Source organism: Mobula hypostoma, chromosome 2 (genome assembly GCF_963921235.1).
Source record: "Mobula hypostoma chromosome 2, sMobHyp1.1, whole genome shotgun sequence".
Classification (NCBI taxonomy): Eukaryota; Metazoa; Chordata; class Chondrichthyes; order Myliobatiformes; family Myliobatidae; genus Mobula; species Mobula hypostoma.
The window spans coordinates 211,882,329-212,026,507 of record NC_086098.1 but is presented as its reverse complement, the minus strand read 5'-3'; the positions used below and the strand labels follow the sequence as shown (position 1 = coordinate 212,026,507).

The following is a 144,179-nucleotide window of genomic DNA, read 5'->3' as shown; positions in this document are numbered from 1 at the left end:
ATTGCTTCACAATGCACATACAGGAGTGTCGGGGGGGGTTCACTTCTCAGATATTATTACAGTTTGTTCATATGACATAGTGAAGAGTGTATAGGATTGATTCACAAGGCACAGAGAGAAAAAGGGGGAAACCAAAAAGGAAGTTATTGAATAAAAAAATCAAAAACAATTGTGAATGTACCTTTTAACGGTTGTGGAACGCAACAGGGATCTCACGATTTGGCAACATTATCCCAGAATGCAGTACTTCCACATTATCTTCATCAGTTGCCACTATTCTGTACCTTTGTACCAGCTGCAGTGAAAAAATATTCCAATTTGAAAATGGCATTCCCATAGCTATGTGTTACATTTAAGCAAAAACTGGACCAATGTCAATAATCAGCACACACAACTTACCCAGCAGAGAGCCAACTGAATCTGCAATTCTGCCAGCCGCCGGCCTATACACATCCTTTTTCCAATCCCAAATGGAACGTGAGCAAAAGGATTGATTTTATCCTTATCCTGTAGCCAGCGCTCAGGTTTGAACTGCATTCCATCATCAAAATATTCTTCATTCCATCCTAACGCGTGATAGCTTATCATTAAATTAGTCTGTAAGATAAAGAATGGCCACATCACCCTTTATTTTTGATATAAAGCTGTTCTGAAAAGCAATAAATAGCCTTTTGGACTCTCAGTTCCATGATATATAGTAAATGTAAATGGGCCTGAAGGTTCACACATCATCCACACAATGCAGTACTAAACCGTTATATTAGGAGTAGTTGTTCTTTCGCTCTTTCTGAAGTGGGGGTTAAATGATTCAGAAAGGGTGTGTAAAATTCCTATATGTCTACCTGGGCATCTGCTGTGTTTTTTTTTCTGGGGAGGGAGCATCAGAACCATATTTGGGAGTAAACAAAACAGGGAAATATAGACACAAGATGCTGGAAATCTTGATCAACACACACACAATGCTGGAAGAAGTCAATCAGGCAGCATTTATGGAGAGGAATAAATGTAATTCATTCCATAATATATAGTATTTTGGAATATGATAACCAATGAATTCACTATTTCCATAACTTGGCCCTTTAATATCTGAGAATGCAAAGATCAGGTTCTAGTTCTTCAGTAATATTTTCTAACTCATTTCCTATAGTTCCTCCTCATCTGCACTTTCATTAGATTAATCATTCCCTAACATTTTTATAAGATTATTGGTGTCTTCCTCTGTGAAGACAAAACTTTTTAAAATTTAATTATAAATACAATAAATTCTGCTGAAGCCGGAAATCCAAGACAACTTCAGAAAATTCTGGAGGAATGCAGCAGGTCAGACAGCATCTATGGAAATGAATAAACAGTTAACGTTTTGGGTCGATTCTCTTCTTCTGGAATGGGAAGGAAGAGGGAAGATGCCGGAATAAAAAGGTGGGAAGGAGGGGAAGGAGGCTAGCTGGAAGTCGATAGGTGAAGCTAGGTGGGTGGGAAAGAAAGGTCAAGGCCTGGAAAAGAAGGAATCTGATAAGAGAGGAGAGTGGACCACAGAAGAAAGGGAAGGTGGGGGGGGGGGACCTGGGGGAGAGTAATAGGCAGGTGAGTGGAGATAAAAGTTAGAGTTGGGAATAGAGGAAGGGGGGGAATGTTTGTTTCCCTAAATTTGTTTAATTGCTCTGTTCTCTATTATGACTGGCCTGTATTTGACAGCAGGGTTCTACATTTGGTTTCACTAATATTCTTTTCAAACACTTGTAAAAGCAATCTACTTTAATGTTTCCTGGGTTTATTATCATTCTGTACTTATTGCTCTCTTAATCACTTTAATCACTTTCGTTGTCCTCTTTTGCTGAATTTTAGACTGCTTCCAGTCCCCAAGTCTGCCACTTTGTCAGGCTTTCCTATTTGAAACTCCTTTAGATCTAATGCAGTCCTTAACTTCTTTTGACAGCATAATTGCTTTATATTTTTACACCTGGTAGGGTTATAATATAATAGTTGTTATTCCTACATGCATTCCTTAACTTTTAGCCAATGCCAATCCTATACCCTGGATTATTAACCAACCTTTCTGATTGCACGATAACTAATCTAGAATAAGTTATTTTCCGATTGTTTGATCAACATATTAATCCAAAAAGTCATATCACACATACTGCAGGAATACCTGGAGTACCTAGTAAGGCTCTGAAAACCTGTGCCAACCAACTAGCGGGAATATTCAAGGACATTTTCAACCCCTCAATGCTACGGGCAGAAGTTCCCACTTGCTTCAAAAAGGCAACAATTATACCAGTGCCAAAGAAGAATAATGTGAGCTGCCTTAATGACTATTGCCTGGTAGCACTCACATTGACAGTGATGAAATACTTTGAGATGTTGGTTATGACTAGACTGAACTCCTGCCTCAGCAAGGACCTGGACCCATTGCAATTTGCCTACTGCCACAAAATGTCAACAGCAGATGCAATCTCAATGGCTCTCCACACGGCTTTAGACCATCTAGACAACACAAACACCCATGTCAGGATGCTGTTCATTGACTATAGCTCAGCATTTAATACCATCATTCCCACAATCCTGATTTAGAAGTTGCAGAACCTGGGCCTCTGTACCTCCCTCTGCAATTGGATCCTTGACTTCCTAACCGGAAGACCACAGTCTGCAGATTGGTGATAACATATCCTCCTCGCTGATGATCAACACTGGCGTGCCTCAGGGGTGTGTGCTTAGCCCACTGCTCTGCTCTCTGTATACACATGACTGTGTGGCTAGGCATAGCTCAAATACCATCTACAAATTTGTTGACGATACAACCATTGTTGGTCGAATCTCGGGTGGGTGATGAGAGGGCGTACAGGAGTGAGATATGCTAACTAGTGGAGTGGTGCCACAGCAACAACCTGGCACTCAACGTCAGTAAGATGAAGGAGCTGATTGTGGACTTCGGGAAGGGTAAGATGAAGGAACACATACCAATCCTCATAGAGGTATCAGAAGTGGAGAGAGTGAGCAGTTTCAGGTTCCTGGGAGTCAAGATCTCTGAGGATCTAACCTGGTGCCAACATATCGATGTAGTTATAAAGAAGGCAAGACAGCGGCTATACTTTATTAGGAGTTTGAAGAGATTTGGCATGTCAACAAATACACTCAAAAACATCTATAGTTGTACCGTGGGGAGCATTCTGACATGCTGCATCACTGTCTGGTATGGAAGGGCTACTGCACAGGACTGAAAGAAGCTGCAGAAGGTTGTAAATCTAGTCAGCTTCATCCTGGGCACTAGCCTACAAAGTACTCAGGACATCTTTAGGGAACGGTGTCTCAGAAAGGCAGCATCCATTATTAACGTCCTCCAGCACCCAGGGCATGCCCTTTTCTCACTGTTACCATCAGGCAGGAGATACAGAAGCCTGAAGGCACAAACTCAAGCAATTCAGAAACAGCTTCTTCCCCTCTGCCATCCGATTCCTAAATGGACATTGAAGTTTTGGACACTACCTCACTTTTTTTTAATATACAGTATTTCTGTTTTTGCACATTAAAAAACATATTCAATATATGTAATTGATTTACTTGTTTATTTATTATGTTGTATTTTATTTATTATTATTATTTCATGTCACATGCTGGTGATAATAAACCTGATTCTGCTCCCTCCTCAGTATTGTTGCTGAATTGGTTTGGCCAATTTAGGTGCAAGTTAAATTCTTGACAGTGTTACCAAAAATTGATTGGTGTGGCAGGGTAGGTCAGGAAAATGATGGCCTGTGGTCAGATTCTGCCTTTTATCACTTACTGTAATATGAAAGCTCCTTAAAAATATTGAATGATCAATAATTTAGTACTGTGACAAAATCAGAGCTAATTGAAGCTACTGAATGTTACATTCTTGGTGCGTATCTACAATTTTTCTGTATACTTACTCCCTTAGGCAGCAGATAGTCACCAAGGACGATTTCTTCTTCCAAGGTCCGACTTGTAAAGGGCACAGAAGGAGTAATTCTAAACAAATATTTGTTGCAAGAAATTATTTTACTGAGGCATTTTGTATATTTACTAAGATCGTTAAAATCACAAAAATTAAAAACAGTTCTTAAATTTTAATATATACAATAAATTATTTGGAGTGAAGATGAAGGTGCCATCTTTATCACGATAAAGATAGTAAACTTCTTCAGGTCTTCTGTTAAAAACTGAATATAAATGATTACAACCAAAAGTACAATAATATAAGCAAAACCAATTTCATTTCATAATTTGCAAAAACAAAACTTTCAATTCAAAATTGCTCAATTTATAAACTATTATACGCTGTAAGGTTTCACTGCTAATATAATGGCTTTTCTGTAATGTTCCACTGCTGAGGTAATGGTTTCTCTGTAGCAGCAATGTTTAGGTTATGACTAGAGATAACGGGGAATGCTAGTCAATGAGCGGGATGTTGTTCTTTCTTGTGTGTCTGGGAACCGGGAATTCGCGGTCTTTTGCTGGGGAGAGATGAGGACAGAAGACGTGAATGGAGAGAGTTGGTAGACCGCCGGACAGAGTGGACTTGGAGCAAGGGTCTGAAGGTCAGCGATGCTCAGAGGAGGTCGATGGTGGACGAACGGCCTTATCAGTGAGCTCCAACATTGCACATTAGATTGTTTCATGAGAATGGGCCCTCTTCTTTTTTTGTTTTCTTTACTAACCATATGGTCAAATTAAGAATTATAAAGCTCAATCGTTTAATCACATTTTGTGTACTGCTTGTTATTTTGTGGTACTGATTTGTAACAGGGGACACATCGCGCAGCATCCACCCAAACGAGATTTCTTAAGTTTGGCCGGGCCGGGAGCTATCATCTCCTATTTTAAGCCACTAGCCGAAGCGAGAGTTACACTATAAATTGAGCAATTATAAACTAAATATCTACTATTTTTGAAACAATTAAGTAATTTATTATAGCTGCTCTGAAATAATAAATTTTATGATCAAATTGTTTCCATTCATAATTCTGTAAAGTTCCCAGTCATAAAGTTCAGTGGTGTTCTGCGGGTATCCAAATGGGACCTCCGTTGTTAAATAACCGGGATGAAAACCAAATGGGTGGTGAATAAGGTTGGGGGCCTTTCTTTTTTTGTCAAGTTCAGCTTTCTAAACACAGCAGCTAGAACTTCTAAAGATCAAAGCGTTGCTTTTGAGTAAGTTACACTTCCAACCAATATTCTTTGTTCAGCCTCTTGTAAATAGGAGCCAATCTTCAGTTCTTGGTGCAAATGGCGAGCAGTAATCAGTTTGAAATTAAAAGGACAGCTTTGCAAACAAGTGTTGACTATGAGCAGATTTGTTGGCCCACAGCATGAGGCTAATTGCTGAAGGGGTGCTGTGTAAGACAATGGGTTATTTTAATTAAGGTTGTATCAAGCCAGACAACACTAGTTGTTACTTAGTTCAAGGAAGCTTGCAGACCAGATTGTTATTATCATTTAGCATATCAAATAGCTGATCTATTTAGAAGTTGGAAATGTTGTATACAGTATTCAAAGAGTCAGTTTCACAGAATTAATTGTAGGTACCTAGGAACTCTGACCCCAGAAGCTTTTAGATGATCTCTGTGAAAAGATATCTGAAAAAGATATCAAATGTGTGAAGTTACTGGCAGAGAATGTAGGGAGCAGTCAGGTTTATTTTCAATGGGGTAAGGAACATCAAGAAGATTGCTAGAGACATGGAGTGAACTAGAATCCATTCCTCTGCTGCTGATTTCTGTGACTGATAATTTGTCTGCATCATTGGTATATCTTGTTAACCTGTTTTGGAAATCCTTTGTATTTTAAAAATGGTTTGTAATTTGGAAATCTTTCATAAGATAGAAAATCCTCTGTGAGTTTTAAATGTGTTTTAAGAATTTTGTTTAAATTTAACCGTTTATCACTAAAAGTAAATGAACTGTGTTTAAACTACTCTTAGCTGGAAGAATCTCCTCCTTGGTAGGGAAAGGGGACACAGTACTCAAATAGAGAGTATTGGCAGCTAAACTCACTGTTGAGGATAAAAAGGAAAGTGCACTAGTCTTTGAAAAGTAGGTAGCTACAGTATAACTGCCCTTCAGTGAGGGTATATGTAGCTATTTATATCAGAAAGGGCTTAAGATCTTCATTTGAATTTATAACTTTGTGGTCAGCAAACTCAATACATTACAAGTTTGCAGACAATACAAATATTAGTGGTGTTGAGGATAGTGTGCAAGACTGTCAAAGAATTCAGCAGGACATAGATCAGTTAGAGATATGGGCTGAGAAATGGCAGATGGCATTTAACCCAGCTGACTTTGAAGTGCTGCACTTTGAGAGATGAAATGTAAAGGGAAAGTACACTGATAAAGCCAAAACCCATAACAATGTTACCCTGCAGAGATGTCCAAGTTCGTCAGTCCCTGGAAGTGACTGCACAGTTTGATAGAGTGGTAAGGAAGACATATGCCATGCTTGCCTTTACTAGTTGAGGAAGTGAGTTCAGGCAACCGGAAGTTTTGTTGCAGCTTTATAAAGCTCTAGTTGGATTACTTTTGGAATATTGCATCCTGGTTGGCCCATTACAGGAAGGATGTTGAGGGTTTGGAGTGGATGCAGAAGAGGTGTAGCGGGATGCTGTCTGGATTAGAAGGCAGGTGTGCTGCAAAGAGAGGCTGGACAGACTGGACTGTTTTCTCTGGAATGGCATGGATAGCTGGTATCTTTTTCCAAAATTGAAAATATCCAACACCAGAAGGTATGTATTTAACATGAGAGGGGATAAGTTCAGAGGAGATATGCAAGGCAAATTTTACATGGAGAGTGGGAAGTGCCTGAAATACGCTATCTAGGGTGTTGGTGGAGGCAAATGTGATGGAGGCATGTGAATATGCAGGAAATGAAAAGATATGGACATTGTGTAGGTAGAAAGGATTAGTTAATTTAAGCATTTGAATGCTAGTTTAATTAGTTCAGCTCAACACTGCAGGTCAGAGGGGCCTGTTCCTGTGTTGTACTGTTTCATATTGTATGTGCTATCAACCAGATTAAAACGGGGCTTTATGGTCTGTTTATTAGATTGAGGAAAAGCTCTGTGTTTTTTCAATACGAGTTTCTAACCACAGGAGTTTCTTAACTGGGATTTAATGCATAACAAACATATTTCAAAAAATGATTTGATGCTAACAATTTCAGCAGGGAGTTCAAAGCAATTAAATAACAAGTGATGCAATCAAACCTCATAGACTCCTTCAGACAAGCTTTCAGGTAGGGCAGTTTCTTAATATCTTCTGCAGTTGGAGTTTGGTTTTTAGGTAGCACACGCAGCAGTTCCTCATTAAGTTTTTCTTGCACTTTGGTATTGCGAGAGAGATTGAAAATGGCCCATAGCAAACTGTTGGCAGTCTTTGATGTAAAAGAAAGTAGAGAGTGGTAATTTTCTTCAATTGACTTCATATTCATTTCCTCATTAATAGTTGCAAGTTACAACATTTAAAAAGGGATCTTTCTTCTAATTTAAAAATATAACTTATCTTATGTTGAAGCTTTAGACATGTGAGAGCCACTTTGTAACTTCTCACAAAATGTAATCATGGTTATATGGAGTGATAAAATGTTTGAGAATATTCTACATAATCCTTGAAATCTACCGGAACTGCCTTCCAAACTAAATATCACTAAATCATTAGTAACGTCACTGGCGATATCTGTAAGTTCTTTTAGTGTTGCCACTTACAAAGGTTAGGATTATCAACTAAATATCCTTTATTAAAGACAAGATCTAGTACATCAAGGTAGTAAATGTCATATCAGATGGTGTATTTGGTGCTTAAATTTACATTACACATGTGCATTACAGTCAGATCCTATTTAACATAAGCTTGATGAATCTAATTTCCGGATATTATTTTAGGATTTGTTATATCAAAAGCAGATTCGAGTTGACCATTTAAGGCTCAATACTACCTAGGTCAGAGATCTTCAGCTTGCTTATTTTTAGCTCATGAGTTAACCTTAGAAAGAGGTACAGATCACTGCAATAAAAGCAGGGTGGCTCTCAAAACTGAAGCTAATTACTGTTAACTTTATAAAGATGTACAGATCGCTACAACTAAAGCAGAGTGGCTCTAAAACTGAAGGTAATTGCTGTTAACCTCAATTTCTTTGCAAGTTACAATATGATAGTTAGCATAAATAAAATTTAAGTAATTGTTGCTATACACTCGAATTACTGAAACAAGGGATGGATTTGTATCATTAATTCCCAGCACAATTATTCAGAATACAACAGTACCAATTCTGCTTTGAGGATCCACACAAAATATATTTAACAATATAAATACTATGTATTTAATAATATAATTTCGTATACTTGAAGTAAATATACTCCCACTTAATAATGATAGCTGTCAGATACAGACATATGTTGATAATTCATTATGAAAAATATTGATTAGATATATTAGAATAATTTCTCTCCCCACAGATGCTGTCTGACCTGCTGAGCATTTTCAGAATTTTCTGCTTTTATCTCAGATATCTAACATCTGCATATTTTTGTTTTTCAAGCTAATCAGAAGACCATAAAGATATGATTGGAACCTGGTCTAGAAAAATTGAATTGTGCTTTACCTTTCAAGGTTTTAGTGAAACATGAATGGATAACCTGGCTCACAAAAATGTCCTATTGCTGATCATTACTCTGTGCACCTTGCTTAGAATTGTAGGAATAAGTAGGAGTCAGTCAAAACTATTTATCCTGTTGATGTTGTTCAATGGAGAATCTGCCAGATTTCCATTACACAACTTCCTCAATAAGGTGAACATTTGCTCAGTTGGTGTTGGCAGTTCACTGATTTAATTTTACCAAGACCTGGCCATGAAATTCACAGGCAATGTGACAGATGTCCAGTCATGGTCTCAATTTTCCATTGACCTTTATCAATATTTAATTTACTCCTTTTTAAACAGTCATGCTTAGGTTGTGTGTTCAGGGCTTGGAAAATAGCAGGAAATTATTGTTCTGATTCAAAATTGTGATAGCTTCCACTAAGTCAAGGTGATATGCAGCAACTGTAACTAAGAGCTTTCTTTCAATTTAGTTCTGAGCAAGAACTTTCATTCTCAAAAGTAGCATATGGACTTTGGTTAGTATATTTACCGTCTCCACTCCTCCAATCTGGAGCTCAGTGATGGTAGCATATAGCTCTTTTCTTGATAGTTTACTGTCATTGTAGATGTCTGAGAGGAAGTCATTGGCAGGGCAGGATGAGTCACTGTTCAGTCTTCCATCAATGTAACATTTTGCTGCAAAATTATGTACATAGAAAGCATAAATTATAAATGCATCTTCAAGAACATTAGGTAGGTGAATATACAAATTATTATTTTAGTAGTAATCTTTAGGCATAAACACTGTTTCTGATTGACTTCAGATACTTTCAGACATCTTTCTCATGGCCTTCAAATCTGAACATAGCATCGCCCTTAAAACCAAAAGAAGCTATTCTGTTCATTGTACCAGTTGAATGAGAGTTTTCCTGCTTCCTAGCTCCATATTGTTTGCCCTAAAGTCCTGGCATTTCAAGTATATGTCCAAGTGAACTCAACCTTTTCTCCTTGGAGCGACGGCGGATGAAAAGTGACCTGATAGAGGTGTATAAGATGATGAGAGGCATTGATCGTGTGGATAATCAAAGGCTTTTTCCCAGGGCTGAAATGGTTGCCACAAGAGGACACAGGTTTAAGGTGCTGGGGAGTAGGTCAGGGGTAAGATGTCAGCGGTAAGATTTTTACTCAGAGAGCGGTGAGTGCGTGGGATGGGCTGCCTGCAATGGTGGTGGAGGCAGATACGATAGGGTCTTTTAAGAGACTTTTGGATAGGTACATGGAGCTTAGAAAAATAGAGGGCTATAGGTAAGCCTAGTAATTTCTAAGGTAGGGACATGTTCGGCACAACTTTGAGCTGTAGGTTTTGTGCTGTAGGTTTTCTATGTTTCTATGTTTCCTTTTAAATATACATCACAAAAAAGTAGATTTTGGATATCTGAAATAAAAATGGAAAACACTGGAAACACTGAGTTGGGAGGCAGCATCTCTGGAAATATTTCAGGTCAAAGTCCATTTGATCTGGGAAAGGAAGAAAACAAACTAGCCTTTATTTTCAGAAAGGGTGGGATAGGGTTGGATAGGATGAAGGAATATATCTTAAAGGGGGAAACCACAGCTGATCTTACTGCTTACAGACCTGTCTAGTTGACAGATTAATGAAGGCATTTAGATTGAGACAGGGGAAAAAAGCAAATTTTAAAGTTGTGAATTGCAGCTGAAAGCTATTGCTGAGAGTTAAAGCAAAAAGCAAATTGTGGTAAATATCCAAAAAATCAGGCAGTGTATGAAGAGGGGAAATGTACTGTGTTAATATTGCAGATGAATAACCTTACAGCAGAACTGACCCCTACCCAGCAATCCAAACAATTCTGTCAAGTGAAATAATATTTCATCTGCACATTTTCCAATGTAGAGCATTGCAATTGTCTCCACCACATTGAAGAAACTAAATACAGACTTGGTGACTACTTGGTGAAGTTTCTTCATCCAATCTGCAGGAGCAACCCTAATTTTCCAGTTGCCTCTCAATTTAGCATTTCATTCTACTTCAAAGTGAACTTTCAGTTGCCTCCTGTACTGTTCCAGCAAGGGCCAATGTACAATTTCATATCATTTACTTTCTCTTTTAGTGTTAGAATTGGCCAGTTCTGCTGCAAGGTTATCCATCTGTAATAGGAACTCTATTTTTTTAAATTTCACTCCACAGCCTTTGCTTGCTCTGTTGGGCATTTCCAGCTTTCTGCTTTAGGTTTCAGATCTCAGTTCCGGCCAGTATTTCCCAGCTTTTACATATCAATTTCATAGCTTTCACATGTCAATTTATTTGCTTGTTTGTTCTCTCTCTCTAATGTAGGTGCACTTTAAGGAAAAGTTAGAGGAAGAGGAATAAGGAATTGAAAATGATGGTACAAGAAGTAAAGTTAGAGGACGCTTATGAGTATATACACTTGGTCATTCAACTGCTGGGCTATATGGCCTTCATCCCAACTTATAATTTTGATTTTTCTGAGCTTTTTTATTAATATACAATTGAACCAATTAAATCAGGAGAAAATTGTTTTTGCTTAGCAGACTTCACCCAGCACTTCCTGTCATGAATCACCTTAACACTTTCCACAGTTAGATATCCTTACTCCATGTTGCAGGAAAACTTGCCAGAAAGCATTTATCAGGGGTGGAGGAGGGGCACTGCCACGGCAATGCACAGCATCCATCTTGGAACATAGTAGATAAAGTGAGAAACCTATCTAGTATTTTTGACCTATCTTTCCAATGAATCACTTCCAAACAACTCAAAACTCTTAGTCATTCCCTGATCTATCATCTCTCTCCATTTTATTGCTGAGCATCCCAACTCCTAACATCTGGCCTCCTTGAGCATACCCGAGCTTTATATCTTGATGTCCTCTTTAATCTACCCCCTAATCTCCACCTCTTCATGCCAGCCTTTTTTCCATCCCTCCTTACAAGTGAATGAAAATCAAAGCAGTGTAGGTACTAGAAACCTGAAGACAGAACGGAAGATGCTGGAAACACTCAGCTGTCAAAAAGCATCTATGAAAAGAGAAGCTAAGTTTACATTTCATATTCAAGATCTGTTCCCAATTCTTATAAAGAACCTTCAAATTGAAATGGTAAGTCATACCCTGTCTTTTTCTCATTTCACAAGTGATGCCTGGGATTGGGTTGGAGGAAGTGACAAGGGGTGAAGTTGAGTTGAAAGGAAAGAGGTAGACATAGGTTTGTGCTAGAGCATGCATTTCCTTTAAATATGAAATATATGAAAAATAAATTCTTGATAAAGCATAATTTAAATGTACAAATGTTTGTAGAATTCCCACCTTTTTATTCTGGCATCTTACCCCTTCCTTCCCAGTTCTGAAGAAAAGGTCTGGGCCCAAAACGTTGACTATATATTAAAATCATTTGATGTTGCCTGACCTGCTGAGTTGCTCCAGCATTTTATGTGTGTTGGTTTAAATGTAGATGTTTTACTTACAACATCTGGGAACAGGTCACAGGATCCTCTCACATAGGAAATGCACAATCAATTCTGTTCCATTGAGTATTTTAATATCCCTTTTCACTCTACGTTTTTCCCCCTTCTCCAAAACAGGTTAAAAAAAAAGGCTGCATATTAAACAGAGCTGCTACTTGTTTCTACTCCTGCAAACCATTGAGTTGCAATCAATGGTTATCTTGAGCAAAAAGCATTTTGTGGCATTTTGTTGGCTTTTCTGATCGTGTTTAGATTCTGGTAAGTTTCTAGATGCCACTAGATTCACTAGATTACCAAGTTCAGAAATCATAATTATAATTTTGTCAACACACACACAATGCTGGTAGAACACAGCAGGCCAGGCAGCATCTATAGGAAGAGATACAGTCGACGTTTCGGGCCAAGGCCTTTCGTCAGATCGACTGACGAAGGGTCTCGGCCCGAAACGTCTGCTGTACTTCTTCCTATAGATGCTGCCTGGCCTGCTATGTTCTACCAGCATTTTGCGTGTGTTGCTTGAATTTCCAGCATCTGCAGATTTTCTCATGTTTGCGTTTATAATTTTGTCATATCATTTTGCTAGGACTTTTATAAAAGAACCAGGCAATGAATGAGACTGCAACATCTTTACTTGGAAAGCGAAACAAGTGGAATTAGAAGGTTAATATCTGGAGCCAGTCATGTTAAAAATGTTTTATCTTCACTAATCTCCTTCAGCTGTTTTCACTACTGAAACAGGAAAGTAGGTGTGTCAGTCAATACTGCCTCAAATGAATAAGCTATGTGCGTAACAAGAGCTGCATATCCCTGTCAGTTCAGTGACCCCAGCCAATGCCTCCTGTTGACCTTAGGCTATTATAAACACTTGGCTTCAGTGTCCTGTTCCAGGTCATTCAGTTTATTAGTGCAAATCTGATGACTGATCCTTGTGCATGGCATTCCAGTGAACCGTGTGGCCTTGGTGACTCTGAATTTCTCTTTCTGAACTGAATAAAGCACATGATATCCTAAAAATACAGTAATATAAAAACCTCTTAAATTAGATATCAATACCTTGATTATTTAATAACATATCATATATATTTTAATTTGAAGATTACTTTAATCAGAATGATAGAAACGGAATTAATTTATAAAAAGACAGATGACGGGATTTTGTAGACCACATTATCTTATATCCAGCTAGTATGAACTTGGGTATTTTAGTAAAGTTATGGTAAATAGTTCCTGTAAAATCTGTAAAATTTCTATCAAAATGTTATTGAAGTATGCTGCAAAGAGTGGATAAGTCCATGTAAAATGCAATTGGAATCATTGGCTTTGGATGAACAACAGGACAGGTTGTGGATCTTTGCCACCATACTGTGGACAAATGACCATGAAAAATAGACATCCAACAGGACTTCAAACATCAACAGAGAGCCATTTAACATATTAATTAGGATCTGAAATTCACAGCTCAGAAGATAGCTAGAAAGAAAGCTAATCATTGTCTTCAAAAAGGAATTGGACAGCAACTGAAGGAATAATAAGTTAGCTTGCCGTGGGGAAAGAACAAGGAAAAGAGACTGATAGGATTTTAATATTCAAAGTTCAAAAAAAAAATTTATTATCGAAGTACATATATATCACTAAATACTACCCCGAGATTCATTTTGTGACAGACATTCACAGAAGATCAAAGAAGTGCAATAGAATCAATGAAAAACAACACACAGAGACTGATAAGCAACCAATGTGCAAAAGATGACAAACTGTGGAAATAGAAAAATGAATAAATAACACCGAGCAGCATACACAAAATGCTGGAGGAAATCAGCAGGTTTGGCAGCATCTAAAGAAATGAACAGACAGTTGATGTTTTGGCGGAAGACCGTTCTGCAGGACATTATACTGAGAACATGACTTGTAGAATCCTTGAAAGTGAGTCCCTTGGTTGTGTTCACTGATCAGTTCAGTGTTGTGGTGAATGTTGATTTCCATTCTGGTTCAGGTACCAGATGGTTAAAGGTTAATAATTGTTCCAGAACCTAAGGCTCCTGTACCTTCTTCCTGATGGTAGCAGTGAGAAGAGAGCATGGTCTGGATGGAGGGGGTCCTTGATGATGGATGCTGCTTTCTTGTGGCAGCACTTTTTGTAGATGTGCTCAATGATGGGGAGAGCTTTTCCTGCAATGAATTGGGCTATATCCACCATTTTCTTCTAGGCTTTTCTGTTTTTGGGCTTTGGCATTTCCATACCAGGCCATGATACAAACAGTCAGTATACTCTCCACTCTGCATCTATAGAAGTTTGTAAAGTTGTTAGATGACAGGCAAACTTCTTAGAAAGTTAAGGCACTGTCATACCTTCTTTGAAATGGTTCCAGAACAAATCCTCTGAAAAAATTACTGACCCTCTCCACCTCAGAGCCCCTAATGAGCACTGGCTCATGGACCCCAATTTCTACCTTCTGTCGTCAATAATCACCTATTTGGTTTTGCTGACATTAAGTGATAGGTTGTTGCTGTGGCACCACTCAACCAGATTCTCAATCTCCTTTATGTCGATTCATTACCACATTTGTTTCGGCCAACAACAGTGGTGTCATCAGTAAACTTAAATATGGCACTAGAGCTGTACATAGCCTCATGGTCATAATTATAAAGCAAATAGAGTAGGGGGATAAGCACACAGCCTTATGGTATAGCTGTGCTGATGGTAATTGTGGAGGAAATATTGTTGCGAATCCATACTGACAGGGATCTGCAAGTGAGGTAATCGAGGATCCAATTACACAAGGAGGTTTCAAGGTCTAGGTTCTGGGAGGATGGTTGTGTTGAATTCTGAACTGTAGTTAATGAAGAGCATCTTGATATGTATCATTACTGTCCAGATGTTCCAGAACAGGGTAGAGAACCAATGAAATGCATTTGCTGTGAGAGTCGGCAAATTGAAGCAGATGCAAGTCACTCCTCAGGCAGGAGTTGAAATGCTTCATAACCAACCTCTCTAAGCACTTCCTCACAGTGAATGTAAGTGCGACTGGATGATAGTTGAGGACTAGAATATAAAAGCAAGGATGTAATGTTGAGACTTTATAAAGCACTGGTGAGGCATCACTTGGAGTATTGTGAGCGGGTTTTTCCCCTTATCTTACAACGGATGTGCTGAAACTGGGAGAGCTTTCAAGGGAGGTTCACGAAAATTATTCCAGGATTTGATGGCTTGTTATATGAAGAGCGTTTGATGGCTCTGGGCCTGTATTCACTGGAATTCAGAAGAATGAGAGATGACCTCATTGAAACCTATCGAATGGTGAAAGGCCTTGAAAGAGTCGATATGGAGAGGATGTTTCCTGTAGTGGGAGAGACTTAGACCAGAGAATACGGCCTCGGAATAGAGAGTCATCTTTTTAGAATGGAGATGAGAAGTAATTTCTTTAGCCAGAGAGTGGTGAATTTGTAGAATTCTTGCCACAGGCAGCTGTGGAGGCCAAAAATAGATAAGGCAGAGGTTGATAGATTATTGATTGGTCAGGGCATGAAGAAATATGGGGAGAAGGCAGGAGATTAGGGCTAAGTGTAAAGATAGATCAACCATAAGAAAATGGCGGAGCAGAATTGGTGGGCCAAATAGCCTAATTCTGCTCCTATATCTTACGGTGATAAAGTCATTGAGACAGGTTACCACATTCTTCTTGGTCACTGGTATGACTGAAGCCTGCTTGAAGTAGGGCTACAGTAAACACTACTGCCAGTTGATTAGCTCAGGTCTTTAGTACTCGGCCAGATACATTATCTGGGCCAGATTTTTTCCATAGGTTCACCCTCCTGAAGGATGCTCTCATGTCAGTCCCAGTGACTGAAATCACAGGGTCGTCAAAGGCTATGGGAGTTTGTGAAGGTATCTCAATGTTTTCTCTATAAACAACCGAAATAGACCTATTGGATCCAATAATTTTCTTGCATGCTGTAACAATTCTATTTTTCTACTCTCTAATCCTAATTCTACACAGAGATAGCCACCAGAAGAAAGGAAGCAATGTAAAAGAAAGCATGTTTCAGGAGATCAGCAAATTGATTTATTAGGATATAAATTAAATTTGCACCTTATTGAGGCAGTTGAATTTTTAATGACAATATTTCGGCTTCATAATTTTTTCGGCCACATTTATTGATTAGCATTTACCATTACGTAATTTGAACGTCCAAACATACAATATTTTGGTTACTCACGTTTTTATAGTCACTAAAGTTGCCGACTCCTTATGTTGTGACTGAATGCATTGTTTTAATGCTAGTTCAATAGGTGCAAGATAAAATGGAAATTTGAATAGTTGAGAGACGGAGCTAATGAATCGGGTTGTACCAAGTGACACTTGTGGGGGAAAAGCACTATGGCAGACATGATGGGTAAATGAGTCTGCTTCAGTGTGGTAATGTTCTCTTGTTTTTGTCTTAACACATTTACTTTCAGATTCTAATGCATATCAAACAATATTCTGGAATACCTTCAATCTAATGAAACCTGACTGTTTCACTGCACTATATCAAACATTACCAAGACGATTGGAAACTTTCCTCATATCAGGTCAGCCCAGTTAGGGGAGGGATGTGGGGTGTGGGGAAGAGGGGTGAAGGGCAAGGAAGGTCTTGGAGATCACCTTCAGTCATTAGTCCGCACTCTAGACAACATGATATCTTATGTGTGGAAGCAAATACACATGTAGTCAGGAGCTGGGCAATTGGGAATATGCTTGAGGTAAAAAAGGAGTGATTAGGAATGTGCATGAGGTTTGATGAGGTAGAGTGTAGGGATGAATTCAGCATGTTGTATGGTAGTCAGTTTGTAAGATAAGAAACAGTGAGGAACCCGGTCATAATTTCTGGCAGAAGTAATCCCTGAGAGTATGCCGTGTTAAAATTGTTCTTCCTCCTTTAATAAAGTCACCAAAAATACATTAAAGTGCCTCAAACTTTCTAATATTCCCTGTAAGATAATACTCATGTGAGTTCAGTGACCTGTTTCCATCCACTCTATGTTAGGAAGAAGAAGAAGAAAACCCTCAAGTGGAGTCATTAGGACGCCGTCATGACGGCGTTTTTTTAGCGGGCTTTCTTATTTTTATGAGGCCGACTTGCTAGCTCAACACTCAACCCAGCACCGATGGAAAGCGTGCAAGGGAGCCGGCTGGATTCGAACTCAGAAGCCTTCGCTCCGAAGTCTGGGGCTGATGCCACTACACCACCAGCCGGCACTCTATGTTCAGACTTGAACTAAAACTCCAAAAGTAAAACATTACTATAATCTCTTCTATTTCAAATACTTTCAATGCACCTGGAAATTGAGAATCAGGGCCTCCATAATATTGCTTTGAAATTTTGATTTTACTGGAGCTATTCATTGATGCTCAAAGATTTTTCAGTTGAAAGATGACTTAAATTCCAGATTTAAAGTGTTAGTTTTCCAGAACGCTTACGTAAATATCACTAATGCCAATATACCTATTTTGAATATGTTATCCCAAGCTTCTGTATGGTCCTTCCAAGTCTGCGTATTAAGGCTCTTATGAAGTGCAACTGGAGTCACTATCATTTTTCCAAATGTATCCATCATCTAAGAAAAGCAGAGATTTAAAGGAAAGACAAATTTCCATGAATAAATTCCTTCTCTTTGAGATATATTTTTACACAAGAGGTCCTTAGAGAAATGTTGCCAGCTGCATGGATGATCTGAATTACCACAGTAATTCAGGGCCACAGTACAGGGTTCTTCCACACTGGACAGCGAGGGGCCAGGTTGGGTGAAGAGGCCCCTCAATTATTGTAGTAGTGTACCAGCCCATGAGGCCACATGAGTGGCAACAGTCGTATAGGTTTTACGGAATGTAACGGAACACTACTTAAAGCATCGACTATGAATATAAAAATTTTAAAAAACTGCACAATTTATTCCTATAAATAATAATTATTATAAATAAAGTTTATTTTGATACATAAAAAATTACACATATTTTCAGGATGTGCCTGTCTCTGGTGATGCCAACATTTATTGAACATCCCTAAATAAGACCATAAGACCAAAAGACATAAGAGCAGAATTAGGCCATTCAGCCCATCGAGTCTGCTCTGTCATTCCATCATGGCTGATTTATGATCTCTCTCAATCCCATTCTCCTGCCTTCTCCTCATAACCTTTGACACTCTGACTAATCTATCAACCTCTGCTTTAAATATACTCAATGACTTGGCCACCACAGTTATCCATGGCAGTGATTTCCACAGATTCACCATCCTCTGGCTAAATAAATGCCTCCTAATCTGTGTTGTAAATCTATGTCCCTCTATTTTGAGGCTGTGCCCTTTGGTCCTCACTATCGAAAACATCCTCTCCACATCCACTCTATCTAGGCCATTCAATATTTGATAGGTTTCAATTAGCTCCTCCCTGATCCTTTTAAACCCCAGTCAGTCTGAACCATCAAAAGCTCCTCATACATTAATCCTTTCATGCACTTAAAAAATTAGCCATGTCTATACCCACATCCGTGTGGCTAGGCAAAGCTCAAAAGCTATCTATAAATTAGCTGATGACACAACTATTGTTTGAGATGGTGATGGAGGCATACGAGCAGGAAATATCAGTTGGTTGAGTGGTGTTAGAACAACAACCTTGCACTCAGAGTTAATAAGATCAAGGAATTGATTGTAGACTTCAGGAAGGGGAAGTCGAGGGAACACACACCAATCCTCTTCACGGGATCTTCAGTGGAAAGGGCGAGCAGTTTCAAGCTCCTGGGCGTCAACATCTCTGAAGGTCTACCCTAGGCTCAACTTATTGATGCAATTACAAAGAAGGCATGGCAGCAGTTATATTTCATCAGCAGTGTGAGGAGGTTTGGAAACAAAGACTCTTGCAAATTTCTACAGATGTACCTTGGAGAGCATTCTAGCTGATTGCATCACCATCTGGTATGTAGGGCCAACTGCATAGGTTCAGAAAAAGCTGCAGAAAGTTTCAAATTCAGCCAGCTCCATCATGGGCACTAGCTTTCCCATCATCAAGGACATCTCCAAAAGCCGATGCCTCAGGAAGGTGACATCCATCATTAAGGACATCCTTTACCCAGGATGAGTCCTTTGCTCATTGTTACCATCAAGGAGGAGTTACAGGAGCCTGAAGACACACACTCAACATTTTAGGAACAGCTTCTTCCCCCTTGCCATTCGATTTCTGAATGGATACTACCTCACTTTTTTCTCCTTTTTCTCTCTTTTTGCTTACTTATTTAATTTCTTATAAAAAATATATACTTACTTTCATTACATGTATCAGTATCACAATGGAATAAAGGGAATTACAGAGGCATGAGAGTGGAACTTGCCCAAGTAGATTGGAGGAGGACACTGGTGAGGATGACGGCAAAACAGAGATGGCTGAAGTTCCTGGGAATAGTTCACACGGCGCAGGATATATATGTCCCACAGAGGAAGAAGTTCTCAAATGATAGGGGTAGGCAACTGTGGCTGACAAGGGAAGTTAGGGACTGCATAAAAGCCAAGGAAAGGACATATAAGGTAGCAAAAGTGAGTAGGAAGTTGGATGATCAGTGAGCTTTAAAAATCCATCAAAAGGCAACTAAAAAAGCTATAAGAAGGGAAAAGATGAAATATGAGGGAAAACTAGCCAATGATATAAAGCAGCATATTGAAAGTTTTTCAGTTATTTAAAGAGTAAAAGGGAGGTGACAATTGATATTTGGACCACTGGAAAATGATGCTGGTGAGGTAATAATGGGAGACAAAGTAATGGCAGATGAACTTAATGGGTACTTTGCATCTGTCTTCACTGTAGAAGTGTGCTAGAAGTCTGTGAGTGTCAGGGAGCAGGTATGGGTGCCATTGCTATTACAAAGGAAAAAGTGCTAGGAAAACTCAAAGGTCTTAAGGTGGATATGTCATCTGGGCCAGATAGACTACATCCCAGAGTCCTGAGAGAGGTTGCTGAAGAGATAATGAATGCACTGGTAATGATCTTTCAAGAATCACTTGATTCTGGCATGGTGCCAGAGGACCGGACGATTGCAAATATCAATCCACTCTTTAAGAAGGGAGGAAGGCAAAAGCAAGGAAATTATGGGCCAGTTAGCCTAACCTCAGTGGTTGGGAAAATGTTGGAGTCGATTACTAAGGATGAAGTTTCGGGGTTCTTGGAGACTAATGATCAAATAAGTCAAAGTCAGCATGGTTTCTGTGAAGGGAAATCTTGCCTGACAAGTCTGTTAGAGTTCTTCAAGGAAGTAACAAGCAGGGTGGTCAAAGGAGAGTCAGAGGATATAATTCACTTGGATTTTCAGAATGCACTTGATAAGGTGCCACACATGTGGTTGCTTAACAAGATAAAATCCGATGGTGTTACAGGAAATATACTGGTATGGATACAGGAATAGTTGACAGGCAGGAGGCAGCGAGTGGGAATAAAGGGTGCCTTTTCTGGTTGGCTGCCAGTGACTAGTGGTTTTCCTCAGGGGTCAAGATTGGGACTGTTACTTTTCAAATTGTCATTGATTTGGATAATAGAATTGATGGCTTTGTGGTAAAGTCTGCAGATGATACAAAGCTAGATGGAGGGGTGCTGGTCAAGTCTGTGGGTACATTTAAAGCGGAAGTTGATAATTTCCTGATCGGTCAATCTTGCCATATCATAGGATATGGCAAGAAGGCAGATGTATGGGGTTGAGTGAGTTCCAGGATTAGCCATGATGGAATGGCGGAGCAGACTCCATGGGCTGAATGGCCTAATTCTGCTCCTATGTCTTATGATCTTATGCTCTAATTCGCAGTTTTCTGTTATTATGTACTGCTGCCACAAACAACAAATTTTACCACATATTAAATATGATTCTGATTCTGATTCTGAATTGTTATACTTTACCGTATGTTAGTAATGTGTCTACTTTGTTAATCTTATTGTTTTACTGAAGTACTTTTCTTATTGTTAGTTTAATATAAATTATTGAACAACATTAAAACTACATTGACTTACAGTTTTAACAGACTGAATGAAGTTCAAAGATTCTTCACCTACATGTTGTTCCAGAAAACCGAGTCGCTTATTGTACAACACCAAACAAATTGCTATAATTAGAAAGTTATTGATAAGTGGACAATGCAATTCTCAGATGCATTGACAAATACATAATCCATTAAATTACACTGTAAATTTTACATTTTTAGTATTTCAATGACTGAATAAAGATCAAAAATATTTATTTGCAAAAGCACTATTAATATTGATATATATAGTTTCCAACCTGAAAGTGTCTTGAAAATATGAAAAATGCTTAGTAGTATATAGTTACTTATCTTAAGAATTTTTGTCATATCTTTGGGGCGGAGTACTGAACAGAGGTCAACTGCTTTCCTAGAAAATTTGGCAATCATGGAGGGAAACTTGGGAGGATATTTTAAAGTTCTTATTTGCATTTCTGCCAGTTATGTCACACATTTTTATTAGTTGATCCTAGACTAATAAAGATGGAATTTACGAGATCATCACTTCCAAGAAGTGGATAATGCAATGGGTAATCTTATTAATTTAAAAAATTTCTGTACCTTTTATAGCAAGTATACTCAAAGCTTCATGACAAATAAATGTTTAATATGCTTATGCAGCACTTGTTAATTGATAACAATTAAAACGTGCAAATCAGTAGACAAATTGCAAGCCATAAACTCTCTTTCATGGCCAGCAACAAACCCAATTAAAATAAAGGTTATTGTAAATACTTATTAGGTCAGCCTGTGACTGTGGGAAAAAAAATGTTTCAGGTTGATTCTTTTCGGTAGAACAGATGCCAAACCTTGTGAGTATTTCTACCACATTCTCTTTTGCTTCACATTTCCAGCATCTGCAGTACTTTGTTCCTGAATTAAGCAATCCTTTGATATTCTGCTGATACACCTTAGAAACATTCTATGCCTATAATTTTCTCATCAGTAGTTATGATTAAATAATGGTCTGGAGTCTTCACTGAAATCATTATTAACTCAAAGGGAATGTGTGACTTTATCTGTCCCTATATCAAAGTGGCTTCTGCAAAGGAGGAGGAGAAGATGGCGGCGCACCTCTCCGGTGAATGATATCTGTAATCTGTCAAGTAGGGGACCGTGCACAATTCTGATTTGATGGAGACAGATGTGAGAGTATGGAGAAACATCTGGAAAACTTCTGAAATGCCTGCTTCGCTGCCGCTGCTACTGTGTGGTAACCAGAATCTCCGGAGCAGAAGGCCCCGAATCCTCGGCTTTACTTGTTTCAGTGATCGGTGCTAGGTCGAAGGCGCTCAGTAGAAGATGGCGCTCGGGAGGCTGTATCGGAGGGGCTGGTCGGAGGCTCGAAGTTTTCGGATGGACGGACTCAATGTCGGCTGCGGTCAGCTGCTTCCAAGGCATCGGCAAGTTGATGGTGCCTGGAGGTTTATGGCAGGGAGTTTCTCCCTTTTGCCACCTGCTATCGGGGACTCGGGAGTCGATCGACTCAGGGGCTTTGAGACTTTTTTTTACCATGCCCATGGTTTGTTCTTCATCAAATTATGGTATTACTTTGCACTGCTGTAACTATATGTTATAATTATGTGGTTCTGTCAGTGTTAGTCTTTGGTTTGTCCTGTTTTCTGTGATATCACTCTGGAGGAACATTGTATCACTTCTAAATGCATGTATGCATTTCTAAATGACAATAAAAGAGGACTGAGTGTTCTCATATTCATCATCATAAATTTGATACTAGATGTGACCATTGGTTCAAAGCTGAAAAGAATTGCTTCTAAACTTTATCCAGTGCATCATTCCAATTCAGTGCAAAGCTCTTCCATGTTCCTTTATGTTTTCACAGCCTTTCCAGTCTATCAAATTACTTGATTTCTCACAACAATCAAACATTCTTCTACAGTTTTACTGCCTTTCACTCTAGCCTTGCTAGTTCCTACAGCTTCAATCATACCTTTTCCCCTGATAATTCATCACTAATATCACTTGATACAGGTTGTGGCTAAAAGGGATGAATAGCTACCAATGTGAATAAGTTTTACATTGTGACTGCAAGCTTGTGATGGTGTTATCTGTGTGAGGGGAGGTAAAACACACTAACTGAAGGTCAAAAGGATATATAAAAATAATCAACCTCTTGCCTTTCTACTAGTTATCCCAGAATTTTCATTGGTTGATCACAGAATAAGAACAGATAATGGAATGGGTATTTCTGAGTTTGTATAAAGTATCAATAACAAATGGAGGAAAGATATTCATTGATTAATGAGAGATGCTATATATTTACCAAAAAAGGTGAAGGAAAATATATGTAAAGCTTAAGGAGCTGAAATTTGACAAGGCTCCTGAGGAATACAAAGAAAGCAGGAAAGAACTTTACAAGAAATGAAGAGGGCTAAAGGGTGCCAGAAAAATTCCTTGCTGTGTTAGGGTTAAGGAAAATAACAAGTCATTAAAAGCAAGCTAAAGAAAGTGTAGGGCCACTTAATGACAAAAATGTGGTTTAATGTCTGGAACCAGAGGAAGTGAATAAGATATTATTGGAGTACTTTGCATTTGGATTTACCAAGGAGAATGATGTGGAGGATAGTAACATCAGTGAGGAGGTATCAATATTCTAGGGCATGTGCTATCGAGGAGGAGGAGGAGGAGGTTTTAGGTCTCTTGAGATTACCCTATCACCTGATGAAGTCTATCTGATGTTACTGAGGGAAGCAAGAGAGAACTCTGGGGCCTTAACAGAGATCTCTGTATACTCTGTCACCAAAAGTGAGGCCTCAGACAACTGAAGAATGTACAATGTGTCCCTTTTATTTAAGGAAGTTAATAGGGATAATCATGCAAGAAGGATTAAAGAAAACCCCAAGACATTCTACAAGTATGTGAAGAGCATGAGAATGAGCTGTATGAGAATAAAACTAATCAGGAGTGAGAGTGGAAACATGTGCATGGAGCCGGAGGTGGTAGCAGAGGTACTGAATGAATACTTTGCTTCAGTATTCACCAGTGAAAAGGACCTTGGCATTTGTGGGGATAACTTACAGTGGACTGAAATGCTTGTGTGTATAAACATTAAGAAAGAGGGTATGCTGGAGCTTTTGAAAGGTATTAAGTTAGATAAATCACCGGAACCGGATGAGACATACCCCAGGCTTCTGTGGAAGTGAGGGAGGAGATTGCAGAGCCTCTGGCAATGATCTTTGCATCATCAATAGGGACAGGAGAAGTACCAGAGGATTGGAAGGTTGCAAACGTTGTTCCCTTGTTCAAGAAAGGAAGTAGAGATAACCCAGGAAATTATAGACCAGTGAATCTTACTTCAGTGGTGGGCAAGTTGTTGGAGAAGATCCTGACAGGCAGGATTTATGAGCATTTGGAGAGACATAATCTGTTTAGGTTAGTCAGCATGGTTTTGTCAAGGGCAGATCGTGCCTTATGAACCTGATTGAATTCTTTGAGGATGTAACAAAAACCATTGATGAAGGTAGAGCAGTGGATGTAGTGTATATGGATTTCAGAAAGGCATTTGATAAGGTTCACCATGCAAGCCTCATTCAGAATGTAGTGAGGCATGGAATTCAAGGAGACCTTGCTTTCTGAATCCAGAAATGGCTTGCCCACGGAAGGCAAAGGGTGGTTGTAGATGGTTTGTATTCTGCATGGAGGATGATGACCGGTAGTGTTCAGCAAGGATCTTTTCTGGGATTCCTCCACATTGTGATTTTTATAAATGATCTGTATGTGGAAGTATAAGGGTGGGTTAGTAAGTTTGCTGATGACACAAAAGTTGGGGTTGTTATGGATAATCTGGAGGATACAGAAATGGGTTGAGAAGTGACAGATGGAGTTCAACCCAGATAAGCAGAAGTGGTTCATTTCGGTAGGTTGAATTTGAAGACAGAATATAATATTAATAAAACTCTTGGCAGTGTGGACGATCAGCGAGATCATGGGGTCCATGTCCATAGGACACTCAAAGCTGCTGTGCAGGTTGACGGTGTTGTTAAGAATGTGCATGGTGTGTTGGCCTTCATCAACCATGGAATTGAGTTCAAGAGCTGTAAGGTAATGTTACAGCTATATAAGATCTTAGTTAGACCCCACTTGGAGTATTGTTTTCAGTTCTAGTCACCTCACTACAAGAAGGATGTGGATACTATAGAGAAAGTGCAGGAGAGATTTACAAGGGTGTTGCCTGGATTGGAGAGCATGTCTTATGAGAATAGGTTGAGTGAACTTGGCCTTTTCTCCTTGGAGGATGAGGAGGAGCTTGACAGAGGTGTATAAGATGATGAGAGGCATTGATCATATGGATAGCCAGAGGCTTTTTCCCAGGGTTGAAATGGCTAACACAAGGGGGCATAGTTTTAAGATGCTTGGAAGCAGGTACAAGGGGGATGTCAAAGGTAAGTTTTTCGCACTGAGAGTGGTGGGTGCGTGGAATGCACTGCCGGCGACAGTGGTAGAGGTGGATATAATAGGCGGATACAAGAGACTCTTAGGTAGATACATGGGGCTTAGGAAAACAGAGAGCTTTGCGGTAGGGAAATTCTAGGCAGTTTCTAAAGCAGTTGTGGCTGAGAGCCTGTAATGTACTGTAAAATACATTTTTTTATTTTCGAGACCAGTGAGTGAGAAAATATTAGAAAAGATTCCTAGAGATAGGATACACTCACACATAGAAAAACATGAATTTATTACGGATAGTCAACACAGCCTTGAGTGGCAGAAGTCATATCTTACAATTGAATGAATTTTTTGAGGATGTAATGAAGATCGTGGATGAGGGTAGGGCAGTGAATATTGACCACATGAACCTTAATAAAGAACTTAACAGTATTGCTTTTGATCGGTTGATCTAGAAGAATAAAGCATATGGGATTCAAGGTAATTTGGTAGATTGGATTCAAATCTATCAAATCTACTTTGAGTGGCATGGTAGTATAGTGATTCGTATAATGCTATTACTGTGCCAGCAACTAGGATTCAATTGCACTGTTGTCTGTAATAAGGCAGTATGATCTTCTTTTCACCACATGGGTTTTCTCTGGATGATCCGGCTTTCTTGCACATCCAAAAGATGTACAGTGTGGTAGGGTTGATTGGTTAAATGGGTGTATCTGGATGTGCCTGGGGCCTGCTACTGTGAGGTTGGACAAACTTGAATTGCTTTCTCTCAAGCACCGCAGGCTGAGGAGAACCCTGACAGAAGTAAATAAAATGACGAGAGGTATAGAGAGGGCAGATAGTCAGAGTATTTTTCCCAGGGTGGATCTATATGCATGGTTTTAAGATGAGAGGAGTAAAGTTCAAAGGAGATTTGCAAGGTAGGTTTTTCACACTGAGGTTGGTGGGTTCCAGGGGAGCTATTGGAAGCAGATACAACAGCAATGTTTAAGAGACATTTCGGATGACACATGAGCAAGCAAGGAGTGAGGGTATGTAACCTTGGCGCAGCTAGATTGGACTAGTTAACTTGGCATCATGATTGTACAGACAGAGATGTCCAGGACCTGTTCCTTTGTTATATTGTTCTATGAAGTATGCACTGTTCCACATTAAAACACTTTTGTAACATTCATTGCAGATATACGCAAAGCTTCATTATAAATAAATGTTAGATACAGGTATGCTTATGCAGCACCTGATAATAGATACAAATTGAAGACTAGAAATCAGTGGTCCAAGTGTGGACCACAAACTTGCCTTCACAACAGGAAGAAAGAGAAAGGCTGGAATTAAGCAATTAAAACAAAGGGTGCTGGAAATACTCACTAGGCTAAGCAGCATCTGTGGAGAGAGAAGCAGGAATTAATGTTTTAGGTCCATGTCCTTTCCACAGGACTGCCACCTGACCTTCTGAGTATTTCCAGCATTTTCTCTTTTTGTTTAAGATTTCCAGCCTCTAAAGTATTTTGTCTTTTATTAAGCTATCCTTTTGTTATTAAGTGCCCTGCTCAAAGACACAACAACACGTTGCCTTGGCAGAGACTCGAACCCAAGACGTTCAGATCGTGAGCCCAACGCCCTAACCACTTGGCCACTCGCCACAGGTCATATTAATAGTAATGATTAAATGGCGTGATTGGGTTTTTCATTGTAACAATTACTAAGCAAAATTAGAAATTTCTTATTTCGCGAAATTGAGTTAAACCTGTTGAATAATCATAGCTGAATTCGCTTATTCCAATTTATGTCTTGATTGCTTTCTAATGTGTATTGCGGTGAACAAAACCAGTAATGATAATATTCATTTATTGTCAATGACCAAGGCATTTACAGCGTAACACTTTCTGAAGAACTTACTTTCAAAGGACCATTTGTTCAGTTCCTGGTATAAATCATTAATCTTGCCTGTCTCATCACGAAGCTTCTCTAATTTTCCAATAAAATCCTTCAGAACCTGCGAATTATTTAGAATAGAGAAATGAGTAAATAGCAGGTTTCAACCAGTAGTTACAGCATTACAGCGACTCGACAAAGGATTCCTGGAACCTGTTGGCTCTCCGCCTATTCGAGCTTTAAGTGGATTAAGATCGTCGATTTGGAGGAGCAGAATTTCTTCTTTTAAGAAACAACACAACTCTTTTGCTTGTAAACTGAGCCTCCTCTCCATCCCTTTGCATCAGGCAGTCCCGCAAGCAATAATTGAAGGTGGTCCGCGATATATTTCTATAGTTTATTATCTTTTATTTTGGACAAGTTAATTTAAACCTGTTTTCTATTTATTTCATTGTCTACCGCTTTCGTAGAAAGAAAATCTCTTCAGAATGTCAAACTCCTTTTCGAAAACTGTAGCGATTCTAGCTCTCCTTCCACGACCCCGATCAATGGTTTTGATCTAGAATATACTATCAACTTGCCGTGTGATGAATATTTATAAGGTGCCGGGTTAAATATATTGATGAGCTTACTCCTTAATAAATCAGAAATATCATACAAATCAATCGAAACATTGAGTCCACAAACACATCTCTGCGCTAGTAGCAAAAGTGCGCTTTGGAATACACTGCACTTCATAAAATGCTAAGTTCTCCAGTTTTAATACTTGAACTCGTGCAGCAAAGAGCTAACAATAAAACGCGTTTTTTCCTCGTATTTGTGTGCAGGACCGCGTAAGCTGGACAGTTCTCTGTTAACTGTTTGGCCCGCATTCGCATCAAGGCTAGAAATCTAGAGCCGCCAGCAGACAGGACTTTGAATAAATCGGCAGTAAGCTGTGATCTGAAACGGTGGGCGCGAACGTGCTCGTAATATGTTTACCTCGTTGATTTTTCCATCCAGTTTTATTACTTCAGTTGGCTTCATTAACTTTTTCTGGAATATGCTTCTCACTCTTTGCCAGTCCTTGCCTTCCCTATAACCAAGATAAGGAAAAAACAGGAGAAAATCCTGAGTCACCACTGCCCATGTTTTTTGAATTGATTGTCCTTTCCGCCATTGAAAATACGGAAGATTCATAAATAGCTGATTAAAGCTGACAGGTATCAGTATGAAAATACTAACCTTTGTCTAATTTTCCAATATACTGCTCAAATTCGCAATAACTGACGCTCATTTGTGATAACAATTTAATGTCCATAGAGTAATAATTAAACCAAAATATCTTCGACTAGTATTTTCTCAAAGAAATACACTTTGCATTTCACAAAACAAATTTAAGTCCGTTCGTGTATGATTTTCTTTCAAAGAATAATTTATTCTTCATTGATAGCAACCGTTTACTTGTACTCACAGTATGAGCAGTCCATACGCTTCATTTCTGTAGTCTCTGTAAGCTTTCCATGGCTTGATCTCCAGGCGCTGGGGGTGGTTGCTTTCTCTGCGGTAAAGAGCCTCCAGGAGGCACGGAGCCCCAACGTACACTGACTCAATCGGACCCAATTTCATCTTAAAAATCTTCCCAAATTTCTTATGAAATTCCACCTGTTAAAGAAAAAAAATTGCTTGCTTACTGACCCTTGAGGACAAAACTCGTGCTTGTCAACTTACTGTCCTGCTAGTTCTTATTTTAATTTTAAGAACACTTTAGTGTTGACGCACTGCATTAGTTGCAGCATTTTCTGAAGGTGGTAATGATTCATTCGTATTGCAATCAAATAGATAGCTTCAGCATTAATCTGCTGCATTACCACATTTACCAGCGTTATGTGTTGTTTTTGGAGTCCTCCTTTTCTTATTAGATACGGCAGGCTCCCCACCACCGGCCACCTGGTAGGTCCCGGGATGGAGTTATGCTCACAAGGTGCCAAGACTTTTTTAAAGTCACTATTTGCAGTAGAAATAGGAACAGCTTCCCTTAATTTGTTCTCTTTTCTTAAAAATTTCAGAAGCAAATTTGCGTTTTTAATTTGAAATCGCATTTTTGAAACTAAATCTCCAATTGTAAACAGCAACATATTAGCAGTTCCCAACAGCTCTATTTGGAATGATATTTTTCGCACCTAATATATAGATACACAAGCTGGTACCGTTCTCAACGTCTGGCCAATCAAAAACGGCACTCAGTTGGTGTGGTTGACGAGCCTACCATTCACTTATGTATTTTTGCAAGCACGTGGGCAGCCTGGCGGATTCTAGGAATGAACTCAAGCGCACCCTGAGCCTCTCCAAATTGGCTCTCACCTGACGGAGAGCGCTTCAGGCAGCAGCTTCAGTCAATAACAGGGTACTGGAGTTTGGAATCGTTACTAAACGAAAAGGAATCGCAATATAAAACTCAATTAAGATTAACGTATTTACTTTAAAAAAACGGAGCATGGAAAGAAATGGTTGCAATATTAGAATAAGTTTTGAATACAATATTAGAATGGAATTTGAATATATTGCAACGACAAACTCTTTTGCATGCCTTGGAAGTCCCTGAGAAAAACGAGTCACTCTGAAAGCAGGCTCTCAGAATGCATTCCACCCTGGTGGACAACTCTCAGAATCTAGCCTAAGATTACAGCTCTCTTTGAAACCAATATTGAACTGGTATTTGTGAGATTATGAATTTGGGGGCTTGAACACATACTGCTGGCTGTTCATTGTATTCGCTGTTAAGTACCTCATCACAGTTTTAAAAGAATAGTAATATTTCAGCCAATATTCTTCACTAATATCACAGAAGCATCTTATTTATTTTAATGATTTTATGAAATATGTACAATTCGGTGCCGTATTCATCAACTTAAAAGCAATGATTATAATTTATTAATTGTGTATCTTTTCAGGCTGTCCTTAAGATATAGTACAAACATTTATTTAGCTTAGAATGTTGGCATAACAAGGGGACTCTTCTGCAAAGTTAATATCTTTGAAATGCAATCCAAATATTTACTTCCTAAGGACTCCTTGTTCCTTAGAAAGTTGTGTGCAGAACTCTTCTGTGTCACCTTTACTTAAAATTCTAAGTCAAAACCTAGCAAAGGGGCAAGGGGGTTATCCACAATTGGTATGGCTCATCATTCTGGTGCAGTGAGGAACAGCGTATCTATAATGACAGTGGTCAGAAGACAAAATATAAAACATACAATTCAAATGGTCAGGTCAGTGCCCATATTGTTCTGGAGGAATCCTGTAAAATTCAGCCAAGCAACTAACAGTAGAAGTATGCTTCATGTATTTCAATTGCAAGAAAAACAAACTTTGCTACCATATAATTGTTGGAGTTCAGAGTTCATTTCCAAAGTTATCTGTGAAGAGTCTGTACGTCCTCCCCATGGAATGTACGGGTTTTCTTAGAGTGCTTTGGTCCCCTCCCACAGTCCAAAGATGTACCAGTTAGTAGGTTAATTGGTCACAGTAAATTGTCCCATGATTAGGCTAGAGTTAAACTGGGGGACTGGAAGGGCTTATTCCATGCTGTATATCAATAAATAAATAAATGATGAAAAGAAGCATCAAAATAAGGAAAAATATAAGAAGAATGTATAATAGAATGTAAAGAAAAATGTAGTGGCTCTGCTTAAATTTACAAATGGTATCACCAATGTCAGCCCTCCCTCCCAATCACAAACTATCCCACACTTCCCTTTTATCTGTCATTCTTCATCCCATGCCTCTCTTTTCAACAATTCAAAAATAAAACCGCCAGAAAATCACATTCCTACCCAATTTTGTAAATTCATCCATTACATCATCTGAGCAAAATTAAACTAACTTCCCTTGTGCATTCCTTTAGTGTCTCCTGTGTGATTTTGCTAATCCTTGTTACATCCAAGGTATTCCCCAAATGGTTGCAGCACGGGCAGTGGAAAACTGCCTTGGAGGACAACCATAAGTGTCATGGTCCGGATCGGGGTGTCTTTAAATTTACTTAGTTTATGTTATGATCCGGACCATTGACTCCCTGTTTCCCTTTGGTTCCCTGTTTTCCTGTGTCCCTCTGCTTTGGTAGTTGGAGGCAATTTACTCTCGACTGAACCGGTAGTTTATAGTCTCCAGCTTTCAGCCGTTCGGCGCGAGAGCGTCTGCAAAGTCACCAAAGGTACGGCATGCCAATGTCATCTGGCCGAAGCAAGCCTAGTCTCCGCCCGAAGCGAGTGCCGGTAATTTGCCTTTCCTCACCGGAGCAACCCTGTCAAGTTACCTCGCCAAGGCAATACTGCAAAGTTTCCTCACCGAGGTCAGTTAACCCACCTGAGGGAATCAAGACCCGCGGTCTACTGTTCCCGGGCCGAGTCGCGAGCTCACCACTACCTGGCGGCATCCAAGTTCCGAGTCAAGTCCCGGCCCTGGCAGCATCCAAGTTCCGAGTCAAGTCCTGGTCCTGGTGGCTTCCACGTACTGAGTCAAGTCCTGGTCCTGGCGGCATCCAAGATCTGAGTCAAGTCCTGGCCCTGGCGGCATCCAAGTTCCAAGTCAAGTCCTGGCCCTGGCAGTCTGTGATTCCTGTCCTATCCCCCTGTCTGAATCCCTTCTCTGCCCCTCTCGCCTGTAGCCCTCGCCTGCAGCCCTCGCCTGCACTTCAGTCTAGTTCTATCGCCGGAGCTAGATAGGTACTGTCTGGTGTTCTTTCGTGTTGGTCTTGTCTTGTCCTCGCCTCCGTGGGGTAAGTCAGGCTGTCTTACCATTGCCCCATGGGGGGGGGGATCATGTCTTGTCTTGTCTTGTCCTCGCCTCCGTGGGGTAAGTCTGGCCGTCTTGCCATTGCCCCGCAGGGGGTCATGTCTTGTCTTATCTTGTCCTCACCTCCGTGGGGTAAGTCAGGCCATCTTGCTGTTGCCCCATGGGGGGTCATGTTTTGTCTTATCTTGTCCTCACCTCCGTGAGGTAAGTCAGGTCATCTTGCCGTTGCCCTGCGGGGTGGGGGGGTGTGTCATGAGTCCCAGCCCTATGTCCTGTACCCAAGGAGGGGTCCCAGCTCTGTGTTCTGTGTATGTGTCCATGGTTCCGTGTACCTGCTCTCCCGAGACCGAGGCTCTGTTTTTCCATGTTCCTCCTCTCCCTAGCCCATGTCATGTCCATGCCTGGTTCTGGGGTTTGAGCCCGAGGCAAGACCCAGGTACTGGATCCTTGCCCAGTCCCTGGCTCGGAGTCCGTACCGTAGCCTCTTCATGTCGCCTCTAGTTCCGGGATCCTATTCCGAGTCCAAGCCCAGACCCTTGTTCCAGCCTAGTCGTAGTCCTGAGTCCTTGTCTGGTTCGCTATTCCTGCTTCTGCTTTGCTCTCCTGGTATCAAACAATAAACTCAATTTACTTAACCTCACAAGATGTGTCTTGTATTTGGGTCCACCCTTGCTCCCAATGCCCCCCCCCCCCATTGTGACAATAAGTGCCTCTGGGCCCAGAAGAACTGAAAGGAATAGCAATAGCTTCAAAACTAAGCCATCACAGATACCTCATGTCAACACCCCAGGTGTTGAAGTCATCTTCTAGAAAAACATTTGAAGGACTGCTGTGATGTCCTGCAAGTCCCCTTACACATTGATGCAATCACAAAGAAGGCATGGTAGTGACTGTATTTCATTAAGAGAATGACCACATTTGGTATATCACCAAAGACACCAAAAATATATATGCAAATGTACAGTGAGATCATTCTGACTGGTTGCATCACCACCTGGTAAGGAAACTCCAATAGGCAGAATCAGAAAAGGCTGCACAGCGTTGTAGACTTGGTCAGCTCCATTATGGGCAAAAACCGTCCCACTATTGAGAACATCTTCAAAATGTGGTGCCTCAAGAAGATATACCTCAGACAGACACTGTTAAAGACCCTTACCATCTGGATAAGACCTCTTTCCATTACTACCATCAGGGGAGAGGTATAGAAGCCTGAAGACCCACTCTCAACAATTTAGTAGTAGCTTCTTCCTCTCCACCATCAGATTTCTGAACAGTGCATGAACCCTATGAATACTATCGTAATATTCCTCTTTTGCACAATGTATTTATTTATTTTTGTGACTTTGTCATGGTCTGGTCCGTGAAGTCCGCATTCCGGTTCACGGTCCGGTCCATGGTCTCAGGACTCCGGGTCTTCCAGCTGTCCCTTGTTTGAGTTAATCATAGGCACCTGATTCCCATCTTTGGGCTTGCAATATAAGTAGCCTTGGGATTGAGTGTGGGCTGCTGGTTTGTCTTGTCAGTCCCCCTTGGAGCAACTTGCTGATGGAAGGCCAGTGAAACCATTTGTGATCTCCAGACCTGGTTGTAGGACCACTTCTTCATGGAGCCTTGTTGCCACTTGTTGGAATAGTCTTTGTGGTATGGATTCAGCTGTTTCCCAGGCCAGCTGAGTAGCTGCCAGCCACTCTGAGCTAGTTAGGGATCTAGCTGTTTCCGTAACCAACTGAGGTTGCTGGCCAAACTGAGACTCGGAGCTTCCCTGGAGCAGAGATGGAACTGTCTGTTCTTTGGTGGTTGTCTCTTCTTGTCCTCGCCTCCGTGGGGTAAGCCAGGCTGTTTTGCTGTTGCCCTGCGGGGTGGGGGGGGACCTGTCTTGTCTTGTCCTTGCCTCTGTTGGGTAAGTCCGGCTGTTCTGCCATTACCTGACGGAGAGACCTGTCCCACCTTAGTGTGGAGATGAAGTTGAGTCCCGGCTTGTCGTAGGATAAGTCCTGGCTCTATGTCTATGTTCTGTCCTGTCTCATGTTTGTGTTGTGTTAAAGATGAGTCCTGGCTTGTCGAAGGATAAGTCCCAGCTCCATGTTGATGTTCAGTTCCCAGTCTGTCTCTCAGCTCCAGTCTCCGAGTTATCAGCCTTCGCATTTCAAGACGAAGACCCCAAGCCTCAAGGATCCCAAGCCAAGCCCAAGCTCCAAGAACTCAAGCCTTGAGGATCCCAAGCCAAGCTCCAAGAACTCAAGCCTCGAGGATCCCAAGCCAAGCTCCAAGAACCCAAGCCTCGAGGATCCCAAGCCAAGCTCCAAGAACCCAAGCCTCGAGGATCCCAAGCCAAGCTCCAAGAACCCAAGCCTCGAGGATCCCAAGCCAAGCTCCAAGAACCCAAGCCTCGAGGATCCCAAGCCAAGCTCCAAGAACCCAAGCCTCGAGGATCCCAAGCCAAGCTCCAAGAACCCAAGCCTCGAGGATCCCAAGCCAAGCTCCAAGAACCCAAGCCTCGAGGATCCCAAACCAAGCTCCAAGATCCCAAGCCTCGAGGATCCCAAGACAAGCTCCAAGAACCCAAGCCTCGAGGATCCCAAGACAAGCTCCAAGAACCCAAGCCTCGAGGATCCCAAGCCAAGCTCCAAGAACCCAAGCCTCGAGGATCCCAAGACAAGCTCCAAGAACCCAAGCCTCGAGGATCCCAAGCCAAGCTCCAAGAACCCAAGCCTCGAGGATCCCAAGACAAGCTCCAAGAACCCAAGCCTCGAGGATCCCAAGCCAAGCTCCAAGAACCCAAGCCTCGAGGATCCCAAGCCAAGCTCCAAGAACCCAAGCCTCGAGGATCCCAAGCCAAGCTCCAAAAACCCAAGCCTCGAGGATCCCAAGACAAGCTCCAAGAACCCAAGCCTCGAGGATCCCAAGCCAAGCTCCAAGAACCCAAGCCTCGAGGATCCCAAGCCAAGCTCCAAGAACCCAAGCCTCGAGGATCCCAAGCCAAGCTCCAAGATCCCAAGCCTCGAGGATCCCAAGCCAAGCTCCAAGAACCCAAGCCTCGAGGATCCCAAGCCAAGCTCCAAGAACCCAAGCCTCGAGGATCCCAAGCCAAGCTCCAAGAACCCAAGCCTCGAGGATCCCAAGCCAAGCTCCAAGAACCCAAGCCTCGAGGATCCCAAGCCAAGCTCCAAGAACCCAAGCCTCGAGGATCCCAAGCCAAGCTCCAAGAACCCAAGCCTCGAGGATCCCAAGCCAAGCTCCAAGAACCCAAGCCTCGAGGATCCCAAGCCAAGCTCCAAGAACCCAAGCCTCGAGGATCCCAAGCCAAGCTCCAAGAACCCAAGCCTCGAGGATCCCAAGCCAAGCTCCAAGAACCCAAGCCTCGAGGATCCCAAGCCAAGCTCCAAGAACCCAAGCCTCGAGGATCCCAAGCCAAGCTCCAAGAACCCAAGCCTCGAGGATCCCAAGCCAAACTCCAAGAACCCAAGCCTCGAGGATCCCAAGCCAAGCTCCAAGAACCCAAGCCTCGAGGACCCCAAGCCAAGCTCCAAGAACCCAAGCCTCGAGGATCCCAAGCCAAGCTCCAAGAACCCAAGCCTCGAGGACCCCAAGCCAAGCTCCAAGAACCCAAGCCTCGAGGATCCCAAGCCAAGCTCCAAGAACCCAAGCCTCGAGGATCCCAAGCCAAGCTCCAAGAACCCAAGCCTCGAGGACCCCAAGCCAAGCTCCAAGAACCCAAGCCTCGAGGATCCCAAGCCAAGCTCCAAGAACCCAAGCCTCGAGGATCCCAAGCCAAGCTCCAAGAACCCAAGCCTCGAGGACCCCAAGCCAAGCTCCAAGAACCCAAGCCTCGAGGATCCCAAGCCAAGCTCCAAGAACCCAAGCCTCGAGGATCCCAAGCCAAGCTCCAAGAACCCAAGCCTCGAGGATCCCAAGCCAAGCTCCAAGAACCCAAGCCCTCGAGGATCCCAAGCCAAGCTCCAAGAACCCAAGCCTCGAGGACCCCAAGCCAAGCTCCAAGAACCCAAGCCTCGAGGACCCCAAGCCAAGCTCCAAGAACCCAAGCCTCGAGGACCCCAAGCCAAGCTCCAAGAACCCAAGCCTCGAGGACCCCAAGCCAAGCTCCAAGAACCCAAGCCTCGAGGACCCCAAGCCAAGCTCCAAGAACCCAAGCCTCGAGGACCCCAAGCCAAGCTCCAAGAACCCAAGCCTCGAGGACCCCAAGCCAAGCTCCAAGAACCCAAGCCTCGAGGACCCCAAGCCAAGCTCCAAGAACCCAAGCCTCGAGGACCCCAAGCCAAGCTGCAAGAACCCAAGCCTCGAGGATCCCAAGCCAAGCTCCAACAACCCAAGCCTCGAGGACCCCAAGCCAAGCTCCAAGAACCCAAGCCTCGAGGATCCCAAGCCAAGCTCCAACAACCAAAGCCTCGAGGATCCCAAGCCAAGCTCCAACAACCCAAGCCTCGAGGATCCCAAGCCAAGCTCCAAGAACCCAAGCCTCGAGGATCCCAAGCCAAGCTCCAAGAACCCAAGCCTCGAGGATCCCAAGCCAAGCTCCAAGTACCCAAGCCTCGAGGATCCCAAGCCAAGCTCCAAGAACCCAAGCCTCGAGGATCCCAAGCCAAGCTCCAAGAACCCAAGCCTCGAGGATCCCAAGCCAAGCTCCAAGAACCCAAGCCTCGAGGATCCCAAGCCAAGCTCCAAGAACCCAAGCCTCGAGGATCCCAAGCCAAGCTCCAAGTACCCAAGCCTCGAGGATCCCAAGCCAAGCTCCAAGAACCCAAGCTTCGAGGATCCCAAGCCAAGCTCCAAGAACCCAAGCCTCGAGGATCCCAAGCCAAGCTCCAAGAACCCAAGCCTCGAGGATCCCAAACCAAGCTCCAAGAACCCAAGCCTCGAGGATCCCAAGCCAAGCTCCAAGAACCCAAGCCTCGAGGACCCCAAGCCGAGCTCCAAGAACCCAAGCCTCGAGGACCCCAAGCCGAGCTCCAAGAACCCAAGCCTCGAGGACCCCAAGCCGAGCTCCAAGAACCCAAGCCTCGAGGACCCCAAGCCGAGCTCCAAGAACCCAAGCCTCGAGGATCCCAAGCCGAGCTCCAAGAACCCAAGCCTCGAGGATCCCAAGCCGAGCTCCAAGAACCCAAGCCTCGAGGATCCCAAGCCGAGCTCCAAGAACCCAAGCCTCGAGGACCCCAAGCCGAGCTCCAAGAACCCAAGCCTCGAGGACCCCAAGCCGAGCTCCAAGAACCCAAGCCTCGAGGATCCCAAGCCGAGCTCCAAGAACCCAAGCCTCGAGGATCCCAAGCCAAGCTCCAAGAACCCAAGCCTCGAGGATCCCAAGCCAAGCTCCAAGAACCCAAGCCTCGAGGATCCCAAGCCAAGCTCCAAGAATCCAAGCCTCGAGGATCCCAAGCCAAGCTCCAAGAACCCAAGCCTCGAGGATCCCAAGCCAAGCTCCAAGAACCCAAGCCTCGAGGATCCCAAGCCAAGCTCCAAGAACCCAAGCCTCGAGGATCCCAAGCCAAGCTCCAAGAACCCAAACCTCGAGGATCCCAAGCCAAGCTCCAAGAACCCAAACCTCGAGGATCCCAAGCCAAGCTCCAAGAACCCAAGCCTTGAGGATCCTTAGCCAAGCTCAAGACCCAAGACCCCAAGCCTTGAGGATCCCAAGCCAAGCTCAAGACCCAAGACCAAGCCTCAAGCCATGTCATGACCTTGCCTGGTTCTGGGGTCCGAGCCCGAGGGAAGACCCAGGTTCTGTGTCCTTGTCCAGTCTTGGGCTCAGAGTCCAAGCCTTGTCTCCTAGTCCATGGTTCCTAGTCCTGGTCCCACTTTCCCTAGCCCAAGTCTGTGTTCTTGTCCCTGCTCCTTGCCTGAATCCTGTCACGTCCCTACTCTAGTCAAGTCCTGTTCCTTGTAGTTCAGTGTCTGTGTCTTGCATTTATGTCTGTTACCAGCACCCCTTGTGACAGACTTGTAGTAATTATCGTCTTACATTGTAATGCTGTCACAAAACAACAATTTTCATGACATAGATCAGAGATAAAAACTTGATTCTGATTGAACAGTGGTATCTAGAGTCATGACTTGTTACAATGGGGAATTCAGGGGTGGACCCAAGTGCAGGGCACAGACACGGAGGTAGCATTAACAGAAGTGTATTTTATTAATAGTTGCCAGCAAGGCTGGAGAGTGAGGATTAGACGCTTACATGGATGTAATCTTTGGACAACAAACCGGAGGAACCTGGACTTGGACTCGGACTCGGACTCGGACACGGAGCCTGGACTTGGACTCGGACACGGGACAACAAAACCAAACAACGACAGACAATTCGTATCTTGGCTCGAAGTAGCGGCAAAACGGCTGCCAAACTCAGCTGGACACGAGACGACAAAACCAAACAACGGCAGACAATTCGTATCTTGGCTCGGAGTAGCGGCAAACAGCCAGCAATCCTTAGCTGCCCACGAAAACGACAGAATTCGTATCTTGACTCGGGGTAGCAGCAAATGGCCAGCTAAACTTAGCTGGACACGAAAACGACAGAATTCACAAAACAACCCCAGGCACTGAAGCAACTTAGAGTCCACTATTCTTGGTGGCCCGGAACGTACATTACCGCCCTGCTCAGGAGACAGACCAGCACTGAGTAGACGTAAGCCGGAGTTTTTATGCTACTGGTTCAGATTAAAATCAGATGCCCTAATCAAGGAGCCCCGTAGAGCACGGGGAAAAGGAAATTAACTGAAATGAGGAGTCAACAGACCGGACTGTGACATGACTACAGCAATTTAAAATTGTAAGGCTGCAATCTGAGCATCTACTTTCGTGCTTAGACTTCTGATGAAACTCTAATGTGCAGCAATATTGTGACATCATTTATCTGTCCCCGTAACAGGATGGCTTCCACAAGTTTGATCAACCGTTTTATGCAGTAAAGAACTGCTTTTAAACACTGCACAATGCTTCAGGCCAATTTAGAGTATGACTCTCCAGTGCTCTTATGTTTTTCTATAGTCTGATCCAACAAAAACTCATCTGATGCAATGGATGAGCTATCCTGAGCCATTTTAACCTATTCAATATACGTATATATACTTACTGTAATTTGTTTGTTTATCTTTCTATATTATCATGTAATGCTTTGAATTGCTGCTACTAAGTTAACCAATTTCATGACATATGCCAGTGGTAATTAACCTGATTGTGATATACATTCCAGACTGTTAAACTTCTCCCTGCACTGGATCTTTCTTTCTGGCTTTAGCCTCTTTTTTTTTTTCTTCTTTCTGCTCTCTTATCAACATATGTCTAGCTCCTCAAGTTCCTCTGGAGGCCAAGGAATTTTGGCATGTCCCTGTTCACTCTCACAACTTTTACAGATCCACCATAGAAGGCATCCTATCTGGATGCATCTCAGCTCAGTATGGCAACTGTTCTGCCCCACAAAACTGTAAAGAGTTGTGGACACATCGTAAAAACCATCTGCCCTCCATGGAGTCTCTCTACATTTCTTACTCCCTTGGTTAAGCAACTAACATAATAATAAAAAAAACCTCCTACCCTGGACATTCTTCTTCATCCCCTTCCCAACAACCAGAAGATACAAAAGCCGAACAACCGTACCACTAGGCTCAAGGACAGCTTGCATCCTGCTGTTGTAATACTACTGAATGGACCTGTATGATAAAACAGTCTACTTAGTTATGGCCTTATATTTTGCATTCTATTATTTCTTTTCCCTTATACTAATGTGATGTATTGATGTGATGAAATGATCTGTATGGATGGCATTCAAGACCAAGTTTTGTGCATGTGACAATGATAAACCAATTACCAATCAGATGTCCTCCATCCACCTTTACCTTCTTCAAATGACTTTTCTTCTCATTATTTGCATGAAAACGTAGAGCATTGTAGCTTGGTATTCACTCTCTTGCAGATAGTCTTTCTTTGAGCATTCACCTATTCCATCACATCCTGCTCCCACAATGTATTTCTAATTTAAGAAATGCATGCTAATTTCTCTAGTGCCTAGTAACTCAGAATACTGGACATCCTGCTGATGCTTGTAACTAGAATAAGGTTGAAAGAGAATCTGGCTGTATGAAGCAACTATTTAAAACAATGAGTGGGCCTTCTGCCATTCTTTATTTGAATTAACCTCTAATGTATTTTATTTACCCTTTCTACATATTAGCTTTGCATGCTTTGATTTGGACCTTCAGTAATTCTGCCGTATATATCTCCTTCAATTAAAACAATGATTTAGAAATATTGAAAGGATCAATTCTTTTATTTTTTATCCCATCTGGAAAGACAAAATGGATTAGCAGGTTCAGGAAAGATTCAATCAGTTATTGGATTCTTTCCAGTAACTTGCACTATCTGCGTGTGCTAAGAGTTTTGTGAAATTACTACCAGCGTCACTACTAAAAGGATGATGAGCCAAATAGCCCTCCATGACCTAGACATGTTTTATTTACTCACCAATTGCAATGGACAGAATCTAATCTCTTCATTTGATCTACTGCCAGTGAGTTATAAATTCCTGACTGAGCATATTCTCACATGCATGTGCATGCCAATGAAGACACACATATACAAACACACAAATTTTCTGAATACTCAGCAAATTAGACTGATAAATTGAACGGAAAATAAGAAGGGCATAAGAAAATATAAGAGCAAGGGTGGTCACATGACTTTTTAATATGATCATGTCTGATCTCTCCCAGGCATCACATCTTTTTGTGTGCCAATTCCTCACAGCCTTTAATTCCATAGTCAATCAATAGAATTTATCAACTTCTTGCACACCAGCAAATATCTTGCTTCCACTATACAATGAATAGGGAATCCCAGATATTTACCACCATCTGCAAGAAGTTCTTACACACCACTCAATGGTGATCCTCTAGTCAGATAATTATGCCCTCTTGCTGAGATTCTCTCATCAGTGGAAACATCTCAGCATCTACCCTGCCTTGCTCCCTATGGATCTTATATGATTCAATAAATCACCCTTCATTTTTCTAAACTCCAAAGAATATCAATCTAATTTCTCTTGACTAGCGAACCACCTTTGTGCTCTCCCCATACGTGTATATCCTTTCTTAAATAAGAGAAATTATGCACAGTGTGACCTCTCCAGTAACCTGTACAATTAGAGCAATACTTCACTATTTCTAATTTCTAATCTTCTTTCAATAAAGGCCAATATACCACATGCCTTCCTTACCAATTGCTGCACCTGCCTGCTAATTTTTTTTTTGTAATTCATGCCCATGAATACATAGATCCTTCTGTACTTTATTCATCTACAATCTTTTTACCCATTTAGATACCAGTCTGCCTTCAGATTCCTCTTTTCAACTGACTTTTTCACATTAAACTCCATTTACTAAGTTTTCACCTACTCATTCATCCTATTTACATTTTGTAGCAAAGTACAAATATCCTATTTTCATATCATCAGCAAACCTGGCTATTTTATGCTCTTCAGATCACTCCCATAAATAGTAAATAATTGTGGGTCAAGAACTAATGTTTAGGGCACTCAATCAGTTATATCCTTCCAGCCCAAAAAGGAGCCATTTATTCTAATTCTCTGTCTCCTACATCAGCGGTCCCCAACCACTGGGTCGCAGAGCATGTGCTACCGGGCCGCGAGGAAACGATATGAGTCAGCTGCACCTTTCCTCATTCCCTGTCACGCGCACTGTGGAGCTTGTACGCACGTGAGGTTATTACCCGCGCGTCATCCATGTCAGCGCGGGAAGGAGATCAACTCCTCGAGCTTGCAAATGACGGTGGGCTGAAAAGTATGTTTGATATAACATTTCTGCTGGCATTCTGGGTCAAAGTCAAGGCTGAATATCCTGAGATAGCCACGAAAGCACTGAAAATGTTGCTTCCATTTCCAACATACTTCTGCGAAGCGGAGATTTCTGCAATGGCTGCAATGAAAACTAAATTGCAGAATAGACTGGACATAAGGAACCCCCTTCGAGTATCGCTGTCTCCCATCACTCCTCAATAGGACCGTCTTGTTGCAGGAAAACAAGCCCAGGGCTCCCACTGATTCAGCGATATTGGTGTGTTGCAATGATTTTATATGTTCATACGGGGAAAATATGTGTTGTGTGTTTAATATCCAAATGTTACTTAAAATGTTATGATGGTATTGACTTATATAACCATATAACAATTACAGCACGGAAACAGGCGATCTCGGCCTTTCTAGTCCGTGCCGAACGCTAGTCCCACCGACCTGCACTCAGCCCATAACCCTTCATTCCTTTCCTGTCCATATACCTATCCAATTTTTCTTTAAATGATAATATTGAACCTGCCTCTACCACTTCTTCTGGAAGTTCATTCAACACTTACTTTAGCTCCCCTGTCCTCCCCTGATAATTGACTTATCACTATATTCATGCGAGGAAAAGATGTGCTGTGTGTTTAATATTAAATTTATTAGACAGACCCTTTTAGAAACAAAATTGAGTGTATTAGCCACTTATCACTATATTCTGGTCATGATTAACACACCCCCCCCCCGCCCCCAGCAGAATCGCCAAAAACGATTTGCAGGGAAAAAAACAGCAGGTACATGCATGCGCACTGGTGCCTGCGCAAGGCTTCATGGTCATTGCAGTCTTTCCTGGTAGACACAACGTATTTGACTGCTACTCTTGTCCATTGGCAACCCTATCTCCCCCTGGGTCCGCTGGTCCGCAGTGCAAAAAAAGGTTGGGGACCCCTGTCCTACATGATAACTAATTTTCAATCCATCTAACACGTATCCTCCAGTATCACAAGCTCTTGTTACTTGCTAGTTTTTTATTCCAATGCTGCATTACAACTTTGATGAAGAATTGAACTATCAAATATAACAACTGTTCAAAACAGGAGGGTGGAAAAATATGGAACTACAGGCCAATCATCATACTTGTTGGGAAAATGCTGGTCCATGTATTACAGATAGAGAGCATGGATAGGTATAGTCTTATAAAAGAAAAAGTAAAATTTAGCAAATTTCTTAAAGATTTTCACAGATGTACATAGCAGGATAAATAAAGGGGGATCTCCAAATTTTTTGTGCTTGGATTTGCAAAGCTTATTTAGTGAAGTATTACATAAAAGATACCACACAAGATAAAAGCCTCACAGACCTTTGGGAACTTATTATAATAGTGGATTGGTGAACAGGCATGAAAGAAGATAAGAGATAGATGGGTTACTTTCAAGTTGGCAAAATGTAATTCATGGTATGCCATAGGAATCAGCATTGGGCCTTCAACTATTTACAACCTATCTTAACAGACTTGATGGAGGAGCTAGGTATAATACATCCAATTTTGGCATTGATACAACGGTAATTGGGAAAGTAAATTGTGAGGTAGAGACAAAGGAAGGTAAAAAGTTTGAGTTAAAGGAGTCCATTGAGAGTTAATGTGGTTATCCACTTCTGTAAGAAGAAAAAAAATTATTAAATGTTCATTATATGTGAGATCAAGATGTCCTTGAGAAAGACAAAAAGTCAGTCTAATGATAAGTAATTAATTATGTGCTGATAAGAAAGTAATTAAGAAAGAAAATTAAATCTTGGACTTTTTTGCACAGACAAATAGTAAAGAAGACTTGCTGCATCTGTACTGTGATGAACGACTTCCATATCATCTGTAGTACCTTTCCCTGCCTGTCCTATTTTTGCTACAAATTGGAGCAAAAGGTAAAACAATGCTTTATGTTTGCAGTTGATACAGAGATTGGTGATATTGTTGATAATATAGAAGATTGCCAAAGGATACAGCAAGATATAGATCAATTGAAGATATGGGCAGAGAAATCGCAAATGGAGTTTAATGTGGCCGAGTGCAAGGTATTGCACTTTGGGAGAACAAATGTAAAGGGCCAGTAAGTAGCTTATGGCATGACCCTTAACATCAATTTCCTTAATTTATGGTAACCATTTCCCTTTGCACCCCTGCCCTTACACCTCTTGCTTCATTACCCTTCTCTTTACCCACCTCTGCCCTCATGGCTCCTTACTTCCTTCCCTTTATTCCATAGTCCACTGTCCTCTCCAATCATATTCCATCTTCTTCAGCTATTTGACCCTTCTGCCTATCACCTTCAAGCTTCTTACGTCATTACCATTTAACTCCCTACTTACCTATTTCCCCCTCTCACTTGAATTCACTTATCACCTTTCCCTCCTCCCATCCTTTGATTCTGGCTTCTGCCCTTTTTCTTTCCAGATCTAATGAAGGGGTTTCGCTTGAAACATCAGCTGTTCATTTCCTTCCAAAAAAACACTTCCTGACCTGCTGAGTTCTTCCAGACCATTTTTTGTGTTGTTCCAGATCTCCATCCTCTGTGGTCTTTCTTGTTTTAACAATTAGCCAAATGGAATTATATACTTGCCTAAGAGTCACAACAGCATAGATGCGCTAAACTGATTTCTGGGATGAGGCTTTCTGAGAGGAGAATGAAAGGTGATTTTATTGAGCATATAAGATTCTGAAAGGTATTATTAAAGTAGGTGCTGAGAGGCTGTTTTCACAGGCTGTAGGATCTTGAACCAGAGGCTATAGATACAGGCTAAAGAGTCAGGCACTTAGGACAGAAATTTCTTTATTCATGGCTGTCTCTCTGGGTGAAGCTGAAATATCCTCAATGCAGAAAATCTGCAATAAAATAGAAAATTCAGGAAATACTCAGATTAGGCATCTCATGTGGGAAGTTTAATTAATATTCTTGATCACTGTTTCAGCAGCACAACATACAATTCTTTGGAATTCCCTACTCCAAGTGAATGAATGAATGAAAGAAATTTATTTCGGTCAGTACAAACATAACAAAAAGCATCATTTTCAACAATGCTTTCATAGGACAAAATTACAACAAAAAAAAAGATATTCTTTAAAACAGACCAAAAGGGTGTAGGCTGAAGCTACAGCTTATTACGCCTGCCCTTCTTACTTATACAACAACATATTTGACGTCAATCATCACATCAAAACAAAAAAAATCAGTCTTTTAACACAAAATCCAATTCCAAGTATCATTTATTTACATTACTCCCATTCATTTTAAATCATGTATTTTATATTTGTTCATTAAATTATTTTTAAATAATTTTTTAAACTTGTTAAGTGTGGTGCATGTTTTTAAATTCTCACTGCAACTGTTCCATAGATTCACCCCTCTGACTGAAATACAATGATTTTTTTTACATTTGTTCTTATCTTTTGGTTTTGAAATATACATGTTCCTCTCAAATCATGTTGACTTTCTCTCATTTTAAACAACCTTTGGATACTTTGTGGTAGCTGTCCATTTTTTACTTTATACGTAATTTGTATTATTTTAAAATCTACGAAATCTTTGAATTTTAAAGTGTTTAGTTGAATTGGTTGGCTCATAATGGTGGATTGTGGATTGGTTGGCTCATAATAACTTGTCTTATTTACAATTCGTATGACTTTCTTTTGGAGTAGAAAAATTGAGTTTTTATTCATTTTGTATGTATTTCCCCATACCTCTACACAGTAAGTCATGTATGGGACTATAAGAGAACAGTATAATGTATACAAACATTCCTGATTTAAGAAATCTTGCACGTTGTACAGTATTGCAATAGATTTTGATATTTTTGCTTTGACATAATTTATATGTGGTTTCCATATATGCAAATGCTTTGTCATCAGGTACAGTAAGGGCTTGTACCAAATGCTTTGGGCACAAAAGGAATCAAGGAAACATGCCAATCAGATGGAAAAGAGGTCTTGAGATACAAGATCAGCTGTGAACATTAAATAGTGAAGTAGGTTCAAGAGGTTATAAGACTTGGAATCCGCTAGGTGTAAGAGATTTGACAAACTCTGGAGAACTGAAGACTAAAGGATAACCTTATAGAAGTATAGAAATTTATGAGAAACATAGATCAGGTAGTCAGAGTCTCCCCTGAAATGAAATGGCAAATTGTAGAGGGTATAGATTGCGGGAGAGAAAGAGGAAAATTTAAAGGAGATTTGCACATTGGTAGATGGTAAAAAGAGACACAGTAACAGGTACAATAACTAGAATTAACTCCTGCCTGAGCAAAGACCTGGACCCATTGCAGTTTGCTTACCACAACTGGTCTGCAGTGGATGCAATCTTACTGCTCTCCATTTTGCTGTAGACCACCTGGAAAACAACAAAACCTACACTCGGTGGCCACTTTATGATGTATATGTGTACGCCTGCTCATTAATGCAAGTATCTAATCTGCCAATCATGTGGCAGCAACTTAATGCATAAAAACATATAGACATGGTCAAGAGGTTCAGTTGTTGTTCATCAATCATCAGAATGGGGAAGAAATGTGACCCCAAGTGACGAAGACTATGGAATGATTGTTGGTGCCAAACAGGGTGGTTTGAGTACCTCAGAAACGGCTGATTTCCTAGGATTTTCCATGCACAACATTCTCAAGAGTTTACAAAGAATGGTACAAAAAACAAAATTAAAAAATCTAGTGCGGAGCAGTTCTGTGTGCGAAAATGTGTTGTTAATGAGAGAGGTCAGAAGAGAATTCCTAAACCGCTCAAGCTGACAGGAAGGTGACTGTAACTCAAAAAGCCACACATTGCAACAATGTTAAGCAGAATATCTCTGAACACACATGTTGAACTAAGATGTGAATGGGCTACAGCTACAGAAAACCACAGGCACTAAGTTACTATGATTAGTTAATAAGTTACACATGATTACTACCTTGCTATTCCTCTTTTGCACAATTTGTTTTTTTGTAACCTAAAGTAAGTTTTATGTCTCACACTGTAATGCTGCCACAAAACAACAGATTTCACAACATATGTCAGGGATAATAAATCAGATTCTGAACAAACCTGATTCTGATCGATTACTGCTCAGTGTTCAATACCATCACCAAGTTTCTAAACCCAGGCCTCTGTACCTCCTTCTGTAACTGGATGCTTGACCTCCACATCAGGACACCACAGTCATTACAGATTAGTAATAACATCTCCTCCTCGCTTACAATCAACACAGGTGTGCCTCAAGGATGCATACTTTACATTCTTTATACGCATGGCTGTGTGGGTCAGCACTATTTAAATGATATCAAAAAAATTTGAGATGACTCACTGTTACTGGTAAAATCTCAGATAGCTACAGACATACAGTAAGAGCAATCTGACTGGTTGCATCACCGCCTGGTATGGAGGCCACAATGTGCAGGATCGGACAAGGTTCACAGGGCTGTAGACTCAGCCAGCTCCATCAAGGCTGCAATCCTCCCCACCATCGAGGATACCTTCAAGAGAAGGTGCCTCAAAAAGGTGGCATTCATCAGTAAAGACCGTCACCATCTAGGGATACCCTGTTCTTGTTACCACTGTCGGGGAGGAGATACAGGGTCCTGAAGGCCTACAGATGATTTTCATTAAGCCAATCCTGGTTTCACCTTCTAGAAAAATTGTGAGTCTCTTCACAAGAGATGTGTGGACATCTTTGAATTTTATTGTCTGCCTGGCTGGTTATCTCTTCCCAGGACAAAGTTGGGAATAATCAGACTGTTTTTGGAATATGGCACTGCGTATATGAATGATCTAGCCTACTTAATGTGGCTGACATACAATATAGCAACCAGAACCTCAATGATGGACTTTGAGTCTGGGAGAGTACTCTGGTGCAGTTTTGTAGAGTTTTGTGGAGACCATATTGGTGTTTTTTTTCCCAGTCCATTGAGATGCATGCTCTTGGTAGTCCAGGTCTAAGCATTTGAAGAACAGGGATCACTGTTGCCAAGTAGACCAAGAGTTTAATGCTAGGACTGAAATCTTCAAACACCCTCTTCATTAATTAATCAGATACTGGCACACTGAAAGGAATGGTGAACTTCATCATTATCTCCCTTCTTGTGAGAAATGGCTCCCCAGATATGGGAAGTGGTATACCTTTCCCAGGATCAACCTTTATTGTTGAAGGGCAATGTACATTTCTCATATATATTTTAAGAATAAATTGGATAGATACATGGATGGGAGAGGTCCAGAGGGTTATGGATTGGGTGAGGGTCAATGGAACTGGCGGAATAAAGTTTCCGCACAGACTAGAAGGGCCGAATGGCCTGTTTTCTGTGCTGTAGTGTTCTATGGTTCAATGCTTTAATGGATGAATTGCCAAATCTTGGATATCAGTATCGAATTGTATGCAAACTTAATTGTCACCTGCATATTAGACTATAAGATATAAGACAAAGGAGCAGAAGTCTGCCATTCGGCCCATCGAGTCTACTCCGCCATTTTATCATGAGCTGATCCATTCTCCCATTTAGTCCCATTCCCCCGCCTTCTCACCATAGCCTTTGATGCCCTGGCTACTCAGATACCTGTCAATCTCTGCCTTAAATACACCCAATGACTTGGCCTCTACCGCTGCCCATGGCAACAAATTCCATAGACTCACCACCCTCTGGCTAAAAAAATTGCTTCACATTTTTGTTCTGAATGGGCGCCCTTCAATCTTTAAGTAATTCCCTCTCGTACTAGACTCCCCCATCATGGGAAACAACTTTGCCACATCCACTCTGTCCATGCCTTTCAACATTCAAAATGTTTCTATGAGGTCTCCCCTCATTCTTCTAAACTCCAAGGAATACAGTCCAAGAGCAGACAAATGTTCCTCATATGTTAACCCTCTCATTCCCAGAATCATTCTAGTGAATCTTCTCTGTACCCTCTCCAATGTCAGCACATTCTTTCTTAAATAAGGAGACCAAAACTGCCCACAGTACTCCAAGTGAGGTCTCACCAGCACCTTATAGAGCCTCAACATCACATCTCTGCTCCTATACTCTATTCCTCTAGAAATGAATGCCAACATTGCATTCGCCTTCTTCACCACCGACTCAACCTGGAGGTTAACCTTAAGGGTATCCTGCACAAGGACTCCCAAGTCCCGTTGCATCTCAGAACTTTGAATTCTCTCCCCATTTAAATAATAGTCTGCTCGTTTATTTCTTCTGCCAAAGTGCATAACCATACACTTTCCAACATTGTATTTCATTTGCCATTTCTTTGCCCTTTCTTCCAATCTATCCAAGTCTCTCTGCAGACTCTCTGTTTCCTCAGCATTACCAGCCCCTCCACCTATCTTGGTCTTATGGTCTCAAATTTCATATCAAATACCTTGGAATTTTGGCTGATTAGTATTCAAAACACCAACGCCCTATAATGGGCTTCAGATTAGCAATATAATATACATTGTCAATCTGTAAGGCAGATCTCAATAATATTTCATTTATTGAAATGTGGGTGTGATAGCCTGGCAAGAAATTCTGAACACACCTATCACTTACTAAAATGGTCACAGTGAATCTGAAGAATTATCCTCCACCTATCTATATTACAGCTCGACTACTGAGATTTGATTGACCTTGGCTCTCAAATGTGGTTAAGTTGTTTCTACCTAGTTTTGAAGATTATCTGCACTCTCGCAAGACATTAGTTGGAGATGAGGGGCAGCACTGTGGGGCCTCTCTATCCTTGATGAATCCATCTCTGGTCATAACTGTTGGTGGAGTAGGGTGAGGCCTTGATTGTTTGGGCACAGGAGGCTTTTAAGAATCTGCATGTGATACTGCTGTTAGGAATGCTCTTCAGCATTTCCTTCCACCATCTGTTTTAACTGTTATGGGGTTTCTGCTGGACCTCTGCACTCAGGTGCCTTCAAAGCTGGTTCATTTTCCTTAGACAATGGTGGAACTTGCAGTGCAGGAAATCCTTACATCTGTAGTTAATTAGCTCCTCGATGTCCATGTCATTTTCATTAAGCCAATCCTGGTTCTCCTTGGTAGAACAGGCAAAAGTTTCTTCACAAATGACAATCATGGTGGACTTCATATGTGGCTTCTGTTGTCTGGAGTCGACAGGATTTAGTGCTTTGTTCAGGGTGTCAGATGTGGGAATCCTGGGAGACTTCCAGCCTCCCTGATGGCCACATCTGCGCCAGGTGCACCGAGTTGCAGCTCCTCAGAGACCGTGTTAGGGATCTGCAGCTGCATCTTGATGACCTAGTGCTTATCAGGGAAAGTGAAGAGGTGATAGACAGGAGCTACAGGGAGGTAGTCATCCCTAGGCTACAGGAGTCAGTAGTCATCCCTAGGCTACAGGAGTCAGAACACTGGGTCACTGTCAAGAGAGGGAAGAGAAATGCCCGGATAGTGGAGAGCACCCCTGTGGTTGTCCCCCTCAGCAACAAATATCTTGTTCTGGATGCTGTTGAGGGGGATGACCTGACAGGGAATGCCCATGGTGACCGGGTCTCTGGCACTGAGCCTGGCGCTGTTGTGCAGGAGAGAAGGAGGGAGAAGAGAAATGTGGTAGTCGTGAGGGATTCCATAGTCAGGGGAACGGACAGGAGATTCTGTGAGCCTGACAGAGATACCCGCATGGTGTGTTGCCTCCCAGGTGCCAGGTTACGGGATGTCTCGGATCGGGTCCTGAATATTCTAAAGGGGGAGGGTGAGCAGCCAGTTGTCTTGGTACATGTTGGTACCAATGACATAGATAGGACAAAGGAGGAGGTCCTGAAGAGAGATTTCCAGGAGTTAGGAAGGAAGCTGAGAAGCAGGACCTCCAGAGTAGTAATCTCGGGATTGCTACCTGTGCCACATGCTAGCGAGGGCAAGAGTAGTCGGATCAGGCAGATGAATGCCTGGCTGAGAGACTGGTGTAGGGGGCAGGGCTTCAGATTCTTGGATAATTGGGATCTCTTCTGGGGAAAGTATGACCTGTTCAAAAAGGACAGGTTACACCTGAACCCGAAGGGGACCAATATCCTGGCGGGAAAGTTTAATAGAGCTGTTAGGGAGGGTTTAAACTAATTTGGCAGGGGGATGGGAACCGGAATGATAGAGCGGAGGAAGGGGAAAACAGAAATAAATCTAAGATAGTGAGCAGTAAAGATATCAGGAAAGACAGGCAGGTGATGGGGCAAATGTGTAGCCATTGGGATGAGTTGCAGTGCAATAAAGTTGCAGTGAAATCAAAGCAAAAAGTATCAAATACTGGTCTTAAGGTGTTGTACTTAAATGCACGCAGCATAAGGAATAAGGTGGATGATCTTGTTGTACAGCTACAGATTGGCAGGTATGATATTGTGGCCATCACTGAGACCTGGCTAAAGGATGCATGTCTCTGGGAGCTGAACGTCCAAGGATACACGGTGTATCGGAAGGATAGGAAGGATAGGAAGGTAGGCAGAGGGGGACGCGTGGCTTTATTGGTAAGAAATGATATAAAATCATTAGAAAGAGGTGATATAGGATCGGAAGGTGCAGGATCTTTATGGGTTGAGCCAAGGAATAGCAGGGGTAAAAGGACCCTGATGGCAGTTATTTATAGGCCTTCAAATAGCTGCAGGGATGCAGACTACAAATTACAACTGGAAATAGAAAAGGCTTGTCAGAAGGGCAGTGTTATGATAATTGTGGGGGATTTTAACATGCGAGTAGATTGGAAAAATCAGGTCGGCACTGGATCTCAAGAGAGAGAATTTGTAGAATGTCTGCGAGATGGCTTTTTAGAACAGCCTGTTGTTGAGCCCACCAGGGGATCGGCTGTACTGGATTGGGTATTGTGTAATGAACCGGAGTTGATTGGAGAGATTGAGGTGAAGGAACCCTTAGGAGGCAGTGATCATAACATGATTGAGATCACTGTGAAATTAGAAAAAGAGAAGCCGAAATCTGATGTGTTGGTGTTTCAGTGGAGTAAAGGAAATTACAGTGGCATGAGAGAGGAACTGGTCAAAGTTGACTGGAAAGAGACACTGGCGAGAAAGACGGCAGAGCAGCAGTGGCTGGAGTTTATGCGAGAAATGAGGAATGTGCAAGACAGGTATATTCCAAAAAAGAAGAAATTTTCGAGTGGAAAAAGGATGCAACCATGGTTGACAAGAGAAGTCAAAGCCAAAGTTAAAGCAAAGGAGAGGGCATACAAGGAAGCAAAAATTAGTGGGAAGACAGAGGATTGGGAAGTTTTTAAAACCTTACAAAAGGAAACCAAGAAGGTCATTAAGAGAGAAAAGATTAACTATGAAAGGAAACTAGCAAATAATATCAAAGAGGATACTGAAAGCTTTTTCAGGTATATAAAGAGTAAAAGACAGGTGAGAGTAGATATAGGACCGATAGAAAATGATACTGGAGAAATTGTAATGGGTGATGAGGAGATGGCAGAGGAACTGAACAAGTATTTTGCATCAGTCTTCACTGAGGAAGACAGCAGGATACCGGACACTCAAGGGTGACAGGGAAGAGAAGTGTGCGCAGTCACAATTACAACAGAGAAAGTACTCAGGAAGCTGAATAGGCTAAAGGTCGATAAATCTCCTGGACCAGATGGAATGCACCCTCGTGTTCTGAAGGAAGTAGCTGTGGAGATTGCGGAGGCATTAGCGATGATCTTTGAAAAGTCAATAGATTCTAGCATGGTTCCGGAAGACTGGAAGATTGCAAATGTCACTCCGCTATTTAAGAAGGGGGCAAGGAAGCAAAAAGGAAATTATAGACCTGTTAGCTTGACGTCGGTGGTTGGGAAGTTGTTGGAGTCGATTGTCAAGGATGTGTTACAGAGTACCTGGGAGCATATGACAAGATAGGCAGAACTCAGCATGGATTCCTTAAAGGAAAATCCTGCCTGACAAACCCATTACAATTTTTTGAGGAAATTACCAGTAGGCTAGACAAGGGAGATGCAGTGGATGTTGTACATTTGGATTTTCAGAAGGCCTTTGACAAGGTGCCACACATGAGGCTACTTAACAAGATAAGAGCCCATGGAATTACGGGAAAGTTACATATGTGGATAGAGCGTTGGCTGATTGGCAGGAAACAGAGAGTGGGAATAAAGGGACCCTATTCTGGTTGGCTGCTGGTTACCAGTGGTGCTCCACAGGGATCAGTGTTGGGGCCGCTTCTTTTTACATCGTACATCAACGATTTGGATTATGGAATAGATGGCTTTGTGGCTAAGTTTGCTGACGATACGAAGATAGGTGGAGGGGCCGGTAGTGCTGAGGAAACGGAGAGTCTGCAGAGAGACTTGGATAGATTGGAAGAATGGGCAGAGAAGTGGCAAATGAAGTACAATGTTGGAAAGTGTATGGTTATGCACTTTGGCAGAAAAAATAAACGGGCAGACTATTATTTAAATGGGGAGAGAATTCAAAGTTCTGAGATGCAACGGGACTTGGGAGTCCTCGTACAGGATTCCCTTAAAGTTAACCTCCAGGCTGAGTCAGTAGTGAAGAAGGTGAATGCAATGTTGGCATTCATTTCTAGAGGAATAGAGTATAGGAGCAGGGATGTGATGTTGAGGCTCTATAAGGCGCTGGTGAGACCTCACTTGGAGTACTGTGGGCAGTTTTGGTCTCCTTATTTAAGAAAGGATGTGCTGACGTTGGAGAGGGTACAGAGAAGATTCACTAGAATGATTCCGGGAATGAGAGGGTTAACATATGAGGAACGTTTGTCCGCTCTTGGACTGTATTCCTTGGAGTTTAGAAGAATGAGGGGAGACCTCATAGAAACATTTCGAATGTTAAAAGGCATGGACAGAGTGGATGTGGCAAAGTTGTTTTCCATGATGGGGGAGTCTAGTACGAGAGGGCATGACTTCAGGATTGAAGGGTGCCCTTTCAGAACAGAAATGCGAAGAAATTTTTTTAGTCAGAGGGTGGTGAATCTATGGAATTTGTTGCCACGGGCAGCAGTGGAGGCCAAGTCATTGGGTGTATTTAAGGCAGAGATTGATAGGTATCTGAGTAGCCAGGGCATCAAAGGTTATGGTGAGAAGGCGGGGCAGTGGGACTAAATAGGATAAAATGGATCAGCTCATGATAAAATGGCGGAGCAGACTCGATGGGCCGAATGGCCTACTTCTGCTCCTTTGTCTTATGGTCTTATGGTGTTATGGATTTCTGTGAGGTACTGTATGAGAAAATCTAGCTGAGTGGTATTCTTGACAGCTTTGTTTTTGATCTTCTTACAGTAATTTTCCATTGTTGGTAATGATTTGGGGCTATGTTGATGGAGGTAACAGAGCTGATTAAGCACGGATCAATCAGCAGTCATTGGTGCCTGTTATGTTGCAGATGATGCAGACATCTTTGCAGTCCTTCAACTCTATAATGGTATAATTTAGCAGATGACTATCACTGATACTGAAGCTCTTGCACATATTCCCCTAATGAAACAGGCTGGTTGCTATGATAAAACTGTAGTCTAAGCATTTTGTCAGGTGAAGAACCCCAATGTAGTTTCCATGATCAGGGTGACAGTCATGCATTTTAGATTAAATTGATGGATCCATCACAAAAAAGGAACACAGAGCAATACACACAGTGTGCTGGAAGAGCTCAAAAGGTCAGGCCGCATCTATGGATGGGAATAAGCAGCTGACATTTCGGGCCGAGACTCTTCAGGACTGGGGGGGGGGGGTTGTGGTGTGTGGGCTGGGGGGCAAAGTTAAGACGGCGCCAAGTGGCTGCCTCTTTGAACTCATCTGTGAAAATAGCTTAAATTCCTCTCTTTCCCCCTTGTCCCACCTAGTCCATGCCAAGCAATACACATAAAAGTTGCTGGTGAATGCAGCAGGCCAGGCAGCATCTCTAGGAAGAGGTACAGTCGACGTTTCAGGCCGAGACCCTTCGTCAGGATAGTCCATGCCAAGCTGTTATTCTGCCTAGTTCCATTGATCCACACCTGCACCATAGTCCTCCAATTCACGTATTTACCAAACATCTCTTAAACGTTGCAATCAAACCCCCATCCGTCACTTCCACTGGCAGCTGGTTCCACCTTGCACCACCCTCTGGGTGTAGAAGATTGCCCCCAGGTTTCCCTTAAATATTTCATCTTTCACCTTTAACCTATGACCTCTGGTTCTAATCTCATGAAAACTCAGTGGAAAATGACTGTTTGTATTTACCCTATCTATACCTTTCATCATTTTGTATCAAATCTCCCCTCATTCTCCTATACACCAGGGAATAAAGTCCTAACCAATTCAATCTTTCCCTTTGATTCAGGTCCTCAAGTCTGGGTAACATCCCTGTAAATTTTCTCTGCACTCTTATTGACATCTTTCCTGTAGGTAGTTGACCAGAACTGCACACAATACTCCAAATTAGGTCTCACAGGACTTCTACTTAATATTCCAACTCCTGTACTCAGATTTACGAATGCCAATGTGCCAAATGCTTTCTTTACAACCCTATCTACCTGTGATGCCACTTTCAAGAAATTATGGATCTGTATTCCCAGATCCGTCTGTTCTACTACACTCCTCGGTGCCCTACCATTCACAGCGTAAGTCTTAAACTGGTTTGTCCAGCCAAAGTGCAACACCTCAAACTTGTCTGCATTAAGTTCCATCTGCCATTTTTCAGCCCATTTTTCCAGGTGATCCAGATCCCACTGCAGGCTTTGACAGATTTCCTTGCTATCCAGTGCACTTCCAATCTTGCCGTTATCCACAAATTTGCTAATCCAGTTTAAACAAATTATCAGCTATATTAGATAACACACAACAACAGACCAAGCACTGATCCCTGCAACCCACTACTAGTCAAAAGCCTCCAGTCAGAGGGGCATCCATCTACTATCACCGTCTGGCTTCTCCCACTAAGCCAAAGTGGAATCTAATTTACTGTCTCATTCTGAATGCCAAGCAACTGAACCTCTTTGACCAGCCTCCCATGCAGGACTTTTTCCAAACTCTTGCTAAAGTCCATGTAGACAATGTCAACTGCATTTCCTTCATCAACTTTCCTGATAACTTCCTGATAAACTCCGTGAAATTGTTCAGGCTCAACCTATCAAACACAAAACTATATTGACTCTCCCTAATATGGCCTGAGTATCCTATATTTATATATCCTTTCCCTTCGAATACCTTCCAATAATTTACCTGCTACTGGCATCAGCTTTTCCTGCTTTTTCTAAGAGCATTTCTTGAACAACAGAACAATATTAGCTATCCGCTTGCCCTGTGGCACCTCACTAGAGGCTAAGTATGGTTTAAGTAACTCTACTAGGGCCCCTACAATTTCTGCACTAGTTGTCCACAAGATCCAAGGGAACACCTTATCATGCGCTGGTGACTTATCTCCCTAATTTCCCTTAGGATAGCAGCATCTCTTCTTCTGTAACTTGGATGTGGTTCATGACCTCACTGCTGTTTTGCCTTAGTCCTATAGATTCATATGTTCATATCCTGAATAAGTACAGATGCAAAAAATCCACTTTAAATTGACCCCTCTCCCCATCTCGTTTGGCTTTGTGCAAAGATGACCATGCTGATCTCAAATGGACCAATTTTGTCCCTTGCTATCCTCTTGCTCTTACTATATCCGTAGAAGCCCTTGGGCTCTCCCTCACATTATCTGCCAGAACAAGCTCATGGCTTCTTTTAGCCCTCTAGATTTCCCTCCTAAATGTTTTCTTGCTCTTCTTGTACCCTTCATATACCTCATTTGTTCCTTGTTGTGTATAACTACTACGCACATTCTTCTTCTTAACCAGGTTATCTCTCAAAAAAACAAGGCTCTCTAAACCTGTTAGACTTGCCTTTTATATTGACAGGAACGTACAAACTCTGCACTCTCAAAATGCTTCAATTTTGAGGCCCCCCCATTTACCAAGCACATCTTTGTCAGAAAACAATCTATCTCAATCCAATAGAATTATGATTACTATATCCAAAGTGATTCCCTATACACACTTCTGTCACTTTCCCCGTCTCTTTCCCTAATAGAAGATCCAGTATCTCACACTCTCTAGCTGGGATCTCTATATTTATGAAGGAAACTTTACTGAACACATTTGACAAACTCTATCCCATCCTTTTCTGTTACAGTCCTAATTAATATGAGGAAAACTAAAATCACCAGCACAATCTTAATTTTCCCCTGCAGCTGTCTGCTATCTCTGTACAAATTTTCTTCTCTAAATCCCACTGACTAATGGGAAAAATATATGATCCCATTAATGTGGTCATCCCTTTCTTATTCCTCAGTTCCACCCATATCGCCTCAGTAGTTGAGCCCTGCAGTCTGTCCTGCCTGAGCACTGCCATGACATTTTCGCTGACAAGTATTATCAACCTTCCCCCTTAATACCTTCAGCTCTATCATTCTTAATATAACAGAACGCTGGAAACACATTGTTCTTTAAACCAGCTATCTACTGCCTGTTTGGTGTCACCAGTGCAGAAATGTCAGTTCTGAAGCATTTGACTCCTCACTTATGATAACAAGGCTGTTGCTTTGGGTTGTCCTTGAGGATCCTGACATTCCTAGACCTGAACTTCATATTGTGAAATAGAAGTTATCTGTGTATTGTTACACAGAAAGTATTGATTCAGCAAGGGAGACCAGGATAAATGGAGATCAAAGCCTGCTGCATAAGTATTAATGTTCCCATTGCAGTAGGTATATACACTGGTGCCATCTGGTGGGTATACATCTGCTTGTTTGACAGACTTTCCTGAGTCTCCTTCTCCCTTGCAATAACGTTGTTCTGTCACACATTCCCAATCTTAACTATAAACATAAAGAGATTTTGCAGATGCTGGATATCAGGAGCAATGCACACAAAATGCTGGCAACTCAGCAAGTCAGGCAGCATCTATGGGGTGGGGGCGCAAATAAAACGGTTAATGTTTTAAGCAAGACCCTTCATCAGGATTGGAATGGAAAGAACAGAATCCAGAATAAGTAGGTGGGGTAAAATATGTAGAATAAGCTCAGCAGGTCTGGCTGAGCACATGGTTGGAAAGTCAGAGAGCAGCAGAGATAGACGGGGAGTGTTAATAGGTCTCACTGAATTCCCATTGAAGGAATTTAAAATTTGCCAGGTAGGCATATCTTAGAGACTTTGCAGTGGAGCAACAAATCTGGCTTCTATCCCATTCTATTCCTGTTGGAATTAAGTGTCTCAGACCAAAATATTGACTCATCCTTCCCTCCATAGATACTGCCCGACTCCTGCTGAATTCCTCCAGAATTTTGTGTTTCTCCAATCTAAATGGTTTGGTCACTAAATCCAAATTGCTATCCCAGGTGTTAGAGGTGCCTAAATTATTGGGGTGGGGGGAGGGAACCTTCACTTATTTTCTTTTGATTGATATGTTAGAGAATAGGTAAACAATATTGAAAAGGACTCCCGCATATTAAATAATTGATTATTTGAACATGGAATCTGAACTATATATCAACAAACCCTCCGCCCATTGCTATGCAGGTAACCAGTCTGAAGACATAACCAGCACATCATTTCCCCAAGGATAAATCAAATACCCCGGGTCCAACCATTGACTTTGGGGCTAATCCTCAAGTCTACAGCGAGCGGAAGTGCAGTGCACCCACTTCCGCTGCAGCGCCGAGGGCCCTAGCTGTTCTTCAGTCTCTTATCTGTTTGTTTGTCCGTAATATAGGAGACAGGGAGAGGAGCCTGCACGTCCTCGGTCTCATTTTCCCCTCTTGGACTCCGCAGCTGAACCATGAACGCGGGCGGGCAAAGCGACAATTTCGGCTCGGTGCCGTGTGAGTAGTCGGCTGTGTTTTGTATGCAGGTGTCGGGGCGGCTGTTGATGGCTGGGCAGGGTGTAGGCCGAGAGTGTTGCTTTTGTATGAGCCGGTGGCAGCCCCGGAACCTGGGTAGTGGCACACCCGGGAACCTGGCTATCGGAAGGCGGGGAGGTACACTACTCAGGTTCCAGGGCTTTCCAGAGCAGTTATATGATATGCAAAGTCAGGGGTTCCCAGTAGTTGCTGCCAACATTTGAAATTCTGCGTAAAGAAGTGTTTCTCGACTCTCCAAGCACATTTTGTTATCGAAATAACACGGTGACAATCTGCATTACAAGCACTTGAAATTTGATACATTAAAGACCTGAAATTAAAGGTATCCAGTTGCTGTTCCAATAATCCTGCTTTTCAGCCAAATTATATCTTGTTTTTCAGTGAAAAATAAGCTATGTTAAAAAAAAACAGAAGGTCGTCAGTTTAATTTGGCAGGGAAGATTTTCTTGTTTTACAAAACTGACGATGTATTCATTCTAGGAAACAATATTGGCAGGGCAGTTCCTTTGTAAATTTACAATAAGCTTACAAGCCAATTTCCTGATAACTGGCAGAACAAAATGTACTATCAGAGTTATTGTTATGAAATGGGCAGAGCCCAGGTACTATCTATGATAAGTTGCTTAGTTTGTGTATTGAGAATTGGCCTCAAAGTGTATTCAAACTTTGAATCCAGAAAATTTGCTCCTGCACCTAAAAAAAAGATTTTCATTTATATAGCATCCTTCATGACCAAAAGAAGTCCAAAGCACTTATAGCTGGATAAAGTTAAGAGGATGAGTGTGACCACCTCTTCATGGGACCACTTCTTTAAAATAAATAAAGAAATTATTAATGGTATGAAGGTGATTTTGTTTAACGTAGATTGGGAAAATAAGAAGTGTGTCAGTAACGAAACTTTAACCTAGTTAAGAAAGAGGAATTCCTTGAGAAAGCTTCAAAATTTGTGTTAGCAAAGGGTGGTGGTAGGCCAGAAGACTGAGAAAATTTTAGGATCCTGCAATGAAAACCCCTAAGCGAGAAAAATGATTTTGAGAGAAAACTTGCATGCAATCTCCAAGCAAACAGTAAGAGTTTATCTGTGAACATATAAAAGAGGAAGAAGGGAGCTAAGGTAAGTGTAGAACCTCTAGGTTGGTGATTTAATAACCACAAACAAAGAAATGGTAGATATGTTAAATCGCAGGGTAAAGGTAAACAAATAGCTGGCACCTGATGGCTTGTATTCTAAGATTTTAAAGGAAGTGGCTGCAGATGCAAGAGACTCACTGGTTGAAGTTTTTTCAAAACTCCAGACCAGGGCTGCGGGAGGGTTGTGTGGGAGAATTATAGCCCATTTAGTTTAATGTCTTGTTGGCAAAATGGTGGAGAAACTAAGCAAAGAGGAAATAACTAATGATTTAAGAAAGAGAAATATAATCAAATATGGTCACCAGGATTTTATTAAAGATAAATCATATTTGACAACTTTGCATGATTTTTGTGAGGATGTGACAAAGAGGGAATAGATAAAAGGGAACCTGTAGCTGAGGTATATTTAAATTTCTAAAAGGTATGTGACAAAGTACTGTGTAAGAAGTTGGTACACTAGTTAAGAGCCCTAGTATTGAAGTAATTATGTTAGCATACAATGAGCATTTGAGAGATCTGGAAAGTGGCTTTGCTGGCTAATATGATCTGCCCTTTAATAAGATCATCACTGATCTGATTTCAGCCTCAACTTCACTTTCAGCCTGATTCCCTTTCAATTTCTCAGACTAACTTCTCTGTAGAATAGCTATGTCAGCATATTTCCACTTTAAGATATGTAAGCCAACTTTAATTTTTGTAGGCCAGCTTAAAATGGATAACTACTAATGGTATTGTGAAACTTTCCAAAGGAATATAGCCAGTGAGTAGTGAGGTTAGCACTGGCTGCCTGCGGCAATCATGCAATTAAACTTACAGTAGGAAATTGTCCTGTTGCCTGTTGTGGCAACCCCTTGCACCTGTTTTCAGGTAAGTTCTTGTGTTTTACCCCATAAGATTTTTACAAGAAAGCAGATAAAGAAACTTTCGTCACTGAACAGAGTAAAAATCTAAGTTATCTGAAAATTTTGCAGGAAAATAAGAATTCAAGTTAGGAATATTGATCAGCATTTAAAAGTGAAGCAGAAATACAAATAGACAATAAATATTGCATCTTCATTTTGCAAATCTTCTAATCACTTCTAAATTCAATGAAGTGTGAGATTAAAGTGGTTATATATACAGTGTATTCCTGTTAATTGGGCCATTGATAGTGGCTTATTTGGGACACGTCTTTGGGACTGAAGCACTAGATGATTTTTTACCTCTTTAGGATTCCTTTTGTTTATTTGGGACACTTATGCCGCTTAATTAGGACAGGAGACTGTTGATGAACTGGTCTCAGTCACATGCACTTGTGTGTCTATTAATCACCACACCATCCTTGGAGCAAACAGTTTTTAAATAGTGTCATTTGTGTGTGTCTGTGTTCAAATAACCGTGATTTTTTTTTGTCACTAATATTTGGTGAGAAATAAGCAGTAAGACAATTCAGAATTGCTTTGCTCACTGAAGTTTCAAGCAATCAGGCTTGGAGATGCCAGAAACGATCGGGAGTGAAAATGAAACTATTTCACTACTTAAACAAGTTTGGACCTATGAAGAATTTGAAAGCATCGACAATCATCTTAAATGTTACAAAGAAAATGAGGATGCAATTGTCGAAACCATTGTATGAAGGCAGTCCATTATCTCAACTAGTTGCCTGCGCTGGTTTTGTGTATTTACAGTCAGTCAAAAGAACACAGCAGCATAAACTGGATAAATTCCTTCGTCGATAAGTATTAGGCACTAATACAGTCTTATAGTACTGTAGTAGTATTGGTAGTGTTCTTATTTATTCTGTATTTCATTTAATTACATAATTTATTACTCAGTTAAACAGTAGTTTGTTGGTTTTCTACCTCTTTAACTATTTCCATGGAACTGAAGCTAATTTGTCAGCTGCTTAATTGGGCCAAAATGTACTGGTTCTGATCTGTACCAATTAACCAGAATCTATTGTACTTGTAACTTGACTTATGATGGTTCAGTACATTACTGAGTGAGACCTTGTGTTATGTAAGATTTGAACTATCAACTTTTTTACCATACTATTTATTCAGGTTTGCTAATTTTCTGGGTGGGGTAGCGACCTGCTCAGCATTTCCATTCTTTTTTGATTTTACTTGCAATTGAGATTGATGTCTCACATGTTGTGATAATATTCTAGCTATAAGTAAAGGACCCTGTGGCACACTGTACAACTGAACAACTTTCTCTGTCATTCCTAAATATTGCACTTAATCAATATAATCAAAAATAAAATATTTGCTTCATAGAAGTTGTCTGGAACACTTGCATAAGGATTTATGCAATTTGATATGAAGGTTATTTTATGTTCCATTTCTTATGTCTACTTGACATTCAGACTACAATGCCAGCATCAATTCTTAACCATGCTTGGATGTTAAATTTGATGAAAATTTCTGAGGAAGATTAAGGGCTCCCTCTGGTGTTGAACCAACTCAAAATCATGCCAAGGTCAGAACCTGTAGGTTCATGCCTGGTACTTAATATGCTCTAGTTTGAGTTATGAGTAGAGAGCTGATGGTCTGAGCTAATTTAAGGCAAAGAAGGATAGGCTCAAGTTCAAATGCAATCAAATGACCAAAAAGTATAAATATATTGGACCATGAATGAAATGTACAGATTAAATTCCTGTAAAAAGTGGATTGCTTGGGGTCATTGACTTTGACTGAAGAATCATATTTTGGGTTGGTGATGATGCACATTGAACTAAATATTGCTGAAGCTGAATAAACATTAACATCTGTGAATATATGAAATGTGGAGGTTTCATGTGAATGATAATTACTAAAAGTTCTACTGCAGGGCACAGTGTTTTTATATGCTACAGAATTGAATATTATGCAAAATTTAGTTGCTAAATGAGATCAGCCCTTCCATGAATGGGTTGAGAAATTGTAATGATATTCTATGTGAGTAACATGCTTGCGCATGAATGCATCTGAGCACAGCACATAAAGAATACACACCAAAATATGTAACTGATATCACTGCTGTGAATTCTACCACATGTATGCAGTTTGCAAGTAAGAAGGGCTTTAAACGTTGAAACAACTTCTGTCACCAGAGAGTTGAGATCCATTTGGGCATCAGTTATAAGATGGTGCCAATAAGACCATAAGACAGAGGAGTAGAATGAGGCCATTCAGCCCATTGAGTCTACTCCACCATTTCATCGTGGCTGATCCTGGATCCCATTCAACCCCATATATCTGCCCTCTAACATATCCCTTGATGCCCTGACCAATCAGGAATCTATCTACAAATGCTTTGTACTTCCTCTTTAAATATACCCTCGCTCTTGGCCTCAACCACAGTCTGTGGCAGATCATTCCACAGATTCACCACTCTTTAGGGATGTGAAAAGGAAAAGAATAGTTAAGACCAAAATTGGGCCCTTGAAGACAAGTGGGTGAATTATTATGGGAACAAGGAAATGGCAGACGAGTTGAACAGGTACTTTGGATCTGTCTTCACTAGGGAAGACACAAACAATCTCCCAGATGTAATAGTGGTCAAAAGACCTAGGGTAATGGATGAATTGAAGGAAATTGTGTTGGATAGGCTGTTGGGTCTGAAGGCTGATAAGTCCCCGGCACCTGATGGTCTGCATCCCAGGGTACTTAAGGAGGTGGCTTTAGAAATCGTGGACGCATTGGTCATCATTTTCCAATGTTCTATAGATTCAGGATCAGTTCCTGTGGATTGGAGGGTGGCTAATGTTGTCCCTCTCTTCAAGCAGGGAGGAAGAGAGAAAACAGGGAATTATAGACCGGTTAGCCTGACGTCAGTGGTGGGAAAGATGCTGGAGTCAATTATAAAAGATGAAATTACGACACATCTGGATAGTAGTAACAGGATTGGTCCGAGTCAGCATGGATTTATGATGGGGAAATCGTGCTTGACTAATCTTCTGGAATTTTTTGAGGATGTAACTATGAAAATGGACAAGGGACAGCCAGTGGATGTAGTGTACCTGGACTTTCAGACAACCTTTGATAAAGTCCCACATAGGAGGTTAGTGGGCAAAATTAGGGCACGTGGTATTGGGGGCAGAGTACTGACATGGATTGAAAATTGGCTGGCTGACAGAAAACAAAGAGTAGCGATTAACGGGTCCCTTTCGGAATGGCAGGCGGTGACTAGTGGGGTACCGCAGGGTTCAGTGCTGGGACCGCAGCTGTTTACAATATATATTAATGATTTAGATGAGAGAATTAAAAGTAACATTAGCAAATTTGCCGATGACAGAAAGCTGGGAGGCAGTGTGAAATGTGAGGAGGATGTTATGAGAATGCAGGGTGACTTGGACAGGCTGGGTGAGTGGGCAGATGCAGTTTAATGTGGATAAATCTGAGGTTATCCACTTTGGTGGTAAGAACGGGAAGGCAGATTATTATCTAAATAGAGTCAAGTTAGGAAAAGGGGAAGCACAACGAGATCTAGTTGTTCTTGTACATCAGTCACTGTAAGCAAGCATGCAAGTACAGCAGGCAGTGAAAAAAGCTAATGGCATACTGGCCTTCATAACAAGGGGAATTGAGTATAAGAGCAAAGAGGTCCTTCTGCAGCTGTACAGGGCCCTGGTGAGACCACACCTGGAGTACTGTCTGCAGTTTTGGTCTCCAAATTTGAGGAAGGACATTCTTGCTATTGAGGGAGTGCAGCATAGGTGCACAAGGTTAATTCCCGGCATGGCGGGACTGTCATATGTCGAAAGATTGGAGCGGCTGGGCTTGTATACTGTGGAATTTAGAATGCTGAGAGGGGATCTTATTGAAACATATAAGGTTATTAAGGGATTAGACACGCTGCAGGCAGGAAGCATGTTCCCGCTGATGGGTGAGTCCAGAACCAGAGGCCACAGTTTAAGAATTAGGCGTAGGCCATTTAGAACGGAGTTGAGGAAAAACTTTTTCACCCAGAGAGTGGTGGATATATGGAATGCTCTGCCCCAGAAGGCTGTGGAGGCTAAGTCTCTGGATGCTTTCAAAAAAGAGATGGATAGAGCTCTTAAAGATAGTGGAATCAAAGGTTATGGGGATAAGACAGGAACTGGATACTGATAGTGGATGATCAGCCATGATCACAGTGAATGGCGGTGTTGTCTCGAAGAACCGAATGGCCTACTCCTGCACCTATTGTCTTTGGCTAAAAAAAATTCCTCCTTACTTCAGTTGTAAAAGGTCACCACTCAATTTTGAGGCTCTGCCCTTTAGTTCTGGTACCCCCACTAGAGGAAACATCTTCTCCACATCCACCTTGTCTAGTCCTTTCAACATTTGGTAGGTTTCAATGAGATCCCCATGCATTCTTCTAAATTCCAGTGACTACAGGCCCAAAGATGCCAAATGCTCCTCATATGTTAACCACTTCATTCCTGGAATCATGCTTTTGAACCTCCCCGGACCCTCTCTAATGATAACACATCCTTCCTGAGGTAAGGGGTCCAAAACTGTTGGTAATGCTCCAAGTGCAGTCTTATTCAGCATTATCTCCTTGTTTTTATATTCTATTCTCCTTGAGGTAAATGCCATTTGCCTTCTTTACCACAGACTCAACCTGTGAATTAACCTTCCCGGAGTCTTGCATGAGGACCTAAGTCCCTTTGCACCTCTGATGTTTGAACTTTCTGCCCATTTAGATTATAGTCTACACTATTGTTCCTTTTAGTAAAATACATCATCATACGTTTCCCAATATGTGGTGATTCTTTGCATGCAGCTCTGATGCGGATCATTGAATATTCCAGTTTAGGACAACTGCAGCTGAAATCCACAGTCACAGTCATGGGCACTTCTGTAAGCAATGTCCTTTCAAGACGTTTATAAACATCTAAAATTGGCAGATGCCAAACTACAGACTCAATTCATGAGTGCCCCTTTAAGAAAACAGAAGCGCAGAAAACAAGCCGATCTACAGATTAAATTGAAACACAGAGACTTCAGATCCTACTCCTGACTATTCTGCTTGCGAATGTACAGTCTCTGGAAAATAAAACTGAAGACCTCAGAGCAAGATTGCATTACCAGAGGGACACTAGGGACAGCTGTGTATTTTGCTTCATGGAATCATGGCTCACCACCGCCATTTTGGATGCAACACTCCATCCCAATGACTTTACCGTTCCCCACAAAAACAGGGCAGGTCAGTCTTTTTAGGGTAGAGGAAGTGGAGTATGCTTTATGATTTACTCATCATGGTGCACAGACGTATGGTTCTGTCTCAACCGTGCTCAGCTGACCTGGAATATCTAGTGATCAAATGTCGTCCATTTTATCTACAAGGGAGTTTACCGCCATCCTGTTAGTAGTGTACATTCCACCTCAGGCCACATTTGACCACAATTAAGAACGCTTATTGTGCTACCACACTCCTTGAAAAGTCCATCTCCCAGCTGTACTTCTACTCCCAGCGCATAGGCAGAGTGTAAAGTCCACAACACCAGTGGTGATGACCAAGAAGTTATGGTCAAAGGAGGTGGAGGAGCACTTACAGGGATGCTTTTAGTTGTGGAGTGGACAATATTCAGGGATACATCATCAAATATAAATGAATATGCCATACTTGTCACAGACTTGAAGACCTGTGTCATTGAGTGTGTGCCTTCAAAAATATCTCCAAACCAAAAGTTACGGATGAACTAGAAGGTTCATAGTCTGCTGAGGGCTGGATCTGTGGCATTCAAGACTGGTGAACCAGAACTACACAAGAAGTCCATGTATGACCTACAGAGATCTATTTTAAGAGCAAAAGCAACCAATTCTGATTGAAGTTAGAGACAAAATCAGATGCGGGTTAGATCTGACATTTGCAGACCATTACTTCCTGCAAAGCAAAACCTAACATCATGAATGGCTGTGCTGCTTCACTCCCAGATGAGGTTGACACCTTTTTTGCACTCTTTGAAAGGGAGAATAAAACTACACCACTGGAAATCCCTATGGCATCTGGTGACTCTGATCTCTGTCTTGGAGGCTGACATCAGAACATCTTTCAGCAGGTTGAGGGTGAACCCTTGCAAGACATCAGGACCTAATAGTGCACCTGGTAGGACGCTGAAAACCTGTGCCAACCAACTGGCAGGAATGTTTAAGGACATCTTCAGTCTCTCCCTGCTGCAGCCAGAGGTTCCCACCTGCCTCAAAAGGGCAACAATCATAATAGTGCCCAAGAAGAGCAGGGTGAGCTGCCTGAATGACTATCACTCAATTGCACTCACATCTACCATGATGAACTGCTTTGAGAGGTCGGTCATGGCCAGAGTCAACTCTTGCCGAAGCAGGGACCTGGACCTGCTGCAATTTACCTATGCCACAACAGGTCTACAGTGAATGCAATCTCACTGGCTCTCTGCTGGGCTTTGGATCACTTGGACACTAGCAATTAAAAAAAAAGTCAGGCTGCTGTTTATTGATTAGGACTCAGCATTGAATACAATCATACCTTCAGTACCAGTCAACAAGATCCAAAACATTGGTGTCTGTACCTCTCTCTGCAACTGGATCTTTGACTTCCTCACCGGGAGACCACAGTCAGTGTGGATCGGAAATAACATCTCCTCCTTGCAGACAATCAATGCTGGTGCACCTCAAGGCTTAGTCTGCTGTTCTGCTCTCTACAGCCATGATTGTGTGGCTAGACACAGCTAAAATGCCATCTATAAATTTGCCGATGACACAAATATTGTTGGCAAAATTTGAGATGATGATGAGGAGACACACAGGAACGAGATAGATCAGCTGGTTGAGTAGCGTCACATCAATGACTTGCAGTCATCATAAGACCAAGGAGGGGAAGTCGAGAGAACACATGCCAATCCTCTTCAAGGGATCAGCAGTGGAAAGGGGGAGTAGTTTCAAATACCTGAAGTTTCAGTTTCAACATTAGAATTAGAATTTATTTAAATCTTACATCCATCCCACAATGTGAGGGAGTAAAAATCTTTACATTATTCCGTCACAATGCACAGACATGTTAATTTACAGGTCTAATGGCTTGTAGAAAGAAGCTATCCCATAACCTGTTGGTCCTGGCTTTAATGCTGTGTTTACCAGATGGAAGGACTGCAAACCATTAAGAGGAAATGCAGTAGTTCAACCAACATTGCCGCCTTACTCCGGACGAGCTAAATGCTCGATTCTGAGGTTGATAGGACTGAACCCCAGTGTGGATGGTAGCATACTGCAGATGTAGTCTTTAACCAGCCTCTCAAAGCACTTGCTTATAATTGAGATGAGTGCAACAGGGTGCCAATAATTAAGATATGCTACCTTGGTTTTCTTAGGTACAAGGACAATAATGGACGATTTAAAGCAGGAGGGCACTACACATTGGGAGGGAGAGAGATTAAAAATGGCCGTAAACACACCAGCCAGTTGTTCAGCACACACTTTAAGGACTAGGATACTGTCCAGCCCCACTGCCTTGCGGCTCTTCACATATTGGAATGTTCTACATACCTCAGCCTTGGAGATAACCAATGTGCAGTTCTCCTTGATGGCTCTCCTGAAGACCTATCCCAGGATATTGATGCAATTACAAAGAAGACACAACAGTGGCTAAATTTTAACTGGAGTTTGAGGACACTTGGTATGTCACCAAAGATTCTGGCAAATATCTGCAGATGTACCATGGAGAGCATTTTAAGTGTTTGCACAGGATCAGAAAAAGCTGGAGAAAGTTATAAAGCCAGCCAGCTCCATCATGGGCAGTAGCCTCCCCAGAATCAAGGACATCTTCAAAAGGTGATGCCTCAAAAAGGTGGCATCCATAATGAAGGACCCCCTTCAGCTAGGATGCTCTCTTCTCATTGCTTCCATCAAGGAGGAGGTATAAAAGCCTGAAGACACACACTTAACACTTCAGGAAGAGCTCCTTCCTGTCTGCATCAGATTTCTGAATGGACAATGAACCCATGAACATGACCTCGTTATTTTTTGCTCCTTTTTTGTACTACTTATTTAGTTTAATTTCAAAGTATAATTCTTATTGTAATCTATAGATTTATTATTATGTATTGCAATGTACTGCTGCCCCAAAACAACAAGTTTTGCCAGATATTCCAGTGATATTAAACCTGATCCTGATTCTGATGCTGAGGCTGCACTGACATAGCGTAAGGTTCTTGAGTTGGTTGGAACAGCAATGTCTTTAACCAAGCAGGCTGATGCTGAGTGTTCATTCATCTCTAAAACCATAAGAGAGAGGAGCCCAGAATTAGGCCATTTGGCCCATTGATTTTGCTCTGCCATTTCATCATACCTGATCCATTTTCTCTCTCAACCCCATTCACCTGCCTTCTGCCCATAACCTTTCATGCCCTGACTAATCAAGAATCAATCAATCTCCACTTTATTTTCTCCCAATGATTTGGCCTCCACAGGTGCCTGTGTCAACAAACTCCACAGAATTACCATTCTTCTGACTAAAGAAATATTTTGTCATCTCCGTTCTAAATGAACATCCCTCTATTCTGCGACTGTGTCCTCTGATCCTAGACTCCCTCACTATAGGAAACATCTTCTTCACATCCTTTCAACATTTGAGGGGTTTCAATAAGATTCTCCTCCCCCATCATTCTTCTTAATTCCAGTGAGTACAGACCCAAAGCCATCAAACACTCCTCATGTGGTAACCCTTTCATTCCCAGAATCATTCTTGTGTACCTCCTCTGAACCTTTTCCAATATCAGCACATCCTTTCTTAGATAAGGGGCCAAATACTGCTCACAATACTGCAAGTGAAGCCTCACCAGTGCCTTATAAAGCCTGAGTGTTACATCCTTGCTTTTATATACTAGTCATCATGAAATGAATGCTAACAATGCATTTGCCTTTCTCATCACCGACTCCATCTGCAAGTTAACCTTCAGGGAACCTGCATGAGGACGCCCAAGTCCATTTGCAGCTCGTATTTTTGAACTTTCTGCCTGCTTAGAAAATGGACTACGCTTTTGTTCCTTCTTCCAAAGTGCATGACCGTACACTTAAGGCTGATTTATACTTCTGCGTACCAGCTTACGCCGTAGCCTACGCAAGTGGGCTACGCTGTTGTGAGCATTTATACTTGTGCATTGGTGTGTTTGCGTCGCTGTGCAATTCGGGCATGTACACGTATGTGCACGTCATGCATGTGCACACACCTGCCCGTGCAAGGCTTCATGGTCATGGTAGTCTTTCTCAGGGTAAACAAGTTTAAAGCGAGTGTCTTTTTTCATAAAAGCCAAATGTGTCCTCCATAATTTCAGAGGTCTGTAAAGCTTTATGGAAAGCATTGCAGCTAGAGTTCCTTCCCTGCCCTTCAGTCGCCCAGTGGGACGTTATTGCAGCGTAGGAGGAAATGCGATGCTACTAAGCAGACCAATCACAGTTGTTGCGGTCTGCATTGCTGCGATGCGTAGTTACATTTTGGGAGAGGTGCGTGGCAGGCTACGGCATAGGGATCTGCGTAGGCACTGCGTAGGGTTCGCGGCTATGCCATACCTACGGCGTCGATTTGATGCACAAGTATAAATCAGCCTTTACTGACATTGTATTTCATCTGCTACTTCTTTGCCCATTCTCTTAACATGTTGAAGTCCTGTGGCCTCCTCAACACTACCTGTCCCTCCACCTATCTTTGTATCATCAGCAAACTTGGGCATAAAGACATCATTTTTGTTATCCAAATCATGTAATATAATGTAAAAGGAAGCGGTCCCAACATCGACCCCCTACGGAACACCACTAGTCACCAGCATCCAACCAGAAAAGGCTCCCTTTGTCTCCTGCCATGCTAGTATCCATGCTAGTATCTTTCCTGCAACACCTTGGTTTCTTGTTAAGTAGTCTCATGTGTGGCACATGTGAAGAACACCTTGGGGGTTTCCTTAATCCTACTTGCCGAGGCCTTCTCATGTTCTCATGTCCACTTCTAGCTTTATGTTCCTTCTTTAGCTCCTTCCTGGCTACCTCATAATTCTCAAAAGCCCTGCCTGATTTTTGCTTCCTAAACCTTAAGCATGCTTCCTTCTTCCTCTTGACTAAATGTTCCACCTCTCTCGTTCTCTCATGGTTCCTTCACCCTGTCATCTTTTTCCAGTCTCGATGGGACAAACGCATCCAGAACACCATGTAAGTGCCCCCTAAACAACCTCCGCATTTCCCTGAGAATATCTGTTCCCGATATACACTACCAAGTTCCTGTCTAATAGCAGCATAACCTTCCCTCCCCCAGTTGAATACTTTCCCATACAATCTGTTCCTATCCCTGTCCAAGGGCAATGCTAAAGGTCAGGATGTTGAGGTTACTGTCTCAAAAATGCTCACCTACTGAGAGATCTGTCACTTGACCAAGTTCATTGCCTGGTATTAGAACCAGTATCATGTCTTCTCTAGTCAGCCTGTGAATGCTGATCATCAAGTACCTTTCTATACTAATCCCTATTATGCTGCTAGGTGCATCGCCTACTGTACCTTGGTGATTAAGGTGTTTGTATAGATATTTCCAAAATGTCTTGAGAATACTTGCCTGTCATCTTTTCAGGTAGCGTGTTCCAGATTCCACTATCTTCTAGGTGAAAAGGTAGCCACTCATAGCCACTCTAAACTTCCCATCAATTACACTGTACCTGTACTATTTATTTATGGTAATATTATTATAAAGCTATGATCAATACACTGTGGTAGGCAAGGTCCCCTAGCTAAAGGAAATGGCAGATGAAATAAATAAGAATTTTGTATTTGTCTTCACCGTGGAAAATACTAGCAGTCTGCGGAAGTTTGAGAGGTCGGTGTTGGCACCACTTCTCTTTATGTTATATAAGACCATAAGACAAAGGGGCCGAAGTCGGCCATTCGGACCCTCGAGTCTGCTCCACCATTTTATCGTGAGTTGATCCATTCTCCCATTTAGTCCCACTCCCCCGCCTTCGCACCATAACCTTTGATGCCCTGGCTACTCAGATACCTATCAATCTCTGCCTTAAATACACCCAATGACTTGGCCTCCACTGCTGCCCGTGGCAACAAATTCCATAGATTCACCACCCTCTGGCTAAAAAAATTTCTTCGCATCTCTGTTCTGAATGGGCGCCCTTCAATCCTTAAGTCATGCCCTCTTGTACTAGACTCCCCCATCATGGGAAACAACTTTGCCACATCCACTCTGTCCATGCCTTTCAACATTCGAACTATTTCTATGAGGTCCCCCCTCATTCTTCTAAACTCCAAGGAATACAGTCCAAGAGCGGACAAATGTTCCTCATATGTTAACCCTTTCATTCCCGGAATGATTCAAGTGAATCTTCTCTGTACCATCTCCAACATCAGCACATCCTTTCTTAAATAAGGAGACCAAAACTGCCCACGGTACTCCAAGTGAGGTCTCACCAGTGCCTTATAGAGCCTTAACATCACATCCCTGCTCCTATACTGTATTCCTCTAGAAATGAATGCCAACATTGCATTTGCCTTCTTCACCACCGACTCAACCTGAAGGTTACCCTTAAGAGTATCCTGTACGAGGACTCCCAAGTCCCGTTGCATCTCAGAACTTTGAATTCTCTCCCCATTTAAATAATAGTCTGTCCGTTTATTTCTTCTGCCAAAGTGCACAACCATACACTTTCCAACATTGTATTTCATTTGCCACTTCTTTGCCCATTCTTCCAATCTATCCAAGATTCTCTGCAGACTCTCTGTTTCCTCAGCACTACTGGCCCCTCAACCTATCTTTGTATCATCAGCAAACTTAGCCACAAAGCCATCTATTCCATAATCCAAATCATTGATGTACAACGTAAAAAGAAGTGGCCCCAATACAGACCCCTGTGGAACATCACTGGTAACTGGCAACCAACCAGAATAGGATCCCTTTATTCCCACTCTCTGCTTCCTGCCATTCAGCCAGCGCCCTATCCACGTATGTAACTTTCCCGTAATTCCATGGGCTCTTATCTTGTTAAGCAGCCTCATGTGTGGCACCTTGTCAAAGGCCTTCTGAAAATCCAAATATACAACATCCACTGCATCTCCCTTGTCTAGCCTACTTGTAATTTCCTCAAAAAATTGTAATAGGTTTGTCAGGCAGGATTTTCCTTTAAGGAAACCATGCTGAGTTCTGCCTATCTTGTCATATGCCTCCAGGTACTCCGTAACCTCATCCTTGACAATCGACTCCAACAACTTCCCAACCACCGATGTCAAGATAACAGGTCTATAATTTCTTTTTTGCTTCCTTGCCCCCTTTTTAAATAGCGTAGTAACAGTTGCAATCTTTCACTCCTCCGGAACCATGCCAGAATCTATCGACTTTTGAAAGATCATCGCTAATACCTCAGCAATCTCTACAGCTACTTCCTTCAGAACACGACGGTGCATTCCATCTGGTCCGGGAGATTTGTCTACCTTTAGACTATTCAGCTTCCTGAGTACTTTCTCTGTCGTAATTGTGACTGCGCACACTTCTCTTCCCTGCCACCCTTGAGTGTCCAGTATACTGCTGATGTCTTCCTCAGTGAAGACTGATGCAAAATACTCGTTCATTTCCTCCGCCATCTCCTTATCTCCAATTACAATTTCTCCAGCATCATTTTCTATCGGTTCTATATCTACTCTCACCTGTCTTTTACTCTTTATATACATGAAAAAGCTTTTAGTATCCACTTTGATATTATTTGCTAGCTTCCTTTCATAGTTCATCTTTTCCCTCTTAATGACCTTCTTAGTTTCCTTTTGTAAGCTTTTAAAAACTTCCCAATCCTCTGTCTACCCACTAATTTTTTCTTCCTTGTATGTCCTCTCCTTTGCTTTAACTTTGGCTTTGACTTCTCTTGTCAGCCATGGTTACATCCCTTTTCCATTCAAAAATTTCTTCTTTTTTGGAATATACCTGTCTTGCACCTTCTTCACTTCTCGCATAAACTCCAGCCACTGCTGCTCTGCCGTCCTTCCCGCCAGTGTCCTTTTCCAGTCAACTTTGGCCAGTTCCTCTCTCATGCCACTATAATTTCCTTCTCTCCACTGAAATACCGACACATCGGATTTCAGCTTCTCTTTTTCAAATTTCACAGAGAACTCAATCATGTTATGATCACTGTCTCCTAAGGGTTCCTTCACCTCAATCTCTCGAATCACCTCCGGTTCATTACACAATACCCAATCCAGTACAGCCGATCCCCTAGTGGGCTCAACAACAAGCTGTTCTAAAAAGCCATCTCGCAGACATTCTACAAATTCTCTCTCTTGAGATCCAGTGCCGACCTGATTTTCCCAATCCACTCGCATGTTAAAATCCCCCACAATTATCATAACACTTCCCTTCTGACAAGCCTTTTCTATTTCCAGTTGTAATTTGTAGTCCACATCACTGCAGCTGTCTAGAGGCCTGTATATAACTGCCATCAGGGTCCTTTTACCCCTGCGATTTCTTAGCTCAACCCATAAAGATTCTGCACCTTCCGATCCTATATCACCTCTTTCTAATGATTTGATATCATTTCTTACCAATAAAGCCATGCCACTCCCTCTGCCTACCTTCCTATCCTTCCGATACACCGTGTATCCTTGGACGTTCAGCTCCCGGAGACATGCATCCTTTAGCCACGTCTCAGTGACAGCCACAATATCATACCTGCCAATCTGTAGCTCTACGACAAGATCATCCACTTTATTCCTTATGCTGCGTGTATTTAAGTATAACACCTTATGACCAGTATTTGTTGATTGCACTGCAACTCATCCCAATGGCTATAAATTTGCTGTGAAATATGTCAATGTCACTGTGAAATATGTCAATGATTTGGATGACAAAGTTGATTTTATGGCCAAGTTTGCGGATGACATAAAGGTTGGTGGAGGTGCATCCTTCTTTACTGTGGAAGATAACTGGTAGTATGCTGGAAGTTTGAGAGTGTCAGGGAGAAGAAGCGAGTTATTAGGGGGAAGGTCTTTGGGAAGTTGAAAGGTCTGAAGGTACTGGATAGGTCACCTGGACCAGATGGAGTACACACTAGGGTTCTGAAAGAGGTAGTTAAAGAGATTGTGGAGGCATTAGTAATGATCTTTCAAGAATCGGTAGATTCTGGCATGGTTCCAGAGAACTGGAAAATTGCACATGTCACTCCACTCTTCAAGAAGGGAGGGAGTCAGAAAAAGGAAATTATAGGCCAGTTAGCCTCACCTCAGTGGTTTGGAGGATGTTGGAGTTGAATGTTAGGGATGAAGTCTCAGGTTACTTGGGGACACATGATAAAATAGGCTAAAGTCAGCATGAATTCCTTAAGGGAAAATCTTGCCTGACAAAGCTGTCAGAAATCTTTGAGGAAATAACAAGCAGGATAGACAAAGAAGAATTGGTGGATGCTGTTTACTTGAATTTTCAGAAGGTTTAGACTACATTTAATCTGAGATTCACATATTCTGGTGCAGTGTGGGCAAGAGTAAGTAGTGGTTGTGTCTTTTGGTTGTTCATTTGTTCCTTTTGCAACTGCAGCTTGCTCTCTAAGGGCACAGTGGAGGCCGCTTTCATGTAGCACAGCTCCTTCCTGCACAGATTTCTTATTGACTGCATCTTTTGAGTGCGATATCTTCGCAGGTTTTAGATATAATGTTGAATTTTTTGGGTTGAATTTTTGATGTTATCTTTGAAGTGTTTCCTTTGCCTGCCTGGGGCCCGCTGACCTTTCTTTAACTGGGAGTAAAGGTTCTGTTTGGGGAGGTGTGAATTAGGTGTTTGAATAACGAGACCTATCCGTCAGAGTTGGTGTTGCTTATTGTGGTGGAAATGATGTTCATATTGGCCTCTTCCAGTGTGCTGGTATTAGTGTGCCAGTCCTTCCAGCGAATCTGCAAAATCTTTTGTAAGTGTCTTTGGTGATATTGTTCCAGGACTTGCAGCTGTCTACTGTAGGTGGCCCATGATTCGACTTCATACAGTAATGTCAGAAGAATGACTGCTCTGCAGACCCGAGTGTTTTGTTTGGACCTATAGGTCGTGGTCTTCAAAGTCTCATTTCCTTAATCTTACATAGGCTGCACTTGCACCACTCGTGGTGGTTCGTCTCTGCTTTTAAGATAAAGTGATAAGAGGCATAGAGAGGACAGTCAGCCTCTTTTCCCCAGGGCGGCAATGGATAACATGATGTCATACTTTTAAAGTGATTAGAGTAAAGTATATGGGGATGTCAGAAGTAAGTTTTTTTTTTACACAGAGTGTGGTAAGTGTCTGTAATGCACTGCCAAGGGTGGTGGCAGAGGCAGATACAGTCGGGAGATTTAAGATCTATTTTCATATAGATGTATGAAAAATGGGGGGCTATGTGGGAGGGTAGGGGTTAGATTGATCTTAATGTGGTTTAAAAGGACAGCAAAACATTGTGGGCTGTTGTACAGTTCAATGTTCCAGGTTTTTTTAGACTATTGTGTATAGCACTTACTAATTTTCTAACAGAATAATGTATTCTTGAAGAAAATTAAAAGCATTTAGGACTGCTGGTTTCCATGTTGGCTTAGACCAAAGAGAACAACTGTATAGAAAAGGGAGAAAAAAATCTTTTGTTTTGCTTTATACCCTAATTTTTTCCTTTTATGTAGTTTCTCCAGGGGCCACCGTATTAGTAGAAGTGAGTGCCGATATTCACATTTGTGGCATCTGCAAGCAACAATACAACACATTAGATACGTTTGTGGCCCACAAGCAAAATGGCTGCCATCTGGGTACAGCTGCAGGCCCAAATTCTGTTCAGTTTGTGGCAGAGGCAACGACATCAGCAACACAGACTCAGACCGCTACCAGTACCATTACCGCACAGACGCAGACGATCTCAGGTACAAAAAAAGGCAAACAGATTTTATTAGATCCTGAAAAGGAATAGCGATGGCATAGTTTTCATTTTCAGCTGTGCTTGTTTGTATTGCGTTCTTAGTTGCAACTGAACTGAAATTTGTGAAATGCATGTGAATTTATTAAATCCGGGTAATTAAGCTGTTAGTGGAAAATAAATTGAGTTAATATTGGAACATTGATAACATTACTGTAATGTTAATGCTATATCTTGATTTTTAAAAAATTAGTTCATTAACCTGAAGTTGTGTTTAGTTATCTGATCTGCCAAAAATAATGTGATATTTTGGGAGGTAGAGATAGGTGTGATTTGGAAGAATAAAGGGAAGTTTGAAATCCAAGGTTTTCCTTCACATAACTGGAATATAAATCAAATGTCTTGGCCCTGGAATGATAACTGTGAATTCTACTTTTACTGTTTTGTTTTTCTTTATTTTTCTAGAATATTAACTAATGTACTATATATTTGCTACTCTCTCTTTCTGTCCTGCAAAGTGGCAGGTGGTGCATTTCCAGTGATGGACGAGATCAGCAGAGTTTCATTTTTTCACAACAACAGTAGATTTTGTGTGCATCTTACAAATATTTTGATGTGGCTCAGGTTGCTAAATAACATGTTATGCGATAACAGGAAACCAATATATGATATGCATCCAAATGAACAGTTTTAAGTTATTATTAAAGAACTACAGGTGATTGGTTGCAAGTTTTTACACAATAATGAATTCATAAAATATGACCTTCTAAACAATGAGAACAAAACGGTACTCAGGGATTACTAAAGTTGACTCACCAAACAAGTTTCTCTACATATGATTCACTTCTGAGCACAAATACTGAGAGAATGCTGATCATCAAAATAATCACAGTATATGCACTGAAGTAAATAGGTCATCTAATAGCTTTGTGATTAGAAATGTCATCTGCATGGCAGCACTTGGCCTCATTTAAATTTGGAGATCTCAGCCAGTTTAGTAGTAGGTTCCTGAGTCGTAACCCTTGATGGTGCAATCTTGTTGCCTGATCAGCTATTAAGGAGCCAACCAAAGAATGTATTATTGGATAGGAGGGACAATAGTAAAAGTAGTTCAAAACTTATGTACTCTGTCCTCTTAATGGGAAATACTTCGGGGGGGGGGAATAATCATGAAAGATTGCATTTGTATATCACCTTATCAAAAAATAATAACAAAAGATATCAAATCACAGGTATTAATTCAGGTCAAAAATTTAACAGTAATAGATATTCGATAAAAGAAGACATGGAGAGATGATTTAGGGCGTAAGTTCTGGAGGCAGATGAAAGCATGATCACCAGTGATGCAAGTGGGCACAACTCCAGGATTAGAGCAGCACAGAGATCGAGGAGTCTTAAGGAGCTGAAGAAATTGCAGAGATGGACTGGCCATTTAGAGAAAGAGTGGTGAAGATGACAAGGTCAAGGAGTGGTGAACAAGACTCTAAGCAAGTTCAGCTACAGGCAGCAGAGTTTCGGGTGAGCAAAAGGCTGAGGAGATTAGAAACACAGAGGCTGGCCCGCAGAATTTCAGAGTAGGTAAATAAGTAGGAAATGTCTGAGGGCCTTATAACACTGGATAAGTTGAGGTGGGGTGGGGTTTTATTGTTCTAATTCTAGTAACAGGCATTTTCAGTGTGGCTCTGCTTCAGCCCATCGGCACAGTGCATGCCAAATTTGGTATTAGCTCTTCATTTGAGGATCTGATGTAATGATCTTGTAAGACCTAGACAACATTCAGAAATTAAGTGATTAACGTGGCCAGACAGAGTGTGATTAGGAGGAGTCAACGTGGTTTTGTGCATGTAAAGTCATACGTGAAGAAACTTTCAGTGTTTTTGAAGAAGTAACCAATAAAGATGGACAAGAGTTAGGTAGTATATGTTGATTATTTGGACTTCTGCAATACCGTTCACATGGTTCCGTATGGGAGGCAGATCTGGAATGTTATGTCCCATGGATTCTAGGGAAAATGATTTAGGTAGATTCAAAATTGGCTTGGAGGCAGGAAGTGAGGTTGGTGGTTGAAGCTTGTTTCTTGAAACGGAGGCCAGTCAAGAACCTTGCTACTCATTCCTTATATAAATGCTTTGGATGTGAATGTACAAGATTTGGTTGGTAAGTTTACAAGTGACGCAAAATTAGGAGGTGTTGTTGATAGCGAAGGAGATTGTACAGTATCAATTAAAAAGCGATCTTAATCAGTTAGGGAAGTAGGGCTAGGAGTGGCAAACAGTTTTCAATACAGATTAATGTGAGGTGATGCCTTTTGGAAAGTCAGACCAGCAATGTCAAATCTTCATCAGTCAGGGAATTGAATATAGGAGTTGAAACATTATGTTGCAGTTGTATAAGTTGTAGGTAAGGTCACACTTGGAATACTGTGTATGGTTTTTGGCACCCTGTTATAGAAAAGATGTTGTTAAACTGGAAAATGTACACAAAAAATGAGGATGTTGTAAGGCTAGAGTTATAGGGAGAGGTTGCTAGGCTAGGTCTTTATTTCTTGATATGTAGGAGAATGACTACATGAGGAAGAAGACAGAGGTCAATGAGCCAGTCCTCATTAGAAGGCCGGAGGTGGAGGGGATCAGTAACATTAAATTCATTGGTGTTAACCGATCAGATGATCTGCCCAGGGATCAGGATGCAAATGCTATCACAAAGAAGGCATAACAGCACCTCTTCTTTCTTGGATGTTTGTGTAGCTTCAGCATGTTACCTAAAGCTTTGACAAACTTCAAAGTGGAGAGTATCCTAACTAGTTGATTCACGGCTGGTATAGAAACACCAATGCCTAGGGATGAAAAAGTCTCCAGTCCTTCACAGGCAAAGCCCTCACCATCATTGAGCACTGAAACAAGAAAGCAGCATTCGTCATTAAGGACCCCCACATCCAGTTCTTGCCCCCTACTCACTCATACCATCAGGCAGGAGGTACAGGAGCTTTAGTTCCCACACCACCAGGTTTAGGAACGGTTATTAACTGGCTTCTTAAACCAGCATGGATAACTTCACTCTCCTCGATTCTGAACTGATTCTACAACCTACAGGCTCACTTTCATCGACACTACAACTGATGTTTTCAGTATTTCTCTTTATTTGAACAGTTTTTCTTCTTTTGCACATTTGTTCTTTGTCAGTCTTTGTGAATAGTTTTTGATAGATTCTATTGTATTTAATTATTTTCCTATAAACACATGGAAGAAAATGAATCTCGAGGTAGTATGTGATATATACAGACTTCGATAATGGATTTACTTTAACTTTGACTTTGAATGAGGGTTGATTTTGTAGAAATGTTTAAGATTGAGAGGCATAGGCAAGGTGGATGGTAACATTCTTTTCCAAAGGGTAGGGGATACCATAGCTAGGGCATAGATTTGGGATGAGAGGGGAAAGTTTGAAAAGAGATCTCGAAGAGCAACCTTTTCATCCAGAGGGTGGTGAATATGGGGAATGAAATGCCAGAGAAAGTGGTTGAGGTAGGTACACTAGTATAATTTAAACTTTTGGATAGGTACATGTTGGGATGGGGTATGGGCTGAATGCAGGAAATTGGGGCAAGCTGTGTGGGCAACACAATTTGCATCATCTTTTTGGGCTTAAGAGCTGGTATCTATGCTGTATTGCTCTGTATACTTGTAGTATGATGCTGTAAGTGGCAAGTAATTTCTGTGCTGTAGTGATTGTCTCTACAAGGAAGAGTTCAATCACCTTCTCTTGACACTTCGTGCCATCACTAAGTCTCTCTCCAACATCATCTTAGGGTCACTATTAATCAGCTCAACTGAACCAGTCAGACAGATACTGTGGATATTAGAGCAGACTAGCACTAGTGACTAACTTGCTTAGTGACATTCCAAAGCTGTAAGTTAGAAGTATGATGGAATACACTCCAGTTCCCTGGATAAGTTCAGCCCCAACAATTTTCACAAAGCTTGATGCCATCCAGGATTAGACAGTCTTGATTAGCTCCCCAGTTACTGCACACAGTTACTCATGCCACCCCTAAAAAAAGTCTATCTCCTACTCTGTTTCCTATCTATCAACCAGTTTCCAGTTCATGCCAGTATATTATTCACAATCCCTTGTTTAATTTTCTATGCAATACTCTTATGTCACTGAGGAATGGTTGTTGGTGCCAGACAGGGTGGTTTGAGTATCTCAAACTACTGATTTCCTGGAACTTTCATGCATAACAGTTTCTGGAGTTTACAGAGAAAGGTGCAAAAAACAACCAAAAAAAATCCAGTGAGCAGCAGTTCTAAGGATGAAGATGGCTTGTTAATTAGAGAGGCAAGAGGAGAATGGCCAGACTGGTTCAAGTTGACAGGAAGATGACAATAACTCAAATAACTATGTGTTACAACAGTGGTGTGCAGAAGAAAGCACAACACGTCAAACCTAGAAATGGATGGCTGCAGTGGATGGATTACAGTAGCAGAAGACTATGAACATACACTCAGTCTCTACTTTATTAGTTATCTCCTGTGCCGAATATAGTGGCCACTGAGTGTATTTTCAAAAATCCTCCGTCTTTATATGAACTTGTGCTGACTTTGTCTGTAATTTATATTTTGTAAGTGTTCTACCATCATATCCTTTATTGCATACTAACATTTTCCCAGATGTTGTTGTTAAGCCGACTAGTCTGCAACTCCCTGATTTTAACTCTCCTTCCTTTTCAAAAATATTGGGATTGCATTTACCCTCATCTAATCTGTAGAAACTATTTAATAATCCGTCTAATTTTGGAAGGCAACAATCAATGCATCTAATTTTTCCATGACAACCTTTTAGTATAGGTTGCAAATTATCTGGCCCAAATTTCCATGCCATTAATTTCTCCAGCATGCTTTGGTTTTACTATTGTTGACTTCTTTTAATTATTTTTACTACTCTCTTAGTTGTCAAGTATTTCTTGGAAAGTTCTCCCATGTCTGACCCTACTGGACCTATGCTTACCTTGATCAATCTTTATCTTTTTAAACATTTGTAACATTTTTTCACTTTGATTTTTCTTACAAGTTTACTCTCAATACACTATCTTTTGCTGTCTTAATACAACATTTTTGCTGAATTTCAAACTGCTGCCAAACTTCTGACCTGCAACTATGTATGATTCCTCTTGGGATTTATTTCTGTCCTTCTCCTGTTAGCTACGGGTAGGACACATTTATCATTTTATAGAATGTATAACTGTTGCCTTCTTGCATTCATTCCTTATGTGATAGTATCATCATGCCTTTAAATGAAGCTCCATAGTTGATCCTAGTCTCTCTTCATACCTTGAGGGCTATGTACCAAAGAGAACAAACTGGATGGTCTTAAATTAGAAACATGTGCAGATTGGGAGATCCACTCCCTACGGAAGTCTTGGACCCTGACCCCCTGACCTTTACAAGAAATTGAGATACAACTTTGTGATGACACAAAGGTTGAGGGTGTTGTGGATAGTGTGGAGGGCTGTCAGAGATTACAGCGGGACATATAGTAGGATACAAAATTGGGCTGAGAAGTGGCAGATGGAGTTCAGCCCAGATAAATGTGAGGTGGTTCATTTTGGTAGGTCAAATATGATGGCAGAATATAGTATTAATGGCAAGACTCTTGGCAGTGTGGAGGATCAGAGGGACCTTGGGGTCCGAGTCCATACGACACTCAAAGCTGCTGTGCAGGTTGACTCTGTGGTTAAGAAGGCATACGGTGTATTGGCCTTCATCAACCGTGGGTTTGAGTTTAAGAGCCGAGAGATAACATCGCAGCTATATAGGACCCTGGTCAGACCCCACTTGGAGTACTGTGCTCAGTTCTGGTCACCTCACTACAGGAAGGATGTGGAAACTATAGAAAGAGTGCAGAGGAGATTTACAAGGATGTTGCCTGGATTGGAGAGCATGCCCTATTAGAATAGCTTGAGTGAACTTGGCCTTTTCTCCTTGGAGTGACGGAGGATGAGAGGTGACCCGATAGAGGTGTATAAGATGATCAGAGGCATTGATCATTTGGCTAGCCAGAGGCTTTTTCACAGGGGTGTAATGGCTAACATGAGAGGCTACAGTTTTAAGGTGTTCGGAAGTAGGTACAGAGGAGATATCAGGGCTAAGTTTTTTACGCAGAGCATTGTGAGTGTGTGGAATGGGCTGCCGGCGATGCTGATAGAGGCGAATACAATAGAGTATTTTAAGAGACTCCTGGACAGGTACATGGAGCTTAGAAAAATAGAGGGCTATGGGTAATCCTAGGTAATTTCTAAAGTAAGTAATTGTTCGGCACAGCATTGTGGGCCGAAGGGCCTGTATTGTGCTGTAGGTTTTCTATGTTTCTATATCTATCAACTTCTATGAAGGATGCCAAGAGACAGTGCCTGTCCAAATTCAGACCAGATCAGCCATCAGTTGTGGCATGGCTTACATCTTATAACAGACTATAGAAGAAAGTCAGGCAGTATTGCTGACAACATTGCATCCCTTCCTGATGAGCTTAACACATTCCATGGAGATTTTATTTTTATTTAGACATCAAGCATGGAACATCACCTTCTAAACCAACGAGCCTGCACTGCTTTATTAAACCCATGTGAGCCGTTAACTTACTAACCTGTACATCTTTCAAATGTGGGAGGAAGCTCCTGCAGTCATGGGGAGAACATACAAACTACTTATAGGCAGCAGCAGAATTGAGCCTGGGCTGCTGCCACTGTGTGAGTATCAGGATAACCCTTACCATGCTGTGTGTTTTGAACAGAGGGGAAATAAAATGTCACCACCCACCCTGACAGCCTCCAATGGAATGCTGCCAACTGGAGTACGTGCTGGGGGCTGTGCCTAAGCTGGTGCAGGCACCCCACAAGGGTTCGAAGGGAAAGGACCACAGTACAAGATTGTTACACTACTAGATAGGGAGGAGCAGGTTGGATGAGGAAGTCCCTCAATTATAATGGTAATGTCCTGGGGAGGGGGCGACATGAGTGGCATCAGTCCTTTTGTTTTTAAGAAATGTAATAGAACTCTACTTAACGCATTGTCTATAAACATAAAAATAAAAAGGAGTTGCACAGTTTATTCATGTAAATAATTTTTATTCTGTGTAAAATTTATTGTGATACAAAAATAATCAATGCACTTTCACCATTGTGCACATAAGATCATTCTTTCTGAGAGTGAACCTGCAGAAAATATCTGGCCTAAATGGTGTTCCTAGCTATGCCCTTCGATCCTGGGCTGATCTGCTGGCAGGGTACTTGCAAACTTTTTTAACCTCTCCCTGCTTCACTCTGTGGTTCCCACCTGCTTTAAGAAGAAAGCTAACATCCTGGTCCCTAAGGAAAAACAAGGTAACATGCCTTAATGACTATTATCTGGTGGCTCTGATATCTACCATCATGAAGTACTTCGAGAGTCTGTTCATGGATTGCATTAATTCCAGCATCCCAGAAAACCTCATCCCATGGTACAGTAATTTGTCCACCACTGAAACAAGTCTACAGCAGATGCCTTCTCCCTGGCCTTGTACTCATCTTTGGATGAGTATAGCCTTCAATCTGATCATTCCAAGCAAACTCATCTCCAAACCTGTAGATTTGGGATTCAGCACCTCTCTCTGCAACTGGATCCTTGACTTCCTGACCAACCAACGGAATCAGTAAAGATACAACTCCATCACGATTATTCTCAAAATTGTTGTCCCACAGGGTTTCTTATGTTTGAAATCACGTTATGACAATATGTTCCTTTAGGGGGCAGTATAATACCAAAATTGTTGAAACACCAACCTTCATGTAATCTGTCAATTTATTTAATTGAAACAAATTTCTTTTTATATTTATTGAATTTAATAGGATTGGAATTCTCAAATATATAAAAAATAAAATGAAATATAAAGACTGGAATTGTTGACTGCAAAAAAACTACAGACTACTGTGCAGTGGTGTGCATGTATCTGTATCCCCTCACCTCTTCCATGACAGGTGAGGTACCTGAGTGCTGGAGCTTGAGCCAAAAATGCTACATTTTCAAGTCCCTCAATTTGTAACATTGGTAGGAGTAGATAGTTTAAATGATTCACATAGTCTAGATGGGCTGAAGGTCTTGTTTCTGTGCTGTACATTTTTATGACCCTCTGACTCTATTTTCATTTATGAGTGGTGTATGGATAAGCCCAATTTTTAATATTTATCCTTAATTGTCTCTGAGAATCCTTCCTCATTTTAATAGTAACTTATTTATAGAGCACTTTTCATTTAAGTAATGTAGTTCAAAGTGCTTTAAAATGAGATAAAGTGCAAACTTTATCTCATTGTAAAATGATGATAGTTAAAAGCAAGGTTAAATTAATATGTTTTGAGTTGGCCTTTTAATAATGTCAAATGAGTCTGCAATCCCTTATAGTTTTAGGTATTAAATTCCCCAGTTTAGGAGTGTAGTTTTAAAAAAAAGTTGACCAGCTAATTTTCTTTTGATGGAAGTTATTTAAATTTAAGAGACCAGTGGATTTAAATGTGGGAGCTGCAGAAGGTGAAAAATGAAAGCAATTTTGTGATGTACCTTGGTCTTATTGAGAGCTTTAAAAACTTTAAAATCAATTGTAAAAGATACAGGAAGCTATTGCAGAGTAGTTAGGATGGAGGAGATATGCTCTCTCATCCTGGTTTTAGTTAAAGTCAAGTCGTGGTATTCAGAATGAGTTGAAGTTTGCTTTGGAAGGCCAGTAAAAAAGCACAATGCAGTAATCTTGTCTATTCAATATAAAGACATGAATTCATTTTTCAGCAACACACAGAAAATACTGGAGGAACCCAGCAGGCCAGTCAGCATCTATGGAAAAAAAGTACAGTCGATGTTTCGGGCTGAAACCCTTCAGCAAGACTGGAGTAAAAAAGATGAGGGATCAGAGTTAGAAGGGAGGAGAGAAAGAAACACAAGGTGATAGGTGAAACTGGGAGGGGGAAGTCTGAAGTAAAGAGCTGGGAAGTTGATTGGTGAAAGAGATACAGAGCTGTAGAAGGGGAAATTCTGATAGGAGAGGTCAGAAGGCCATGGAAGAAAGAAAAAGGAGGAGGAACACCAGAGGGAGGTGATGTACAGGCAAGGAGATAAGGTGAGAGAGGGAAAAGGAGATGGGGACTAAAGAGCGGGGAGGCGTTACTGGAAATTCAAGAAATCGATGTTCATGCCATTATGTTGGAGGCTACCCAGACGGAATATAAGATGTTGCACCTTCAACCTGAGTGTGGCGGCCTCTTGTATATCGGTGAGACCCAATGCAGATTGGGAGACTGCTTTGCCGAGCACCTACGCTCCATCCACCAGAAAAAGCAGGATCTCCCAGTGACACCCATTTTAATTCCACTTCCCATTCCCATTCTGACATGTCCATCCATGATGTCCTCCACTGTCATGATGACGACACACTCAGGTTGAAGGAGCAGCATCTTCTTGTATTCCATCTGATTAGCCTTCAACCTGATGGCATGAACATTAAATTCTTGAATTTTTGGTAATGTTCTCCCCACCCACCCCCTCTCCATTCCCCATTCCTATTTCCCTCTCTTACCTTATCACCTCCCTCTGGTGCTTCTCTACCTTAGAAAAAGTGAACAAATAAAACCCTCCCTAAGGCGAGGCCGTGGCTGACAAGGGAAGTAATGGACAGTATAAAAATAAAAGAGAAGAAGTATAACATAGCAAAGACGAGTGGGAAGTCGGAGGATTGGGAAACTTTTAAAGAGCAACAGAAGGTAACTAAAAAGGCAATACGCGGAGAAAAAATGAGGTACGAAGGTAAACTAGCCAAGAATATAAAGGAGGATAGTAAAAGCTTCTTTAGGTATGTGAAAAGGAAAAAAAATAGTTAAGACCAAAATTGGGCCCTGAGGACGGAAGCAGGTGAATTTATTATGGGGAACAAGGAAATGGCAGACGAGTTGAACAGGTACTTTGGATCTGTCTTCACAAGCAATCTCCCAGATGTAATAGTGGCCAAAGGAACTAGGGTAATGGATAAACTGAAGGAAATTTATATTAGGCAGGAAATGATGTTGGATAGGCTGTTGGGTCTGAAGGCTGATAAGTCCCTGGGACCTGATGGTCTGCATCCCAGGGTACTTAAGGGGGTGGCTTTGGAAATCGTGGACGCATTGGTAATCATTTTCCAATGTTCTATAGATTCAGGATCAGTTCCTGTGGATTGGAGGGTGGCTAATGTTGTCCCTCTCTTCAAGAAGGGAGGAAGATAGCTTCTTTAACTCACATGTTTTGGTCATGTCCTTTGTTGGAAAAATATTGGAAAGACATTTTTGACATTATTTCAACGGTTTTGAATATAGACTTACAACTTCATCCAATTACTGCTATCTTTGGATTACCAATGATAGATTCAAATTATCTAACCTCTTCAGCACGTAGGATGATTGCATTTCTTACTCTAATGGCTAGAAGATCAATTTTGCTGAATTGGAAAGAGATTAACCCTCCTACGGTATTTCATTGGTTTTCACAAACTATGATATGTTTGAACTTGGAAAAAATTAGAAGTGCGGTTTATGACTCTTCCATTAGATTTGAAAAAACTTGGAGGCCATTCATTCAGCATTTTCATTTGATGTAATTTGACCATTTCCAAACTTGTTTTATTTCTCTGTACTGTTGGTTGACAGGAATGGAGCCGTTGACACTAAGGTTTTCTTCTTTCCCATTTTCAAGTTGTTAGTATTGCCCAAGTCTTTTAGTTTAGTTGACTAACTTTGTTTAGTTTAGTTTTTCTTGGGGATGGGGTTTCTTTTTTTTTCTTTTTTTTCTTTTTTTTCTTTTTCATGATTTTTCTTCAGATTTTTTTTTGCTTTGTATTATTCACTATTATTCTGCACGATTGGGAGCTTTGTTAATTTTTACCATTTGGTTTTACAATTACTCATTTTAAATGTGACAATGTATCTCCTTCTACTTGTATTTTTGCTTTATGTTTTCGTTCTATGAAATTAATAAAAAGATTGAAAAGAAAAGAAGGGAGGAAGAGAGAAAACAGGGAATTATAGACCGGTTAGCCTCTGGTTGGTGGTGGGAAAGATGCTGGAGTCAATTATAAAAGATGAAATTATGACACATCTGGTTAGTAGTAACAGGATTGGTCCAAGTCAGCATGGATTTATGAAGGGGAAATAGTGCTTGACTAATCTTCTGGAATTTTTTGAGGATGTAACTATAAAATGGACAAGGGAGAGCCAGTGGATGTAGTGTACCTGGACTTTCAGAAAGCCTTTGATAAAGTCCCACATAGGAGATTAGTGGGCAAAATTAGGGCACATGGTATTGGGGGCAGAGTACTGACATGGATTGAAAATTGGCTGGCTGACAGAAAACAAAGAGTAGCAATTAACGGGTCCCTTTCGGAATGGCAGGCAGTGACCAGTGGGGTACCGCAGGGTTCAGTTCTGGGACCGCAGCTGTTTACAATATATATTAATGATTTAGATGAGGGAATTAAAAGTAACATTAGCGAATTTGCCAATGACACAAAGCTGGGTGGCAGTGTGAAATGTGAGAAGGATGTTATGAGAATGCAGGGTGACTTGGACAGGCTGGGTGAGTGGGCAGATGCAGTTTAATGTGGATAAGTGTGAGGTTATCCACTTTGGTGGTAAGAACGGGAAGGCAGATTATTATCTAAATGGAGTCAAGTTAGAAAAAGGGGAAATACAATGAGATCTAGGTGTTCTTGTACATCAGTCATGGAAAGCAAGCATGCAAGTACAGCAGGCTGTGAAGAAAGCTAATGGCATGCTGGCCTTCATAACAAGGGGAATTGAGTATAAGAGCAAAGAGGTCTTTCTGCAGCTGTACAGGGCCCTGGTGAGACCACACCTGGAGTACTGTGTGCAGTTTTGGTCTCCAGATTTGAGGAAGGACATTCTTGCTATTGAGGGAGTGCAGCGTAGGTTCACAAGGTTAATTCCCGGGATGGCGGGACTGTCTTATGTCAAAAGATTGGAGCGACAGGGCTTGTATACTGTGGAATTTAGAAGGCTGAGAGGGGATCTTATTGAAACATATAAGATTAGTAAGGGATTGGACACGCTGGAGGCAGAAACCATGTTCCCGCTGATGGGTGAGTCCAGAACCAGAGTCCACAGTTTAAGAATTAGGGGTAGGCCATTTAGAATGGAATTGAGGAAAAACTTTTTCACCCAGAGAGTGGTGGATATATGGAATGCTCTGCCCCAGAAGGCAGTGGAGGCCAAGTCTCTGGATGCTTTCAAAAAAGAGATGTATAGAGCTCTTAAATGTAGCAGAATCAAAGGTTATGGGGATAAGACAGGAACTGGATACTGATTGTGGATGATCAGCCATGATCACAGTGAATGGCCGTGCTGTCTCGAAGGGCCGAATGGCCTACTCCTGCATCTATTGTCTAAAACAAAAAATAAATAAATAGACAGAACATGAGCAATGGTGGCGTGGGATTTAAAATTCGAATCTTACTTCTCACCATTTCACCAATGGTTCACTGGTGAAAGCAACTCTCCTTCCCATAAAGATAGAAACAAAGAGAGAGAAGGAACAAACTAAGGTCGTAGTCTGTAAGGCTAAGTACAGTTTCAACACCATATTTAAGTTTGCTGATGACACCACTGTTGTTGGCCGAATCAAAGGTGGTTATGAATTAGCATATTGGAGGGAGACTGAAAATTGGACTAAGTGGTGCCACAATGACGACCTCTCATTCAATGTCAGCAAGTCCAAGGAGCTGCTTGCTGACTTCAGGCGGACAAAACCAGAAGTTCATGAGCCTGTCCTTGCTGGGGTATCAGAAGTGGTGAGGATCACCAGTTTTTAAATCCCCAGCATTATCATTTCGTAGGATCTGTCCTGGGTCTAGCACATAACTGCGATTACAAAGACAGCATGGTAATAAGACCATAAGACAAACGAGCAGAAGTCGGCCATTCGGCCCATCGAGTCTGCTCTGCCATTTAATCATGAGCTGATCCATTCTCCCATTTAGTCCCACTCCCCGGCCTTCTCACCATAACCTTTGATACTCAGATACCTATCAATCTCTGCCTTAAATACACCCAATGATTTAACCTCCACTGCTGCTGGTGGCAACAAATTCCACAGATTCATCACCCTGTAGCTAAAAAAAAATTTCTTTGCATTTCTGTTCTGAATGGGCGCCCTTCAATCCTTAAGTCATTCCCTCTCGTACTAAACACGGGAAACAACTTTCCCACATCCACTCTGTCCATGCCTTTTAACATTTAAAATGTTTCTATGAGGTCCCCCCTCATTCTTCTGAGCTCCAAGGAGTACAGTCCAAGAGCGGTCTAATGTTCCTCTTATGTTAACCCTCTCATTCCTGGAATCATTCTAGTGAATCTTCTCTGAACCCTCTCCAACATCAGCACATCCATTCTTAAATAAGGAGCCCAAAACTGCCCACAGTACTCCAAGTGAGGTCTCACCAGTGCCTTATAGAGCCTTAACATCACATCCCTGCTCCTATACTGTATTCCTCTAGAAATGAATGCCAACATTGCATTCACCTTCTTCACCACCGACTCAACCTGGAGGTTAACCTTAAGGATATCCTGCACGAGGACTCCCAAGTCCCGTTGCATCTCAGAACTTTGAAATCTCTCCCTATTTAAATAATAGTCTGCCTGTTTATTACTTCTGTCAAAGTGCATAACCATACAGTTTCCAACATGTATTTCATTTGCCACTTCTTTGCCCATTCTCCCAATCTATCCAAGTCTCTCTGCAGACTCTCTGTTTCCTCAGCACTACCGGCCCCTTCACCTATCTTTGTAACATCAGTAAACTTAGCCACAAAGTCATCTATTCCATAATCCAAATCGTTGATGTACAACTTAAAAAGAAGTGGCCCCAACATGGACCCCTGTGGAACACCACTTGTAACCAGCAGCCAACCAGAATAGGATCCCATTATTCCCACTCTCTGCTTCCTGCCAATCAGCCAACACTCTATCCACGTATGTAACCTTCCCGTAATTCCATGGGCTCTTATCTTGTTTAGCAGCCTCATGTGTGACACCTTGTCAAAGGCCTTCTGAAAATCCAAATACACAACATCCACTGCATCTCCCTTGTCTAGCCTACTGGTAATTTCCTCAAAAAATTGCAATAGGTTTGTCAGGCAGGATTTTCCTTTAAGGAAACCATGCTGAGTTCTGCCTATCTTGTCATGTGCCTCCAGGTACTCCGTAACCTCATCCTTGACAATCGACTCCAACAACTTCCCAACCACCGATGTCAAGCTAACAGGTCTGTAATTTCCTTTTTGCTTCCTTGCCCCCTTTTTAAATAGTGGAGTGACATTTGCAATCTTCCAGTCCTCTGGAACTATGCCAGAATCTATTGACTTTTGAAAGATCATTGCTAATGCCTCTGCAATCTCCACAGCTACTTCCTTCAGAACACGAGGGTGCATTCTATCTGGTTCGGGAGATTTATCTACCCTTAGACTATTCAGCTTCCTGAGTACTTTATCTGTCGTAATTGTGACTGCGCACACACTGCCATGTGCCGCTGGATTCTGGATTTCTTGACAGAGAGAGCACAGTCAGTCCGTGTTGGCAGGAACATCTCTGACTCCATCACACTGAGCACTGGATCCCCACAAGGCTGTGTGCTTAGCCCATTGCTGTTTACACTGCTAACACATGACTGTGCAGCCAGATTCAAGGAGAACCTGATCATTAAATTTGCAGATGATATCACAGTGGTGGGGCTCATCAGCAAAAATGATGAAACTATGTACAGGGAGGAGGTCAAACACCTAGAGAGCTGGTGCAGGGATAACAACTTGATGCTTAATGTCGCCAAAACCAAGGAGATGATCGTCGATTTCAGACGGTCTCAGTCTGAGCACACACCCCTCAGCATCAGCGGCTCCACAGTGGAGAGAGTGGAAAACATCAAGTTCCTTGGGGTGCAGATCTCGGACAATCTGACCTGGTCCAGGAACACCACTGGGATTGTGAAATGGGCACAGCACAGATTGCACTTTCTGAGGAAGCTTAAACAAGCATCACTGCCCACTAACATCTTAACTACATTCTACAGAGACGTGGTTGAGAGTATACTGACCTTTTGCATCACAACCTGGTACTCCAGCTGCAGTGCTGTCGACAAAAAAGCCTTGCAGAGGGTGGTTTGGGGAGCAGAGAAGGTTACTGGGGTCTCCCTACCTTCTGTCCAAGACCTCTTTCAGAGTCAATGTCTCCAGAAGTCACGGTACATCATTAAAGACCTCTCACACCCTCTCCATAAACTGTTTGTGCTTCTGCCATCAGGCAAACGTTACAGGAGCATCAAAACTAAAACCATAAGGCTACTAAATAGCTTCCTCCCACGGGCAGTTAGACTGCTAAATAGCTGCTCCACCTGACTCTGCTTTGGACACTTTTAACTTGCACTGAACACTTATAACTGATTTTAACTGACATGTGGCTGTTGTGTATTACTATTTATTGTTACGTTTATTATTTAGTGTTGCGTTTGTTATGTTATGATTGCACTGCCCCTGAGAAACGCTGTCTCATTCCGCCCTGCAGAGCTGATGTATGGTTAGAATGACAATAAAGTTTTTTGAATCTTGAATCTTCTGTTCCCTGCCACCCTTGAGTGTCCGATATACTGCTGATGTCTTCCTCAGTGAAGACTGATGCAAAATACTCATTCAGTTCCTCCGCCATCTCCTTATCTCCCATTACAATTTCTCCAGCATCATTTTCTATTGGTCCTATATCTACTGTTATCTGTCTTTTACTCCATTATACTTGAAAAAGCTTTTAGTATCCTCTTTGATATTATTTGCTAGCTTCCTTTTATAGTTCATCTTTTCCCTCCCTGTAGCTCCTGTCTGTCACCTCTTCACTTTCCCTGATAAGCAGTAGGTCATCAAGCTGCAGCTCCAGATCCCTAACACGGTCTCTGAGGAGCTGCATCTTGGTGCACCTGGCGCAGATGTGACCATCAGGGAGGCTGGAGGTCTCCCAGGATTCCCACATCTGACACCCTGACAAAGCACTAATCCTGCAGACATGCTACTTAATTCTACAGGAATGAAACAAAGAAAAATAAGTCTACTCACCCACTTACCTCGCGAAACACACAAGCTTTTTAAACCATTAGCTCGTATCGTTAATGTATCTTAGAAGTTTGTGAAGACTTGGCATGTTATCTAAAAGTTTGACAAACTTCTGTAGATGTACGGTGAACAGTATATGTACTGAATGCATCATGAACTGGTATGGAAACATCAAAGCCTGTGAATGGAAAAGCCTATAAAAAGTAGTGGTTATGGCCCAGTTCATCACCGGTATAGCCCTCGCCACCATTGAACTCATCTACATGGAACACTATTGCAGGAAAGCAGCATCCGTCATCAAGGGTCCCCACCATCCAGCTTGTGCTCTTTTCTTGCTGTTGCCATCAGGAAGAACGTCCAGGAGCCTCAGGTCCCACACCACCAAGTTCAGCAACATTTATTTCCCCTCAACCACCTGGCACTTGTACCAGAGTGGATAATTTCACTCACCCCAACACTGAACTGGTTTCACAATCTATGGGCTCACTTTCATGGACTCTGCAAATCATGTTCTCGATGTTTATTGCTTATTTATCTATCTCTGTTATTTTGATTATTTCCCTTTTTGTATTTGCACAGTTGGTTAACTGTTACACATTGGTTGTTTGTCTGTCTTTGTTGTGTCCATTTTTTCATTGATTCTATTGGCATTTACCGTGCGCCAGCAAGAAGATGAAACTCAAGGTGGTAAATAGTGACATTCAGTATATGTACCTTGTTGATAAATTTATATTAAATGTTTCAATTGACAAATGCTATAATTTTTTGAATATGTTGTAGGAGTATAGTTTCAGCAAGACTTTCAACCACAATCGACAACTCTAAGGTAAACATATTAGTCCTCAACAAAATTTTACTATGTATAGTTAAATTAACAGTAAGTCATTCTGCTGTAACAGCATTAGTTATGCTGTCTTTTTACATTCACTTGAGAGTTAACTGGGATCTCAGTTAGTGCCCCATCTGAAAAATATTGTTGTGTCCAATACACTCCCTCAGAGTGGCATTAACATATTCTTTTAAAACTGAACTTTGTGAGTTTCTGCTTGTTATAATACCAGTATTGACAATGCCATTAGGTTTATCAAATAGCAATTAAGTAAAGGCACACATGCTGGCATTGCATTTGGTGGACATTAAAACTTTTGTACAATGCCGCAGAGCCTTGTTTTCCTTGGAGTTGATCATTTCATTATTCTGTGCTTCACACCCAAATCAGATTTCTTGCAATGTTCAAGGTCACTTTGTTTTCATGCATGGAACATAGAACATAGAATAGTACAGCACAGTACAGGCCCTTCGCCCCACAATGTTGTGCTGACCCTTAAATCCTGCCTCCCATATAACCCCCCACCTTAAGTTCCTCCATATACCTGTCTAGTAGTCTCTTAAATTTCACTAGTGTATCTGCCTCCACCACTGACTCAGGCAGTGCATTCCACACACCAACCACTGTCTGAGTAAAAAACCTTCCTCTAATATCCCCCTTGAACTTCCCACCCCTTATCTTAAAGCCTTGTCCTCTTGTACTGAGAGTGGTGCCCTGGGGAAGAGGTGTTGGCTGTCCGCTCTATCTAATCCTCTTAATATCTGTATACCTTTATCATGTCTCCCCTTAACCTCCTTCTCTCCAAAGAGTAAAGTCCTAGCTCCCCTAATCTCTGATCATAATGCATACTCTCTAAACCAGGCAGCATCTTGGTAAATCTCCTCTGTACCCTTTCCAATGCTTCCACATCCTTCCTGTAGTGAGGCGACCAGAACTGGACACAGTACACCAAGTGTGGCCTAACCAGAGTTTTATAGAACTGCATCATTACCTCGTGACTCTTAAACTCTATCCCTTGACTTAAGAAAGCTAATGGGGTGTTAGCTTTCATAACTACCCTATCTACCTGTGAGGCAACTTTCAGGGATCTGTAGATATGTACCCCAGATCCCTCTGCTCCTCCACATTGCCATTTACTTTGTACCCTCCCTTGGAGTTTGTTCTTCCAAAGTGTACCACCTCACACTTCTCCGGGTTGAACACTAACTGCCACGTCTTAGCCCTCTTCTGCTTCCTATCTATGTCTCTTTGCAATCTTTGACAATCCTCTACACTATCCACAACACCACCAACCTTTGTGTCGTCTGCAAACTCGCCAACCCACCTTTCTACCCCAACATCCAGGTCGTTAATAAAAATCATGAAAAGTAGAGGTCCCAGAACCAATCCTTGTGGGACACCACTAGTCACAACCCTCCAATCCGAATGTACTCCCTCCACCAGGACTCTCTGCTTTCTGCAGGCAAGCCAATTCTGAATACACCTGGCCAAACTTCCCTGGATCCCATGCCATCTGACTTTCTGAATAAGCCTACCATGTGGAACCTTGTCAAATGCCTTACTAAAATCCATATAGATCACATCCACTGCACTACCCTCATCTATATGCCTGGTCACCTCCTCAAAGAACTCTATCAGGCTTGTTAGACACAATCTGCCCTTCACAAAACCATGCTGACTGTCCCTGATCAGACCATGATTCTGTAAATGCCCATAGATCCTATCTCTAAGAATCTTTTCCAACAGCTTTCCCACCACATTTGTAAGGCTCACTGGTCTATAATTAGGACTGTCCCTACTACCTTTTTTGAACCAGGGGACAATATTCGCCTCCCTCCAATCCTCCGGTACCATTCCCGAGAACAATGAGGACATAAAAATCCTAGCCAGAGGTCCAACAATCTCTTCCCTCGCCTCGTGGAGCAGCCTGGGGAATATTCCGTCAGGCCCCCAGGGGCTTATCTGTCCTAATGTATTTTAACAACTCCAACACCTCCTCTCCCTTAATATCAACATGCTCCAGAGCATCAACCTCACTCATGTTGTCCTCACCGTCATCAAGTTCCCTCTCATTGGTGAATATCAAACAGAAGTATTCATTGAGGACTTTGCTCACTTCCACAGCCTCCAGGCACATCTTCTCACCTTTATCATTAATTGGTCCTACCTTCACTCCTGTCATCCCTTTGTTCTTCACATAATTGAAGAATGCCTTGGGGTTTTCCTTTACCCTACTCACCAAGGCCTTCTTATGCCCCCTTCTTGCTCTTCTCAGCCCCTTCTTAAGCTCCTTTCTTGCTACCCTATATTCCTCAATAGACCCATCTGATCCTTGCTTCCTAAACCTCATGTATGCTGCCTTCTTCCACCCGACTAGATTTTCCACCTCACTTGTCACCCATGGTTCCTTCACCCTACCATTCTTTATCTTCCTCACCAAGACAAATTTACCCCAACATCCTGCAAGAGATCCCTAAACATCGACCACATGTCCATAGTACATTTCCCTGCAAAAACATCACCCCAATTCACACCCGCAAGTTCTAGCCTTATAGCCTCATAATTTGCCCTTCCCCAATTAAAAATTTTCCTGTCCTCTCTGATTTTATCCTTTTCCATGATAATGCTAAAGGCCAGGGAGCGGTGGTCACTGTCGCCCAGATGCTCACCCACTGAGAGATCTGTGACCTGACCCGGTTCGTTACCTAATACTAGATCTAGTATGGCATTCCTCCTAGTCAGCCTGTCAACATACTGTGACAGGAATCTGTCCTGGACACACTTAACGAACTCTGCCCCATCTAAACGATTGGAACTAATCAGGTGCCAATCAATGTTAGGGAAGTTAAAGTCACCCATGATAACAAATCTGTTATTTTTGTACCTTTCTAAAATCTGCCTCCCAATCTGCTCCTCAGTATCTCTGCTGCTACCGGGGGCCTATAGAATACTCCCAGTAGAGTAACTGCTCCCTTCCTGTTCCTGACTTCCACCCATACTGACTCAAAAGAGGATCCTGCTACATTACCCACCCTTTCTGTAGCTGTAGTAGTATCCCTGATCAGTAAGGCGCTGGCATGGAGGGCTATGAATGACATGAAGGAAATCTGGAAGTTGAACCTGACCATAGGGCTTAAAAAGAGGATCTTCATAGCAGTCATAGAGTCCACTCTCATGTACGGATGCGAGACATGGACACTCACCAAGACGATGCGAAAGTCTCTAGATGGTTGCTATACACAATTGCTCCGGATGGCTCTTGATGTGAGTTGGCTACAGCACATGACAAATGTTGAGCTCTATAACAACCTACCGATGCTCTCCACTAAAATCGAGGCAAGAAGACTGCAACTAGCGGGGCACTGTCTGCACCACCCCGAGCTACCTGCCAGCCTAGTCATCATATGGGAGCCCAAGCACAGGAGGATGAACCCTGGGCGCCCTCCCAAGGCTATGGTCATCACGCTCCTAGAAGACAGCGGCGCGGCTAATGTAGATGAACTGAACACACTGATGAGGGAGAGGGTGAAGTGGAGAGTCCATCATTGTGCCCGACGCCGGCCCCCTAGGCCTGATTCGACGTAGTAGTAGTAGTAGACCAGTAATGCCACCCCTCCTCCCCGTTTTTCCCCTCTCTATCCCTTTCAAAGCACTGAAATCCAGGAATATTGAGAATCCATTCCTACCCTGGTGCCAGCCAAGTCTCTGTAATGGCCACTGCATCATAATTCCATGCTTGTATACAAGCTCTCAGTTCATCAACTTTGTTCCTGATGCTTCTTCCATTGAAGTACAGACACTTTAGCCCTTCTACCTTACTACCTTTACACCCTTTCTTCTGCTTCTCTTTCCTCAAACCCTCTTTGTATGTTAGATCTGGCTTTACTCCATGCACTGTACTTACAGTTCTCGCATGACATTTATCCTCCTCCACCTCACTGTCTGCTCTAATATAATAAAACACAGTTATTCTAACTGCAGTAAGAAGCACTATATTTAAAAATACTGATAATAGAATGCATTATCACTTGTTAAAGTAATAACCTTGCCTGAACGTTCCTTTTTATATGTCCTTTCCGCTGCACATACCAACATTAGTGTGTGTGATACTTTATCTTAGCATAGAGTCTTCCTGGTCAACAGTAAGCAATATAAAATCAATATGAAAGCCCTTGTGCTTGATGCCATGTTCAGAGCTTAAGCTAATTATGACAGTGAGATACAGTATTCTTTAAAAAAAATTGTTGTTTATATGATGGAGTTTTCTTACCTTCTCCTTCAACAAGAGCTTGTATATGCACTCAGTGGCCACTTTATTAGGTACACCTGTAAACCTCAATCGACAATAGGATCTCACATGGTCTTTACACACTGGCTGTGTGGTGAAAAAGGCACAGCAGCACCTCTTCTACCTCAGATGGTTGAAGAAGTTTGGTGTGGCCCCCCAAATTCTAAGAACTTTCTATAGGGGCATGATTGAGAGCATCCTGACTGGCTGCATCACTGCCTGATATGGGAACTGTACTTCCCTGAATCTAGGTCTCTGCAGAGAGTGGTGTGGACACCCCAGCGCATCTGTACATGTGAACTTCCCACCATTCAGGACATTTACAAAGACAGGTGTGTAAAAAGGGCCCAAAGGATCATTGGAGACCCCGAGTCACCCCAACCACAAACTGTTCCAGCTGCTATCATCCAGGAAACGGTATCACAGCATAAAAGCCAGGACCAATAGGCTCCGGGACAGCTTATTTCACATGGCCACCAGACTGCTTAATTCATGCTGACGCTACTCTATTTCTATGTTATATTGACTATCTTGTTGTACATAATATTTATTATAAATTACTATAACTGCACATTGCACATTTGAACAGAGATGTAACATGAAGATTTTTACTCCTCATGTATTTGAAGTATGTAAGTAATAAAGTCAATTCATAATGCAAATGTCTAATCAGCCAATCATGTGGCATTAACTCAACACATAAAAGCATGCAGACATGGTTAGGAGGTTCAGTTTTTATTCAGACCGAATGTCAGAATGGGAAAGCAATGTGATCTAAGTGACTTTGATTGTGGAATGATTGGTGATGCCAGATAGCGTCGTTTGAGTATCTCAGAAACTGCTGATCTCTTGGGATTTTCATGCACACCAGTCTCTAGAGTTTACAGAGAATGGTAGAAAAAAATAAAACATCCAGTGAGTGGCAGTTCTATGGGCAAAATCGCCTTGTTATTGAGAAAAGTCAAAGGATGACCAGACTGGTTTAAGTGCTGTGCAGAAGAACATCTCTGAATGCAAAACCCTCTGAAATTTGACATAGATGTGCTACAGCAGCTGAACACCACGAACATACACTCATATGCTAAATGTTGTGTCTGTACAACAGCATATCAATTAAATAACAGCACACAGGCGAAGATGAGGTTAACTGGTGTATTCATTTGCAGAGAGAGAGAGCTCAATAGATCAGTCCACATGGATAAATTATTAGTCAATAAGTACTGCTAAGGGGAGTCCTTGTGCTAAAAGAAATAGATCCATACATTACACGTATTCCCCCTTTAGATTAATGTAAAATAAAACTGTATATGTAACAAAATATTCAATTTCCCTTCAACAAATCATATCCAAATAAACATGCTTTAACAGTACAGTCCATAACTAACTTCACTATACTAAAGATTCAGTCTTTTGGGTGACACTCTGTTTCTTTCAGGATAGTGCCTTTGAGTGGCATCAGGTTTGGTAGGTGTCTCATCAAAGACAACTTTCTCTGTTGCAGGTGTCCCGTTGTTGTTAGTGACGTTGTCATCACTGAGATGTAAGTCGAGTGGCTGTAATGTGTCTTTTTAGATGCATTCGACTCAGGTGTGCTCTTCAGCTGAGCATTCAGTATCTGGTCCACATGACGTCTCCGTGTATGATCTGCAACATCCACTGTCTACATTAGTGGTTCTGTTCTTTAGCTATCCTACCAGGTGTAAGTTTGTCTTCTCAGAAATCACGTGCTAGGACTTTCTGTCCAAACTCGAAGTTGCTTGCTGATTTACTTGGCAACTGGTTGAACTGTTTATTCTGCACTTCCCTCTGTAGATTTAGTTTCAGGAGGTCTGTGAGAAGTCTCAGATTCATGCTGATGAACAACATTGCAGGTGTTTGTTTTGTTGTCGCATGAACAGAGTTCCGATACACAGGAAGCGTGTTGCTCACCTTGTGCTATAGAGACATGTCCTCCTTGTCCATAGTTTTAATGGACTTCTTGAAGGTTTGGATAAACCTTTCAGCCAACCCATTCTTTGTTGGGTGGTGAGGAGCTGACTTGAATTGTTTGATGCCATTTTTCTTCATGAATAGGCTGAGCTCTTCTAAAGTGTATCGTGGTCCGTTGTCACTCACAATTTGTTCTGGTAATCATTGCTGTGTTGTTTGGTTTCCTTGAACTCTATGTCATAAGAGTGGGCTCCTAGGAAAAGTGCCCAACATTGCAAGACGTCATTGGAATTTCCTTCCTGGGATTGAAAGTGGACACAAGGGCTGCTGGGCTGTCACTGGCGTAAACTTTTGTCCATAGTGGTAGTGGTGGAACTTCTTTTTTTTCCGTACTAGACTAAGGGCTTCTTGGTCAATCTGTGCATAGTTGCATTCTATGCTCGTCAGTGATCTTGAGGCAAATGCAATTGGATGTTCAGATCCATCTTTCATGGAGTGTGACAAAACAGCACCAATACCATAAGGGGATGCATCACCTGCCAGGGATGGGCAGAGTTGGTCATAATGGGTGAGCAGTTCATCTGATGTTCTTAGTAACTTTGTTTCCTTGAATGCTCTTTCATATCTTTCTGACCATTCCCACTTTGCTTCTGTCTGCAACAATGTGTTTAATGGGTGCAGCACTGGAGCAATATTTATTTGAAAGAAACTAGTGGTAGTAGTTTACAAGGCCCAAGTATGCCCTGAGTTGTGACACATTTGGGTGCCTACAGCACTGCTTCAATCTTCTCTTGTGACTTATGTAAGCCATGCTTATTACTGACATGTCCAGAGTACGCGATTTCATTCTTGAAAACTCATATTTCTCTCTCTGCACGCAGACCATACTCACTCAGCCTGGGAAGCACTTTACCAAAGTTCTGGAGGCGCTCTTCATCGTTCTTGCCAGTCACAACAATGTCATCAAGGTAACATTGTGTTCCTGGGATATCTTTGAGCTCTTGGTCCATTGCTCTTTGCCAAATTTCTGGAGCTGTTGCAACACCATCGATGAGATGTTATACTGGAACAGTCCCTTGTGAGTGTTGATTGTGAAGAACTTCCTGCTTGACTCCTCGATCTTTACTTGCAGATTGGCTTGTGACAAGTCAATCTTGGAAAACCTCTCCCCGCCTGCCAAAGATGCAAAAATGTCTTCTATTTGTGGCAGGGGATACTGCACAGTACACAGCACAGAGTTGATACTCCACCTTTGATGTCCCTGCTCCAGCCTTCCCTTTCTTGATCAGCGGGACAATCGGGATGGCCTAATCACTCCACTCAACCTTGGAGAGAATGCCAGATGTCTCCAAGCTCTGAAGTTCAGCATCCACTTTAGGACGTAGTGCGTAAGTTGGCACTGTGTCCAAGGTTTATGGAATCCTGGCGTTGCTGCTTCATCCAGTTCAGTTCTGGCCTTCATGCCTTTGAGGTTGCCAGTACTCTTCTCAAACACCTTTTCATTCGCATTAATCAGCTGTGACAGATTCTGGTTAGTGCTACTCTTTGGGCTAAATTTGCCTATTGATGACACATTGAGAGCTTTGATTGCGTGCCAGTCTGGTTGGATTTTTCTTAACCATTCACACCCAAATAGGGCTGGCCCTCTGATCTTCAACACATAAAGCTCTGACTGCTGTGTTTTGCCTCTGTATGTCATATTTAATTTCAGTTTGCCTTTGGGAGACACTTTTTCACCTGAGTAGGTCTTTAGCATCACTGAGGTTTTTTCTAGTGGTAGGTTAGAATACAGTCTTTTGTAGCGAGCCTTGGAAATTACAGACAAAGCTGACCCTGTATCCAACTCCATTTTCAGTTTTACACCAGACATGTCTTGTGATTCATATGATTTTGCGATCTGCTCAGTAATGCTGTGCAGTTCTAGGCATGACAGCTCACCTTTGTCAGACTGTGTGTTGTCTGATTCAGTTTCACATTCATTCACATTATGTATTTGTTTAGTTTTGTGTCTGAAATGTTTCTCTTTGGTTATGCTTTTTGTCTGACTTGCACACTGTCTCTGTGTGACCTTGTCTGTGACACTTTCTGCAAACTTTTTCTTTGAACTAACAATCATTTGCATCATGGGAGGATTAGTCACATCGATAAGGTTTTTGGCTTTTTGCACCATTCAGGGGCATTTTGTGCATTTCACATTCTAAGCTCTTTTTCTGTAGTTTGATCGCAAGATCACAAGACAAAGGAGCAGAAGTAGGCCATTCGGCCCATCGAGTCTGCTCCACCACTCCACCATGAGCTAATCTATTCTCCCATCTAGTTCCAATTTCCAGCTTTTTCCCCATATCCCTTGGTGCATCCTTTCCTGCTATCTCCTATGATATGGTCAATGCCCATTCTAAGGTTAGGTCTCTTTCTAACAGAAGCCTCTTTTCATTGCCTTGACTAGATATGGCCTTTGTGGCTACGGGGATCAGGGGGTATGGAGGGAAGGCTGGGCGGGGTTCTGAGTTGGATGATCAGCCATGATCATAATAAATGGCGGTGCAGGCTCGAAGGGCCAAATGGCCTACTCCTGCACCTATTTTCTATGTTTCTATGTTTCTATACATGCCACATACAAGCCTGTCCCTTAATGCATCAGAAAGTCCATCTCTCAAGTCACAGTATTGGGAAAGTTTGTGTAGTTCTGCAATGTATTCAGAAATGCTTTCACCTTTTGACTGGTTCCTTTTGTGAAATGTAATTTTCTCAGCTATTACTTGTGGTTTAGTGGTCTTGATTTTGTAAAAATGTAAACATTTCGACAAAGATCTTGCTTGCTGGCTTTTCAGGAGTTACCAAGTTGCCTACGGGCCCATACATTCAGCACCTATTAAGCTAAGAAGTGTGGAGACTTTCTTTTTCTCATCCACGTCGTTCACATTACAATGTAGTTCAATCTTCTCGATATACGACTCCCAGTCCTCATTTGCACTATCAAATTCAACAGCTTTCCCTATTAAGGCCATTATCATGTTATTTCCACTTAAACGTTGCTAGCTATGCATCTCTCACTGTGTATTGTGCACTATTACTCGAGCATTGTTAGCATCCCTCACAGCCTTCTCCATACTAATTTACTCTTTCCCCTCATGATCTCTCTCTCTTCCTCTGAATTCTGTCATCTCATAACTATCAGTGCAGTTGGTCATATCTGCTGGCATTCAGCTTTGTACTCGTTGCCAATTTATTGTGTCTGTACAACTACATACCAGTTAAATAACAGCACGCACATGGAGGTAATGTTAACTGGTGTATTCAGTTTGCGGAGAGAGAGGTCAATAGATCACTCATTCAATAAGTAGTGCTAAGGGGAGTTATTGAGCTAAATGTAATCGATCCATACATTACACTGGAAGCAGGGTATTGTGTCTAATGGCATGCAATTACACGTGGTGGACGCTAGTTAGAAACTGTTCAACAACAGTGTCCTTCTGCAATTAAGTGGTATAGTGTCCCAAATAAATGAAGGGAATAAATGTTCATATAAAAAACCATTCAAAGGTTAATTTTGTTATCAAAGTATACAACTCAGAAATACCTCAATTCTCCAGGTAGTCATGAAACCAAGAAAGAAAAAAAAGGCAGCGAGATCATCAACCCCCAAATCCAGCCTCCCCACAATAAACAAAAAACAAAATGGAACAGGCACATCAGCCCCTAAATCTGTCCTCCTGCATAGAAAAATGAGCAAAGCAGATCAGGCGCATCGACCCCAAATCTCTCTCCCTACTCAAAAAATTAGCAAAATGGATCAGGCACATTGACCGCCCCCCCACCAAATCCCTCCTTCCATGCAAAAAAAAAAGAGATCTGGTGAAAAAGCACAGAATATGTAAACTATAAGGCTCAAAAAAAAATTTATAATCTGAGTCCATATCCAAAACACAGAAAAAGCTGGGCAACTCTCTCTGCAGCGACTGGCTCTTCCTTCTCTGGTAGCATAGCAGAGCGATCAAATGACAGGCAGATGGTGATCTCCCTCCACACTTGCTTCAATGCTTCAATCACCCTTGTTGCTTTTGTCAGTGAACAATGGAAGCTTTAATCGGTGAAATGAAGACAAACATTGGTTTGCACCCTGCCTTCTAGCCTGCCTGCTACAATGTTCATGCATGCTGCCTCTGCCTCTTAGAATCCTCTCGGAGACTGCAGAGCACTGGAACACCCAAATGATCTCCAAACTTCTGCACTCGCATGATGTGTCAATCACTCGATGAACAATAAAAGCTATAATCATCAAATCAGGTCAAACATTGGCTCACGTGCCATCCTACAGGCTTCTCTCCACAATGTTCACTCATGCCCCTTCTATCTCCCGGAATCTCGGAGACTGCAGGGCACTGAAGCACCCAAACGGTCTCCATCCTGCAAAACACAGTCTCCAATAGTTCCAGAATCACATCCAAGACAAGAAGCAAACGTAAAAGACATAAAAGGAGTGAAAAAGATGGTTCCTTATCTATCCAGAAGATGTCAACCAAAAGAGCATTGTACACAGGCACCATCTTGACTTGAATACCAGTTATTTTCTTGATTAGTTTTTGTTCTTTAAGAGTTGTCCCAAAGAAGTGGCTGCTCCAATTAACCAATGGCCCAATTAATCGGAATCCACTGTACTTTCATTGCAGAGAGTTCTTTTGGGTTGATTTCTGCAGTGAGGGATGATGGTGTCACGGTGGTGTCTGAAAAGAGGATGCTGTCTAAGTTGCATGCCATCTTGGTCAATGTCTCCCATCCACTACATAATGTACTGGGTGGTAAAGGGAGTACATTCAGCCAGAGACTCATTCCACCGAGATGCAGCACTGAGCGTCATAGGAAGTCATTCCTGCCTGGGGCCATCAAACTTTACAACTCCTCCCTTGGAGGGTCAGACATCCTGAGCCAATAGGCTGGTCCTGGACTTATTTCATAATTTACTGGCATAATTTACATATTACTATTTAACTATTAATGGTTCTATTACTATTTATTATTTATGGAGCAACTGTAATGAAAACCAATTTCCCCCGGGATTAATAAAGTATGACTATGACTATGAACGGTTGAGCCTGGATTGAATGGAGATTAGAGGCATGAAGACTGATCTTCTAGAAACAAGTAAGATACTGATAGAGATGTTGAAAGGACATTTCCTCTACCTGGGAAGGTTTCTTGATTGTGTGATTGCTTTTCTAAGGCAGCAAGCACTCTCTCATCTTAGATTTATGTCGTGTTTATAATGTCAGGTAGGTTATATATAATTCGTTAACTTTATGTTAAGTTATGTTTGTCATATTTATAAGGTACTGTGCAGTTGGCACAAAAAAACTAATTGCCATGGCATTTATACCCTGTATATGTATGCCCATGACAGTAAACTTCAACTTGAGTCATGTATGTGAGACTGGTATGCGTTCACAACTTAATTTCATGTGGCCTTGGGCAGAACAGTTGCCGTACTAAGCTGTGATGCATCTGGATGGGGTTCATACTACAGTGTACTTGTAAGAGTCATCAGGGATTTGTTGATTTGCAGTGCAAGGCAGAAACAACAGTTGGAAGTGACAGAGGTGGAATAGTATGCAGGAGATGAGAAAATGGAGCAATGGAATATGCATTTAGCCTGCCTGCAGACAGAAGATGGCTAAAGATCAAAGCTTTTATTTCATATTTGAGGTTGCAAGAGTGACCTTTAAGGGTAATATCAGATGTGCCAGTACTATCATTACAGCTGTAAATTCAGTTCTTTCAGGAGAATGCTGATAATTATGAAGTCTTACAATAGAACAACAAAATTTTAAGGTGATTGGAGGTAAGTATTTGGGTTTGTTAGAGGTAAGTTTTTTGCACAGAGAGTGGTGAGTGCAAGAAATGTTAGTGGTAGAAGCAGATACATTAGTGGAATTTAAAAAAACCTCTCAAATAGACACATGGATGATAGAAAAATAGACAGCTATGTGCAGGAGAGAAGGTTAGATTGATGTTAGGGTTGGTTAAAAAGTCAGCACAACATTGTGGGCCGAAAGTCCTGTGCTGTTTTGTAGTCTTCAATATTCTAAGAAGCGAGAAATATCTTCATATCTTTAAAACTACCAGCGTGGAAGGTAACAAATATTCAAAGGGACTACTCCATCAGTCTGTAAACCATCTCCAGTTGTTTTTCCTTACAGTTTGTTCTTGAGCCTGATCGCATGACAAATTCTCTCTCCTCGTCTTCCTCAATGTATTAATTAGTCCACTCTAACCAGTTGAATGTTTATAGAGGTACATTGGTGGGGTAAGATTTAAGACTCTTAACATTCTTATTGTCTGGTATTCATACTGGGAACCTTGTTCGGTCAGCTTTCTCACTGTACTCAGTGAGACAGCAGATAAATAAGTGGGGACCACTAGCAGGAAAAAGCTGGAAATGATGTAGTTTGCTGGAAGCACCTCCAAGAGAATTGTCTTAAATTCATCCTTGGAAGCAGTGTTCAGGGACATGTAGTGAATCCAAGAAGCTAGTTTAAAAGCTGTGACAATGTTTCAATCTCTTGTTTGTTAGAAGTAGCAAACCAGTTTGATACTGGCGGAATTATTTATCAGTTGTTGTACATACTGTAGCTAATCCTGGTATTTGATCTTTATTTTCATTGTAAGTGATCCAAAGCAAAATGTTTTTTTTCCCCCTTTCTCTCTGGGGGCAAACTTATTGCTTGTTTCCTGGATTTAATGTTTGCAAGAACAGTTCATATTCACATTAATCAGAAACACAGGTGATCCTGCAGATGCTGGAAATCCAGACACAAGACGCTGGTGGAACTCACAGGTGAGGCAGCATCTATAGAAATTAAGAAACAGTTGATATTTTGGGCCAAAACCCTTGATCAGGACTGGATAGGAAAGGGAAAATCCAAAATAAGAAGGTGGGGAAGGGAGAGAAGGAAAAGCTAGAAGGTGATAGGTCAAGTGAGGTGGGTGGTGGAAGGGGCATAAATAAGAAACTGGGAGGTGCTACTTGGAAAAGGCAAAGAAGAGAGATCCTTTAGGAGAGGAGAGTGGATCATAAGAGAAAAGGAAGGAGGAGGAGCACAAGGGGGAGGTGATAGGCAGTTGAAGAGAAGGGTTAAAAGACCAGAGTGGGGAAATGAGGAAGAGGGAAAGGGAAAAAAATATTTCTGTATGTTAGAGAAGTCAGTGTTCATACCATTGGATTGGAGGGTACTTAGTTGGAATATGAGGTACAGTATTGCTCCTCCAGCCTGTGAGTGCCCTCATTGTGGCAGAAGAGGAGCCCATAGACTGACTTGTTGGAGTGGGAGTGGGGATAGGAATTGAAAAGGTTGCCCACTGGGAAATGCTGCTTTTTGTGGCTGGAGCTGAGGTGCTTGACAAAGTGGTTCCCCTGTCTACGTCAGGTCTCACCAATGTAGAGGAGGCTGCACCAGGAGCAACAGGTTCAGTAGACAACCCCGTGTGGAGTTTTGCCTTACCTGGAAGTGCTGTGTAGGGCCCTGATTGCAGTTGAGGGAGGAGGTAAATGGGCATTTATAGTTCTTCTGCCGCTTGCAGGGATAAGTGGCAGGAAAGAGATTAGTGGGGAGAGACAAATAGACAAGGGTATCATGGAGGAAGCAATCCCTGCAGAAGGCGGGGAGTTGGAGGGGGAGGAAAAGATGCGTTTTATGGTAGGGTCATTTTGAAAATAGCACATTAATCACAAGTGAGCATATTTTCTGAAATTCTCTTTCTTTCTTTCTTTTTAAATCTTTTTATTGAATTAGTACACAAAAGGTAAACCATATAAGCACTGATACACAATTGCAATATAAATTTACAAGAGATATTAATACAAAAAAATTAGTACAGACAGTGCAGTTTAAATATAAAATAACCAAGTAATATAATAGTATACTAATTTTCAAACATGTCAATAAGAGAAAAAAAAAACCCCAAAAAAACCCACCGTGCAACTAAACTACAAAACAAAGCAAAGCAATGGGCTAACTAGGTATCAAGTAGAGTTAAACAACTTAAAACAATTACATCCTCAAACCCGACCTTCATCGAGAACAATTAAAAAGCAAGAAGGGAATGTAGATATGGCCAGAGAAAGATAAAAAAATTACATTAAATGAAAATGTTGAATAAAAGATCTCCAAGTCTGTTCAAATTTAACTGAAGAATCATAAAGATTACTTCTAATTTTCTCCAGATTTAAGCATAGTATCGTCTGGGAAAACCAAAAGAATGTAGTTGGAGCATTAATCTCCTTCCAGTGTTGTAAAATACATCTTTTCGCCAATAAAGTAAGAAATGCAATCAATCTACGGGCTGAAGGGGAAAGATTACTGGAACTTTTAGGTAATCCAAAGATAGCAGTAATAGGATGGGGAGAAATATCTATATTCAATACCTTTGAAATAATATTAAAAATATCTTTCCAAAAAGTTTCCAGAGTAGGACAGGCCCAAAACATATGAGTTAAGGAAGCTAATTCCCAGTGACATCTGTCACACAAAGGGTTAATATGAGAATAAAAACGAGCTAATTTATCTTTAGACATATGTGCTCTATGGACAACTTTAAATTGAATTAGGGAGTGTTTAGAACAGATAAAGGAAGTATTAACCAGTTGTAAAATATGCGCCCAGTCATCCACTGGAATAGTAAAACCCAATTCCTTTTCCCAATCTGACCTAATCTTGTCAAATGGAGCTTTCCTAAGTTTCATAATAGTATTATAAATAATAGTCTTTCTGACATGGATTAAGGTTAATTATAGTGTCTAAAATATATGTAGAAGGTAACGTCGGAAAGGAAGAGAGTATAGTACTTAGGAAATTTCTAACTTGGAGATATCTAAAAAAATGTATTCTTGGTAAATTATATTTATTAGATAATTGTTCAAAAGACATAAGGGGACCATCTAAAAATAAATCCAAAAACCGTGAAATACCATTAGTCTTCCAAATTTGAAAAGCATGGTCAGTGGAAGATGGAGGGAAAAATATGTTACCCAAAATAGGAATCGCAAGCCCAAATTATTGAGATCGAAAAATTTTCGGAATTGAAACCAAATACATAAGGTATATTTAACTATCGGGTTACAAACCAGTTTACAGCGTTTCAAATCAAAAGGAAGAGAAGAACCTAAAATGGAGCCAAGTGCATAACCTTGGGCAGATTGTAATTCCAATACTACCCATTTAGGAATGGATAGTGTATCTTGGTCAAGTAACCAAAATTTCATATGTCGAATATTAATTGCCCAATAATAGAATCTAAAGTTAGGTAATGCAAAACCTCCATCTGTCTTAGCTTTCTGTAGATGTATTTTACCCAATCTCGGGTTTTTATTTTGCCAAATAAATGAAGAAATTTTAGAGTCAACTTTATCAAAAAAGGATTTGGGAACAAAAATCGATAGTGTCTGAAATACATATAAAAATTTTGGAAGAATAAACATCTTAACAGCATTAATACGACCAGTCAAAGTTAAATAAAATGGAGACCATTTAAATGAAAGTTGAGTAATGTGATCGATTAAGGGTAGGAAATTAGTCTTAAATAAATCCTTATGTTTACAGGTAACTTTAATCCCAAGATATGAAAAATTATTATTAACCAATTTAAACGGAAGATTCTGATATAAGGGAACTTGCTTATTAATCGGAAAAAGTTCACTCTTACCGAGATTTAACTTATAACCTGAAAAAAGACTAAATTGTGCTAATAAATCTAAAGCAGCAGGAATAGATTTTTGAGGGTTAGAAATATATAAAAGTAAATCATCAGCATAAAGTGATACTTTGTGGGACTTTAAATCCTGAGTTATCCCAATAATATTTGAAGATTCTCGAATAGCAATTGCAAGAGGTTCTAATGCAATATCAAATAATTAAGGACTAAGAGGACAACCTTGTCTGGTACCTCGGAAAAGAGGGAAAAAAAGTGAGCTTAAAGAGTTAGTACAGACTGAGGCCATAGGAGAATGATATAACAATTTGATCCAGGATATGAATTTTGGGCTGAAATTGAACATTTCAAACACCTTAAATAAATAAGGCCATTCGACTCTGTCGAAGGCTTTTTCAGCGTCTAAGGAAATGACGCATTCAGGATCATTTTGCGAGGGAGTATAAACAATATTTAACAGTGTACGAATATTATAGAAAGAGTAACGACCTTTAATAAAACCCGTTTGGTTTTCGGAAATAATATAAGGAAGTGCTTTTTCTAATCTGTTTGCTAATAATTTAGAAAAGATTTTAGAATCAACATTTAATAAGGATATCGGTCTATAAGACGCACATCGAGTAGGATCTTTATCCTTCTTTAATATTAAAGAGATCGAAGCTCTATAGAAAGATTCAGGCAGTTTGCCAAGTTTTAATGAGGCCTCCAGAACCCTGAATAACCAAGGAATTAATGAAGATGCAAAACATTTATAAAATTCCACAGTAAACCCATCAGGACCAGGAGCTTTCCCTGGACTCGTAGAGAAAATAGCCTTCTTAATCTCATCAGTAGTAAAGGAAGTGTCAAGCATAGGAGGTACATCATGTGAAATCTTAGGGAAATCTAGGTTATCTAAAAAGTCATATATATATATGTTTAGAGTCTCGTGGAGACTCTGATTGATATAAGGAAGAATAAAAATCAAAAAAGGATTGATTAGTCTCAGCTTGATCAGATACCAGTTGACCATTTTGATTATGAATCTGATTAATTTGAAATTTGGAATAGTTAGTCTTCAACTGGTTAGCCAACAGTTTACCAACTTTGTCACTATGTATATAAAATTCACTTCTTGTTTTCATTAATTGATTTGCAATCGAGGACGAAAGTAATAAACTATGTTCCATGAAATTCTCTTGTTGTTAAGATGTTGTTTCCCATTAGGCTGACTGAATCTACACTTGAAACTCAGGACTCTTGCATCTGATATCATGAATACAATGGAAACACAGTGGTCAAGGTTGGTTAGTCTGAGGAGGGCTGAATTTCCCCAACATGAGATACTTTATACTTTATTGTCTCCAAACAATTGGTACTAGAACATACAATCATCACAACGATATTTGATTCTGCGCTTCACACTCCCTTGATTACAAATATTAAATATTAAAAATAGTAAAAATTAGTAAATATGGAAAACTTAAATCATAAATCATAAATAGAAAATAGAAAAATGGGAAGTAAGGTAGTGCAAAAAAAACCGAGAGGCTGGTCCGGATATTTGGAGGGTACGGCCCAGATCGGGGTCAGGATCCGTTCAGCAGTCTTATCACAGTTGGAAAGAAGCTGTTCCCAAATCTGGCCGTATGAGTCTTCGAGCTCCTGAGCCTTCTCCCAGAGGGAAGAGGGACGAAAAGTGTGTTGACTGGGTGGGTCGTGTCCTTGATTATCCTGGCAGCATTGCTCCGACAGCGTGCGGTGTAAAGTGAGTCCACAGACGGAAGATTGGTTTTTGTGATGTGCTGCACCATGTTCCCGATCTTCTGCAGCTTCTTTCGGTCTTGGACAGGACAACTTCCGTACCAGGTTGTGATGCACCCTAGAAGAATGCTTTCTACGGTACATCTATAAAAATTAGTGAGGGTTTTAGGGGACAGGCCAAATTTCTTTAGTTTTCTCAGGAAGTAAAGGCACTGGTGGGCCTTCTTGGCAGTGAACTCTACTTGGTTGGACAAAGTCAGGTCATTTGTGATAATGACCCCGAGGAACTTAAAGCTTTTGACCTGTTCCACTTGCGCACCAGCGATGTAAATTAGGTCGTGCGGTCTGCTACTCCTTCTGAAGTCAATAACCAATTCCTTCATCTTGCTGACATTGAGAGATAGGTTATTATCTTCGCACCATGCCTCCAGGTTCTTAATTTCCTCTCTGTACTGAAACTCATCATTACCCGAGATATGGCCTACAATTGTTGTGTCATCAGCAAACTTATATATTGAGTTTGATGGAAAATTAGCTACACAATCATGGGTGTACAGTGACTACAGCAGGGGGCTGAGTACACAGCCTTGTGGGGCACCGGTGCTCAGAGTGATTGTAGAGGAGAGCTTGTCCCCTATTTTTACAGCCTGGGTCCTGTCTTTGAGGAAGTTGAAGATCCAGCTGCAGATCTGAGTGCTAAGGCCCAGGTTCCGGAGCTTAGGAATCAGTTTATTTGGAATGATGAGTTTGAGATTCTGCAGATGCTGGAAATCCAGAAATGCTGAAGCAGGATCTCTGCTCAAAATGCCATTTGTTTATTCCTCTACATAGATGATGCCTGATTTCCTGAGTTCCTCCTGCATTTTGTGTGTGTTACCCTGAATGTCCTCAGGTGTTTAGCTGCCAGAGGTAGGCAGTGAGGAAGTGCTTCTAAAATTCTATGGCATCAAACAGTGAATTTGGAGGCTACAGACAAAATTCCATTAAACGCAAATACAGATGATTTGTTATTTTGTACTTCTTTGGCAAGGATGTGACAAAATTATAACCCGGTAACTGTCAAGATGTTCACTGGACTTTAAGAGACTATCTTCCCACCATTGTGTTAGTTCATATAAATAACTTGCTGCAGAATTTGGAACAACAGTGAATTTAACTTATGAGTATTTTTGTCTTGAATAAGTTTAACATTTACATAAAATTTTAACTTCATCTACTTTTAGCCCAAATGTTAGAACCATTACTTTGAAATCTATTGTGGCATCAAAGGCTGAAAAATCTCTCTGTTACTTAATCAGACATTATGTAGAATGTAAAGCAGTAATGATCATTTCAGAATCACTTGACACATTGCAAAAATTCAATGTAACATTTACTGGAGTGAATTTCCCTTGCATTCATAACAGGAGCTGTTGCACATAGAATGAGGTAATCCCCTTTCCAGAGGAATATAGACCAAACTGTCCCAGGAATAATTATTGTTGAGCACTCTGAAAATAATTAGGTTTTAATGATACTTGGATGCAATTCTTGTAACCTAATTCTGTTATTCTGATTCCTGCATCATGCCACAGGCTGCCTTACCTTAAACCTATCCTCTAATTCTTCATTCCACAATCCTGGGGAAAAGACTGAGTGCATTTGCCCTGTAATTTTAGATACTGCTGTGAGATCACTCTTAGTCCCTTACAGGAAATCAAGAAAAAAATCCTAGATTGTCTAACCTCACCCTATAACTCAGACTCTTGAGTAATTCCAGAGCTTACATCTGTGACAGCTGAAGAAATGACCAATTCTAAAATTTGAAGCTTGTAAAATTCTGTAATTGGAAGAGTGCAAATATTTATTTATTTATTTATTCTTTCCATGTTACCATATATTGCATTGAACTGCTGCTGCTTAATTAACAAATTTCACGACACATGGCAGGAATAATAAACCTGATTCTGATTTTGATTTTGCAGGTTTGTTGAGATAGAATAAAATTCTAACCGAAAGAGGGGAGGTAAAACCATAGAAGGATTAGAAAGAAAAAAAGTGAGGGTTTTCTGTAACAGTAACCAATAAAGATCAGCAAGCAAAGTTCAAACTATATTTATTGTCAAAGTACATAGATGTCCCCATGTATTATCCTGACATTCATTTTCTTGTGTACTTTCACAGTAAGCACCAAGAAACAGAATAAATCAATGAAAAACTGCATAACAAAACTGACAAACAACTAATGTGAAGAAGGCAACAAACTGTCCAAATACAAAAAGGAAATAAAACTAATAATAATTAATAAGCAATAATTATTGACAACATGAGAAGAAGAGTCCTTGAAAGTAAGTCCGTTGGTTGTGGAAACAATTCAATGTTGGAGTGAGTGAAGTAATCCCTCCTAGTTCAAGACCCTGATGGTTGAGAGGTAATAACTGTTCCTGAACCTGGCTGTGTGGGTCCTCAGGTTTCTACACCTTCTTCCTGATGGCAACAGCAAGAAGAGAGCATGGCCTGGATGGTGGGGGTCCTTGATGATGGATACTGCTTTCATTCGACAGTGCTCTTTGTAGATGTGCTCAGTGGAGGGGAGCACTCCTTGTAGATATGCTCAATGGTAGGAAGAGCTTTACCTGTGATGGACTGGGCTGCATTGGCTACATTTTGTGGGCTTTTTCATTCAGGGGCATTGGTGTTTCCATACCAAGTCATGATGCAACCAGTCAATATACTCTCCATCACACATCTATAGAAGTTTGTCAGAGTTTTAGATAACATGCTGAATTTTCAATGTTTCAGCAGCAGATAAGTTGAGGGAAAGTCTGTTAGCATTCATTGGTACTGAGAGGCCTGGATCATTGACCTGGAGATTTGAGTTTTAAATCCCACCATGGGGAATTTAAATTCAGGTAAATACATTTGGAATAAAAAGCTAGGATCATTGAGAATTCTGTTAAGTACATGTGTTTTATTAATCTTTATAGAAGTAACTCGGAAGCAGGCCTTTCCTATCCATTTAGTCCATATGCTTCCTGGGAAACAATTCTATTAGTTCTATTCCCCTCTGCTTATATCCCTAAACCCTGCAACTTACTCCCTCTTACACATACCCATCAAATCCCCTTTGAATTTTTTTTCCCTTGATCTAATAGCAAAAGGTATGGAAATCTTATAGAAAGAACATGTGAACTGTGGAGTGGCATCCCTAAGGTCAGTGTTGAACCGGGATCTGCGAGGCATCAGCACTAACAGTGTGTAGAAATCTCTCACCACTGTTGAGCTTGGCTTACATCTGAGCCCAACTGCAAACTTACAAATATCTTTTTAGCCCTCTGGACCAAGAAGTCATTTATTTCAGGGCAATTGGGGATGGGCAATAAATGCCAGCTTTTCAGCAATATGCATGTTCTTATTGTAGATTCAATATATATTTTAAAAAAACAAATAGGCAATATTACCAAAGTGAGCATAAGCTGTCTTTGAGTAGGTGAACATGTGGAATATGCAACTCATGTCTAGATGTAGTAGGACGCCAATGTTGCCAATAAGCTGGTACAATTTGCTAAGGAGAAAGATGAAATAAGTGGATAGAGAATGGAATTTGTGATGAGTCTGTGGTTTCAGATTTCCACAAATTTAAATGCAAGAAGTATGTGCCCATTTAGTTTTGAATGTCAGATTAAACACTTTGTCAGTTTAGAGAAAGTGGAGAGGTCAAATGAGGTGGTAAGTATGGAAAGCTGCTTTTGCCAGCACTTGCCTAGGAATTGTTTCTAAATTTTAAACAACATGTAATAGAAAGATCCAAAAGATACAATGATTAATCTTTAGGAACACTAAGGATTGACCTAAAGTAACAGTTGTGAGTGTGAAAAGCAAAGCCATTACTGAGATCCTCTACCTATGACTAGAAAAGTGAGGATGGCACCAGCTGCAGTTCCATCAAGCTGGGTAATGGCGGAAAACCATCTGCATTACTTAATTGTAAATCAAAATGTATTGCCATAATGACAATATCAATTCAGCATAAGCTACAGGATTTTTAAAAAATAATGAATGATGACATGGCTCAATATTTCTGAAAAGCCCTTCTTTATCACTAGAGTAGACCGGTTATCCATTTTTGTTTTTTGCAGTCGGCGTCAAAATCAATTGACAAGAATGAATAAGCTTGCCCCAATCTTCAACTCACTGCCCAATAAATCTGTTTGTAGTTGTGAAGTCTGAGGACAGAACTTCTAGATTTCAGTATTCACGGAAGAGATCCACATTCAGAATTGCTTTCCAGCTGAAGGTTGCTGCCACGTTTAGAACAATTATCATTTTCACTAGTGCAAGAGAGTTGAGTATGAGGTGACTGGATTAGCTTAAATAGGATTGGATTTGAAAGGTCAATGTAAAATTGGGGATTTAGATGACGAGCAATTGAATCCAATCTCATGTTAGCGTTTACCACATTTTCAGTATCCACCATGGGTAACTTATGTCTACAGCACCATATTTTGTTCATGATCAAGCTGAAGGCCTGAACTTCTCGACTGGACTCCATTGATGGCATAGTGGGTGAAGGCTTTATCCACATAGTGTGTTCCTTGGAGCTTGTTGTCAGGGGAGCATTTGGAATTCTATGATAATGCTGAGAGAAAAATAAGTAGGGGAAGTGTCTAGGAATATATTGACTGTTGGAAAATCTGTGCATTTTTCTATGTCTGCAGCACTGAGGGCAGGGTTAGTCTTGGCTACCGCCATACATCAAAATTAAATAACTTGTTGGTGCTCAATATTTAGCGTTATCCATTAAGAATAGCCAAGTTATCATCTGTCAAATGATAATCCAGTGAGTTTTATGGTCCTTGAGAAAGTTTGGAAGAAAAGCAGATAGATGGGCCTTGGTGAGACCACACCTGGAGTATTGTGTGCAGTTTTGGTCCCCTAATCTGAGGAAAGACATCCTTGCCATAGAGGGAGTACAAAGAAGGTTCACCAGATTGATTCCTGGGATGGCAGGACTTTCATATGAAGAAAGACTGGATGAACTGGGCTTGTACTCGTTGGAATTTAGAAGATTGAGGGGGGATCTGATTGAAATGTATAAAATCCTAAAGGGATTGGACAGGCTAGATGCAGGAAGATTGTTCCCGATGTTGGGGAAATCCAGAACAAGGGGTCACAGTTTGAGGATAAAGGGGAAGCCTTTTAGGACTGAGATTAGGAAAAACTTCTTCACACAGAGAGTGGTGAATCTGTGGAATTCTCTGCCACAGGAAACAGTTGAGGCCAGTTCATTGGCTATATTTAAGAGGGAGTTAGATATGGCCCTTGTGGCTACGGGGATCAGGGGGTATGGAGGGAAGGCTGGGGCGGGGTTCTGAGTTGGATGATCAGCCATGATCATAATAAATGGCGGTGCAGGCTCGAAGGGCTGAATGGCCTACTCCTGCACCTATTTTCTATGTTTCTATGAGGAAGAGATCTTACTTGGTTATCAGCTTTGAAATTGATAACTAAACACTATTACTGAGGTGATCTTATACAGTTCTGTTGAATGATTTAATAATTGCCAAGCAGCATTTTGTGGCATTTCTCTAGAGATAAAAGCCTTGTTTGGAGAAAATAGAGTTCATCATGACCCGCTATTTATACCTTTAATTGTAAAAAGGAATATAATTGGCTTTTACTCTCATTAGGTTTGAATTAATTTGGAACAGAAAGAGCAAACAAAATATTTATATTCTCCATCTGATAGCCTTCCAACTTTTGTACATGCTAATCAACAAAATAGATCTGAGGTTCAGAGAGACCCATTTTATAAAACATTATTTTACCCAGAGTTTACGTTCATTCTGATAAGATTGCCTCTGTTTTACAGAATATACGGTATAGATTATCTTTAGAAAATTGACTATCAGTAGAGGTAGCAGCATGCTTTGCCATCAGATTCCAGGCACTGCTAAAATTGATATTCCCAAGCACCAAAAGTTGTGTGTCAGCTGCTTCCTACATATATGTTGTGGAATATTGAGCTATAACTTTATTATTGACATTCACTTATACATTGTAAAATAGAAGTATTTTTAAAACAACAGATTCTAAGAAATGGAGAACATTTAATTATATATTAAATATTTTGTTTTGTGCAGTTTCCAGCCGTTTGTCAGAGTTTGGCTTTGAACAAGGCTTTCAGACTTATCTACCAAGTACCAGCAGTGCAGGTCCAGTTACCAATCTATCCCTAGGACGCACCAGACTTACTGCAAAAAAATCAAAATCAAATTCAACATCACCAAAGAAATTAGCATGCTGTTACCCAGGTATGTACAGGTTTTCTTAAATGACTCATCATCTGAGTTAACTTCCAATCTTATGAAATCTCAGTGCTAATGATTCTGTACAGGTAGGGAGTTCACTGAAAATTCAGCTTTGGCTTTGGCATTATGGCCAAAATCTTTCAGGTCTACTAAAAGATGGCACCGTGCTAAGCTCTAGCTTATGCAACACAGACACTCAGTATAAAATTATTTTGCTAATGATTCAGTTGTGTCCTGACACTTTCCATTGCCAGATTACAACGAAGAAATGGAATGGGTGGAGTGGAGTTGAGAGGTAGGAAATGTTTGAATTTGATTCTACCCAACTTCTCTCATAGAGAAAAGACCCAGTGAGATTTCTTCAATGAATAAAAGCCAAACTCTGCCAGTGTCTACTTACAACCTGAGGACATAATGGACATGGTGGACAAAAATTGAAGCATTAATTCCAGTAATTGTCTATTGAGAGTTGGTCTGAGTTCTTTTAGCAGCCTTTCTTTAGGGTGCAGGATTGTATCAAGAAAAATGATTATAAGCTAGAAGACTATTCTCTCCAGAAGAAAATTTTGTTGGTCCTTCCAGACCTTTTTTGTGCTTTTTGATTTTAAAACTGCAGTATTAGTTTCACTCCCAGTGAATCAGAATCAGGTTTAATATCACTGGCGTATGTTGTGAAATTTGTTTCTTTTGGTGGCAGCAGTACAGTGCAATGCATAATAAAAAATCTATAAATTACAAAAGAAATATATATAAAATTAAATAGGTGGTGCAAAAAGAGAGTGAAACCATGAGGTAGTGTACATGGATTCATTGTCCATTCAGAAGTCTGTTGGCAGAGGGGAAGAAGCTGTTCCTAAAACATTGAGTGTGTGTCTTCAGGCTCCTGTACTTCCTGTTTGATGGTGGCAATGAGAAGAGGCCATGTCCTGGGTGATTTGGGGGCAGGGGGTGTGGTCTTTAATGATAGGTGCCACCTTTTTGAAGCATCACCTTTTTGTAATATCCTCAATGCTAGGAAGACTAGTGCCCATGATGGAGATGGCTGAGTTTGCAATTTTCTGCAGCTTTTTCCAATCCTGTGCAGCAGCCCCTCCATACCTTAAGGTGATGCAACCAGTTAGAATGTTGTAGAAATTTGTCTGAGTCTTCGGTGGCAGACCAAATCTCCTCAAACTCCTAATGAATATAGCTGCTACCATGCCTTCTTTGTAATTGCATCAATATATTGTGCCTGGGATAAATCTTCAGAAATGTTGATGCCCAGGACCTTGAAGCTGCTCACTCTACTGCTGGAGTGGAGGCTCTTGGATATGGGACCACATACTTCAAATATGTGATTAACGCTGTACAATAATTGGGGGTTGTCTATAGAATGTGGTTTAGATAGTCTCAGAATTCACTCCATTTCATTTCAGTGGTCCGTGCCTATAAACTACAGTTCTGTTTCTTTTGCACTTTTTACATCAATTAGCAAAAACCCAAGTAATTCATTAATATTTTTCCAGCTTAATATTTAATAGTTGCTGCAGAATTTCAAATATTACTTCTGCTCAGGTTTACAAAGTAATTTGTTTATGTAGCATGTTAGCATGAGAACCCTTGTACTGGATTGCTACATCTTACTGTCTTCAGTACTGAGTATGAATGCTCTGTTGCCATATCTGCAACAGGGTAGAACCAACACAAAACCAAAAACCTTCCGATTATTACTGACTTGTGCCCCATTTAAAGTTCAAAGTAAAATTTATTATCAGAGTACAGACATGTCACCACATACAACCTTGAGATTTTTTTTTCTGCAGGCATAGTTAGTAAATCCATAGAACAGTAACTTATCTTTAGTCCTGCTATTCCTGGAACTCTTGCTGGATGAGACCAAGAGCAACTTCTCTCTAATGTACTGAAGTGTCCCAGGTGAAAGAGCATCCTCGAAAAACAAACTAATCTCCTCAGCTTAATTCTTTTAGGTCCTGTAAAGGTTTTATTGTGGCCACTATTCAGCAGCCTTCTGTTTGATTTGCAAGTGAGAAGTCCAGTTATAGCCACTGTATAGGTAACACACATATTTTTCGAAAATTATGACAGTATGATATGGAGTATATATTCAAACATTGTTGCAGGGGGCTGACAAATCCAATCTTACTCTGAGAAGAAAATTCAGCCTGACTATTTCAATAAATTGGAACACAGAGAATTTCTGCTTATAGCTAACAACCTAATTCTAAAGCAAACACAACATACATTCAGTCTCTACTGCTTAAAAATCTATCAAGCAATGCTAACCTGATGAGTCTTTGGGAAAATGGAAAAAGTTATTTCATATAATGTATGTAAATTTTATTTTTGACTCTAGGTTGTCCATTTCAAACATCCCATGGAAATAAAGATTTAGATCGACATTTAAGAACTCACACAGGTAAGACATGCTTCTTGTATTATTTGAAAAACAAAACATTACAGGTTCTGGAAATCTAATATAAAGGCAGGAAATGCTGGAAATAGAAGATCAGACTACATCTGTGAAGAGAGAAACAAGAGTAGATATTTTGAATAGATGCCTTTTAATCAGAACTGACCATTAACCTGCTTCTCACTCCACAGGTGCCTCACCAGCCAACTATTTCCAACGTTTTTTGTTTTTAATTTATTGTAGCTTTACTATTCAATTATTTCCAGTGATTTTACTTGTGAGGAAGTAATCCAGTTGACAAGTAAACAAATCTTTTCTTTTTCAATCTCTTCATTAATTTCAAAATATATAAACAAACCATAACAATAATACAAATAGTAGGAGACACGTTGTTACAGTAAGAAAAGTAATTGTAAAATCAAATAGTGTAAGTTAGCAAAGCTCCCAATCATGTAGAACTGACAACGGATACTACAAATCAAAAAAAAACTGGGAAAAAAAAATCATGAAAAAGAAAAAAACAAAACCAAAAAAAAAAGGCCCATCCCCCCAAAGAAAAACAGAATTAATCAACTAAACTAAAAGACTTGGGCAAAACTAACAACTTAATAATGGAAGAGAAAAAAACCTTAGTGTTGACAACTCCATTCCCCTCCAACAACAGTACACAGAAATAAAACAAGTTTGGAAATGATCAAATTACATCAAATGAAAATGCTGAATAAATGGCCTCCAAGTTTTTTCAAATTTAATGGAAGAGTCATAAACTGCACTTCTAATTTTCTCCAAATTCAAACACACCATAGTTTGTGAAAATCTTTTAAGTTAAGGCTATGAGTGTAGGGGGAAATGACACCTGGTTTAAAGTTCATTGGAGATTTTATCATTGTCTTCCCTAATAAAACATTGGAAATACTCTTTTGGCAACTACAGTAGCTACGAATTCAAGATTAGTTTAGGCATAAAAGACAAAGAACAGTGATCAAGGGGTCGTATTCTGACTGGATTAGTGATGTTCTGCAGGATGATTTTGCTGATGTTCATATTTAACAATTTAGTTTTAAGTTTAGGCAGGCTGATTAGTAAGTTCTGTACTGTTCTGTAATTTGTATTATGAAAGAAGTAGTGTTTGATTCTTCAATAGATGATTTTGTAATTGTAATGTAATGCATGATTGCTTTTGGCTTACTGAACTAATAGAATAATTTAATAGCTAGCCTTATTTCATTATTCAATTTACAATGTAAATTTTAAAGCATCTGCTCCAAGTTCCATGAAAAGTTTCCTTGCTATAAATGGTACTTCCCTAGGGGGAGTAGGTACCTGCCTTTGCAAATTTACAGTAGTCAGGCAAGTGATACGATGATAGTTGGATGGCACTGATATGAGCTCTCTTCTGTTATCTTGTGATCTTTTAACAGTGCTGCATTTAGAAAGAGAGGGCGAATGATGGGCCCATAGCTTCATTTACCACCTGATTTTGTTTATTTCCTACTTGTACAATCACTGTACTCTTCCTGCATTTCATTTTGCAGAATATGTTTAAAATATTTATAATGATTCTTTCCAGTTAAGACTTATTTCAGTGTATATATGCTTATTTAAAAGAGAATTCTTTTAACCTGTCTTTTCATTTTTTGACAGTATATTAGATCAAGCAATATTCTGAGGCTGAATAGTTAGTTAATCGTTATGAATTTCATCACTTCCAATTTGATTCTAATAGTTAATAATGTGTGCATGCCCTGCCTCAAATGAAGTTACAACATGTTTAAATGAGAACATATAATCTGAAATAGAGCTCACAGTTCATCTTGATAGGCAAATTTTCTTTTCCAAACTTATCATTTCAAGTTTCTGTTTTGTAGGTGAGAAACCATTCAAATGTGATCTTTGCAACAAGAGATTCAGTCGCCTAGATAAGCTGAAGATGCATAATCGTTCACATACTGGAGAGAAGCCACACAAGTGCCAGCACTGTAATTATGCTGCTGCTGATAGCAGCAGCCTGAAAAAGCACCTCAGGATCCACTCTGACGAGCGTCCATTCAAATGCCAGATATGCCCCTATGCCAGCCATAGTTCCAGTCAGCTCATTATTCATCTTCGCTCTCACACTGGTAAGTCTTTGTCCATCTATAATAGGCTGGATTTCCCACTGGCAGCCATTTAAATTCCACACCCCATTCCAACATGTCAGTCCACGGCCTCCTCTACCACCACAATGAGGCCATTCTCAGGTTGGAGGAGCAAACCTCAATCTCTCTGGGTAGCCTCCATCTTGACGGTTTAAACTTCAATTTTACTAAATTCTGTTCATTTCTTTCCCCTACCCCTTCCCCCTTTTTCCATTCCCTATTCTGACTCCCTTATTACCACTTCTCTTCTCACCTGCCTATCACCTTCCTTTGGTGCCCCTCCTCTTCCCTTTCTCTCATGGTTCATTGTACTGTCCCATAAGATTCCTTCTTTTTCAGTCCTTTGTATTTTCTACCTATCACCTCGCAACTTTTCATTCCATCTCCTTTCCCCCACCCACCTACTTTCCCGCTCACCTCACTTCTCCTATCATCTGCCAGTTTGTACTCCTTCCCCTTACCCCACTGTCTTATTCTGGACTTTCTCCCTTCTCGTCCAGTCCTGATGAATCAAAATTCTGCTGAATCTCTTGTGTTTAAGTTTGTGTCATCAGGAAGTTACAGTATGTGAAAAGGCATACGTATAAAGGTTGGGCTGGATCATACTTATGGTTAGCTAGTGAGGGCTGGTTCTTGGTCCTACTGAAATGAGAGCCGCATACATCACACTAACCATTATGCCAGCTTGCTTGTCTATTAAGTTAAATTTCATGGCCTGCAATTTTTACTAAATTAATAGTACTGATTCAAACAAGAAAAATACATTCAAAACTACAATTCTTGCTGTTGGTTGCTTAAACTTTGTAAACTCTTGATACTAAACTCTCCTGCGGCAAAACAAAGCCTCTTCCCTCATATCTTTTGACAGCAAAACAAACTCTTCAATCTAGCTGTGAAAATCAAAGAAGCTATAGATGCAGGAAATCTAAAACAAAAACTGATAATGGTTTAAAATAGTCAGCAGATCAGGCAGCATTTGTGGGAATAAACACAGTCAATATTTCAGGTCCGAGTCCCTTCATCAGAATGAAAAAGGAGACAAAAAGAAGTTTATAAAACAGTAAGGACTGTTGGAGGGGTACTGGGTGGGAAGGTAGTGTCTGACAGTATAACCATGACGACTATAAGGATAAGGTGTAAACAAAATTCTCTGTCAATGAGGGAATGGGAGCTGTGAAAGACTGAGAACATATGCAAAACAACCAAGACAAAAGAATGTTGGGGTTGCAAAATGCAGATCAGGAGGACAGGACCAGCAATTGAGCCTAAGCACATGCGTTCAGTCCGTAGGAGTGACTCTGAACTTCCTGTTGCCTGCTAGTTTCGTTCTTTCTTCCACAGAGGTTTTGCGGATCAACTTTTTGCATCGTCTTTAGCCATGGTCAGGCACTTGAAAACAAGGGGTGTTGAACTTGACAATGCTGCATTGACAAGCCAGGGAACTACAATCCAGTGAGCCTAACAATAGTAGCTGGAAAATTACTGGAGAACATTCTGAGTGATGGGATCGTCCAAGTGTTTGGAAAGGCAAGGGCTGATTAGGGATAGTCAGCATGGCTTTGTGTGTGGGAAATCATGTCTCACAAATTTGATTGAGTTTTTTGATGGGGTGATGAAGAGAAATGGTGGTGGACATTGTCTCTGTGGACTTTAGCAAGGCCTTTCACAAGATTCTGCATAGTAGGCTAGACAGGAAGATTGAATCACATAGGTTCCAAGGTGAACTAGTCAATTGGATACAAAATTGACTTGGTGGAAGGAGTCAAAAGATGATAGTGGAGGGTTGTTATTCATTTTGAAGTCCTGTGATTAAAGGTGTGCACAAAGGATTGGTGCTGTTCCTTATCATCTATATCACCAATTTGAATGAGAATGTATTTGGCATGATTTAGGAAGTTTGTGAATGACACCAAAATTGATGGTATAGTAGACAGCAAAGTGAGTTATCTAAGATTACAATGGGATCTGAATCAACTGTGGAAATGGCAGATGGAATTTAACTCAAACAAATGCAAGGTGTTGCACTTTGGTAAGATAAACCAGGATATGACTTGCAGAGTAAATGATAAGGCCTTGGAAAGTGTTCTAGAACAGAAATCTAGGGATAAAAGTACATAGCTTCCTGAAAGTGGAAGGCTAGACAGATTGGTGAAGATGGCATTGAGGGTGGTGGGTAAGTGAAGTAAATTGCTCGTGGAAGCTGCAGACATAGATACCATTACATTTAAAGGCTTTTTAGACATGTATATGAACAGGAAAGTTTTAGAGCTTTATGGGACAAACAAAGGGACCTACTCAGCTAGACGGTTGGTCGGTATGGACCAGTTAAGCCAAAGGACCTTTTACATGCCATATGACTCTCTAACTTTCACCGTCTGTTTCTACTAAACTATTTTCTTCACTGAAGCTTTGCTCAAAAGGCAGCATTTATCACTAAAGGCACTCACCATCCAGGACATGGCCTCTTCTCTCTATTGCCATCAGGAAGTAGGCACAGGAGCCTGAAGGCATGCAGTTTCTTCCCTTATGTCATTAGATTTCTCTATAGTCCATGAAAATTAACTTCTTATTTTTTTTTGTACAGTATTTATTTAATCTTATAGTTTATAGTAATTTTGATTCTGCATTGTACTGCTGCCACAGAACAACAAATTTGTGATCATAAATGTGGTTTTGTTTCTGATTCTGAAAGGTCTGCTTTTAAATCTATCACAGCTGCTGCTGCTTAGATATAACCATAACCATATAACCATATAGTCAGTAACAGGTGAGTTGATCATGGGGAACAAGGGCATGGCATACCAATTGAATAACTACTTTGGTTCTGTCTTCACTAAGGAGGACATAAATAATCTTCCGGAAATAGTAGGGGACAGAGGGTCCAGTGAGATGGAGGAACTGAGGGAAATACATGTTAGTAGGGAAGTGGTGTTAGGTAAATTGAAGGGATTGAAGGCAGATAAATCCCCAGGGCCAGATGGTCTGCATCCCTGAGTGCTTAAGGAAGTAGCCCAAGAAATAGTGGATGCATTAGTGATAATTTTTCAAAACTCCTTAGATTCTGGATTAGTTCCTGAGGATTGGAGGGTGGCTAATGTAACCCCACTTTTTAAAATAGGAGGGAGAGAGAAACCGGGGAATTATAGACCGGTAATCCTGACATTGGTGGTGGGGAAAATGCCAGAGTCAGTTATCAAAGATGTGATAACAGCACATTTGGAAAGCGGTAAAATCATTGGACAAAGTCAGCATGGATTTGTGAAAGGAAAATCATGTCTGACGAATTTCATAGAATTTTTTGAGGATGTAACTAGGAGAGTGGAGAGGGGAGAACCAGTGGATGTGGTATATTTGGATTTTCAAAAGGCTTTTGACAAGGTCCCACACAGGAGATTAGTGTGCAAACTTAAAGCACACGGTATTGGGGGTAAGGTATTGATGTGGATGGAGAATTGGTTAGCAGACAGGAAGCAAAGAGTGGGAATAAACGGGACCTTTTCAGAATGGAAGGCAGTGACTAGTTGGGTACCGCAAGGTTCAGTGCTGGGACCCCAGTTGTTTACAATATATATTAATGACTTAGACGAGGGAATTAAATGCAGCATCTCCAAGTTTGGGGATGACACGAAGCTGGGTGGCAGTGTTAGCTGTGAGGAGGATGCAGGGTGACTTGGATAGGTTAGGTGAGTGGGCAAATTCATGGCAGATGCAATTTAATGTGGATAAGTGTGTGGGCTAATTCATGGCAGATGCAATTTAATGTGGATAAGTGTGAGGTTATCCACTTTGGTGGCAAGAACAGGAAAACAGATTATTATCTGAATGGTGGCCAATTAGAAAAAGGGGAGGTGCAACGAGACCTGGGTGTCATTGTACACCAGTCATTAAAAGTAGGCATGCAGGTACAGCAGGCGGTGAAAAAGGTGAATGGTATGCCGGCATTCATAGCAAAGGGATTCGAGTACAGGAGCAGGGAGGTACTACTGCAGTTGTACAAGGCCTTGGAGAGACCACACCTGGAGTATTGTGTGCAGTTTTGGTCCCCTAATCTGAGGAAAGACATCCTTGCCATAGAGGGAGTACACAGAAGGTTCACCAGATTGATTCCTGGGATGGCAGGACTCTCATATGATGAAAGACTGGATCGACTAGGCTTATACCCTCTGGAATTTAGAAGATTGAGGGGGGATCTGATTGAAACGTATAAAATTCTAAAGGGATTGGACAGGCTAGATGCAGGAAGATTGTTCCCGATATTGGGGAAGTCCAGAATGAGGGGTCAAAATTTGAGGATAAAGGGGAAGCCTTTTAGGACCGATATGAGGAAAAACTTCTTCACACAGAGAGTGGTGAATCTGTGGAATTCTCTGCCACAGGAAACAGTTGAAGCCAGTTCATTGGCTATATTTAAGAGGGAGTTAGATAAGACGCTTGTGGCTAAAGGGATCAGGGGGTATGGAGAGAAGGCAGGTAAATAGGGTTCCGAGTTGGATGATCAGCCATGATTGTACTGAATGGCGGTGCAGGCTCGAAGGGCTGAATGGCCTACTCCTGCACCTGTTTTCTATGTTTCTATAACAATTACAGCATGGAAATAGGCCATCTCGGCCCTTCTAGTCCATGCCGAACTCTTACTCTCACCTAGTCCCACCGACCTGCTCTCAGCCCATAACCTTCCATTCCTTTCCTGTCCATATAGCTATCCAATTTAACTTTAAATGCCAACATCGAACCTGCCTCAACCACTTCTGCTGGAAGCTTGTTCCACACAGCTACCACTCTCTGAGTAAATAAGTTCCCCCTCATGTTACCCCTAAACTTTTGCCCTTTAACTCTCAACTCATGTCCTCTTGTTTGAATCTCCCCCACTCTCAATGGAAAATGCATATCCACGTCAACTCTGTCTATCCCCCTCGTAATTTTAAATAGCCCCTCCCTCAAGTCCCCCCTCAACCTTCTACGCTCCAAAGAATAAAGACCTAACTTGTTCAACCTTTCTCTGTAACTTAGGAGATGAAACCCAGGCAATATTTTAGTAAATCTCTTCTGTACTCTCTCAATTTTATTGACATCTTTCCTACAATTCAGTGACCAGAACTGTACACAATACTCCAAACTTGGCCTGACCAATGCCTTATACAATTTCAACATTACATCCCAACTCCTATACTCAATGCTCTGATTTATAAAGGCCAGCATACCAAAAGCTTTCTTCATCACTCTATCCATATGAGACTCCACCTTCAGGGAACTATGCACCATTATTCCTAGATCCCTCTGTTCTACTGCATTCTTCAATGCCCTACTATTTACCATGTATGTCCTATTTTGATTAGACCTACCAAAATGTAGCACCTCACATTTATCAGCATTAAACTCCATCTGCCATCTTTCAGCCCACTCTTCTAACTGGCCTAAATCTCTCTGCAAGCTTTGAAAACCTACTTCATTATCCACAACTCCACCTATCTTAGTATCATCTGCATACTTACTAATCCAATTTACCACCCCATCATCCAGATCATTAATGTATACGACAAACAACATTGGACTCAGTACAGATCCCTGAGGCACACCACTAGACACCGTCCTCCAATCTGACACACAGTTATCCACCACTACTGTCTGGCGTCTCTCATCCAGCCACTGCTGAATCCATTTTACTACTTCGATATTAATGCCTAATGATTGAACCTTCCTAACTAACCTCCCGTGTGGAACCTTGTCAAAGGCCTTATTAAAGTCCATATAGACAACAACCACTGCTTTACCCTTGTCAACTTTCCTAGTAACCTCATCAAAAAATTCAATAAGATTTGTGAAACATGATCTTCCGCGCACAAATCCATGATGATTGTTCCTAATCAGACCCTGTCTATCCAGATAATTATATATACCATCTCTAAGAATACTTTCCATCAATTCACCCACCACTGACGTCAAACTCACAGGCCGATAATTGCTAGGTTTACTCTTAGAACCCTTTTTAAACGATGGAACAACATGAGCAATGTGCCAATCCTCTGGCACCATCCCAGTTTCTAATGACATTTGAAATATTTTTGTCAGAGCCCTTGCTATTTCCATACTAACTTCCCTCAAGGTCCTAGGGAATATCCTGTCTGGACCCGGAGACTTATCCACTTTTATATTCCTTAAAAGCGCTAGTACTTCCTCTTCTTTAATCATTATACTTTCCATAACCACCCTTCTTGTTTCCTTTACCTTACACAATTCAATATGCTTCTCCTTAGTGAATACCGATGAAAAGAAATTGTTCAAAATCTCCCTCATCTCTTTTGGCTCCACACATAGCCGTCCACGCTGATTCTCTAAGAGACCAATTTTATCCCTCACTATCCTTTTGCTATTAATATAACTGTAGAAACCCTTTGGATCTATTTTCACCTTACTTGCCAAAGCAGCCTCATATCTTCTTTTAGCTTTTCTAATTTCTTTCTTAAGATGCTTTTTACATTCTTTATATTCCTCGAGCACCTCATTTACTCCAAGCTGCCTATGTTTATTGTAGATCCCTCTCTTTTTCCAAACCAAGTTTCCAATATCCCTTGAAAACCATGGCTCTCTCAAACTTTTAACCTTTCCTTTCAACCTAACAGGAACATAAAGATCCTGTACCCTCAAAATTTCACCTTTAAATGACCTCCATTTCTCTATTACATCCTCCCCATAAAACAAATTGTCCCAAACTAGATGGGGGAACAAATTGTTGTAGTTGTACATTATTTCCCCCAAATTTCCATTCTCTCTTTGCCAACCTTTTAGGATATCTTAGTCAAATGGTCATTCCAGTGTCTGGACATGAACAAAATATTTGAACCAGTTACAGTCTTGTTCTAGGCATTTGTAAATGCTGATCTTTATAGAAGGACCCACTCAGTAGCTTTTTCTATTGATCCATTTCTCGGGGAATGGATTAAGCTGACAAGGCAAAGGTTTCTTTCTGGCTCCTGCTTGCCCTTGAGAAAGTGATGAGCTACCTAATTGGACCACTTCAGTGTCTTCTCTAGGCTGCTCTGACTGCTGCAGACCGTCCATTGAAGTTGCTTCCACTGAATTTATGAGTACTTGATGGTATTGTCAATGGTGTCTTTGATCATATGGGTGGTGATTGAGAGCTGACTTGAGACATTTTTTCCACTCCCCCCTTGTATTCTAACCTACTTCCTTCAGAGCTTGCAGCACTCCATTCACTAGCCCTGATGTCATCATTAAACCTGCTGAAAAAGTTTGTGCTAAAGTGGTCTAGAGACCATCTTGTAGAGGCCAAACCTCGGCTGTTGGGTATCTCATACCTCCCTTTGGATAATTACCCAATCATTGAACATAAGCCATGGTCATCCAGGCAGTCATGGACTTCATTTCCTTAGGAGATCTTCTGTCCACAGCTTCCACTCTTACTGTATCCCAGCCCTGTTTATTTTGGACTTCTTTCTCCTCCCTGAAATCTACAAACAAACAACCCTGGCAGACTTATTGTTTTAGAATACTTTTGCCTTATCAGAATTATTCTTTCGACCTTAACCCTATCCTTTCTCCTCAGGTCCATTTCTTTCCCACTTACAATATATCCATCTGATGAACTTTGTGACATTCAGTGTCCAATTACCTGGTCCCAGCAGGCTCATCTTTACTATGATGTAAAATCTTTTTACACCTCTATCCTACTGTACATGAGGAAGATCTGAGGAACCTCTGCTTCTTCCTTGAAAAGAGACCAACCAATTCCCTTCCACCAACACACTCATTCATGTGGTTGAACGTGCTGTCACATTGAACAATTTCTCCTTCAACTCCACTGACTTCCAGGATGAAGGATCTCCAATCAGAAACATTAGCTCTGTTTCTCTTCCCACAGATGCAGCCTGATCTGCTGAATATGTCCAATATTTTGTGTTTCTTTTTGGAGGCACTTCCTATTCATAATTCAGGAGCATAATAAAGTACTTTCCACTTCAGACGATGAGTACAATTTCAAGAAACTCAACATCATCCAAGTCAAAACAATCCACTTGGCTGCCATCCTATCCACTACCCTAAACATTCATGCCCTCGGCCAATGACATGCAGTGGCTTCAGTGTGTACCATCAATAAAATGCACTGCAGTTACTCACTCAGGCTGCTGAAACAGCATCTCCCACCCTCTACCACTAAGAAGGACAAGGGCAGTAGACAGTTGGAAATACCACTGCCTGCAGGTTCCTTACCTTATCATGCATTGCCCTTACTTGGAAATATATTGCCAGCCCTTCAGTGTTGCTGGACCTAAATCATGTAAAATCTTCCCCAATAGTTCTGGGGAAGTATCTTCACTGGAAGGCCAACAGTTCAGGAAGACAGTTCATTCAGAAGGGAATTGGAGATGGACAATAAACGCTAGCCTTGCTGGTGATACCCTCATGCTGAAAATGAAGGAACAGTAAAAACTGATCAGGTGGTAATAGGCAGATTGAATTTGTAGTGTTTTTGTGAATAGGACACATCTACGTTCTCATTAAATGCTAACAGTGTAACTATTCTAGGACAACATTGCTAGAGCTGGGAATCATTCTAAAGCACGCGTCCTGCAGCTGGGATGTTGTCGCAAAAGCATCCACTGCTCGAAGTTTGTGATGCTTCAGAGGCTATGGGATTCCTAACTGCTGGCTTTAACATTCCAGAGACAAAAACTGTTCGGAACACCCATAGCACTAGCTTCAAATCCCATAAGTTAGTAGAGATACAGAGTCAAGTCCTTGGAATCTCTAGGTAGTTGAGTGAACTCGGCCTTTTTTCCTTGGAGCAATGGAGGATGAGAAGTGACCTGATAGAGGTGTATAAGATGATGAGAGGCATTGATCGTGTGGATAGTCAGAGGCTTTTCCCCAGGGCTGAAATGGCTAGCACAAGAGGGCACAGTTTTAAGGTGCTTGGAAGTAGGTACAGAGGAGATAAAGGGGTAAGTTGTTTTACACAGAGAGTGGTGAGTGCATGGAATGGGCTGCCGGCGATGGTGGTGGAGGCGGATACGAAAGGGTCTTTTAGGAGACTCCTGGACAGGTATATGGAACTCAGAAAAATAGAAGGCTGTGAGTAACCCTAGGTAATTTCTCAGGTAAGGACATGTTCGGCGCTGTAGTTTTTTTTTATGTTTCTAGGTATAATTACCACACTGGGTGGTGCTTGTATCTGATTAGGTACTGTAGGGTTTTCACTGTAAAATATGCTCTGCTGCCAAACAAAAAAAACACTCAGTATAACAAGTATAACATGTACTGAAAGGCCACACAGGAAACAAATAGTTGTAGAACTAAGATTCTGTTATGATAAATCAGCAGACTATGGGTATGGACAGCTGCCATATCTCAGTTGATACTTGCCAAAGTTAGTTTGAGCAAAATGTCAGATCAAGGCTGTCTATTGTTTGTGCATAGCCACTGCCAGTGATTAATAGCTGTGGTAAAATTTGAATGCTGCCACTATGATATTATGAGGGCCAATACTCCAAATCTGCTGTACATTTGCAAATTATATTGCTAATATTTTATAATAGGCAATTAGTTTAGGTCACATTGCAATTAGAATACTCATTCTCTGACTTAACATAAGATTTGTATTGTGTACATTAACCGTTCTTAACCATTGTTCATTAATATCAACAACCAATCTAAAGATAAATAATTTCTGTAATAGTAAAACATTTAAACAATATAGTACATTTAGAAAATCAAATTGAAAAATAAAACTTGAATGGAAACTCCCTAAAACATTCCAGTAACCAACTGATTCTATGTTTAGAATTTTTAGACTTTTGAGAACAGAAATGTGAAAATGCTTGACACCTGCTGTGCATGGCTTTATATTCTTAACTATCAAAGTTTGTGCATAAATATAGAATTCTGTTTATTCAGTTATGAATTTATTTTTAAAAGCCACGAAAACTTTTTTATGATTTTCATAATCTAAGATTGTTATCTGCTTATTGCAATCTATTAATTTGCCTTGAGCTAGTTTCTGTTTTTGCTCTCATGTTTGACATCACTGATTTTTATTTCTTTTGCTGCTTTCTTCTTCATGTACTGTTATGTCGCATACTTTTGATGAAATCTTATTTTTTCCATTGCCATTTGTGATCTATCCAAATCACATTATCTTGTCTTATGATTTATTGATCAAGTTTCACAGTCTCCCGTGGAGATATTTGAAAATTTTCTGCTGAAGACCTTTAAAAAATGCTTGTAAAGCATGCAGTTTGATGACATAAGAACATTTGAAAGAGTCGAATGTTGAAACAGAGGGGAAAAACACGTTTTATTTGCTAGAATATTTTAAAGCACTTGTCACTTCCAGTCTTAGTCATCATGAAAATTGGCATACACAGAAACATAAATCTGTTCTTTATGAATGACTACCAATAGCCTCAGATAACTAAATTATTCATTTTTTGAACACTGTCTTGTATAAACCTGGTGGTGTCTAAGATTATATATTGTTCACCTTTAAGTTTAGTTTTGAAGCATGCCTTGTATAATCTTGTATGTATATTTCTGCTCTGCTACCCAGGTGATGCTCCTTTCCAATGCCAATTGTGTGATGCTAAATTTAAAATCAATTCAGACCTAAAGAGACACATGCGCATCCATTCTGGTGAAAAACCATACCAGTGTGACTATTGTGATTATCGCTGTGCCATGAAGGGGAATCTCCGATCTCATGTCCGTGTGAAGCATAGCATGGAGAACACTTTCAAGTGCCCTCACTGTGACTTCCAGTGTGGCAATAAATCCACTCTTCGGCAGCACGTAAGGTCTCACCAGCCAGATAAGCCGATTAAGTGCTTGCAATGCAGCTACTCCTGTTCCAGTAAAGGATCTCTGAAGGTGCATGAAAGGATTCATTCTGAAGATCGACCTTTCAGATGCAAATTTTGCTGCTTTGATTCAAAGCAACGGAGTAACCTGCTTATGCATATGAAGAAACATCATATAGGTAAGGACAAGACTGGTGCAGGGAAGAAAGATATTGATGGTCGTAAGCAAAACAGTTCAAGGTTAGTGGTCAAACTGGATGCCAAAAAGCCTTTCAAATGTGACTTGTGTGAAGCAAGTTTTGTCAGAGAAGATTCACTACGCAGCCATAAGAATCAACATCGTGATTTGTCCCACAGCAGTGAAAGTAGTGAACTAGGAGTTCTACATCTGCAGGTGCATCATGATAACCAAGGCAATTCTCCTTCAATGTCTAGTGATCTTCAATCAAGATCAGTCACATCCTTTAGCAAAGGAGAGGTGAATATTATTGTTAGCCACCAGCTAAATCCAACTAACCCCATTGTTCAAGAAGCTGTAAATGAACATCCTACAATAAGAGATTCTATGGTGTCTGAATCCAGCCCAGATGGGGATGATGTAACCTCCAGTAGCCAGCTGCAACTGTTACAACAGGTCAGCCTGATTGCTCCAACTCAACAGACAATATCCCAGAATGAAGTCGAAACTAGCTCGTCTTTAGAACAGGAAGGCCCTTTACTTAGCCCAGTTGATTCAAGTTCTACAGACAACCTACATCAGGCTCTAATGCAGACCACACCAGATGCTAGCCAGGAATCTTCAAACAACCAATCATTCATCACCGAACCTGCAATTAATTGTTCAGATCTGGATGGCTTCAATGCCCTCATTCAAGAGGAAAGCAGAGAAGTCACTGTAGTTAGTGATTCTAACCAGACTGTTGCAACTGCCTCCTCATCCTCAACATCGCCCATCTTCTCCTCCCCATCCCCTCAGATGCAGGAATCTAAACAAACCTATTCTCTTGTTCCAGCTGGTGCTCCGTCCAGCGTTACTTGCTCAGTATTACAAATCCCATCTCATAACTCTTCAGCTACAGAATTTCCTTCCCAGTCCGAGGAAACAAACAGTCTTTTGGTATCCAGTATTGGCATCAGCACTTCAGGAGTGATTATACAGAGTCTTCCAGTGGTTGTTTCCACAGCACAGCCACAGCCATCTGATGATCAGCTCTCTGAGAGGGCTTTCTATTCTGAGTCCAGTGCTCCATCAGCCTTAGTGCTGCAGGATACCTCTCAACTTTCTGATTGACAACCAATGCACCCCACCCCTGGTGCAAAGAACGCAAAACCTATCTGTTCTGTAACTGAAACTCAAGGGTGGACAATGTAGTATGGGTATATTTCTGGTATGGAGCCCCAGTGTAATTAACTGAAGTTCAGTGATGAAGTAGAATCCGGTGTTGTTTGCTGTGTTCTGTAGGCAGCTCTGATCCAGCAAGTGTGATTATTTTGCACAGTCGCCTTTGAAGTGGGACCATCCCCACAACAAACTATCTTGATAATTGTAATCTGAGATCCTAGGCTCACCTTGCATCTTCTGTTAAAGTTAGCAGAGTTTGGATTCAAATCTTGACCTTAGTTAATAATTCAGAATATTAATTACTTTGTTCTTGGGTGAGTTCAATACTTAGTAGCTCATTGCAAGTATACACTCCAAAATAGAAGGGAAAGCAAAATCATCAGTGAATCATATTCTCTTTCATGTTTGTCTGATCAAACAGCTTATTGATAAATCATATTGAATGATGAAGGGAGTATGGTAAGTGAGGGTAGGGATCAAGTGTGAGCCTTTCAAGCTTTGGTCCTTGTGGAGTTAGCATTAACTAAATCAGCATCAGAAATGAGTATTCAAAAACTGGGGATTTGGGAAGAATTCATAATTAAGTTATTATCTCTATTGAATATGTGTTTGCCATGGGCTGTACATTCATAATCTCCTGACTGTTTGGGTTCACAGATTATGGATCTTTATGAGCAAAAGTATTCAAAAAATAAACAACAGGTTTTTATCCAAACAATTCCTGAGCAAAAATACTCAAGGAAAAACAAAAGATATTCCTATTAAGTGGCATCAAATGATTTTACTCAAGTAGGCAATGTAAACTGCACCACCTGGAGGGAGATAAAACTGAAGCTAAAAGCTAATGGAGATTGTTCCTCACGCAGGACATAATTCTCTCATGATTTTGCTTCTCCTGTTTCTTCCATATAATCTCTAATTGAATCTAATATTGAACACAATCATTCTATAATGGATTTAATTTTAATCTGAAGTTAATTAAACCACTAAATTACAGCTACCAAGCATCTGAGTGCATTTGAAGCAGGATAAGTTTTTAATGAATCATCAACTAGATGCAGCAAGCATGTATAAAATTGTTATACTTCAATCGGGGTAGAGCTTGTATATTGTGAGTTGTAACTATTCCGTGAATGCAACTGCAAACAAAGCTAGATAATAAAAGTTTACCAGTACAAGAAGTATAATCTGTGGAGTGTGCTGTATCAGGTTAAGCATTATTTTGAAATTAGAGGTTTATAAGATTTATTATCAAACTCCAATAATGAGGAAAAAGAAACATGTGTCAATAACTAACGGGATCAATAAACTGACCTTGAGTTATCTCAACATCCTTGCTTAACTCATTATGTAATCCAAGCACAAAGCAATTAATTGTCTTCAGAGATCAGAAAACTTTAAGTGTATATGAAGTGCCTGTGGAACTTCAAACAACCAAATTTCTTGAGTCATTTGTGCCTGTCCATCAAATTCTTTGTGTAAAGGCATCTCAGAACTTTCTAACTCTTGGAAAGTTAATGAAACAGTGCACCCTGTGGTTGAACAGGGAATTGCTGATACCAACTGAAGGATTTCAGTCTTGATGCAGGACTTGATCTGAAAAATTGATTGTACCTCTACCACTAAGTTCCTCTAGCAGTTTGTTTTTTTTTAAAAACTCCAGATTCCAGCCTCGGCCATCTCTTGTGTCTGTAGTTCAGTATTTATGTGTATGTTGAAGATCCTAAGTTTCATAGAGCAGCAGTGATAAGATGCAAAATTTCAGTCATTAAGAATTTAAAGTCTAGCCTAATACAACAATTTTTGTTAAATGCCCTTGAAATTAAAGTGAAGCCTTTTAATATGATAGGATTTCTTTTTGAGTTTATGTTGGCTGTGTCATCTAAGCTGGTGAAAATTATTCCTTCCCAATCCTGACTTGTAGATGGTGGAAAAGCTTTTGAGGTGATTCTCTGAATGCTTGTTGTGCATACAGTGATGGTAATATCATTGAATACCTAGGATCGGGAAACTTTTTCACTGGAGACGGTTACTGTGGCATTTTATTTACCACTTACCACTTATCAGCTTATGCTTTAAACATTGTCTGGTCTTGCTATGGGCTTTATTAGACTGCATCATTCTACAACCACCCTCAGGCTTCCCCACTTCTGATCTTATTACAGAAGGATTTTCATTGATGAAACAATTGAGATGGACTCTGCCTTGAGGAACTCCTATAGTGATGTCCTCAAGTTGGGCTTTAAACCAGGGAGCAGTCTGATGTCCTCACTAAGCAAAGGGATGCTACTCAGGTAAAAAAAACTGCTGGTTTCAATGGATTTGTGCAACCCAGAAGCAACTCGCACTTCTTCTGGAGCTAAGCCTGATGACATGAGAGCAGAACGACATTCTCCATAAACTACCAACAGATTGCTTCCTTTGCAAGAGCTGCGAGACCTGAACAGACGTTGTCCCTGTTGCCAGACAGGAGATAGCACACGAGAACTGGCATTTCTTTTACAAGAACAGAAGCACGCACCTGTTCATTGTGAGGAAGGCCCTGCTCAGATTGCACCTAGCTGGCTCTGAGGTGCAGAGTGAAGCTTTGAATTTAACTGAATTGACTTTATTACTTACAGCCTTCATATGTATATAAGGAGCAAAAATCTTTATGTTATGCCTCCGTCTAAATGTGCAATGTGCAATTATAAATATTATGTACAACAGGATAGTCAATATAACACAGAAATACGGTTGTGTCAGCATGAATTAAGCAGTCCGATAGCCTGGTGGAAGAAACTGTCCCGGAGTCTGTTGGTCCTGGCTTTTATGCTGCGGTACCGTTTCCCGGATGGTAGCAGCTGGTACACTTTGTGGTTGGGGTGACTTGAGTCTCCAATGATCCTTCGGGCCCTTTTTACATACTTGTCTTTTTTAAATGTCCTGAATAATGGGAAGATCACATCTACAGATGTGCTGTAGTGTCCGCACCACTCTTGCAGTTTCCTGTGATTGAGGGAAGTACAGTTCCCATACCAGGCAGTGATGCAGCCAGTCAGGATGCTCTCAGTTGTGCCCCTGTAGAAAGTTCTTAGAATTTGGGGGCCCGTACCAAACTTCTTCAACTGGCTGGGATGAAAGAGGCGCTGTTGTGCCTTTTTCACTACACAGTCAGTATTTACAAACCATATGAGATCCTCGGTGATGTTTATGCTGAGGAATTTAAAGCCGCTCACCCTCTTAACCCCAGATCCATTGATGTCAATAGGGGTTAGCCAGTCTCCGTTCCTCCTGTAGTCCACAACCAGCTCCTTTGCTTTTGCAACATTGAGGAAGAGGTTGTTTTCTTGACACCACTGTGTCAGGGTGATGACTTCTTCTCTGTAGGCTGCCTCATTGTGATTTGAGATTAGGCCAATCAGTGTAGTGTCATCAGCAAACAACAGGAATTCTGCAGATGCTGGAAATTCAAGCAACACACATCAAAGTTGCTGGTGAACGCAGCAGGCCAGGCAGCATCTGTAGGAAGAGGTGCAGTCGACGTTTCAGCCGAGACCCTTCGTCAGGACTAACTGAAGGAAGAGTGAGTAAGGGATTTGAAAGTTGGAGGGGGAGGGGGAGATCCAAAATGATAGGAGAAGACAGGAGGGGGAGGGATGGAGCCAAGAGCTGGACAGGTGATAGGCAAAAGGGGATACGAGAGGATCATGGGACAGGAGGTCCGGGAAGAAAGACAAGGGGGGGACCCAGAGGATGGGCAAGAGGTATATTCAGAGGGATAGAGGGAGAAAAAGGAGAGTGAGAGAAAGAATGTGTGCATAAAAATAAGTAACAGATGGGGTACGAGGGGGAGGTGGAGCCTTAGCGGAAGTTAGAGAAGTCGATGTTCATGCCATCAGGTTGGAGGCTACCCAGACGGAATATGAGGTGTTGTTCCTCCAACCTGAGTGTGACTTCATCTTTACAGTAGAGGAGGCCGTGGATAGACATGTCAGAATGCGTCGGGTCTCGCCCCAAACAGTCCTTCCAGGTGAGGCAACACTTCACCTGTGAGTCGACTGGGGTGATATACTGCGTCCGGTGCTCCCGATGTGGCCTTTTATATATTGGCGAGACCCGACGCAGACTGGGAGACCGCTTTGCTGAACATCTACGCTCTGTCCGCCAGAGAAAGCAGGATCTCCCAGTGGCCACACATTTTAATTCCACATGCCATTCCCATTCTGACATGTCTATCCACGGCCTCCTCTACTGTAAAGATGAAGCCACACTCAGGTTGGAGGAACAACACCTTATATTCCGTCTGGGTAGCCTCCAACCTGATGGCATGAACATCGACTTCTCTAACTTCCGCTAAGGCCCCACCTCCCCCTCGTACCCCATCTGTTACTTATTTTTATGCACACATTCTTTCTCTCACTCTCCTTTTTCTCCCTCTGTCCCTCTGAATATACCTCTTGCCCATCCTCTGGGTCCCCCCCCCCCTTGTCTTTCTTCCCAGACCTCCTGTCCCATGATCCTCTCGTATCCCCTTTTGCCTATCACCTGTCCAGCTCTTGGCTCTATCCCTCCCCCTCCTGTCTTCTCCTATCATTTTGGATCTCCCCCTCCCCCTCCAACTTTCAAATCCCTTACTCACTCTTCCTTCAGTTAGTCCTGACGAAGGGTCTCGGCCTGAAACGTCGACTGCACCTCTTCCTACAGATGCTGCCTGGCCTGCTGCGTTCACCAGCAACTTTGATAGTGTCATCAGCAAATTTAATTAGCAGATTGGAGCTGTGGGTGGTGACACAGTCATAGGTATACAGAGAGTAAAGGAGGGGGCTTAGTACACAGCCCTGAGGAGGACCTGTGTTGAGGGGCAAAGGTGAGGGAGCCCACTCTTACCACCTGCCAGCAATCTGACAGGAAGTCCAGGAACCAGCTACACAAGGCCGGGTGAAGGTCGAGGTCTCTGAGCCTCTTGTGGAGCCTGGAGGGAATTATGGTGTTGAATGCTGAACTGTAGTCCAACTGCATTCTCACATAAGCATCCCTCTTCTCCGGATGTGTAAGGACAGTGTGTAGAGCTGTGGCTAATGCGTCATCTGTCGATCGGTTGTGTCGGTGGGCGAATTGTAGGGAGACCAGTGTAGGTGGCAGCATGCTACAGATGTAGGCCTTGACCAGCCTCTCAAAGCATTTGCTTATTACTGAGGTAAGAGCGACAGGATGCCAGTCATTCAGACATGTTACCTTGGTCTTCTTAGGTACAGGGACAATGGTGGATGTTTTGAAGCAGGATGGCACTCTACACTGGGAGATTAAAAATGTCTGTAAACACACCTGACAGTTTGGGATCAGACGTCTGTGATTCGGGGTCAAATCTGCCTTTCTAGGTGGTACAGTGATGGTGTAGTTTGGGAGCCATTGTCTATCCAGTCTGCTGAAAGGCTGTCTACTATCCAAACTTAGCACACTGATTCACTATCACTGCAGCCTTTCTAACTTGTGCTACACAGCTAGTAATTTGAAATTACACCTTCAGTTCACTGGAAGAGCAACCTAAAACTGGTTTTTCGCAGACATCTTCAAAGTAGTCAAAGTGAAAGGGGGCATCCTTGTTGCAGCCACACAAAGACACAGCCAAGCTCTGCTTGGATGTTGAAATTGCCAGACGTGTAAGGTGCTAACTCACGTATCTCTTCTGTCAAATATCATGGCTTTCTGTTTTGATACAGTTAGATTTTGCTTTGATATAAACAGTTGATGATGAATGCTTCTCACCTCAATGGGGTATATACTGCAGGCCACCCAATGTAAGCAATAGAATCACATCATTAGGAGCCAATTGTGTTTTTGATAATGATTCTCATTGTATTGACACCTAGTTCTGTGAGTGGGGGCAGAACTAAGGAACATCGGAAGTGTAAGATAGCTCTGACTCCTAGGATTCATCCCTTCAAGCAGAGTTTGGCTGTGGAAATGTCCTGCAATGTGTATTCCTTAATGACAAATGAGTTGTGAATACTGCTAGAAAACGTGGCATTCATCATGAGGAAATTCTTCGCAAGATCCACTGAGGAAAATATCTGGGTAATTAAAGGGAGACATAAAGGGCACAAGAGTGTTCTCAATGGTGGAAACCTGGTAATGCTGAAAAATCATAGTACCCGAGATGTCACCTTCTTCTGACTGAAATCAACACAAAAAAAAAATCATTTGTCTGGATGACTTATCTGCAATTGAAAAATAAGCCAACCAGTACCAATCCAATGCTCATGGAATTGAGAGTCACTGTCATCTGGACTAGAGGGCAATCCAGACACTAATCTGCAATCAAGTATTGCCTTTCTCAGTGTTGACTGATTAGCCTGTGAATGCATTGTTTATAGTTGATGGAGTCTTTCTGAAAATCCTGGGCACAGGCTCTGTGCAGATTGGTATGCCTCTGCTTCCTTCCTGAGATTTCCCACTCTCCCTGAGTGTCCATTACATGGAATGCAGCCTGTAATGTCATCACAGAGGTAACCAGTGAATGAGGAGCCCATCAGGCAGAAGTTCCTTCGTAATTGATGCATTTTCTGCTGAGTGCAGATATTTCTGAAGCTGCCTGGTCAACTACCTTAATATCAGTAAATTGTCCATAGTGTTATAAATAGTGCAGTGATTAGACAAGTCCTTGATGTCTGGCAAGGTATAGACATGCTGGTATGGTTGCAGATAGAATTGTCTGGTCCTTTTTCCATTTGGTGCAATTGCACAAAATGATTGGTGATATTGTCTATTCAAAATAAATTTGATTTTGTAAAGCGTTGATGCTTAAAAACACGGCACTACACCACTCAGTGTATAAATCTTTTTAAAACTTGCTCAATAGAAATAAGTCTAGCCGCAATAAAATTTACCTTATGATTCAGAATTTAGAAGTCTACTGATTTAACCAGGTCATTTTGAAATACAAGCCATGAGATTAAGTTGATGAGATACTGCCTCGTAAATTCTTTCCAGATTGTTCCCTGGAATAAAATTTCACTGGGGTGGGCTTGTTGCCATGTCCAGTTAGAGTTAGTTAACTTTATGGGCCATTCAACTGACTCATACTTCCTGAGATTTATGTACGTCTGGCTGACATGCATAACTAGGTTAAAGCTTTGCAGTTGGATCTAACCTGCATAACATTTACAATATAAAGTTTATAGTAGCATTTTCCATTGGTATTAATAAATATGGTTGTTGTGATGAATTAATTTGCTGACATCTGACCACAACATATTAACAAGCCCTTTTAAATGGAAAGCTGTATTTTTCCCTGTGTTAATGTTGAATCATAGAAATTTACAACGCAGAAGAATGTCACATGGTCTCTTGTGTTTGCCCTGGCTCTATATTTCAACTATCTAAAATGAGTTGCATTTTTATGTTCTTTCTTTAGAACTCTGTTTCAAATACAATAGAATCAAAATACCAAAATAGATCACAAAAGGAGATCTTTCATCCAGAGCAATATGGTACTGTGCAAAAGTCTTAGGCACATGTAAAAAAAGCTTATTTAAAGTGAAGTTACTTTCAAAAATATTGAAATGAAAAGTTTCTAAATGTTAAAAAATACTACAAAGAGCAGTAAACAGTGAAAACAAAATCAAATCCATATTTGATGTGACCACCCTCTTGCCTTTAAAACTGTATCAATTCTCTTAGGTACATTGTTGTGCAGTTTTATAAGAAATTCGACAGGTATGTTCTTCCAAGAATCTTGTAGAACTTGCCACAGTTCTTCTGTAGGCTTTGGCTGTCTTGCTTGCTTCTGTCTCTCCAGGTAATCCCTGTGGAGGGGATACCATCTGAAACTATATAAAAATCTAGGGTGCTTAAGACTTATGCACAGTACTATATCTATATATATATTTTTAAAATGCATTAGTTTTTGCCGTTCTTTTCAGAAAGCACTTTTGATGTTTGGAAAAATTTGTCTATTTATTCCAGTGATTGTCCATTCCTTTTGAACAGTGTAGGTTCACAAGGTTAATTCCCGAGATGGCGAGACTGTCACATGTTGAAAGATTGGAGCGACTGGGCTTGTATACTCTGGAATTTAGAAGGCTGAGAGGGGATCTTATTGAAACGTATAAGATTATTAAGGGATTGGACATGCTGCAGGCAGGAAGCATGTTCCTGCTGATGGGTGAGTCCAGAACCAGAGGCCACAGTTTAAGAACAAGAGGTAGGCCATTTAGAACGGAGTTGAGGAAAAACTTTTTCACTCAGAGAGTGGTGGATGTATGGAATGCTCTGCCCCAGAAGGCTGTGGAGGCCAAGTCTCTGGATGCTTTCAAGAAAGAGGTGGATAGAGCTCTTAAAGATAGCGGAATCAAAGGTTATGGGGATAAGGCAGGAACTGGATACTGATTGTGGATGATCAGCCATGATCACAGTGAATGGCGGTGCTGGCTCGAAGGACCAAATGGCCTACTGCTGCACCTGTTGTCTATTGTCTATTCCATAGTAAGCAAGTTGAATGGAGAAAGAGGGGACTGCAGATGCTGTAATCTGGAGAGACGAACAAGATCTGATCCAGATAAAAGGTTTCAATTCAAAATGTGCCCTGTCCCTTTCCCTCCACAGATGCTGCCTGGCCTGCTGAGTTCCTCTAGCATTTTGGTTGTTGATTAAACTAGGTGAATAGAAAAAATCATAAAATGTAAATGATGGTTTAACTGGGACCAGAGGATCAGTTACTACAATTTCCTGAATCTTGAAAGGCTACCAACAGGAATCCCTTTGAAAAAGAATCTGAAACGTTTTTCAGCCTCTTTTTTCATAAATTAGCCTTTAGGTTTCTCTTCCAAGAAAATGTGTGTAATGGGTTCGGAGGGTGAGAGGTGGAAGCAAATGAACCTAGGTTGAGGTGCAAATGATCTTTTGTTTGTTTGCGTTTTACATATTCATGTCTTCAGTTACCACCACCCACAAAAGCGAATACGCGAACTATTCTTTGCTGTAACAACCCCCCGCCCCATAAAGTAATTTCCTTGTAGCACTTTCCCCATTCACAGTAATTCATTTATATTTAATGATCCGTCTTCATTTACTGACAGAAGGCAGCACGGTGGTGTTGCCATGAGCACATCCCTTTACAACACCAGTGACTTGGTTTCAATTACCGCCTCTGTCTGTAAGGAGTTTGTATGTTCTTCCCATGACTGTGTGAGTTTCCTCTGGGTTCTCTGGTTTCCTCCCACAGTCTAAAGATGTACAGGTTAGTAGGTTAATTGGTCACATGCATCTAACTGGCTCACTGGGCCGGAAGAGTCCGTTACTGTGCTGTATCTAAATAAATAAAAATAACAATTCCATTTGTGGTCTCAAAACTCTGCATTGTATTCTAACCATTGTTGTATAAATCAATCAGAACATTTTTGTTCCTATACTTTGGTAAGTATCACATAAGTCTTTGTATTGCAACAGTACTGCTGTCTGCTTTTAAAAAATGTCCTTTATTGAAGCATGAATAACTTAAAATGTGTGCAGTTAAAGACATTGATCTCAGTTGAACCAGTGATGCAAGGATCCTATTAGTTACAGGATCCCCAAGTAGCGAACAGAAAAGCAACCAGAACTTGCTGCGGGAATTGCATGGGTGAATGGTTGGACGTCACTAAAGGTTATGATTTCACCAATTATTGATGAGTCTGTGTGAAAACACAATAAGAAATGCACCCATAAAACTGACAACATCTTAAGAGTTGGCTGGGAGAGTAAAGGAACCTGGAGAATATTTCACACACTTTTTCTAGCTGCAATATCTCTTCATG

At 41.1% G+C, this 144,179-nt stretch overlaps 2 protein-coding genes across 5 annotated transcripts in view; one reads left to right on the top strand and one right to left on the bottom strand.

Moving 5' to 3' along the window:
- Nucleotides 1-47,205, bottom strand: part of LOC134336721 (1,25-dihydroxyvitamin D(3) 24-hydroxylase, mitochondrial) — a 52,846-nt gene extending 5,641 nt beyond the window's left edge. Inside the window, exons 1-11 of one of the 2 annotated variants that reach the window (XM_063031136.1) lie at nucleotides 47,065-47,205; nucleotides 28,863-29,053; nucleotides 28,391-28,484; nucleotides 27,434-27,530; nucleotides 21,123-21,214; nucleotides 17,582-17,693; nucleotides 9,146-9,291; nucleotides 7,223-7,389; nucleotides 3,912-3,990; nucleotides 400-597; nucleotides 182-295 (exon numbers count right to left, since the gene is read on the bottom strand). In XM_063031136.1, coding sequence (XP_062887206.1) covers nucleotides 185-295; nucleotides 400-597; nucleotides 3,912-3,990; nucleotides 7,223-7,389; nucleotides 9,146-9,291; nucleotides 17,582-17,693; nucleotides 21,123-21,214; nucleotides 27,434-27,530; nucleotides 28,391-28,484; nucleotides 28,863-29,017 — 1,251 coding nt within the window. In that variant the 5' untranslated portion in view covers nucleotides 29,018-29,053; nucleotides 47,065-47,205 and the 3' untranslated portion in view covers nucleotides 182-184. Of the gene's footprint in view, nucleotides 1-181; nucleotides 296-399; nucleotides 598-3,911; nucleotides 3,991-7,222; nucleotides 7,390-9,145; nucleotides 9,292-17,581; nucleotides 17,694-21,122; nucleotides 21,215-27,433; nucleotides 27,531-28,390; nucleotides 28,485-28,862; nucleotides 29,054-29,268; nucleotides 29,528-47,064 lie in introns of those variants that run through there. The other variant, XM_063031126.1, reaches the window with a different exon arrangement.
- An 11,444-nt stretch (nucleotides 47,206-58,649) lies between these two features.
- Nucleotides 58,650-135,709, top strand: zfp64 (zinc finger protein 64 homolog (mouse)). 3 transcript variants are annotated; one of them, XM_063031095.1, is made up of 6 exons: nucleotides 58,650-58,789; nucleotides 76,540-76,773; nucleotides 117,535-117,705; nucleotides 120,056-120,118; nucleotides 121,981-122,232; nucleotides 132,815-135,709. In XM_063031095.1, exons 1-6 carry the CDS (start codon nucleotides 58,747-58,749, stop codon nucleotides 134,350-134,352), a joined length of 2,301 nt encoding a protein of 766 aa, XP_062887165.1. In that variant the 5' UTR covers nucleotides 58,650-58,746; the 3' UTR covers nucleotides 134,353-135,709. The 3 variants fall into 3 exon arrangements, with proteins under 3 accessions (XP_062887165.1, XP_062887174.1, XP_062887182.1); XM_063031104.1 differs by lacking the exons at nucleotides 58,650-58,789; nucleotides 76,540-76,773 and adding exons at nucleotides 110,882-110,951; nucleotides 113,576-113,739; XM_063031112.1 differs by lacking the exons at nucleotides 58,650-58,789; nucleotides 76,540-76,773 and adding an exon at nucleotides 113,531-113,739.
- The last annotated feature ends 8,470 nt before the right edge of the window (nucleotides 135,710-144,179 follow it).

Bases quoted from the DNA above. Each gene is read 5' to 3' on its own strand.
- zfp64 (XM_063031095.1), top strand. From the start codon at position 58,747: ATGAACGCGGGCGGGCAAAGCGACAATTTCGGCTCGGTGCCGT. The intron at 117,706-120,055 runs GTATGTACAGGT...TTTTGACTCTAG, and splicing joins ATTAGCATGCTGTTACCCAG to GTTGTCCATTTCAAACATCC. The intron at 120,119-121,980 runs GTAAGACATGCT...TCTGTTTTGTAG, and splicing joins ACATTTAAGAACTCACACAG to GTGAGAAACCATTCAAATGT.